Raw genomic sequence first — 144,179 nt, forward strand, 5'->3', positions numbered from 1 at the left:
AATTCCAAGTTTATGTGTAAAAAGGGCATGTTGGTTAAGTCAGAGACCCATGGGAAACTGCATTACCTGGGGCTGTGACATTACTATTTTATAATGTTTCCTTCTTGGGGGAAACACATGGGGTTGCCAGACCTCGGCTTTTGTTTGCTGCTCTTGAGTGAGGTGCCCCAACACTTTTTGCCCCTTCCCAGAGACAGGCCACAGATCTGCAGTGATACAGAGAACCATGCAACATCTGCAGACCTTCTGTTAAAAGCCCTTGCTTGTTTAATATTCTGTTTCCTTGCTATTTATATTTCTAGAAATTAGGGAAAGGCTTATCCGTTCATGTCCCAAATAAAGTTAAAAATGATGACTGATGTCATCAAGGGCCCTACAGCTCATGAGAAACAAACCAACCAACCCAAAAAACCAAATAGAGTGGAAACACATCATCACCAGCACCACCAGCACCACCACATCGCCCCCCTCCCCGACCCAACTGTAGAAATGGTTTGTGTGGAGACAGTAGCAGGAATTTTGCTTCTCTAGAGAAATTCCTTTGGTCTTCCCAGGGGAGCATACCAGCTTGGGGCCCAGAATAACCCCACCCAGATTGCCTTACGTAACTAAGTACTGGGAAGCACTTATCATTGCATTTGAGGGCAGCTAAAGGGACAATGAAAGCATTTGCCAGTCGCTCTCAGGCTGACCTGCAGTTTATTTTGTTGTGATGACACAAAACTGTCCAAAGAGCAGAGAATCCCTAATTTTGGCGTATCCTAGGGCCCTAGGGCATTTCATGGTCTGGCACTTACCACTTTATTGCTAAATCCTAAACTGACTGATGTCACTGATCGTGATAGGCACTTATCATTTTCAACATTCCACAACTGTGATAGCCTCTGTGGTCTCCTGACCCTGGCTGTTAGTAGAGAGCTTCTAGTTCTTTGAAAAGCACTGTCTCCCATTCCTCAGCCCTTCCTGTATCCTTGCCCTTAGTCAGCAGGCTCTGCAGCTCCTCTCATCAAGAGGTGGAGTTTATTTCCTTGCCCTTTGGTTTTGATATCTGTTTTATTTGCTTTGGCCAATGGGACGTTGGCAGCTGTGACTCAAGCAGAGGCTTGGGAAAAACCTTGTTGTTTTGTAGTGGGGTTTGCTCCTCTGCTGTGGCCATGAGCAAGTGCCCAAGCCATCCTGCTGGAGAATGAGAGGGATGTGGGGCAAGACTGAATTGTTCCATTTGTCCTAGGTAAGAACAGTCTAGGAGCAACTCACAGCCAATGGACTCCCAGACCAATACTTCACCTTCCAGTTCACTGTCAAATTCTAGCTTTAGGGCCGTGGTGGCTCATGCCTATAATCCCAGCACATTGGGAGGGCGAGGAGAGTGGATCACCTGAGGCCAGCAGTTTGAGACCAACCTGGGCAACATGATGAAACCCTGTCTCTACTAAAAATACAAAAATTAGCCAGGGTTCTTGGCATGTGCCTGTAATTTCAGCTGCTCGAGAGGCTGAGGCATAAGAATTGCCTGAACCTGGGAGGCAGAGGTTTCAGTGAGCTGAGATCATACCATTGCACTCCAGCCTGGGCAACAAAGCAAGACTTCATCTCAAAAAAAAAAAAAAAAAAAAAAAAAAAAACAAAGACAAAACAAACAAAAAAAACCACAACAAAACAAATTCTGGCTTTATCTCTCATGTAATTCCCAAGCTTGCCTACTTCTCTGTAACTCCATGGCTGTCACCCTGCCAGCTATGCCATATTTCACCTGGATTTCTATAATGTCCTCCTTCTTTCACACTTTCCTGGAAGACTTTGCCCACTCAGCAACTTGGGAATCTTTTAGAAACATAAATCAAATGGTGTTAGTCCCTTGGATAAACCCTTTGCTGGGTTCTTCTTGCTTTAGAATAAAAGCTGATACTTAGGCTGGGTGCAGTAGCTCATGCCTGTAATCCTGGCATTTTGGGAGGCTGAGGTGGCAGATCACTTGAGGTCAAAAGTTCGAGACCAGCTTGGCCAACATGGTGAAACACAATCTCTACTAAAAATGCATACATTAACTGGACATGGTGGTGGGCTCCTGCAATACCAGCTACTCAGGAGGCTGAGTCAGGACAATTGCTTGAACCCAGGAGGCGGAGGTTTCATTGAGCTGAGATCTTGCCACTGCACTCCAGCCTGGGCAACAGAGCAAGACTCTGTCAAAAAAAAAAAAAGAAAAGAAAGCCAATACTTAGCAGTTCTCAAAGCTCACAACTTGTGCTTCCTCAGCCGAACTCACTACACTGCCCTAGCCTCTTCCTAGGCTCCTGTTCCACTGATCTGCTCTTTTTCCTCTCAGCAAGGTAAGTTCCTTCCCGTCTCTTAGCCTTTGCCTGTCCTGCTCCCTCCGCTTGGAATGCCCTTTCCCCAGCACTGCAAATCACTGACTGATTTTTCTGCTTCAATCTTTGCTTAAATCTTACCTCCTCTTGGAAAGCTGCTCTTTGAACCCCCCAAGTTGCAATTATACCATCTAGATGATTTCTTTCATAACATTAATCACGACCTGTAAATGTTCTATTATTTATTTACTTCTTTGTTGGCTGCCTTCCTAGTTAGAATGTAAGTTCCTCTTAGGCAAGACTGTGATTTTCTTACTTTCACTGATATTTCCAGCACCTTTCACTGACATATCCAGCCCAGAGCTCAGCATATTGTCAGTGCTCTGTGGATGTGTTATACATGAGGTTAAAAGTGAAGAACCTATCTGTATTACGTGCACACACACACATAATATACATGCAATGTGTTTGTGTGACTACATTAGTGATTCCTTTTTCTTTCTTTCTTTTCTTTTTTTTTTTTGTCACTCAGGCTGGAATGCAGTGGTGCTATCACAGCTTACTGCAGCCTTGACTTCCCAGGTTCAGGTGATCCTCCCACTTCAGTCTCCTGAGTGGCTGGAACTATAGGTGCACACCATCAAGCCTAGCTAAATTTTTGATTTTTTTTTTTTTGTAGAGATGATGTCTCACTATGTTGTCCAGGCTGGTCTTGAACTCCTAGGCTTAAGAACTTCTCTGACCTCAGCCTCCCAAAACATGGGATTACAGGTGTGAGCCACAATGCCCGGCACAATTCCTTTAACTTCACTCTCATTTGTAATGTATATGTGGAACACACACATATGTGACATATATGCAGTATTTGTGTGTAATGTATAATATACATATACATGCATTGAGACCTTTATTTTAAAAATTTTGAAGGCCTTTATTTTTCACCCAACACAAACACACATAAGTATATACAATTTACTCCTCAGAATCCTGTATTATATAAAAATAGAAATCATAACAGCAGAGATAAGCCTACCTTATTTTTAAGGTTGCATAGTACTCCTTTGTATGGCTATATCATAATCTATTTAGCCATTGTGAGTTAGTAGGTACTAAGGTTGTTTTCATTCAGTGAAGAGAAAATAGAAGCTGAAGGAGATAAATAGTTTGTCCAAGCCAACCAATGTTGAACTTGGAGTCTGAGTCCTCATAATGGGGCGGGGCACCTGAAGCCTAACTTGGCACACCCATATCATGCACGTGGTAGGAGAATGTTTGTTGGGGGTAGATTCCATTCCTGTCGCTGTCCTATTTTTTTGGCCAACCTTTCTCCAATCAATTCATCTTCCAACGAGTTGAAAGAGATTATATATGTCAGTGGTTTTCAAACATTACTGCTCATAAAATAACACAGAGATCTTGTCACAACGCAGACTGCTGGGTTCCTTCTCAGAGATTCTTACTCAGTAGATCTGCAGTGGAGGCTGAAATTCTGCATTTCTACCAAGTTGACGGATGCTGAAGCTACTGGTCAATGGTCCATGCTTTGAGTAAGCGAAGCTCTCTGTAAAGTCTATAAAATCAAGAGGGTGTGGGCTTTGAGCCTACAGGGCAATAAAAAAACCCAATGTGGAGCCTTATCCATAAAGACTTGAGAATTTAATCAGTGAAAGCAAAATGTGTAACAAAACCGTAACTTTTCAGTACAAAGAAGAGTGATGTAAGTGCCAAAGGAATAGTCTTTAATTAGAAACCAGTTCTGGGGAAATAAACACTCTACTTAGTGCAGACCATCTGATTTTTGGAATCTACTTCTTGAATATCAATTTTCTTGATAAAACCTTCTTCCCTCACTTTAGCATGTGTGGAATTAAGTGTTTTCCTGGGACTTGTTGACAACTGGTTTGAGCCTCTGTTTGCTGCCTGTCTCTTAGCTGAGACTGTCCGAAGAACCACATTGCCAGAAGTGGAGGCCGTCTTACTTTGGGTTTCTTAGAGCAGAGCCTAAGATGGGAGGTTCTTGTGCAAGTGATTTATTTAGGGAGTGCTCTCAGAAGAAATCTGAAATGGGGTGAGGAAAGCAAGACAGGGGCAGGGGCAGGAGAAGAATGAGGATATGGGCTCAGTTGTAGCCTCAGCTGACCCCACAGGGAGCTCTGGAACAAGAACAGCAGCAGAGCTGTGCCTCCGGGAGTCAGCGGGGCAGCCTTCAGTGTCCTGATATCTGTGCCTCCGGGAGTCAGCGGGGCAGCCTTCAGTGTCCTGATATCTGTGCCTCCGGGAGTCAGCGGGGCAGCCTTCAGTGTCCTGATATCTGTGCCTCCAGGAGTCAGCGGGGCAGCCTTCAGTGCCCTGACATCAGGCACCGGTGTGGGTTGTTGGGGACAGTGGCGTCATCTCCAGGGTGAGGCGGCTCCCATTGGCGCAGGTGCCTTCATGAAGACCATGTAGGCCCAGGGGCCCCTCCTGGCTTTCCCCCATTTCCACTCTGATTTTCACAGTCTTCGTAAAGCCTGCTTTTCTTGCTTCTCTTTTATTTGGCAAGCATGTATCACACACATATTCTAGGCACTATTTGTTCACTTGTGAGGTCCATTCAGAGCCTTAATCTCTCTGTTCCAGATCCCACAGTGATGTCACTTGCTGACAAAATCTGACCTGGTGGCTCCAGGATTTCCCTGACACTCTCCCTCTAGGGCCATACACCTCCATTTTACTAGTGGTCTTCTAAAGACAATTCCCAGTGTAAGACTGAATGTTCTGCCTCTGGGTTCACCGTCTCCTGTCTTACCCCACGCTGCAGCCAAGGAAATCTCCAGTCAAGAGAGTCTGGCCCCTTCACTTTCACTTAAAATCTTTGAGGATGCTCTATTGTCTTCTAGATAAAGTCCAAATTCCCATCCTGGTTTGTAAAATTCTTTACGTTCTGGTAATCTGCCCACCTCATCTCTCACTTCTACTTAAGCTTGAGGAATGCCGAAATGTCCACTCACCAGAGCATCTACGTGTCCGTGTCTTGGCTTGTTCTGACGTGCTGAATAATGACCACCACAAGACACCAGGTCCCAATCTGTGGAAACCGTTAATGTCACTTCACAAGAAAAATGGGTCCTTGAAGATGTGATTGTAAATGATCTTGAGATGGAGAGATGTTCCTGGATTATCTGGGCCCTAAAAGCACTCCTAATATGTTTATAAAACAGAAGCAGGGCTGGACATAGTGGCTCACTACAGTAATCTCAGCATTTTGGGAGGCCAAGGTGGGTGGATCACTTGAGGTCAGGAGTTCAAGACCAGCCTGGCCAACACAGAAAAATCCAGTCTCTACTAAAAATACAAAAATTAGCTGAGTGTGGTGGCACATGCCTCTAATCCCAGCTACTCAGGAGGCTGAGGCATGAAAATCGCTTGAACCTGGGAGGTGGATGTTGCAGTGAACCAGGAGGGATCTTGCTACTGCACTCCAACCTGGGAAACAGAGTGAGACTCTGTCGCAAAACAAAACAAAACAAAACAAAACAAAACAAAACAAAACAGACAGAGGCAGTGGGAAAGTTGACACACAGAGGAGGTGAGGGGAAGAGGGAGGCAGAGATTGAAATGGTACGGCCACAAGTCAGGAACTGCTGGCAGCTGCCTGTAGTTGGAAAAGACGAGAATGGATTATCCCCTGGAGCCTAGCCTCTTTAGGGAGCATGACTTTGTCAGCACCTTAATTTCAGATTTCTGGCATCTAGAACAGTGAGAGACTAAATGTCTTTTGTTTTAAGCCACCTGCTTTGTGGGAATTTGTTACAGCAGCCATAGGAAACTAATAATGGTTGTGATTTACCTCTTCCTGGAATTACTCGGGGCCCCTACTCTCTCCTACAACACATATTTCATCAGGATGATTCTCTGTAGCTCATATGCTGCCTTTTCCAGGTAGCCTCCCAGATTTTTCCTCCCACTACCTCCAGGCTTGGGTCTGAATAGACAGCCCTCTTCAGTCTTTCATAATTTAGTGTGCAATCCTCTATCATTGCTTTTACTCCAGCCTTTTTTCTATGACTCTTCCTAGGTCAACCTCCTTGTTAAATTATGAATCCCCAGGGCCCTATTCTTTTCCTAGCCCCCGGGCTTGACATCGTGCCAGGTAAAAGTGTGTTTTCTGTATTTGTTTCCGGCCATGATGGGGACATAGATGCTACTATCCAGTGGTTAAAGGAGAGATTTGGGGAACTGAAAAATAACCATACACAGGTGGGTGACAGCTCCCCGGGCTGAGCCAGGAGTGGGCAGCCTTCCCCCTGACTGTCCAGCCCTCCAGCTTAGCCTGCTCCCGAGCTTTTGGGGGCCAGGGACCTGGGGTGCTCCCTTCAGTTTCACGTCTGCAGCACCCATGTTTATTTTCCACTCAGCTTTTTTTATAATCTCCTCCTCTCTCTGCTCTCCTTCTCCTGCCTCCCAAACAACAGTGACTCACCACCTCCAATGCTGCTCCCTTTTGTCATTATTTTTAGGAGACTCACGATTTCCCTCGTTATCACCCTGGGGCTAGACCAGAATTTGACCTGCAGTGTTTTATTTCTTAGGGCCAAGGTGCAGAGCACAGACCAAGTGACATTTCAATAAACTAGATGTCAGGTTAGTGTTCTAACAATCTGGTTTCTCTGAGGAGGTAGCGGCTGAACATAAAATTTGAAAACTAAAGATTGGGCTTTAGTCAAAGGGATGATCTTGAGTCTTTTCAATTCTTCCTCTAGAAATTAGCTGCTCAACACAGAATTCCTGGCTAACATTTGCAGTCAATTTTGACATTCCCTCCTAAAATCTGACAGTTTTTTATTAGCCTCAAATGAAGATAGGTAATTGTTTTGTTATTTTAATAGACACTAGGTAGAGGAATTCTAACGTGGAGATGGTGGTGACAGTCTATTTTCTACCCTTTGTGTTGTTTAGAAGCCACTGTAATGTTGTAATTATGAAAGCTGGGCTCTGGGGGAGGGTTTAATAGCTTGTTCACAAACGGCTGAAATAGTTATCTATTGCTATGTACAAATTATCCCCAAACTTAGCAGCCCCAAACAACAAATATTTATAATCTCACAAAGTTTCTGAGATTCAGGATGCAAGATCAGCACAGCTGGGTAGTTTTGGCTTAGGGTCCCTGATAAGACTGCAGTCAATATGTTGGTTGGGGCTGCCATCTTTAGAAGGGGCTGGAGGATCTGCTTCCTAGAAGCAGATTACACAGCTATTGGCTGGAGTCCTAAGTTCCTTGTCACACAGACCTCCTGGTTACTTGAGTACTTATGTGATATAACAGCTGGCTTCTTCCAATGCAAGTGATCCAAGAAAAAGAAAGGAGGAAGCCACAAGGGCTTTGATAACCTAATCTCAAAAATTACACATTGTCACCTCTCTCTTATTCTAGTCCATCGAAGTGAGTCACTAAGCTCATACTTGAGGGGAAGAGAGTTAGGCCTCACCTTTTGAAGGGAGTGTTAAATAATTTGTAGACGTATTTTAAACCACACAGCTTCACAGAAGGCAAACAAGTCATTGTTACCATGTGGATAAAAATACTACCTGGAATTTGAATGTTCTACTAAGAGGTTGTAAGAAACGTGGAAGTCTTATATATCACACTCATTGAAATAGTGAAAAATAGTATTTATGAAGATGACTGAGAGGGTATTCTGCTTTCGTAGGCATGGATGAGGGAAGAGTTTGGAAAATGTGGGGGATACAATTTAACTTAGAATTTTCTGTTTAATATATACAGTGTTAACTAGCTATCTCATTGGGCTCTTTGACTCAACAATTCAACACTATGAGGAATGAGACAAAAATTTCTGCCTTCAAGGATGAAAGACCAATGGAGCAGAGCTAACTCAGCTAAGCTGCTCAAACCCAGCACAGACTAGACATAAACTCAGCTGACCCGTAGGCGCATAAATGATTCCAGCAGAGAAGAGCATAACTGCTTAGCTGAGCACAGCTCAAATATATATTGAAGAAGTGTGAGACATTAATATTTATTGTTGTAGGCCACTGATATTGCATGATTACTTGTTATGCAGCAATAGTAATAGAGACAAGTTTACAATATCATAAAAGAGACAAACATAATGAAAAAAATTTGCAAAGCAATATATAATAAATATTATACTTGAAAATTGTACAGGGTGCTCTGAGAAGAGTGAAATGGTAGTGTTTAAATCTGCCTTGAGAAGTTCAAAACTTCAATTGCCTGAATGAAGTCCCAAAGATGAGCAGGTATTTGCCAAGGTGGGGTGGGAGAAGCACATCCTTTCAGATAACTGCAAGTATCTTAGTAAATTGGAGAGCAATAGTAACAGATGAGTTCTAATTGTTGGCAGCCACTGGACCAGGAATAGCTTCGTACGTAGTACTAATTTTCACTTCATCTTAAAGGTGGATTGAAAAGCCATAAAATGATCAGACTGATGGTTTATTAACCTTACTCTGGAGTGGTATGGAGGGTGAGGCTAGACCTAAGCAGAAACTGGGTAGGTTCATACTGAGTCTGTGCTCTCCCAGATATGGCCATGGGAAAGGAGGGGGCAGAGGAAAGAGGTATTTGGAGGTGGCACAGACAAGACATGGTGACTGATTTAATGAGGGGGTGGTTCCTGGCTTCAGTTCCAAGGCAGAGAAGTTTAGAAGAGGGCGGTGGTGAGCATTTCATTGTGGTTCATGATGAGTTTGAAGTGTCTGTGGGTGAGCTGGAAGGAGGTGTTTAGTAGGCAGGCAGAAGTGTGGTTTTGAGCCTCAGAAGAGGAGCCTGCAGCAGGCATCTAGGTTTGGTAATCATAGGCATAAAGGTAGTAGCTGAAGCTATTATAGGCAAGGTTGGGTTTTGTATACTTTGAGAAGCAAACCCAATTTAGTATCTAAGGGAAATGCGGACACCTAAAATGTGTGCAGAGGAAGAGAAACTGAAGGAGATCGACAAACAGCAGCCAGAGAAGACCTAGGGGAAAGCGGTTTTGCAAAAACAGACGAAATAGTTTTTTTAAGTTGGAGGTTAACAAAATCAAATATCCCAGGGAGACTAGAGTAGCTGCAGATTGAAAGATTTCATTCGTTTGTTTTGTGCCCAGAAAGTATGATGAGTTTTATGGTGACCTGAATGAGTGTTTCATAAAGGTCAAGACGGATGGAAGATAGATTGCAGAGAATGGACATGAAAATTGAGAGTCAAGAAATGAAAACAACAATGTTTATCAACTACTGCATGGTATTAAAACTATCCATGGTCTCTTGGTCTTAGCTCTGACTTTAGCCACGGATGGTAACAATTTAGTCATGGGTAGAGAATTCTGTGCAGGCTTTGACTGACTTCAAGCAGGAATCATCTTGCCTTTAGTGTGTACCTTGGGTTTTCCTTTTTGTCTCAGGGCGTCTTCAATGCCATGGGCATTGATGAGAGTTTGCTCGAACCTGTCCATGTGAGCGTGGTAGCGTGGGGAAATTAATACCTTTAGAAAGAATCCTTTAGGCACAGGGATGAGAGCTGATGAATAAACTCCTGCCATCCATCTTTTCGTTGGCCAATTCTGAGAGGCATTCTGTACATTTCTCAGAGGCCCCATGGAATTGAACCCAATTGCCTACAGTGGTGACCTTGGCAACAAGGCTTATATTGGCTTTTCTTTTCTTTTCTTTCTTTCTTTTTTTTTTAAAGATAGAGTCTTGCTCTGTCCCCAAGGCTGGAGTATAATGCTACAATCTCGGCTCACTGTAACCTCCGCCTCCAGGGTTCTAGCAATTCTCCTGCCTCAGCCTCCTGAGTAGCTGGTATTACAGGCAACCGCCACCACGTCCAGCTAATTTTTGTATTTTTAGTAGAGACGGGGTTTCACCATGTTGGTCAGGCTGCTCTCGAACTCCTGACCTCAGGTGATCCACCGGCCTCAGCCTCCCAAAGTGCTGGGATTACAGGCATGAGCTACCGCGCCAGGCTGGCCTTTCTTTCTTAAAAGATCTCTTACTCTGGCTCTGTGAGATCACCTCTTAAATAAACTTCCTGAATCCAAGAGCATATTTGAGTATCTGTTTTGAGAGCATCTAAACCAAAAAGGAAATATTTTAGACACTAGAGATTTAAGACGATTATGTAGATATCAATAGGTACTCACTCACTGCACCCATTCTCCCAACTATAGCGCCTGCTACTTAGGTAGTCATGTTTTGTGTCACATGACCTAATTCCCCATCAATAGCTCATTGGACCACAAGTGACCACACGACTGAGCTCAACCAATCCAAACATAGGCTGCTCAGTAACCTATGATGTTACCTGTTGTGAACCTAAGGAGGGAACTAACTGGATTGCTTTCTGTGGGAATTTGAGTAGAAAATATCTCAAGAATGAGGGAGGAAGCAGTGAAACCAGAAGCTGAAAGGTTAAGATGAAAAAAATAATGGAGAAAGCATGGTTGGTTCTCTTTAGCAAACATTATGAGGGAGCCAAGGCAGTGAGAATATGAAGACAGATAGAAGTGGAAGTACCACATAGCCATTAAGCAAGAGAAAGAGAAGACTCCATGATTCTCTAATTTCAATTCTTCTGTGTGACCTTCACCACAAGCTTACTTTGGCTTGAGGCACGTTTAGTAAGAGTGTTTCCTGCAACTACAGTAGAGTCAGTGTGATGGGAGAAAGATACCTATGGAGAGGGAATGTATTTGAAGCCCTCACTCATTCCTCCAAACCAACACTCTGTCCTTCTCCACCCTGTTCTGGGTCTTAGAAGTGCCAGTTTGTGTGGACCTCGTTACTGACTCCCATCTGCTAGCTTCTGGTAGGCTTTGGCCCTTGGGAGCCATCAGAAAAGCAAGAAATCAGACAGTAGGAGTGGAGGGAGACTGGTATTTATTTTCGGTTTTCTCTCTCCACATTGCCCTAGGTTGGCTCCATCCCTTCTCCAAAGGCCACAGCTCCAGCCAGATGGTGTCCTCTCCATGGAAAACTACCTTTTCTAGGTTCAGGGAAACTGCTCCCTTTCCTTGCCTCTTTGGGACTAGGGATGGGAAGGGCCCCTACCATTGCTAGTCCCAAGGGACTGCACTCTCCTTCTTGGTTTCTCTCAACCTGCCCACACCTTTATAAATAGTTGCTGTTATTAAAGTCCTGTTACATTACCCAGTCCTTCTAAGAGCCTGACTGATACAGGAAGGCAGTACAGCTTAGATGGGAAGGGATATTTTGAAACTGGAGGGACAGGAACTGAAAGTGGTTTATGCCTTATAATTGCAGACTGTGGTGCTGTACTACTGCAGGGAGCGTTTTTCACATTGGGATGGAATTATGTAACCTATGCTCCTGCTGGTAACTTCTATTTTTTCTTTTAAGTACATTGAAAAGTCATGCCACAAGAGAGGAAAGGAAAAGGGTGGGGTAGGAAGGGCCCTTGTGTGTTTGGAAGTCCCCTAGAACTGAAAGGAGAGTCAGATGAAGTTGGAGACTATATGTTTTTTGGTCACTTTTATAACTATTTTGAACTTCCTTGTTGAGATATAACATACATACAGAGAAGTGCACATGTAACATATTACACAGTATAGTAAGCTTTCACTAACTGAACACACCCATGTAACCAGCACCCATGTCAAGAAGCAGGATATAACCAGTACCCCAGAAGCTTCCCTTGTGCCTTTAGTCACTAACCATTTTTCCCAAGGATTACCACTATTCTAGCTTCTAACACTATGGACTCATTTATCCTGTTTCTGAAATGTATACACGTGGAGTTGAACAATATGCTGTATTTTGTATTTGGCTTCTTCGGTTCTATATTGAGCTAATAAGACTTACGTGTGTTGCTTCAGCATGTAGTTGTAGTTTACTTATTCTTGTTACTGTAGATGTTCTGTGTTAAAACAACCAAAATTCATTTCTTCATTCTATTGTTAATGGGCATGTGTATAAATGCCAGTTTGGGCTACAAACATTCTAGTACCTGTCTTTTGGTGAACAAAAGTATATACAGTTGACCCTTGAACAACATGGGTTTGAACTGCACAGATCCACTTACATATGGATTATTTTCAACCAAATGGAGATAGAAAATACAGTGTTCATATGATGCAAAACTCAAAGATACAAAGGGCTGACATTTTTCATACTCAGGTTTCACAGGGCTGACTTCAAAACTTGAGTATACACAGATTTGGGTAGAAGCAGATGTCATGGAACTGATCCCTTGCCTATGCCAAAGGACCACTGTATTTCTGTTTAGTAGATACTTAAGAATGGAATTGCCAAGTTGGTGTATGCATACGTCCAGTTTAGTACATACAGCCAGTCGGTTTTCTAAAGTGGTTATACCAATTTACACTGCCACCTGCTGAGCATGAGAGCTTCAATGGGATCATACATTTTCTGTGGCACCAGTCCAGGATTTTCCTGTGTTCCCAAGGACCCCAGGCCTAAGGAGGGGTCAGGCAGATAACTCTATTGATCCAGAGTTTGGGATTTAAAGTCCAGGATTGAAGGGCAGAACATGGAAGATGTTGACACAAGAGTGGAGGCTGTCACACACTGGAGCTCTTTACTGGATTGGAAATTGGACTCATTGAGAGAAAACTTAGAAGCAGACACTAGAAATTTAGATTAATTTGAAGGGCAAGTGCAGAGATACAAGAACGTAAGAACGTGAGAGAGTGGAGGTATGACTATTTTGGTTAGAGAATGACATACATGAAGTTTAAGGTTGCTGAACTTTGGAGCAGTGTTGGATGAGCTGAGATCCAGGATGAGAACAGTTTTGTGGTGTAGGAAGGTGTATTCCAGGGCACCTTGGTGACGGCTGTGAGAATATAGAGAGGGCAACCAAGGAACAGGTTATTTCGGGAAGATGAACTAGAAGTAGCCTGAAGAGGCAAGGGAGAATTGAGTCTGTAACCAGCCCCTGTCCTCCAATCCTTCAGAAACCATTGTTATTTAAGAGTTTCTTTTTATGTTTTTTTCTTTTGTTCCTTTTTAAATATTTTTTAGACAGAGTCTTCCTTTGATACCCAGGCTGGAGTGCAGTGATGCCATCTTGGCTCACTGCAACCTCTACCTCCCAGGTTCAAGGTATTCCCCTGGCTCAGCCTCCCGAGTAGCTGCGACTATAGGCACATACCACCATACCTGGCTAAGTTTTGTATCTTTTTTTTTTTTTTTTTTGAGACGGAGTTTCGCTCTTGTTACCCAGGCTGGAGTGCAATGGCGCGATCTCAGCTCACCGCAACCTCCGCCTCCTGGGTTCAGGCAATTCTCCTGCCTCAGCCTCCTGAGTAGCTGGGATTACAGGCACGCACCACCATGCCCAGCTAATTTTTTTTGTATTAGTAGAGACGGGGTTTCACCATGTGGACCAGGATGGTCTCGATCTCTTGACCTCGTGATCCGCCCGCCTCGGCCTCCCAAAGTGCTAGGATTACAGGCTTGAGCCACCGCGCCCGGCCCAGTTTTGTATCTTTTGTAGAGACAGGGTTTTGCCATGTTGGCCAGGCTGATCTCGAACTCTTGTTCCTTTTTAACTCGTAATGTCATTCTCCTCATTCTTTTCTGTGTTATTGTTTTGTCAAAATTGCTTGACTCTGTCTTCTTTGGTGTCCCTTTTCCTTGTCTTCCTCTTCATGCTAAACTATCTGGTTCATTGCCTCTGAGTCTTTAGGATTAAAAAAAAAAAAAAGACAAACCAAAAAACACCTTTCCTAATATTCTCTGTCATCCAAAACCTTAGACTCACTACCAATATTTAGAATATTTATGTATTTAGTTTTTTCATCTACTCTTGAGTTCATCCTATTTGTCCTCTAAATTATTCAAGAACAGAGACTTTTAAAGATTTCTTTCTTTGTTTTTCCTCTTCTTTTTTAACAGTGAAAGTTCTTTCAAACAAAATCTCCATTGAAACCCTATGCACAGAACAGGCAGATGTGGAGCTGCTGTTACTGTATGCAGCCTGAACAGTGGGACGCAGTGCCCTGTCTAGGTGCCCTGCTTGCTTGGTCTCTCCCTCATTTCCCTCCCACAGTAGATGCTTCTTAAACATACCTTCTAATTTTCTTGTCCCTGTCTCTTATTCCACCCACAGCAATGGCAATCAGTTTCATACAGGGTCCAACCAGCCTTATGGAAGTGTGAGCTGACTGTTCCCACCACAACCCCACCTCTCCCTTCTGCCCTGGAATTTCTCTAGTCCTCTGGTGCAGGACATCCTTGCAAAGAACCCCTTGTCATCCATGCACACAACCCAGAACAGGGAATTTAACACTCTGCCCTGTGGCAATCTTTAAGGTATATAAATGAAGGTTCTGAGAGTAGAAATTTACATGGGCCACTGATACTGTCAAATCAACAGTAGTGGAAAACACAGTGTAGCAATCCTTGACCAGAAGGAGTTGGGAGTTGAGGGGAAAATACAGCTCCCTTTCTTGTCCCAGGCAGATGGTCCTAATATGCATTTCATAGGCTTCTCAGCTGTCCCATAGAATCAAACGTGCAGGTGCCTGTAGCATTGACTAACTCCATAATTCATGCCTCCATTGGCTTTCCAGTGAATTTTTTCACCATTCACGTTCTCATCCCTCATTTCTGCTCCCTGGTCACGCTTCCAGATAAACTACTTAGACTTACTTCTCTGTTTTAGGCTTTGTTTTCTAAGGAAACATCCTGTAACATCCCCTAACTTGGGAAAAGTACTTCCAAGATACTCCAAAATTTCTTCTTGGTTTAAAATCATTGCTCTGGAATAAAATTATGTTGAGATAGTTGGAAGCGATATCTTGACTAAAGAACTGCTAATTATTCTCAGTGCTGTGCAGGCTATTTGCATTTAATGTGTATAAATGAAAGTTCTGAGAGTAGAAATTTAAGTGGGCCATTGTCATGGTCAAATCAATCCACGTGGAAAACAAAGTGAATTTTCAGTGGAGTGGTATAAAAACTCTAGTCCCTTGGAGAGTCTGTTTGGTCTGGTTTGGAGTTTTGCCTTTAATAACAAATGAAAGTACAGATTTAGGTCTCTAGGGCTTTCTATCTCCACAGCCTCTGGAAGTTTAAAAACACACACCATTAGCACTTGCCTCATCTTTCCTAAACTGGTGGTTGTCACAGTTCCTTTAAAGAAGTACAACAGTTCCTCGGAAGATAGCAGCCATCTCCCACACCCCCCACACCCCCGGACACCCAGGATGTATCTTGTGTATACTTAAGCTGTCTCTGACACACATAATTTCTTTTTCAACCCTGAGTAATCAGTCCTTTTGTTCCCTTTAGTAAAAAGATCACTATATTTTTGTACAAAAAAGGTCAGGAGGAAAGGAAAATAAAAGAAAGACCCCTTTCCATCCTATATTTCAGTGCAAATTCCCACAAAATGGCAATAAAAAAAAGATAGAAAAAAAAACCACAGAAGTTTCCAGAATAAGGATATTTGTCAGTGCTAATTGAGGATCCAGTTTTATTTGTATATTTTAAAATGTTTTCTTTCAAGTTCTGGATATTGCGGGGTTAATGATGTGACTGAAACCCTATTGCTTTGAATAGAGGGATTAGTTTTGTTGTTTCAGGATTAAGGTCAGTCTTATCAACAGGCTGTCAGCAGCCACCCTCCACCCTACAGTCACTGCTCATAGTTCTCAAATCCTCCGTTGGGCTGCTGCACCACTGAGCCCTGTGATTTTTCTTTTGAGTATCACTAAAGGGGAAGAATATTAGCAAATGCCCACTCTTAGGACACATAGAGAGTTCCCCTAACCTTTCGTTTTCATAAGATTCTAGGGTCAAAGAAAAGAGAAGAATTCCATATACCTCTTTGAGGTTTCGTAGATTGATTGCAAAGACAGATATATTATTCACCACTCTCTGTATGCACACTCTGCAATGTGACTGAAGAATTTTTCAGCAAGAGGCAGAGCATATTTCTCTGTTTCTTGGATGTGGATGGGTCTCGTGACTTGTTTGGCCAATAGGACATGGCGGAGGTGAAGAGCTTAGCCCTCAAGATAACTTGCATGCTTCCAATTTCTTCCTTGGACTCCTGACTTTGCCATGAAGACAAACCCTGGATCCCTGCTGGAGAATGAGAAACTGCATGTAGAAAGAGCCTCAGCCAGTAGTTGGCCAACTCCCAGAAACTGAGCTACCCAGTGGGCCGTAGCTGACCGCAATCACCTGAGAAGCCCAGCAGATACCAGAAGAACTGCCATCCAAACTTATCCCCAAATACCAAACTGCAGAATTGCAAGCTAAATAAATATTTATTGTTTTAAGTCACTATGTTTTGGGGCAGTTTGTTACACAGTAGTAACTAACTGATAACAGAAGTTCGTAGCCTCCACCATATTCCTTGAATCTTTTGCCTGGTTTCACTATTAATGCCCTTGACCTTGGTGACTTCTGGGTAATGGTCAGGGGCTGAGTTTTAATGGTGAGAAATTCAGTACCCATCCCGCCACCTCCCGCTACAATTAGGAACATGGAGATACTTGGGCAGTTTATTGGTAGATCCAACAAATATGTGATACATATTTGATGTGAAAACTGATTTACTTAAACCTAAGATGAAGTCCTGTGAGTACACCCTATGCACACACATGTGATGAGTGAATTTTCTAATTAAAAGTAGCAAGGGAGGCCCGTTTTGACCCTGATGGTGCTGATTGTGTTTCCTCTCACCTTAATCATCATCTTAGTGGTATGGAAGATTTACAAGGCAATTTAATGAACATTACCCCATTGATATTCTTAACCACTCTGTGAATAAGGTACGGTAAACATGGTGATGTCCATTTTGCTTATTCATAGATTAAAACTCCGGCAAGTCTTAATCAAGACTTCTGGTTGAATTCTCTTTCCAGAGCACCTCCATGCTACCCTTTAGTGTGCAACTCTGTGGGAGGCAGCACATTGCCATTTGCTATAAAATTTCATTTCTCCAGCCCTTGTTTGGGGAGGTATAGTGATGTCTGAAGGCAAAGGCTAAATTTCACGGTGAAGGGCAGTAGGCTCAGGCAATTGTTTTGGTATTGCTTTGCATGCAGCTTCTTGCTCAGCACCAAGGAATGCAGAGGTGCATTTCACTAAAAAATAATGGATCCAAAAAAACGCTGGGGAGCAGAGAGAAGGCAGCACATTTCCCTACAGCAGTATTTAGGAGGAGATGCTTAGGAGCTGGCATGAATCTTGTGAAGGTGTTGTCTTATGTAGGACTCTTTGAAGAGCAGACCCTGAGACAAGGTTTTTTGCACAAGTAGTTTATTTGAGAAGATATTCCAGGAAGAAAGAAAAGAAAAGTAGGAAAGGTGGGAAAGAGATGGAGAAAAGCAGATAGCCAGTAAAGTGATTGATAATTATCAGGTGAGTTATCACATGAGCAATTAGAGATTGATTCAGCTGAGGAACTCTGGGAGACAATGCAGAACACACACCTTGGAGTTATCCCAACCTGGGGCCAAAGAGGCTGGGGTATCCACTCATCCATCCTTATCCATTCTTGAAGACTGCTTGCAGGGCCATTAAAACTTCAGCCCTTTTGGCTACCCCTGCCTCATGGGAGAGAATTACATGGTTCTTCACTGAAAATAGCCTTTTGTGAACAGAGGTGTGGGCTGAGGATGTGGGGAAGGCATCAGCAGTGGCTGCTAGGAGGATGTGGGCCAAATTTTTCTGATTTCTTTTTGGAGATAGGATCATAAACTCAAGACAATAAACCCCATAAATAGAATGGTCTTGAAGCTGTGTCATCGCAAGGGCAGACCTTACCAGACACCAAACTTGCTAGTACCTTGATCTTGGACTTCCCAGTCTTTAGAACTGCGAGAAATAAATTTCTTTTATTTATGAATTACCCAGTATTTATGAAATACCCAGTATTTGGTTATAGCAGCACAAGTGGACTAAGATACACACTCTCTCCTATCTCTTATGCTCTGTACCCACTTCATCGTGCTGCATTTCTCTACATTTACCATTCCACGTACTTTATATATTGTCATTCTCTCTCCCCTAGCTTGAGTGTAAGTTCAGTTAATGCAAGGAATTTTCCCTGCTTTGTCTGTTTGCTTTTTGTTTCTCCTACTGCTGTTTTCCCAATACTCAGAAGAGGGCCTGATATATAATGGAAGTTCAATAACTATTTCTTGAATGAATGAGTGAATGAAAGGTAGGTTCACCAGGACCTTCTGCTATGACATCTAGTTCATCTTTCTTTGCTTCTCCTTGTGGAACCAAATGTCTCCAGGAGTTTCTTGGCTGGCTGAACTGACAGAGGTGCATTCCTGAAATGTATCTTCCATTTATAACTTCTCTATAACTCTGTAACTTCAAAGTTACACACATCTGGTTTAAATCACACCCACATCACTTATTAGCTGAGAGAGCTTGTTCAAATAAACTACTAATTTCTTCATCTGCCAAATGGGGCTAATAATGCCGGTTTTGCCAAACTGCTGATTTTTTTTTTAGAAGAGTTTAATGAGTCAACATAAATGAAGCACTTAGGACAGTACCTGGTATGTACTAGATAGATGATCACAAAATATGGATTTTCTTTCCTTTCTCTTCATTTTCAGTGCAATCATCAATTTATTAGTGAATTAGTGACACAGAGATTGGGGAAAGTTGGTGAAAGCAGAGGCTGGAGGAGGATGTGGAAGAAAGGTAAAAATAGAAATGAGAGTCTGACAAGAGAAAAAGGACTCTGTTGCTGGAATCTGGGGCCACCCTTCACCTTCTGGTCTTTTGTAGAAGGGTCCTCTGTCAGTGCCATGTACGAGGGAGGTAGAAGATTGAGCTTTCACAGTGTCCCACGTTGCCCTAATCACTTCATTTCGAATGTACTTTCTGAGTTGGCGCATTACCCAGAGCTGATTCATCCCTGGGGCATATGTGTCCCTTTAGCCTAAAAGAGATGACTGCATAAAAGCCGTGGCTGGATAAACTCAATCATCAAAAGAAATATGCTTCAGAAAGGATCATGTGACAGGCCTTAAAGCAAAATGCCTGTATCTTACTCTTCATGTATCCAGTGAGAGGTTTTAATTACTCAAATGATGTGGAAACACACTCACTCATCTGGCTAAGAACAGATGGAGTTTGGAACAGAATTTTCAAATGTGGCCCATATTTGACCCCTTGGCAGCTTTGACATAGGCGGTAAATGTATTCACTTTTCCCATCTTCTAGCATCCTTTCTACTCCTTTAATTTTAAGGAATAGTTTGTTATTACTATTGGTCCTTAGAATAACTTCTAGGAGCCTCTGGCTACTTATAGAGCTCGTTCTCAGGCTTGGGAAAAGGTTAAAGAACTGCACACGTTTACTGTCATCATTGTTCTTGTTCTTTAATTGCTCTCAGCAAACCTTCAGAGATGCTTTTGTGGATAAAATTATCTGACAGCCGACGAAGGCAACCAGGATGAATGTATCTGCATCGCTACTATGGGGATGTAGGGAGAGATGGAGGAGGTGGCAGAGGCAACGGAAGTGATGATGATGATGCTGGCAGAGGAGATGGTGGTAGTACAGGTGGTGGTGGTGATGGTGGCAGTGGCAGCGACGGTGGTGATGGAGGTGATGATGGTGATTGTAACGGCAGTGGTAATAAGGGTAGAGGTGATGGGAATGCTGGTTAAGATGATATGGAGGTGGTAGAGCCAGTGGAAAATGTAAGGTGGTGGTAATTGAGGCAGTGGTGGTGTTAGTAGGAGTAGGGGTAGTGATGGTGGAGGTGACGGTGGTAGAGGTATTAGTGGTGGTTGTGATGGGGCAGGCAATGATATTGGTAAAACCATGGGGAAAGAGAATAAAAATCTTACGTCTACACAAAAACTTTTACATGAATGTTCATAGCAGCATTATTCATAATAGTCAAAAAGCAGAAACAATGCAAATATTCACAACCTGATGAATGGATAAACAAAATGGGATCTATGCATACAATGGAATATTATTTGGCCATAAAAAAGAATAAAGTACTGATCCTGATATGACATGGAGGAACCTTGGAAACATACTAAGTGAAAGAAATCAGTCCCTGAAGACCACACATTGTATGATGCCATTTATATGAAATGTATGGGTGAATCTATAGAGATAGCTAGTAAACCAGTAGTTTCCTAGGGCTGGGAGCAGTGAGACGGGAGTGACTGCTAATAGGTATGGGGTATTTTGGTGGCAGTGATAAAGATGTTCTAAAATTAGATTGCACACCTCTGTGAATATACAACAAAATTTAATTATATATTTAAATGGGTGAGTTTTACAGTGAGTCAGTAAAGCTGTTTAAAAAAACATGGAGTCAGTGGTGGTGTGATAGTGAAGCTCTCAATTTTAGATGGTGGAGATTCTGTAAAAAGGAAAGAATACTGGAGTTGACAGACACCAAATACACCTGAATCTATGTAGGGCCATGCCTGGATATCACAGATTTTTTTCCTATGAATTTTTTTTCTACATCTTCTGGATAACTACATTTTCTCCCTTAGCCAACACTGAATTCACGAGGTAATTCTAGAACAGGTTATGAGAATCAAGCCAAGTTGTCAGCTGCCACTGGAATCATGCTTAAACCTTCTGTTTTCCCCTACACTGTCCTCGGCGCACAGAACTGACTTTTAGTAGCTGGGATAGGGTAGCCAGGCTTCCTCTTCTTGTGTGAGTGCAAAAATCAGACGGGTCCATGAAGAAATTAAAGCAGATCATCTGGGGTCTATAATTTTTAATAATTTTAAACTAGCTACAAAATGTCAATCACTTCACAAACTGACAGAGGAGACAGGAGGAATTTAATATTACATGCTATAATGATATTTATCTCACAGTTTATCTATATTTCATTCATTTATATTATTTTTTAAAAGGTTTCTTTATCAGCTACTAAACATCTCAGCAATTTGGTGTGCATAGCTCTAGATTAAGCAACAAAGAATTGTACTGATAACAAACCACAGGGGAAATGGTGGTTAGTAAGAGTCAGCCTTATAAAATTTACATCCACACTGTTTCACGGCAAGATTGCTTTCTCCAAAATGTAGCCATCAAAAGCAGCAAACAAACCCTATATTACATCCATGTGACATAATTTCAGCCAAACATATATTTTGCTGGAAATGATTAAATGGTGAGTGTGTCAAATCCAACTTTTTTAAAATTCTTTTTTTTAAAAAAAGGATGATTATGATTTAGAAGTCTCTATATATTGACAGGAAAAAAAGTGACACTACTGCACTTTTGCTGGTATAACTTAATCTTGACAGTGTCTCAATACTGAGCATGCTTTGTTGTTCTGTTGTTGTTGCTGCTGTTGTCTGACGTGTGTGTGTGTGTTGTCTCATCAGTATGCTACTGTCATGGAAAGTTTTTGTTTAAGTAGGAATCTAAAAATCTATTTAGTTCTCATGCATAAATGCATAAATCACATCACTTTTAGTGCAATGCCTGTTATGTAATTCCACATTGTCTAATCATGAAATCATAAAGACAGATAACAGCCATGAGGAACCAAAGACAGCACATTTTGAGAGATTCAGAGCCTGACACCCAAAGAAAGGACCGTGGCAGTAGCTCTGTGGAATGTCACAGTTTTACAAGAACAATACTGTGTATTGAAAGAATCAACAGCACATTGAGCATTCCTAAATTGTTGTTATTCAGCAAATGCCACTGAGGAGAAAAAAGGAAAAATGAAATTCAAGACATCTTATGAAAGGAGTTCGAGCCACCCAATGACCACTATATACAACCTTTGGAAAGAAAGAGACCCAGAGAGAACAAAAGACACAAAGTATTGTTGGGAAGCTGACAGATGGCACAGGACAACATTCACAATGGGGGTGGACTGATGTGTGTTATGTGTGCAGACCTACTAGGTAACACCATGAGAAAAGCATGAAGGAGCTATCTTGCCCGACAGCATTTGGAAGAGAACACAGGTGGGCACATTTAACCACTTCCCAGCATCTTTGTTGCACGTTGGTTGGCCTCATCAATTCTGGTTTTGTTGGAATCGGCCTAGAAAAGGAGGAAAAGAAACAGAACTCAGGTTACCGCTTACAAATCCATTCACCCTTCTGGGTCCAGCTTCAATGCTTCCTCTTGGGTGAAACCACTAAAGACCTCCTTGGTCAGCATGGGCCATTCTTTCTTTTGTCTTCCCAGAACGATGGCTATGGCTGTACTTGAACATGACCGTAGAAGATTAATTTTCATTTTTAATAATTTTCCCTACCAGAGAACATAGGTTTATATATGATTTATCTTTCTATCCTGGAATGACACTCAGTGACATCTATGGTAGACATTCACATCTGTTGGACTAAGTTGAATTACACTTCTTTTACAGTAAGCTTCAAACCATGGCTAACTTATTAGCAGTGTCAATTTGAACAAATTACATCTTGGATCTTCAGCTTTCTTGTCTCCTACCTGAGAATAATAAAAAATATTGCTAGTGAGCATGAGCATGTACAGTGGACCCTTGGACATCATGGATTTGAACTGTGTGAATCCACTTTTATGTGGATTTCTCTTTTCTTTTCCTTTTCTTTCTTCTTTCCTTCTTTCTTTCTTGTGACAGAGTCTTGCTCTGATGCCCAGGCTGGAGAGCAGTGCTGTAATCATGGCTCACTGCAGCCTTGATTGCCTGGGCTCAAGTAACCCTCCTGTCTCAATCTCCTGAATAGCTAAGACCACAGGCATGTGCCACTATGCTTGGCTAACTTTTCCATTTGTTGTATAGATGAGGTCTCACTACGTTGCCCATGTTGGTCTCAAACTCCTGGGCTCAAGCAATTCTTCCTCCTCAGCCTCTCAAAATGCTGAGATTACAGGCGTGAGCCATTGTGCCTGACTGGGATTTTTTTCAATAAATTTATTGGAAAATACTTTGGAGATTTGTGACAAGTAAGACAAACTTCCAGATGAATGTGTAACTAGAAATATTAAGAAAATTAAGAAAAAATTAGGCGTGTCATGAATGCATAAAATATATGTAGATACTAGTCTATTCTATTATTTACTACCATAAAATACATACAAATCTATTATGAAAAGTTAAAATTTATAAGACTTAAACAAACATAGACCATGCATGGCACTATTTGCACTTAAGAGAAATGTAAAGATGCAGTATTAAATCATAATTGTATAAAGTTAACTGCAGTCCATACTGTACTACTCTAATAATTTCATAGCTACCTCCTGTTATTACAGTGAACTCAAAGGTTGTGAGTGTCCACTTCAAACGCTCTGTGATGCTAATCATCCTCATCTCTCCAGCAAATTGCATAGTGCAATAAAAAGTGATCTTTTGCAGTTTTCACATTTTTTAAAAATTGTGTTTAGTGCAATAGTGTGAACCTTGAATAACATCATGGCACTCATACAAAGTGCCACTAATGATGCTAGCAGTGCTCCCAAGAAGCAAAAAAAAGTCAGGACATGTCAAAAACAATTTGAATTGCTTAATGTGTACTGAAGATTTCAGACTGATGATTCATCTTGTAAACAAATGATATAAACTGATGATATCAATAAATACAATAGAGTATTATAAATGTATTTTCTCTTCCTTATGATTTTCCTTAATCACATTTTCTTTTCTCTAGCTTACTGTATTGTAAGAATACAGTAAATAATACATAAAACATATATGCTAATGGACTTTTTATGTCATTAAGGCTTCTAGTCAACAGTAGGGTATTAGTAATTAAATTCTTAGCTACATAGGGGTTGACACCCCAAACCCTATGTTGTTCATACTATGCTCCACTCATTAAACTTTGACAACATCAAGATTAACAATATCAACTAGAAAATGTGTACTATTATTAGCTCCCTTTTTAAAATTAGACAAGCAGGCAGAAAGTATCTGAGCAATTTGTCTGAAGTCTTAGTACTAATAAATGAAGAAATCAGAGTCTGAATGCTAGCAACCTGGAGTCAGAGTCCACACTATTCATCATTTACTGAGATCAAATGAGTTTATACACATAATGTGCTTGGAATAACGTTTTGCAAAAATGAAGGGCTCGTTAGTTTATCTTGCAATTATTGTTACTGTGTGAAACTTGGCTTGCTTCTAGGATGCTTATTAGTTTTTAACGTGTACTGAAGATTTCAGACCAATGATTCATCTTGTAATGTGAAGACTCGTATCTACGAGTTTAGTAACTGTCTTGTCTTTAACAGGTGCACATTTTACCATGGCTTTATATCTGGCTTGCTTTAGTCTCTCGGTTGATCTCTTTACTGCTTGGGTTATGTTTGCTGTATATGCAACATGAAACCTAGGGCTGCTACCAAGATAAATCTTCAAACTCCAGGAAATGAATGATTCGCATTGCCACTGACAAAAATGCATCAGCAAGCAGAGGTGAAGACGATTCTGTTGAGGCCATTGTTTCGTCCTCCCCTGACTGGTAATGCTGTCTATCCTTCTATAGCCTGGGAAGTAGAGGAGGAGGCTGCGAGGCAGTGTGGGGAATCCAAACTGTTTTTCTGTCAACCAGTATCACTCAATGATTACCAGCTCTGCACCTATTGTTGTACTTCCCAATTTCTACTGAACTGAGTCTTCTGTATTCAGTTCACATTGTGAATTCCCAGGATATTAGAATTATCCATATTCAAATAGATATTTGCAAAGTTAAAATAAACATTTCTAGATTAATCATAGCTTTCAATTACCTGGCAATAGTCCTCTGCCATCTGTTTGGATAATTGAGACTTGACTTTTAAAATCAGGATTTACATAGTAAGATAAGGCATTTATTTTCGTTGTTTTGAACTACAGACTCGTATTTTTGACCTTGGCTTTCTCAGCTGGAAAATGGATAATCTCTCCAATTTTACCTGGTTCTTAAACCCTCCATTTCTAGCTACAAATGGTATCAGAAATAATGACACTTCAGTGCAATGGAAAATTACAGGATCAAAGCAATATGAAATGTTCCTGTAGATTCAATATTATGTTGCCAGACTGAACTCTGAGAAAAGCTCGAATAAGAACAATAATTCATTTAAAAATAATAGCATTTCTGAGGGCAAACATTCTAGGATCTCCTGTACAAGAATGCACTGAGGAGCCTTCACATGGGGATATTTGAAGTAAAGTGCGAGGTTACTCTGTATATCCTCAAAGGATTTGGGAGGAGCTGAAACCGACTTATGTTCAATCAGCATCTGTGATTTCCACCTAACTTACTTCTGAAGCATATGAAAATTCCACCCCATGTAGTATCTGACACAGAAAGTACTGCATCTTTATTATATAAAAGAATTAGTTCCTTTTAGACAAAAGTCTGGAATCTCCTTTTAGATGTCTTCCTGGTATTTGAAGAATGCCCCTATGATCACCCTACTTATATGCTGTAGGATTTGATTTATGACATCTGTCTCATTCCAGTTTTTATATTTATATTTAGAAAATTCTAAATTTGCTGGCATGCCTAACATATGTTACATGTTTGTCCTTGTGAGAAGGCCAGGATGACAACCTGGCCTTCAGTAAAAGGTTAGAAGGAGCTGTTCAGCCCATCTTCTGAACACTCTGGGAATCTCTTCAATTTCAGAGCATGGCAGGTAACTTTTAGAACCCAGTTCAGACTTCCAGCCTGTTCTGATCCTGGATTTGAATGGTTCTCTTACTATCCTTCAGGTGAAGTAACCAGGTCACAGAGCTGGTGATTGGCAAAACCCTATTAGAACTCAAAATTTTAGCTTTCAAATGCTGTGTTTTCTCACTTATAGAAGAACGTGAGGACTGCTAAAGCATCAGCCTCACTGTATTCCAACGTGTGGCTGTCATCTACCACTGACAACTTTATGACCATAGCTCACTGCAGCCTGAAACTCCTGGGCAAGGGATCCTCCCACCTCAGCCTCTGGAGTAGCTGGGATTCAATGCCTAACTTACCAATGGTAACTTTAAAGTTTGAACATTGCTAAGGTATTTCCTTAGCAATAGTTCTCATAAACCCTCTGATAAGGCTTGCTTCCAATTGAGTAAGTTTTCTGAAAAAATTATGTTTTTAACCTCAAAAGGTATATCTATGTATATCTATATGGGGTTGTTTATTTTTACATATATATATGGTTAGGTATTTATATACATAAACACCCTTAAGCAGAAAACAACATTTTTAAATAAAGTAATTTCTTGACAGTCCATGGGGATGTATTGAAAATCTCATTGTTAAGGACTCCTAAAACTTCACTATTGATCTAAGTGATGAGAAAAGATCATGACTGATAGAACTGGGTGAAAGTTGCTGTTGGGGTCATGAGAGACTATGAGAGAAACGTCACATGACTCTCCTTACCCCTGCAGTGTGATTGTAATTATATCTTAGATATGCATGAGACTTCTGCATACTGTTTCCTGTTATCAGAAATGAGAACTTCAATGAAAAGGTGGAAATCTATTAATAATCATGCAGTTCATGCGACATGATCATTTGGGGCAATGCTGAGTTGAAATGCGCTCTATTTAAATCACGTGTGGATTTTAATTCTGAAAAAAAGAGTTTTTTTTTAAGTGTTGACTGGAAACTAATTATTCAAAGGCAATTAGACCCCTTTCCCAGTTCTTAAATGGTTCAGTACTCAAGGAATGATACAAATTGAAACAGTTATTACCTATCCACCTGCCTGGCTTCTGATTAAACCTTGTAGCTGCATATGTCTCTGTCCTTACAGTACACTGGGCTTAGAAGAAAACCTTCTCCCTAAAGATGAGAACTAGAAATACAAAGTGGCAGAATCAAGATGCCACTTGCCTTTCCAGAAACACATTTTCTTGCTTAAAGTTCAACTCTGTCAATAAGAGTTTGACCTTTCTATTAGTAAAGACTCTCCTTCCGGAAGCCTAATTTGCTTTGATGCATTATCTAGCTGCATCTGCAAGTAAAGTGGGTCCATTAATATAAAACGAATACTTCCTGTGTTTTTCAAATCATTTCTCTGTTGGAAGGTAGCTCAGCAATGATTTCTTAGTTCATTATTTTGAGCCGTAATGGGTTAGGTCGGTGTGTGTTGACTCTAGTGAGTTCTGAAACTCTCAATATTATTCTAATATCTATTGATTTACACAGCTTTAAAAGCTTTATCATATGAAAGCCTTCTTAATGATAAGCATGCCATTGCTTGCAAAAGTAAGCGAAACACAAATATTTTGCAAATGAACACTAAAGTTTGCGCTCATATTGATCAGGCAAAATATACAATCAGATATTTTTAACGTGGAGTAAGTACAACACAACAGGGCGAAGTGTTCCCTTGATGCTACTTATGCCTTTTTCAAGTCATTGGAGGCTGCCTGGATACCAAGAAACTACTATTTAGACTTATGGTTCTGGAAATCTTAAAAGTATCTTTCTCGCCAGGCGCGGTGGCTCAAGCCTGTAATCCCAGCACTTTGGGAGGCCGAGGCGGGTGGATCACGAGGTCAAGAGATCGAGACCATCCTGGTCAACATGGTGAAACCCCGTCTCTACTAATACAAAAAATTAGCTGGGCACGGTGGCGCGTGCCTGTAATCCCAGCTACTCAGGAGGCTGAGGCAGGAGAATTGCCTGAACCCAGGAGGCGGAGATTGCGGTGAGCCGAGATCGCGCCATTGCGCTCCAGCCTGGGTATCAAGAGCGAAACTCCGTCTCAAAAAAAAAAAAAAAAAAAAAAAAAGTATCTTTCTCTGCTTACCAAAATGGAATGAATTATTAAAAGGAGATTCAGGATATCAGACAAAGAACTTCAACATCTCCCAGAAAATAAACACACAACGTAAGTTACCCACATTGAGTAGACTGTAGATGTGCAATTATCATTAAATCTATAATGTCTCTATTTCTTTTTAGCATTTGGACATAAGAGTTTCTAATCAATATTCAAGACTCCACTGCTTGAGGAAAGGGTATGAAACAAGGAAATATAAATTATGTCAGATTTCTGTGTTGTAGAATCTCAGGTTTTGGTGCCCTAGGTCTCTTTATAGGAACTTTCCAGTGTTTCTTTCTAATCTTTTCTAATTCTAAGCCCCCAAATCCACCCCTTTTCAGTCTACTCCCTCTAGTCGTTCTTATGGCCCACATTGACACTGCAGATCTTAGAGCCAAGTCTGGTGTCATTGTGTAAACTCGATTTTATCATATAAAATTCCCTATTTTGAGATCTGGGTATGTGAACTGTTAAACTGGAAACGAAACCTGGATATTTTTAAATTATCGTTAAAGCTTTGACACTTATAAAAACAAAGATCATAATCATGTCCTGGCTAAACTGACCATGCCTTCCCACATTTTCTGATTCTGTCTCTTTACCACCTCCGCTTGACAAACTATTAATACTAACCATACTTCAAGACTCAATTCAAAGTCAACTTATTCTGAGATTTTCCCGACATTTGCCTCTTGAGATCTTTCCTTATCTAATCCTGTTTAGCATTTTACCTGTGGATCTCTTAGTGAATTATATTTTGAGTGATAGAAAATTCATCTGGAGGCTCGTTGCCTCCCATAGGCTGTGAATTTCTTGGCAGTAGGGATTATGTCTTTCTCATGTGTATGGGGCCCACAGTGCCTAGCACAATGCTTGGCCAACAGGAGCCTTTGAGAATATCTGATGGATTAAATTCTATCTCTTATTTTTACTTCAATTCTGTTGCTGAATCCCAAATTTTTCTTTTGGAAAATGAAGAACAATTTCCAGCTATCAGTGCGCCTGAATTCAAGGCTGTGTTTTGAGGATCTTGTTATGCCCTTCACACTTCCTGATGGTCATTTCAGAAGTGATTCGCAGTAGCGACTTGCTGACTGCCATGTGCTCACCTTCTCCATGATCCTGTCGATCTGGCGATTCTGTGTATCGATCTCATTGCCCATATCCAGGGCCATATGACGGAGGTTCCCGATGATGCCGCTCACCTGCTCCAGGTTTTCATCCATTTCATTTTCTCGGGCATCATTTGTTACCCTGGGATCCAAAGAGCAAGTTTTAGAAGATAGAGGTTGGAAAACATATTGAACACCAAGGACCCAAAGCATAGGGGAAATCTGTAGTCCTCTGGGCATCAACTTTATCTATGTTTAATCTCCATCCAGTACAAAAACACGTTTTAGCTTTTGTACATTTAAAAAATAATGTTTACAATTGCATTTTGATCCCCTGAATTTCTATTCTTAAAGAATATTAAATGGATTAATTTATCTACTTTTCTCACTCCTGCCATTATGTCGTTTCCCCTTCATGTGTTTCTTCCAATTTTTATTGTTTAAGGATGAAAACATTCTACTTGAAAGAACTTTAGGTCAGAGCACGAAGATGGAATTAGACAGAAATGGTATTCTTCTTTCTGAAATACCAACCAAAATTTCTAAGACTCAAATTAAGAATACAATGAAAAACTTATGGTGCTAAGTCAGAGTCTCTATGCTCATCTCTTTTCTATTTGGGATTGACACCAATGGGAAGAGTCATGATAATTACAGTCTGCCCCTTAACCCTGCTTGCTCCCATGAACTCTAAGGAGAGCTACTTGTTCAAGATGATTTTTATTTGCTCATATGTTAATACCATGGGTTTTTAGTGGCATGGTGAATAGGTGATTTCAGCGTAAAAAGTCGTGACAAAAGAGTATTGTTTCAGGTTGAGTGGAGTGGGAATGGGATGAAGGAGCTGGCTCACAAAAACACATTACATTTTTTCACAGTCCGACTTGAAAGTTAAAAAGGTACTTATTCGGCCCAGCGCAGTGGCTCACACCTGTAATCCCAGCCCTTTGGGAGGCCGAGGTGGGCGGATCACGAGGTCAAGAGATCGAGACCATTCTGGCCAACATGGTGAAACCCCGTCTCTACTAAAATTACAAAAATTAGCTGGGCATGGTGCAAGTGCCTGTAGTCCCAGCTACTCAGGAGGCTGAGGCAGGAGAATCGCTTGAACCCGGGAGGTGGAGGTTGCAGTGAGCCGGGATCGCGCCACTGCACTCCAGCCTGGCGATAGAGCGAGACTCTGTCACAAACAAACAAACAAACAAACAAACAAACAAACAAACAAACAAACAAAAGGTACTTATTCCAGAATTTCCCCAGTATATATGGTATTGAGCTAAAAAATGTTCAAAAAGGTTAAAATCCTTCCCCCATGGTAACTCCCAATCTAGACTGGCTCATTACGGTTTTAAAAACAGCCCAGGCCAGAGAAAACTTAAAAACTTAAAGGAGAACTTTCTAGCTTTTTTCCTGTAGGGAAGAAGTTTGTTTAAATGATCATCAACAGCTAAGACATACTTCTAGTTCGATGGTGCTTGGACCTGAGTGCATATCAGAATCACCTGAGGAGCTTTAATGGGCCACAGGTGCCTGTGTCTGACTTCAAGAGATTCTGGTTCAATTGGTTTTCAATTAAAAGAAAAAAAAATCCCCCCTGGTGATTCTAACGTGCAGTCAGGTTTGAGAATCCTTGGTCTACTTTCCCTGGGAGCAAAGGGAGAGCTGAGTTCTGAATTGGCTGATGTGTATAACTTGAGTTTTTTTTTTTTTTTTTTTTTTTAAAGAAAATGTCCCTGAGTCATAATTTGAGATTTAAAAAAATACATATTTATTAATTGATTCATTTATTTTGAGACAGAGTCTTACTCTGTCACCAGGCTGGAGTGCAGTGGTGCGATCTCGGCTCACTGCAACCTCCACCTCCCGGGTTCAAGCTATTCTCCTGCCTCAGCCTCCCGAGTAGCTGGGACTACAGGCACTCGCACCATGCCCAGCTAATTTTTGTAATTTTAGTAGAGATGAGGTTTCTCCATGTTGGCCTCGATGGTCTCGATCTCTTGATCTCGGGATCTGCCTGCCTCGGCCTCCCAAAATGCTGGGATTAGAGGCGTGAGCCACCATGTCTGGCCGAGATTTTTAAATAGATATTTAAGTTGGCTTTTGATTCTAGGTTTCAAAATAAATCATTAATAAAAAGCTCATTATTCTCTATTTTCACTCCAAATCCATTCTTGGACCTTCTTTGCTCCGTGCCCTCAGAGGCTAACCTCATGACTGTATCATCCAGCTTCTCTTACCCTCTGGCTTTTAATAGGCTTTGGCTAATGGCCAATGAGAAACTGGAGGCCAAGAGGAGTGAGGAGTAGGACTTTTATCTCCCTCTTTCACTTCCTGCTAGCTTTGGTAGTGGCTGTATTTTTCTACTGATAGTTCCTTCCCCACAATCATAACTATGTTGGGTTCCAATAATCGTTCCTTCTCCTGTCCCCCAGGACTATGGTGGTAACAGCTTCCTGCTATTGGTAGCTCAGAAGTGCTTCACCATTCCTTGTTATTAGCCCTGCCCATCCCTCTGTAAGTAGTTTCTTTTATAAGCTCTATTCAATTAAATTCGTGGAATGAGATGCCTGTCTACTGCCACATTGAGGCTGGATATGGTCATGTGACTTGCTTTGTCTAATGAACCTTCAGTGAATACAAGCAAAGGTTTGATAAGTGCTGTGCACTGAGGCTTGCCCCCTTGGAATGCTGCTACCGCCATGTAAGGAACGTAGGCTCTTTTGCTGAAGAGGCCACATAGAGGAGAACAGAGGTGCCCCACCAACAGCCCCAACCAACCACCAGACAAGTGAATGGGGCCATCTTGGATCACCCCACCCCAGACAAGGGCCAGGAAAGGCTTAGGAAAGAACGCTCAGCCAATAGGTAGATTCATGAGCAATAAAATGGTTGTTTTCTAGAAAACCATTCAGTTTTAGAGTTGTTTGTACGTGACAATAGAGAACCGCTACAGTGCATGCTATGAGGCTCACCTGCGGATGAAGCCGCCACTGATGGCCATCTGCTCCCGTTCGTCCACTACACGAGCAGGCTGGCTGGCCACCACTCCGTCCTGATTATTGCCCCAGGCTTTTTTGTAAGCATCACTTGATTTAAGCCTATGTAAAAGAGAGGGTGAGTGACAAGGCACAGGGGTGGAGTAGCAAGCTCTCAACAATTGTCACTTCCTCAAGCGAAGAATCGAACCAAGCGAAAGAGTTTTAAGTTGAGGCATTAGAGAATACCGATATATCATAATCCAGACCCAAACAGTTGGCCACCACCATGCCTCAGCTACTCAACATTTCACTTCCAATGGAGTCCACTGTAGTGGACTTCAATCTTTGCCCACAAGGTTGTTCTTGTTTTGTTTTGTGGTTTAGTTCGGATTTCAGACAAGGATTAAGGTAGCTGGAGGACATTTAGTTCTATTTTAGTGATGTGGTTATATTTGGAGACACAAAACACACAGAAAAACATACTGGCAGACAGACACAAAACAAGACTGCCAAGTAGAGTGTGCACACCACACCACAGCAACACACTGTCAACAAGAAAACTTCCTCAACCAAGTTTTTACACACCAGCATGCAAAGATCCCTGTGGAATATTACTTTTTCCCTAAACATGTGGAACTAACATTTCCAAATCTCCATGAAGGACATAAAGGATTGGTGGTTGGCCAAGGGTGATGGTCTTTGCATTGCCTCTAGAGTGATTTGAATTAGATAATATATCGGTACTTCCAAACAGTCACCATACATCCAGAGTTGATGTACAAACCTTTGTCCACAGAGACAAAAAGTAAAAGAAGCATAGTGAAATGAATGCAGGAAAATAGAAGAGAGAACAAGCCATCTAGCACCAAAAAGGGAAACCCCTCTATGTCTTCTTCATGCACCAGCTACAGGCATGAGTAGAAAGTGAAGCATTCTCATTTAAGCCAAACTACTCCAGAAGTTGACCATTCTCGAAAAAGGCACTAGCAGGACAGTAATAGCCTTCATGAGGATTTGAAACGCAGGTTCAGTAGCTTCTTTGTTGGGCTGAGGGGCAGGGTGGAGAGTGCTTACAAACTCCTACTTTAAACTATCCTGGGGTTGTAATAAAGGAGAGTGGTTTAATGCTGGTATGGTCTCCTTGGGCTGTATTCACTGAGCTGCCTTGGAGAAAAACTTAAAATCCAGGCATACCTATTGTGCCCAATAGAAACATGTGCAGCTTATCTTGGTGGGTGTTGTAATTAAAGGCAATCAAAGATGTTTTTAGGTTCTTTACATAGTAGAAACCACATGCTTTTTAGTCCAAAAACAAGAGACATTCTTTGGTCCCATTTTCACATTTTTCTATTCTAAGACACCAGAATTTAACATTTTTTTTTTCTTCTTTCACCAGAGGACTGTAGCCATCTATTAAAACTGGCTCCAATACTTGCAGATTGGGGATCAAGCAACCCTGGAGACAAACTGGAGAACTGTACTGATGGAATTTAAACAACTCCCACAATCAAATCTATAATGCCACAGGCCTTAGTGCAGTCAAAATGTATTGCACCAAAGGGCCATGGACCCATTCAATGAAACAAGATCCCCAAACTAAATTTAATAGGGCTTAGAGTCTGGCTTTTTAAATTTTAATTTTTCCAACTCCCCATCTCCTCCCTCCTCAGATTAAAAGAAGATATATGGACTTTGTGATGTTTTCTGCTATGTCAAATGTCTGCTATACCATCTTTGGCAAAGTCAAAGGAGTGGGAAGTATGCGTTTCTGAAAGAAGGCAAACCACTGCACCCACAATGCTGCACATAGACTCACATCACTGCCGTACATCTACCATAGTCCCTCGAAACATGCTGAGACAGGGCGAAGCCCTCAGAGAGTCCAGGGCACCACCAGCCACTGCGTTGTGACACATGGTTTTTAAAGCATTATTTACACACAATAGGGAACACCTCAGTCAAGCTTTGAAGCTTAATTTAGGGTCTCTTGTGCATTAAGGAAATTAGTGACCACTCAAATGTGGAATTCATAGGAGCCATCATTTCATTAGAACATTAGAATCCATCCCAGGGGACCCTGCCTCCACCCTTTCTTCACACACAGTTGATGAAGGGGGGAAAATGTATCTGTTGGAATTTATCACGAAATGAATGGAAATCTCACCTGGGGACGAGTTGCCATGGAAAGGAATATACAGTCAAATCTTGACTAACTGGAATGCTTGGCAATGAGTTCTTTTGATGAATTATGTGACTTTCTTAGTGAACAGTGGGACCATGGAGGAAAGTTTTCTTTCATGGGTGATGGGTGAATATCTTTTCTAGACTCCTGAGCCACTTTCCTGCCTAAGAGTCTTAAGGTAGAAAACCAGATTGAATCTTTCCTTGGTTATCATTTATATTGATTACTTGATGGCCTTTCTTGTGAAGATCAACTGTTATTGTTGGGTTCTCATAGAAGTGGAATTTGCAGGAGGATGGAGACTGAGTGAGACAATACACACTACCTAGACTGCCCTGAAAGAAAAACTGCTTTACATTTATGATATGAATTTTTTTTTATTTTTTCTTTTTTGCTAAAAATGGAAGGGAGAAAGAGCATGCAGCTGAGGTTTCCAGTTACCTAGATTCCAGTTAATCAGGCTTTACTGTAGATCATTCTTTAAAAAGCAAATCTTCTTTAAATTTTTTTTGCAATATGAGCCCCTCCCCCTCCTAAACAGGAAGTGGGATATTTTAAATCAGCCTCAAAGTTTAAAGGATGTGAATGGTCATATAATCTGCTAAAAATGATGTCAATTTCTATTCTAAAAGCTAGGATCAGGAGAGCTTTTAGGAAAAAGGGTTCTTTTAAAAGGGGGAAGTGGGAGGGGTGAGGGAGACTGGATAAGGAGTTTAATTTTCCAAATGCATGTTGGACAGTCCACTCATGCATTTCTTTTTCCACCACTAGTCAAATGAGATAATCTTCCAGAACCCTCAGTTTTAGGTTCCTTCTGTTGCAAACCTTTATAACCACATGTCACATTTCTGCTACATTCCAAAAAAGCGTTGCAGAACCTTGAGAACAGTTGAATGTTTTGTGATGTTGTGCATGCAAAATCTACACATTTCAACATTTCAGCCAGTGTACTGGTAGATCTTCCAAGGAGAAGAATTTGGGAGGGATGGGTCCAATTTAGGTAAGGCTTGAGCGCTTCTTGCCGAAGAGCTCTTTGCCTCTGTTGGGTGCAGCAGCAGCATCTATTAACCAAATTTGGCAACTGGCGGGCAGTAGAAAGGGAGAATCTCTGTCGTATTCTCTAATTTATAGAATGCTTGCTTGGGCCAAATTACCTGTCTCTTTTATTTCAGAAAAAATCAAACCCTCATATACGTGTTTCTCATCTTCCAAACTTACCCGCGGCCTTTTCTAAATCTGCAATTTTGACCCTTGGGGTTGGGGAAAAGGAAGTTCCCTGGGTGCCTCTTTCTTGAGGCTAGCCTCTGTCTCAAGGTACACTTTCTGGAAAATGTTGAAACGTTCATCAATAAAAGTTGCTGACAGTGAAGGTTTCACTGTAGTATGCCTGATTTTTAATGCATCAACAGTAACTCCTGCTAATATCATCTATGCTATGAGATGAATGCATTGGAGACGGTATTGATCTGTTCTGCATGCCACATGCTCATCCTGCTTATGAGCTTGGCAGGAATGAGCTTGTCAAGGCTTGGAGATGGGCCTTGGGAAACCAAAGCTTCAGGCAGGCAGGCAGCACCTACTTGTTACAGGGACACACACAAAGCCCGCAGAATTTTCCTAGGTCCGTCAAATTCTTTTCTGCTTCTTTCATGTCCTTATTGATTTGGTCCATCCCTTCCTCAATGCGTTCCAGTTGTTCTGATTAAACACAAGTATTTTATCCCCACAGAATGAAGCAGATGGAAAAGGACAAAGAAAAAAAAGACAAAACTTCAGACATTCACTTTGACATTAAAAAAGAAAAAAAAAAAAAAAAGAAAGAAAACTGGACGCCACAGATTAGAGCTGGTACCCAGTACCTACTTGTTACAAGGACATATGAAAAGGCCACAGCATTTCCCTAAATCTTTTAAATTTTTCTCAGCCTCCTTCATGTCTTGGTTGATATGGTTCATGCCTTCTTCGACACGATCGAGTTGTTCTGGTTAGGACAAAGGGATGACAGTGTGGAATGAATTTTTTGGGGGTTTCCAACAGAACATGAGAAATGACTGTGTGAAACAGAATTTGAAAGAGAAGGAGAGATATCGCAATGCATTGTCCAAGAGGATGCATTGTTGAAGACCGCTACCACTGCCCTGCACAGGTACGGGTGAAAGGAAACGAACAAAAACGATGCTCAAAATAGTTTGTAATTCAAACACGATGGGATGGGGTCGAAGGCCTGTTTGATTCTGAGTGTCCAGGAAAACAGCACAGCATATTCACTTACTCAGGCACCAGTGAAACCCAGGAGAAAAAAAAATATGTTATTAGTTTATGGTTTAGGCATTCCAATGTAATGCTACTAGAGAAAGTATCTGTTGCAACTTTAAAATATCTCCATCTTTGGGTTTTTAAGCATCCTCAACCAGATAAGGGTAGAAAATAGAATCCATTTTCTTCTTTGGAGACAACAGCAGCAGCAGCAATCATAAGCAATGGATATGGACCTCTTTCCTTTTCCTAGCAGTGGCTGTCCAGCCAGAGGTAGCCCGTGGTCTGCACTCGATTGTGCATATGTAATTCATAAAAGCTGTTAAAAAAAAAAAAGTAACATCCACACAGCAACACTGTAAGTCCTGGAACATTGCAATTCCTCTCTCATCCTGACTTAATTGCTATGAATGTTTTGGAAGGCATTTCACTTCTCCGCCCCCTGATTTCCAAGTCTATAATGGCAGGCATGTCAAACACCAAGCCCAGGCAGAAAGCAGGGAGAATGAGTGTCTCTTTGGAGGTAGGGTGATGGATTGGAGCATAGGACAGTACAGTGTCACCGCTGCTAACATAGCTGACCTTAGTGTATCTAAGACATAGATCGACAGTCATAAAAATGAATCATACTTCTAGGTTGCCAGGGTTACATATACCAACTTGATTAATTTTTTGAATTGTGTCACCAAATTGAGATAACTACAAGTTCAAGGAAAGGATTTTTAAAACAGCTTTTAAAAGACCATTAAAGGAAAGCAGCAATGGATGTCTTGGCTAATTACAAAACCTAATTACAGTTCCATTCCTCTTTTCATCTGTATTTTCATGCATGCATGCCTATGCCTCCTGGAATAAAGGCATGCCTGGAATACAACTGATAAGTACATTCCCAGCCTAGGGGCATACGTTATCACTTAAACACAATTTCACATTAAGTTATACAGTGGAAATTGTGCTTCGAAAAAATTAAGATACATTCACTAGTGACCCAAACTGCCAGACAGTGAATTTGGAAAAAAAAAAAAAAAGGAATTGTTTTCTTTTGTGAGGCTAAATAGTAGAAATCAGTTTATGAGGAATCTACTTCTCCTATGCTTCTTAAATGATGGGTGAAAAAAAAATTCATTGTTTATCCACCATTGAATACCTTGAGGAAATAGCAAGGTAATGCAGTAGAAGTTTTGCTGAATAAATACAGGTACAGTGATGGCTTTAAAAAAAAAACTCCTTAAAAGGGCTAAATATGGTTGGGCACAGTGGTTCATGCCTGTAATCCCATCACTTTGGAAGGCTGCAGTGGGTAGATCATCTGAGGTCAGGAGTTCAAGGCCAGTCTGGGTAACATGGTGAAACCCATCTCTACTGAAAATACAAAAAATTAGCCAGGTGTGCTGGTGCGGCTGAGGCAGGAGAATCTCTTGAACCCAGGACATAGAGGTTGCAGTGAACTGAGATAGCACCATTGCACTCTAGCTTAGGCAACAGGAGTGAAACCGTGTCTCAAAAAAAAAAAAAAAAAAAAAAAAAGAGTGGTTGGGGTAAATATATATATAGCAATACTCTACATGTGAGAAGATTTTTTTTTTTTTTCCTAAGAACTTCACTCCAGTTTCCTTTTAAGAATGCAATAAACTAGTCATAGATAAAGGTAAATATTCAAGTGGAGGGACTGGTGGGGGGAAAGAAGCTCATCATCAGATGAAGAACCATTATATGTACAGACAATAGGGATACCAAATCCCAATCAAATAATTGCTAATGGTCTTTGGGAGTATGGGCTTGAGATGGATTGGAGGAGGTGTCTGGGATCAGAAGAAGAAATGCTGCACTCAGCTAATGGCAGCTGAAATAAGCGTAGATTATGGCGTGGGGACACATGTGAAGTTATCTGTCCTTCTTGAGGAGTTTCTCCTAGGTTACAAAGCAAGTTGATAAATTTTTTTGGCCAAAATATTAACTCACTGTAAAGATATCAGGGACCCATCCACTGTGCTTCCAGAGATTAGGAGGTAACATATATATGTGAATTGGTGCACAGGTATCTATGAATTAGATAATTGATATTAAAAGGGTAAAACAAACAGGCAAGTCTAAATCCATATTTTGGAAAGCTGGGCTCTGCCATCGGTTACCAGCTTGATTTGGCAAAGGTTTGACTAAAAGAGAAAATTCCAAAGCTGAATTTGATTCAGAAAACTATTCAGAAAACAGTTGACTCAAAACACTATTTTATCCCCACAGAATAGTGGGGATAAAATATCAATATCAGTTGAATATATATTTATATATGAATATATATTTATATATGAATTCAAAGTCAAACCCTTAATTTAAAAAATATTGTGGAATCATTTTGTTGCAGAAATTCTAACAGTAATATTAATTTTTAGAGTGTACTGAGTTATGTTTGTGAAGATGCTTGGCATATTGGGACTTCACAGCACTTCAGTGATTTCTGTGAAGACTTTTCTCAGGAAATGCTTAAAAGCTTCTTATTCTGGGATGGACAGCAGCATCTCTGAGGCTGATGGGGCACACCACCCAGTGTTGACTGCTTTTGATCTCCCTAAGCTTGTTCTTTGGCTGGTTTCTGTTTATTCTTGGAGGCTGGGAGGATAATCCCATTTTGAGTAGGGAGGGGTCTTCTAGTAGACGACACTATATGTTGGGGCCAGAGCTTGGGCTTATTTTTGCCATGATGTTGGATCACTGGTTATTTGTGATAGATCCACCAATGATAAGATGCTCAAGGATCTATGTTAATGTTTTCCACTAATGTTTTTCCAATGACTGGTGAAAACAAAATTTCTACTAATCTCTCCTAAGTAAGCCAACATGGGGCCCTTAGTATTCTCAACCTGGTAAAAATCAGTAGAAGAATAGTAAGCGTTAATACTATTAATCTAGTATGCAGCCTTCATGAGTATATCTAGTTATAGACGCTGCCTATGTGAATTTCATTTTCCTTAGCATTGATGAGCATATAAAAATTTGTTTAAATTTAAATAGACATAAGTGGCTATCATGTTGGATAGTACAGCCTTAGTCATTCATAACATATATTGGTGAGTGGACTTTAGCTAGAGAGATGGTTCTTCAAATGCCACCTTGTAGTGCCATGAATCTTGTAAGAAAGCTGACTCTCTGGACAGGGATTTACTTTGTCTTTCTTCTGTCAGATAGTAGACAAAGATTTCACTGTTTAGTTCGGAGTTGATCCCAGAGGATTTTCCCAAAAGCCACATCTTCAGCATCAAAACAGACATATAACCCAGCAAAGACCAGCAAAAGGAACAAGCGATATGGAGGTAAAAGCCTACATTAGTGCCAAAGTCATTTGGGGACTTCTCTTGGTGACAAATTTTCTAGAGGAATAAAAGTCCCAGGGCTCAGTACATTTCCAGGGCTGTGTTGTCATGCTCAGTGCTCCTTGGTGTCTCCTGATACCTGGGTATAAAGCAAGAATCCCATAGGAAATTTCCCCGTGCAGTCATTTAACTGGACAACCTGGAATGGCCTGGCCTGACCCAAGAGTGGTTGGGATGGTTCTTTAGAAGGATGGCTGTTTCTTGAGGCTCCCATGCTGCTGTGGGGTAGAAATAGTCAACACTTTTGGTGCTCAAGTATAAAGAAAATTAGTAGAGCATAACTGAAGAGAAATTTCAAAGCAGTTACCGATCTAAACAAGTAAAGGCATATGCAAAATTAAAATGCATTTATAATGGCAGTGAAGATAGTTGTTGACATGCTCATCTGTCAGTTAGAAAGGTCCTTCTGGGTCCCTGCTGCCTAATTAAGGGGGTTCTGAGTTCCTGTTATAGTATAAATGAAATGTGTACCATTTAAGACTGGGCAGAAACCACCCACTTTCGGGGGTTTTACAGTTGCATGTTTCTCATCAGTATCTATCTACTCACCACACATCTGGTAAAACCTAGTCTATCCTTGTTTAACTGAGGAATTCAGCATTTACTGTGGTATGGCCATAATTGAAATGTCTTAGCCAAGAACAATAAGTGTCTCATGGGGAAATCTGTCAAACAGACATCCTATTCTGCTTTGTTTCTCAGAGAAAAATACACAGATGATTCTGGAGATCATTTGTGCTAAAGAATATATATTTTTACATTTTTATGAAGATTTCAGCAAATTGTTATCTCTGTATTTCTTTATCAAAGTACAATGCAATTTATCACTCATGGCTCACTGCAACCTCTGCCTCCAGGGTTCAAGAGATTCTCCTGCCTCAGCCTCCTGAGTAGCTGGGATTGCAGGTGCATGCCATCATGGCTGGCTAATTTTTATCAGAGATGGGGTTTCACCATGTTGGTCAGGCTGGTCTTGAACTCCTGACATCATGATCCATCCGCCTCGGCCTCCCAAAATGCTGGGTTTACAAGCGTGACCCACCATGCCTGGGCTGTTTAGTTATTTTTAAAAAGCAATGACTTGCTGCACCCTGAGTTTCAAAGCCTGGGACATTGTTACACAGATCCAGCCAACAAGTCACATGATAATAATAAACCCATTTGGAGAGTTCTGAAGATTTCTACTGCAATTGCAATACCTTCAACATGGAACTCCAGTAGACTTCATTATTTGTATATAACTTTTGACAATTTGTATTGTGAAAATTGAAGGTAAAGCATTGGAGTTTATGTTCAACTTTTTTTCAAAACTTTTTTCTCCATTTTTTTGGATCAATTGGTATATATTTATTGAAAAAGTTTAATACAAATAAATAATGTAGAACCAAAAGTCTTTATATGACAGCCAGATGCCTCTAGCTGTGCAACTGTGCACCCCGCCACGGTGTTTACATTGAGGCCAGGCTCTTCTTGTGATGCTTCAAGCCAATGGCTGAGCACAATGGGGCTACTAGTGCTGGAACATTTCTGCCCAACACAGGGCTCCTCTAATCAGCAGTCTTTGCTTTTGGATTCCCATGAGCCTGGCTGAGGGCTTCTCAGAGTAGCATTGCAGTGTGAAGCTCTTCCCACCCAATTGTCCTTCCTTCCCCATCTACTTTTATAGGGGTCAGACTTGATTCATAATCTGAAGGCTGTCCCTACCTACTCCTGCCCCTCTTCCCTTGACCTATCACAGACATTTCCCAAATAAATCTCTTTTGCTTCCTGGCATTTGCTCCCCAGGGGACTCCAAAGGATGTATCTTCCTCCAGTCCCTCCGGCTCCATCCCAAATCCACAGAAATCAGTAAATAAAGATTTACCTCATTTATTATGTTGGTTGCAGAACATTTCTTTTATGGCCGTACCACAATTAATTGGATTGGTCTCCTCACCGACAGACATTTAAGTTGTTTCTAATATTACATTATTATGAGTAAGGCACATGCATTTTTCTTCATATAACTGTAAATGTACATCTGCAGTGTAAAATTCTAGGAGTGGAGTGTCTTGGTTAAAGATGGGCATAGTTTAAAATGTGAAGATATTATCAAATTGTTCTTCAAGACATTCGTATCAGGCTGCAGTGCCCAGCTGTGGAATAAGAGTTTCTGTTTTCCCAACATATTCACAACACTGGTTATTATCGATTTTTAAAATTTACACCAGTCTGCTGTAAAAAGTGGTATCTTTTCCTGGTTGGTGATTAGAGCGTGGTTTCATGCACCTGTGATGACATCTTATCTTACCTCCATTTTTTCCTTTAGGCTGCTGCCCTTTTCTTTGATACACAAGGACTCTCTAGGTTTTAGCAGTGCCTTCTGTCTGTTATCTGCAAGGCATGTTATTCCCCACAACTTGAGATTTATGCTTAGAGTTTATTTATGGTTTCCTATGTTGTGAATGCATTTTATGTTTATTTTTGCCATTAAAAAAATAGTCATGACTCCAAATGATTTTCTAATGCATTTATAAAATATGAATAAAAAACAACTTTGCAGAAATCTGTTTCTTATTATAAGAATTCAGAATGGAATCAGGTAACTGACTTGTGGCTAGCATGATGTACAATCTCACCATAGGGCTAGATACATTGAGACAAAGAAAAATGATGGTATTATCCTTTTTGTTTCCAGGTTCGGTATAGAGATGCTATATTAAAATGCTGGCTGTCTGATTTTCCTTGCTTCTAGTATTTCTGTAATAATTTTAAAAACAGGCCAAATATTTCAATTGGCTCAATGTTCTATTTTCCAGATAATTTCCCTCAGGTTATATTCTGTGAAAGATAGTTCCCAGGTATTTAAGAAATACCCATAGTGACTTGGAAATCAAAACTACTAGATACTGAATTAGGATGGTCAAAAGAAGTAGACAACATGATATACCACATTCTCATTCTATCTAGGTATTATTAGAAGAAAACTAAATTTATTGGGAAAGTTTGGGTCAAGGATAATAAAAAAATTCTTACACTGTCCAAAATACTATCGCTAAAAAAATAAACAATGGCTTTTGCCTTCAAAATTCTGTTACCCCCAAAATATATAAGAGATAGTAGTATCATTGATTCACTCATGAAGAAGGCCTCAACATTTCCATAGGTTCAATCTTTTCAACAGAGAAAGAAAAAAAGCAACGTGAAAAACCTAAAACCCTCACATTCTTGTACATGTGTAACATATGTCAAAATGACCTCCTATGTATGCACAAATAATTTAAAAAATGCACAATATTCAGAAGCGGAATTGTTCTTACTGAAGAAATCTGAACTTACCTCCTTGTTCATCCAACATAACCAAAGTCCTGATACCAGCATCTTTACTCTACATTCCAATAATGGTAGCAAAGTTGAAAAGGAGTTAGAGAGAGAAAAGAGAGAAAGAGAAATCAGTAAGGGGACAATTAGTCCTAGAAATGGAAAATGAAGAAGGACCAAAAGGGAAAAAGGGAGGAAGTACGGATGAGAGCCCTGATGTGTTGGGGAGGGATCGAAGAATGGACCACCTATGGACTTGCTCCACCAGTGATGTTCTGGGCAGAAGAGGAATGGAGCACAGTCTCCATGGGGTAGGGCTAGGGTGGGGCCTGCATAAAATCAGAATACACATACTTCATATTGTAATTTCACATACTGTAATTTTATGTTTAGAAATAAAAATGTCTACAGTTTTTATAACACCAATCACAGAAAGCAAACCTTTGGAAATTTTCTAGCTTGAATTTTCCTCTTTGTCATGATATATCAGAAAGTCTTCAGCAGCGAAACTGGGGAGGGATGCCCCATGGGGAAGGCGAGCAAGAATCTTGGTGGTGGGGGTTGAGGTTTTTAGATTCAACAGAAGAGAGCATGGCTTCGCAAAGGTTGGGAAACACAGCTCAAAGGGAAACTCACTCTCCTGTTTTCTCTCTCTATAGACAGGGTCTGCAGTATATAGAATGGGACTGAGATAAGAAATAAGGGCTCTTAATTCTGAAATCTAAAATTCTGCATAATAATCTAGTGTGAGAAATTCCTTTACAAGCTTTACAGAAATTCTTTTGTGCAGGAGAAGTTTTTAAAAGGCACCCTTCATCTGCTTATTATTCAAACAAACCAAACACCACCTGAGCTGTGGGCAGGAAGAGAGTGGAAGTTGGTGAGCAGGACAGAAGGAACCAAGATATATCTGTGTCACTTATACTTAAGAATCCTCATTTCTAGAAAGTTTCATCAGTTAATGCCTTTCATTTTACAGGGTGACTGATAATGAGTATAAAATGGCATTGCTTCTGGTTTGAATTAATTGGTTTTTCAAGTAAAGCTCATGGTAACCCCAGAATAAATTCTAAGCTGGGACCACTCTCATGGTACTTATTTTCCACTGACGTCCTCTGAACTAAGAAAGAAAAGAGAGACATGCTAGTGGAGGCCACCAAAGGGCTTTTAAACAAATAGTATTTTAACAATTAAATTGCAATAGTGCTTCTGAAAAATAAAATCCAACACTGAAAATGATTTCTGTGAGCTTTTATAAACTCATCATTTTAGAGAATGTGTGCAGTTAAATATCCAGGACACAAAAGCCTCCTTTGCCTTTGAGCACACTTTGATAGGCTTTAGTGGCAAAGTCAGGATGTAGTGTGAACAGGGCTGGCCAAGGATGGCCTCAGGAGTCCTTGACAGCACAGACTCTGGAGACAGATGTTAGATATAGTGAATCCCCAAGTTTCTCTTCAAAGAATCAGTATGTCAGTATGTTCAGCTCTCTTATTCTTTAATAGTTATTCTTTAATTCTCCATTGTAAAGTTTTCCTTGTAGTTTCAGTAAATAACCTTTTCCACCAGTTCTAATCAGTAGTTCATATCTGTTCTCCTGGTCCCCTGCTCCGTCTTGACTCATCCCAGTCACCTGCTCCGGTCACCTGCTCCAGCCATCTGCTTTGACCCCTGGCTACTTGATCTGACCTGCCCGTAACCATCCTTCCTGCCTATAACCATCGTTCCCGCCAAACTACCCACCGTGCCACTCCGTCTCGTACCCCTCCTCCCTTTAAAAACAGCCGATCGGGATTAGTCTAGACTGTGCGGTCTAACCCTAGCCAATAGGGGAATGACACAGCAGTAGGGGTGACCCTCCAACAGGCATAAGTACCCCTTTCCCTCCCTTGTTCAGGTGTGCAATCGCCATTGTTCCATCTGTGAGCCACACCCTTCTATAGAAGCAAATGGCCTTGCGGAGGAAATTTATATTTCAGTGCTATATCTTTTGTGGCATGGGAAGTTCTAATTCTAACACAGACTCTTGGCTGGAATGCTGGTGATTTCACTCCCTAACTATGGGGCCTCAGACAAGTGTCCTAATTGTTCTGTGCCTCAGTTCTCTCCTTTGTAAGACAGCAATGACAATAGTTAATACCTCATTGAGGTGGTATGTGCAGTAAACGAATTAATATGTGGAATGTGCTAGAATGGAGTCCGGCCTACAGTTAGTGTTACATAAGTGTTTCTAAAATAAATATATTCAGAAAATGCATCTATAGCAGGCTATCTAGGCAAACTAAATATATCATCATTATCAAGTATCTGAAGCTTCTAGACCACTACTTCCCAAACTTGAATGTGCATATGAATCCTCTGCACATGAATCGTCTTGTAAAATATAGATTCTGATTCCATAGGGCTAGGATAAAGCCTGGACTTTTCATTTCTAACAAGCTCCCCAAAACATGGAGCTGGTTCAGGGACATACATACACAAAAAACATTCCAAACTATTTTCTTTAAATGTGTTGTAAATAGGCTTTTGTCTGTACTAGCCTGTATTTCAATGATTTCTTTGCTGTTTTCTGGATTCTTTCTCCATTTCTTGTGAGATGAAATTATAAAAGGCAGATGGCTATTAAGCCATATGGATGTGACAATGCAGGTTCTGCTGTGGGCAGAGGCATCTCGGAGATCACTTTCTCCTCAAGGACCCAATCAGGCCACACGTGACATCCTTGCTCCATTCTTTTGGGGACAGTGGATGGGAAAAAGGTTAGTGATTTTAGTTTGGCCAGTCCAGCCCTCATCTGTTCGGACTTTCTTGATATTCTATCATACCCATTTATTTTTATGTGGAGTCCCGCAAGTATAATTTCACATTTGTCCAATTTGGCACTGAATGTTTTAACACTAGAATGATTCACAGAACTAATCTGAGGGAGTGAGCGTTTTTTAGCTGCCCCAATTTGGGAGAACAGAAGCAGCGAGCACTGATGTGGGAGTCAGGAATGCTGAGTTGTGCTCTTAGCTCAGCCAGCAGCCAGTCATGAGACCTGGGAGAGACATCTGACCTTCCAGAATGTTTCTCCATGTTTAAGATAAGGATAGGGATGCCAAATAAGATTGAGTGGTTGATAGTTGGTTAATCACTCACTGGCCCGCTCCTCCCTCCCTTCCTCCCTTCCTCCCTTCCTTCCTTCCTCCCTTCCTCCCTTCCTCCCTTCCTCCCTTCCTCCCTTCCTTCCTAGTATTTATTGAGCCTCTATTCTGCCCTAGGCACTAAGGATAACGGGTAGACCTACGCATGACTTCTCAGATGTGCTCCTTTGTGTGTCAGACAATTTGGTCAGGTGGGCAGAACCAGGATCTGTGAGTCATTACTTCTGAATTCTAGACCTATCTTTATAATGCTAGTGCTCTAAAGTCACCTGTTCTGTGTCTCAGCTTCCCAGCTGTCAAATGGGGACAGTAACTACTCCCTCATAACTTCTCACAGTCTGTTATGAGGTAAGATGAGCTACAGAGGGTCCAGCCTCTCAAGGTTCACCTCTATGGGAAGCTGACACCTCCATGCATTCAGGAAGTAAGACACTAAGATGCAGGATTTAATTTGAGTAGAATCTCAATCCGTTAAGCTGCCTTGTTTCCTTAGATTCTTTTTTTTTTTTTTTGGTGAAATTCTCAAAGAAAAATAATGATTGTAAGAATTGCTGGTGGAAGAGAAATTAAGTGTTACGTGTAAGAACTTACACTCTGAAATCAAGTAGACCTCGGTTTTAACTTCATGTCTCTCATTGATACCTGTGTGTCTCAAGCAAGCTACTTAACCACTGTGTACCTCAAGTTCCTCTACAGCAAAACAGAGATCAAAATAGTAGTAAAAGGAAGCTAACAAAGATTAAATTAGGTAATGTACGTTTGATGATGATAGTAATGATAGCTCCAAGCACAGTCCCTGGCACATGCCACCTGGGTACCTGTTAGAACTTGCATTTGGCTCTGCTGTTTTGCTGACAGCTTCTATCAAAATAATTAAGTTGTTTTTTGGGGGAGCTAGAAGCTTAGAGATGGGCAGGGAAGAAAAAAGATTTCAGGGAGGCAGAATATTACTTTCTCTTATTCCTTAAATAGTATTATGTTTTAGTAGCTAGGAGTGTGAGGAGGTAGTTCTATTTTTATCTTAGCTCAATTCTTAGTTTCTATTTGAGATTGCTGGGGAAATCGCCTACCTAAAAACAGGGGAGTTGGAGATAGGAAGGATTACTTTCTCTTTTCCATTTCTTTCTTTTCTCTTTTTATTATTTCTCTATTTTAATTTTTTTTTGTTTTAGTTTTTGCAGATGAACTATGACAATCTTTACAGAACGTTTCGAATCTTTCCTTGGTCATTCTGAGATGCTTTCCCCAAAGTCCAAAACATTTGAACCAAAACTAGAACACTCCAGGTACTCTCTCCAAAAGACCCCACATCTGCATATCTGAAAAGGACTGCCCAATCTGAATTTTTTCATTTTTAGCGGAAAGTCTGGTATATACTGCTTTAGAATGCTTATTCTCTTTGAATGGCCAAAGTGTCTTGAAAGCCTTGAAAGATACGTTGGCATAAAAAGGAAGGATGCCAAAACATTCATGAAATATTAGTTGTTCAACAACCACTCCATGAAAGCTATGTGGTGCCTCCGAATTGACCTGCCCTAAGGCTGTAGGGCTTTTCCTGGGCTTAGTTTACATAGCCCTAGGCATTCATGAGCAGGCTTCATTTCCTGCATTTAGCATTAGCAGAGTTAATTTTTTTCCCCTGGAATTAAATACTCCCTCCTTAAGGATTCTCTTACCAAATCAGCTGTTCCCTCCCCTATGCGCCTGAGGCAAATACGGCCTTGAATTTGTAGAGCTACTTACTTATCTGTTTCCCAGCAAGATACTAATTTACATCTTCCTTCCAAGCCCCCAGAGGTAGGGATTCTGTGAATATTTGTTAAAATGCATTCACCAAAAGAGAGTTCCTAACTCCAGGCTGAGAACCAAATGCTATGTGATTTCTAACCTTTTTACTTATCTATGGCATTCATTTTTTCTGAATTTTCTCCACTGAGCTCTGTGTAGTTTTACATTGACCTTGAAATGCCGATAATGACGACTATTAAAAAGCAAGACCCAAGCCTGTAATCCCAGCACTTTGGGAGGCCGAGGCGGGTGGATCACGAGGTCAAGAGATCGAGACCATCCCGGTCAACATGGTGAAACCCCGTCTCTACTAAAAATACAAAAAATTAGCTGGGCATGGTGGTGCGTGCCTGTAATCCCAGCTACTCAGGAGGCTGAGGCAGGAGAATTGCCTGAACCCAGGAGGCGGAGGTCGCGGTGAGCCGAGATCGCGCCATTGCACTCCAGCCTGGGTATCAAGAGCGAAACTCCGTCTCAAAAAAAAAAAAAAAAAAAAAAAAAAAAAGCATTGCTCTTCACTTAGACAGAATGCTGCTTCCCTGTGCTGAGGGCCTGCTTTGCTAGGGCTGCCTTCCTGTGTGGCCTTGTGTGTGCCACACTGCAGGCTCAAATCATCATTTTGGGGGATAACAGATTTTGTTATGTGCGCCCCACCCACTTCCCCGGCTTCCTAGGGAGTGCATGCTTGCCACCTCCTTCCCACTCCTCCTGTGGCAATTCACATTTAGCCATATCTCATTGCTAGGTGAGAAGCTGAAGCTACAGAAATAAAGAGAAGGAAGACATTGGCTCCTAGAGTGTGAGAGGCGGCTGCCTTTCCTTTTAGCTTTTGTAAAATTTATCTTTTCTTCCCTTTCATGTTGCTGCATTTGCAATTTATGGTAGCATGACGGGAGTAGGTTCATTTAATCATTCTGCCAGAGAAAGCCCAAGATCTCTAAAAATGATAATCACACATGAATTTATACACTGATAAGCAGTTTCAAAGCACAGCTAAAACAGCATCTCACTCAATAAAAACTATTAGGCTTGTTTTATTAGGTTAAGATAAATATAGTTCAATCCATTCTTTTTCCACTTCATCTCTCCCATTGGGCAAGTTCAATTAATCCATTTATTCTGCCTGGTTGATTGCTGCTCTACCAAATTGGAATGAGTGAGGTTTATGATTGCAAGTGCCCTTTTGATTCAATTATTGCTATTTGCCCCATTTTACCTGTTTAAAAATAGGTTGGGATTCATTAACCCTGTCTTGCAAATGGATGCTCAATCCAGAAAGGAATCTAAAAAAGCTTCTGTATTTATATTATTGGACTTGATATTTCCCCTTGTTAAAGGGATTTCCTATTTTTTTCACAAATTTTAGTGCTTGACTTTAAATACGACAATTTCTAAAAATGATATATTTGTATGCATACATACTTTTAAAAGTCATATACGTGGCTAAAGTTAGAACAGAATCTCAAGATTAGATGCAATTTACAGGTACTAAAATAATTACGAATAAAGTTTTATGTAGATAACTCTTTTGCATATTAAAAATTGCTCTGATTTGCTTAAAGTGATACAATCTATTGTGATTTCCTAAGAGCACTGACTTGGAAATTCTATTCTTCTCTGCTTCCCAGACTACAGAGGTGGCTTGGGCTGGAAGGGAGAGTGAAGGGGCCTTCATGGCTATCTGGCAACCTAAATACAGCATCTCCTTCCTGATGAGCTATCCTGATAGGCTACATTCACACTGGAATCAATGGGATCATGGCCCAAGGAAACGTCATAACATCTAGGAAAGGATATATCAGCATAAGGGATTTGTTTATCTTAAAATACTTTCACTTCTTACCTCTTCAACCAGTTGCAGCATACGACGGGTGCTTTCCAGCGACTAAGATTAAACAAACAAACAAACATAAACATTATGAATGCAGGATCCAGAGGTCCTGGAAAGTCAGAAAAACTTTCTTTACTTGAGAAACACAAAGGGTCTCTATCACATATTCTTTTCTGTTGGCAAGTGAAACACAAAATGTCATTACATTTTCAAACTTTTTCCTGTCAGGCTTTTTACATGATCAGATTCCCTAAAGCAATTCCATTAAAGCTTATCTTCATAAAATCAAAACCATAGGAAGCTGATCTTGATATCAAAGACAAAGTAATCTGGAGAAGATAATTTTGCATGCTCAGAATGCATGAAAAATTATATCAAATACTCAGAGGACTAATTTGGCCTCCCTGGGCCAGAAATATTGAATTTTAAACACGAACATAATTTTTCATGAATCGAAATGAATATAACATCAAGTTTCTTACAAAACTCCTAGAAACACTATTGGAAGTTCTTATCAATATAAATTAAGTTGTTGCCTTAGGGTGAAAAAAATCAAGCATGTTTGAAATAACTCGCCTATAGGAGACAGCTATAATAATTATCTTCATCTTCAGATAAGAAAAAATGAGATGGGAAGTCTGAGCTCTGCAATGGTCCCTTGGGCATGGCGTTGTCACTTTTTTCTCAGTTCTTTTGAAACGACTAGAATCCAACAACGAGTGTGATTTCTCAAAGCTTTGCTTTTAAGTGACAAACTTATTTTGAACAAGATTCTGCAGGAACCTGAAGGATGTTAAGTTCCCTGGAAGAGCTGTCAGTTGGCTGCTTTTTGAAATAGAATGGCTGCAAGTAGCAGTCTGCTGGTAAAGGTTTAACTACCGGCTCTCTAGGACGAATATACGAAGACATACATGTATTCAAGTGTATTATATTACTCGTATAAAGGATGAATGGCACCAAATTTACAAAGAATAGTAAAATATACAATACTCCCTTTCTTGTAAATTCCACATAGCCAGTTGATTCTCACAGAAAGCTTTTACTGATTTTTGCTGAACTTTTGTTCCTGTAGCTAACCATGTGATGAACCAGTGTAGTTCTGACATGAATGTTGGTTGGATATTCTCATTTATGTTAATGAGTAAGAAGAAAATGAAACGATGAAGACATGTGTTGGAACTTGACTCATTTGTGAATGACAAAAGGGATTTCTTGTATTAGGGAATCATAATTTTCAAATACTGGAAGATTTCCTCTTTTTGTGTTATTCATAGTATAATAGCTCCAGACGTATATAATTTTAACTTTAATCTGCATTATTAATATTTCCTCCACTTTTTAAAGTCTAGGCAATCAGCAAAACAATAAGTCAAGTCTGATCTGTACTATTTGCAGATTCTTGGACTATAAATATTCTTACTCTATCTGATTTTTAAATTTTAAAGTATTTTTAGACACAGGAGTCTCTCTATGTTGCTCAGATTGGTCATGAACTCTTGGCTTTATGTGATCCTCCCACCTCAGCCTCCCAAGTAGCTGAGGTTACAGGTGGGTGCCACTGTGCCCAGCTCTGCCTGATTTTAAGCTACAATTTCATACTACGATCATGAAGTTGGAAAAATACATAGTAACACATTATTACACCTTATTTCTACCCTATAGATACAATGGATGGATCTCAAAAGCATGGATAGTAGTAAAATGTAGCAAAATAATTAGGAAGTGATGAGGTTTGAGTGTTTATTATTTTTGATTTTAATATAATCTGTCTAATTGTCAGTTTATGTAATTCGATTTTAATAATGGCTGCATTTAGCAACTAGCTTGCAAAGTTTCCGAAAAATGTTAACAATCAGCTCTCAGAACTGAGCCTTCTCCAGCACAGCACTGCATGTAAGGCACCCAAAGACATTTCTTTCTTAGAGGACCTTGACTTCTCAAGATTTCTAGAAACTGAGAGTTAGGACCAAGATATTAATTCATATGAAGGTTTTATAATCAACTCATTCTGGTCTGCAGAAACCTTAGGTGTATAGAAAATCAAAGTCACATTACTTTTTCTAAAATAAATTGAGACATTAAAAGAAAGCCTTTCCCTACCTGAACCTGACAAACCACTTAGGCCCCCATCTTTTGCCTCCCTCTCTAGGTCTCCATTTCTTACCTCATCAGCCAACTGGTCAGCCCTTCTCTGCATCTCCTCCAGCTCATTGCGCATGTCTGCGTCTTCGGCCATGGTAGTGGTGGGGAGTGGCTGGGCGCCTGGCCTGGGGGGTCAGTGATGGGTTTGGCCCTGGACCTGGGAAGAAGTAGATTTGAAAATAGGAGAGCTTATGTAGGTGTGTGCAAAGACCAGAAAATCTAAATGGCCCATACTCAGTCCATATGACTCAAGTTTTCTGAACTGAAAGCTATGTTCAGACAGGGGTCAACAGGATTGTGCTATTTCTCTGAAAGGCGCCACAAATACATACTTGCTAAGTCTACCATGGAGATAGACACCTATCTACCTATGAAGTATTTTATTTTTTGAGATGGAGTCTTGCTCTATTGCCAGGCTGGAGTGCAGTGGCATAATCTCGGCTCACTGAAACCTCCGCCTCCCAGGTTCAAGCAATTCTCCTGACTCAATCTCCTGAAAGCTGGGACTATAGGTACTCACCACCACATGCAGCTAATTTTCAGATTTTTTTTTTTTTTAGTAGAGATGTGGTTTCACCATGTTGGTCAGGATGGTCTCAATCTCTTGACCTCATGATCCACCTGCCTCGGCCTCCCAAAATGCTGGGATTACAGGCCTGAGCCACCATGCCCAGCCCCTATGAAGTATTTTTAAAGAGACAAACTACCCAAGGGTTGGAAATGATAATGTGGAGGGATGTGGTTTGGGGTTAGTGCACCTTTATCATCCCATTTATTTATTTTTCTTTTTTCTTTTTTTTTAAATAGCTCTATTAAATTATAACTGATATACAGTCCACCCCACATATTTGAAGTGTACAACTTGAGAAGTTTTGATAAGTATACACCCGGGAAAACATGACCACAATCAAAACAATGAACATACTCATTACTCCCCCAAATTTCCTAGGCACCCACTTGCCCCTGCCCCATCCCACCCAACTATGCCCAGAAAACTTTCTGTCACTATACATTAGTTTGCATTTCCTATAATTTTACATAAATAAAAATCACATAGTATGTACTATTTTTTGTCTGCCTTCTTCCACTTAGCATAATTGTTTTTGAGATTTATCTATGTTGAAGAATGTATTAGTAGTTCATTCATTTTTGTTGTTGAATAGAATTCCACTGTATTTAGAGAAATTTGGAAGCCAAAGACAGACAATCTTTCATCTATTTCAGTTGTTATCAGAGGTTGCCAAAAGGGCTTGTGTGAGGGTGAGCCACTATCACTCCAAAGAGGATGGGTCCTTGTGCCTGAAAGGTGACCAGTCCATTTCTTGGCTACTCTCTTGAAATCCTACATGGTGCAAATGATGGGTAGCAGGACTGAGTCCATTCCAGAGAAAGCCCTCCTTCCTTCTTCCTTCTCAGATATTTATTGAGCACCTGTAATATTCCAGACAGTGCTAGGCACTAGGGATACAGTGATGAACAAGATAGGCAAATTCTCTGCCTTTAGAGTTCAGCCTAATTGGGAAGATGCAAGCAAAAGAGGGAATTCGATGATTCAGTGTGATGATATTACACTAGGGGACATGTCTGGTATCATGGGTGCCCATGGGTTTGCAACAGGCCTCTCTGAGGAAGCCATGTCCCCAGGCCATCAGAGGGAAGGAGGTAAAGGGCCCAATGGGGTAGGAATCTGCTAGAATGAAAACTTCTCTGTGAGTAGCACATTTGAAGAAGGCATGGGCTCTTGTCTTGTAGCTAAGATGGTCAATTGTGCACTTTATCTTCAATCTTGCATGGTACAGCATGATCTCTGGGAAATGGCCGTGCAGCCAGGAATTACATTTCTAGTTCCCATTGCAAGAAAGTGGTGCTTCGTGGCTAGAGACAGTCCATGAGTCATAATAGAATGATGCGTGTCCCTGTCAGTCTAAGGCAATTTGAAAGCAGGTGTTTTCCTCCCTCTCTTTCTCCTTCTGCTAGAAAAACAGAATCTTGAAGGATGGCTAAGCCATAAGACAGCAGGAACTTGGGTCCTCCATATTCCTGAACGGAGGAAAGTGACTCCTGTCTGGTAACACCTGGACTCTTACACAAACAATATATTTCTATGATGCTATGGCAATGTGAGCGTTGTTTTGTTATAGCAGCCTGTGTTAAACTAAGTAATGTCTGAAGAAACTTAAAATGGAAAAGAAACATTGCACAGGAGCATGATCCCTAACCAAAAAACATATTTGTATTTGTCCTTCTACTGAAAACTGAAGCTGGGAAAGGAAATTAGATTTAGGGCCTTGGGGTACTACCATGTTTATTACTATTATTATTTGCATGAGAATCAGAATCACTTTTTGCAAAAACAAAAATGAAAATCCTGTATCAAAAAAATCAGGAACCTACTCACTGGGAGGCAAGCCTATATCCGAGCCTGGGGAAGGAGGCTCTGCTGTCTCGCCTCCCAGGTCCACGATTCTACTGCTCTCTCAACAAAGATGGAATCTTCTGGGCTTTTAATTTAGTATATATTAATATCACTTTCCAAATTTATTGCTCTTGTGAAAGACATCATACTATTTAAGGTTCTTAGGAGGAATCCTAAAGTGAAACTTCTTTGGAGATAACAGGTTTTGCAGTTCTCTACCCAGTGATTCTTGAGGAAAGCATCAAGTATGAAGTCAAAGTAAAAAAAGAAATAATACAGCAGGGCCGGGCGCGGTGGCTCATGCCTGTAATCCCAGCACTTTGGGAGGCCGAGGAGGGTGGATCATGAGGTCAAGAGATCGAGACCATGCTGGTCAACATGGTGAAACCCTGTCTCTACTAAAAAATACAAAAAATTAGCTGGGCATGGTGGCGCATGCCTGTAGTCCCAGCTACTCGGGAGGCTAAGGCAGGAAAATTGCTTTAACCCAGGAGGCGGAGGTTGCGGTGAGCCGAGATTGCGCCATTGCACTCCAGCCTGGGTAACGAGCGAAACTCCGTCTCAAAAAAAAAAAAGAAAGAAAAAAAGAAATAATAAAGCTTCGGGGTTGCATTATTCTACCACTGGCTTTAAACAAATAATGGAGTAAGTTAATGTGAGGTTAGTTTTATGGGCAGTCTTTAATAACTGACAGAGCATCTTACTATGAGCCTGCTAATTTTCGAATGCCTGTTCTGGCCACTAGAACATGTGCTCATGAGATGATGTAGAGATAAGAACCCTGTGCTTTGCTTAAATACATGAGAGTTTATTTCCATGTCTCCATTTTAGAAATTAGGATCTAGAAAACAGACATCGGAAGGAATTTACACCAAGTCACTCCTGAATCGCAAGACACACAGAAATGAAATTCCAGCATTCCCAAGTGACTGGGGATCTATCCTCCAGAATAAAGCTGTGGACCTGTGGGGAAGTTGAGTAGTTTGTGAGCCATAGTTTAGTGAAGTGGGTGGATAAAGGCGTTGATGTCAGGAAGACCTAGCTGGACTGTTGGCTCTGGCACTGAGAAGCTGGGTGAGTCTGGGTAAGTTCATCACCATCTCTGAGCTTTAGTTTTCTCAACAGGACAAACAATACCAATCTCATGGGGTTGTTGAGGGGAATAAATTATAGAATAGTTCTGGCCAACCTTGTTTGTAAAAAAGGATGTGGAGCTTAATATTCAGAAAGCCTTGCTCATTCGAGACAGTCCCATAACCTTGGCTAAGAGTGGAACAAACCCAGTATTTGTTAATCAGCTTTCCTCTACTAACGTCTGGGCACGAGGCATGTGGCTGTGGTGCTGAGCACCGTGGAAGCCTGAAACCAGGGAAACCAGCAGAGTGCCTGAGCCTCCAGTCTCTAAGCAGCACCTCTCACAGGAGTACCATGAGGAGACAAACAAGAGTGCCTTCTGGCCCGAGCTCTATCTTTACATTTTGCTGCTGGGTTTCTGGGGGAAAATGTCTATCTTCAGCCTAAGCAAGGCATTGACCTTTCCTTTAAACAGGTCAGTTTATTACAAGGCAGGGGCCCATGTGCTTTCAGACCTGTAGTGCTATTGCTCTGTCCCACTCTTTCAGGTCTATTTGCTGATGACTCTTTCTGTGCATGCTCTCTCTCTTCTCTCTTCCTCTCTCTCCCCATCCCCCCTACCACGCATACTCAAGTTTCCTGTGTTTCCTTGGCTATCTCCTCTCAAAGTTGTTATTCTTAGCATGTGAAGAACAGCTGTAGGGCCCCCTGGCTCCAAGCTGACAGCAAGCTATCCAGGTCTGGCTGATGGGCAGCTGGTGCGATGGCAGAGAAGCCATGTGGCAGACACCCTTGGTTTCATCACTGTCACGGTTCCCCCAGGAGCTCCCACACCTTTGTCCTGCTCTAAAACATGAAGATACATTTGTGATTTGAAGGGAGGGCTGATGAATCCAAGAGGTCTCAAACACACAGTATTTCAACGCTGAAAAAGCAATTCCCCTTCTCCTAACAAGAACCGCTGGAGAGCGGGCGCTGAGTGCACCTCCAGATCTTCTGTTGGGATGTTTAGCTAGTGTTTAATAAATTGCTCCTATAAACCCCAAACTCATGCGTGTTAGCATTCTAAAAGACAGCAGCTGAAGAGGCATAAGGATGTTTATTAATAGTAATTTCAATAGCTGAAAGGATGTCAGTAGTGAAATGGCATTTATGATCAAGACAGCCTGTAATACTTCCCTCATATTAGCACATTAAACTGCATCTTGAGATTCAGGAGTGACTTGGTGTAAATTCCTTCCAGTGTCTGTTTTCTAGATCTTGGGTGTTGCAGAGCAGGTAGAAAGAGGAAACTAGGAAGCAGAGGAAAGTAGAAAGAAAAGCCACTCAAAACTATTCCCGGAGGCTCTGATGTAAGACAACCTCTTAGTCTATTGAGAGCCTAACAGTATCTAATTGATCTCAAATAATTAGTGCTGATTAGCAAAGGGCCTGGCCCCTAGTAAGGGTTCAATTCATGTTAACTGACATGAATGAAGTATTCTGACACCCTCAGGTAGCATTCAGTGTTCCCCAATCAGCACTTTTCAAGGTGCGGTCCAGCACAGTGTTTCCAAAACATCCCCCAGAGTCAGAATAAGCAGAAACCTTGCTTAAACGAATTGCTGGGCCCCACCCTCAGGGATTCTAATTCAGTTGGTCTGAAAGGGGGTCACTTGTCCCTTCCTTCCTTCCTTCCTTCTTTCCTTCCTTCCTTCCTTTCTTCTTCCCTCTTTTTTTTTTTTCCACAGTCTTGCTCTGTCACCTAGGCTGCAGTGGAGTGGCACAATCTTGGCTCACTGCAATCTCTACCTCCCAGGTTCAAGTGATTCTCCTGCCTCAGTCTCCTGAGTAACTGGGATTACAGGCATGAGCATCTCGCCTGGCTAATTTTGTATTTTTAGTAGAGATGGGGTTTCACCATGTTGGCCAGGCTGGTCTCAAACTTCTGACCTCAAGTGATCCACCCGCCTCAGCCTCCAAAAGTGCTGGGATTACAGGCATGAGCCACCAGGCTGGGCCTCTGGAACATATTTTAAAACAATGCATAAAGTAGAATACAAGATATAAAAACAAATTTGCCTTTGATTGATTATTCCTACAGGGTTTTAGGATTGCAAATCAGATTTAATCTGTATGATTAATCGCAAAGTTATAGGGTACCCTTGCAGCTCTCAAAACAATTTCTAATTTCTGTAACCAACTGCAGACAAACGTTCCCAGCCCCAGTAGCAGTGGTGAGAGACAGAAACATCTGAGACAGATGTTTAACATTAGAAATGGAAACATCTGAGGGTCTGTCACTGTCAAGATACTTGCTTCAAGGTGGGCAGGCTGTAGTTATTCTTTGGTGTCAGGGGTAATCTGAAAAGCTCCTTATTCTTTAATGCTACACACAAGTCTATCTGAAACCCTCATAAGATGGGAGGGCAAATGGACTCCACAGAAAACCCTTCTTCCCTGTCAAGGGGCTTATTTAGCTAGGTGCCTTAGGGTAAAAATGCTTTCCAGCTGAAGACTCTGGACTGAAATATGAGTTTAGGGCCCAGGAAGAGAGGTGAGTGTGGATAGAGCAGTGTGTGTTTTTTGATATACAAGGTGGATAGGGACATGGCTATTATGCTAGGGACATTGATCATTAGTCCAAGAGCCATAGGACGGGAATGTCTCAGGAAAGATATAAGGAAAGTGTACCCTGAGCTAATATCTATTTCTTTCTGTTCCTCTTTTAATAAGTAAACCAGACTAACAAATATGTATAAATCAACACCCATCAGCTGCATTATCACAGAGAGCCGAAACCTACATCTTTATGTCTCCCCACACTGGTCATCATTTGTAGGAAGCGTCTGCAGGGTAGATCCTTCTCTTCCTGCAGACCCTGCCTGTTTTCTGGTGGAGGTACACTTTCAAATTAAACAAAAGTTTATAAAAACTCACTATATTCAACAAAGCCCAAAGAAGAACAAAAGGACTTTATAAACCAAGCGGGACAACTCTCCTTATCTATTAATAAGAATCATACTGACTAACACTTATGGAGGGCTTACTCTTTGTTGGGCACTATTTTAAGTACTTTTTATACAAAGTATAACTTTACATAAACTTTCAGTGAAACACAGTGTGCATACTATTACTATCCTCACTTTGTAGATTATGAAGCAGGCTTAGTGGTAACTATTGACATTAGGCTAAATGTTAGATCAAGAGTTTGGGTCATTTAAAAAATATCTTTTCAAAGCATATTTATTCTCAAAGCAAAGTGTGTGGATATCTCATGTTTTCATTACAAACTGGAGACTATTTTTAGATTCATATATATATTGGAAAACAGTACAGGGTTATTTCACAGGTACATCTCAGTAAATCCCAGTTTTTCTTATTATCATCTTTATCTATATTTTAAATCACTGGTTCTTCCACACCCCCCACTCCCACCTTTATTCTTCTTTTTTCTTCCTAAGATGTGTTATTGTGTTGTTCCTTTTATATCTTCTTGAATTGACAAATGACTCATTTACTTGGCATTTTTCTTGTTTTGGGTATAGTATACTTACTGCTATAAATCGTCCTCTATGTGTTACTGTGGCTGTATCCTATAGGTTTTGGCATATAGTACGTTCTTTGTTATTTACATCTATAGAGTTTTAATTTTCAGTTTTAATTTCTTCTCTAATATAAGAGTTATTTGAAAATGTGATGTTAAGTTCTAAATATTGAAAGGGCTTTTTTGTAATTTCAATATATTGAAATTTTATTTTCAATATATTGGAAGTGGTCCATATAACTTTTACTTTTTGGAATTTGTTGAGATTTCCTTTGTGCCCTAACACATGGCCAAAGTCTGTGAATGTTTAATTTGTGTCTGGAAAGAAAGTTCATTCTGTCTTTGACTCTAACTACCTACCTATTGACATCCAATCAAGCAGAAAAGGAAGGTTTATGTTATTCAAACTCTCTGAATTCTTTAGTCAGTTTGACCTATTGGTTTCTGAATGGGGTGCGTTCAGGTCTTCCACAGTGAGTTAGCTCCATCAGTTTCTTCTATTTCAGCTCATTTTTACTTTTTACATTTTGCAGCTGTGCTGTCATATGTTTATAGGTCCGTGGTTGCTACCTTTTCATAGTGCATTATTGCATTTGTCAATGATGAAGATCAGTATTGCTACCATATGTTATTCATGTTGCACAACCTTGATCAAACTCTATCCAATCAAATATTCATTTCTCTTAGCCTTATGTCTCTCAGATTCATTAGAGGAACCAAAACAACAGCAACAACATCAAACTAGATGTGAGAATTTATCCCGGCCCGGCACGGTGGCTCACGCCTGTAATCCCAGCACTTTGGGAGGCCGAGGTGGGTGGATCACGAGGTCAAGAGATCGAGACCATCCTGGTCAACATGGTGAAACCCCGTCTCTACTGAAAATACAAAAAAATTAGCTGGGCACGGTGGCTTGTGCCTGTAATCCCAGCTACTCAGGAGGCTGAGGCAGGAGAATTGCCTGAACCCAGGAGGCGGAGGTTGCGGTGAGCCGAGATCGTGCCATTGCGCTCCAGCCTGGGTAACAAGAGCGAAACTCCGTCTCAAAAAAAAAAAAAAAAAAAGAATTTATCTCATGTTAATCAGTCATTTTGTCCACCCTCCAGTACAGGGCACCATTAGGACCATTAGGAGACTCAGAACCCGTGGCTCCGTGGAGCTTTCAGTCAGCTTGGGAAGTAAATGATGTTGGTAGTTTGTAGGACATGTGAACTGGGGAGATTAAAATAACATAGCATGGTCGAGGGTGGAGCACAGGCACAGAGTCACCCCCAAGGTGGGAGCTCGGCCTCTCACACCTACCAGCCTAATATGGAGATCATGTGCATCTAAGCATCTAAGTCATGGGTTAATGTGCTCTCACTCAGTTCATGGTAGTCACGTTTTTTCCTCTGGGTTTCTATTCTTGCCCTTTAGAAAGAGCCAGTACTTGGATTTGTTTGGAGACTAATAATCTCTTTCCCTGACTGTGATGGCATGGGAATATGATTAAAACTGGGTTTAGTGCTATTATTTTCTCTAGATGAAATTGCTTGAAGAGAATGCAAGTGTAAGATGCAAAGCATGTATTCTAAGGGAATAATTAAGCACAGTGACTGCAGCTGAGACAACTCTCTAAGTCCCCTCATTGGAGGGGTGAATGAAACTGGTGGAGAGGTGATTCCTTCCATTTTCTGAATCATCAGAATTTGACCCAGGTTTGAAGCAGCCTTTCCCTATTGGGCAAAATCAGCTGGATTTATTCTAACATTCTATGCCACATAACTCTTAGTTGTCAAAACACTTTTCACAATAATAGCTATTTATCAAGAACTTGCAACGTGATAGGAATCAAACTAGGAACTTTATATAAAACTAAGGGGTTATATAGAAACCTTCAAACCTTTGGTACTCAAATGTGGTACCCAGACCATCATCAGCCTTACCTGGGAGCTTGTTAGAAGCTCCAGCCCAGACTTACTGAATTGGATCACTTACTGAACAACATATCAAGCACTTAGTTTAAGAAGTGCTGCCCCAAACCACATGATCTCTATATTAGGCTGGTAGGTGTGAGAGGCTGAGGTCCCACCTTGGGGGTGACTCTGCCTGTGCTCCAACCTTGACCATGCTATGTTGTATTAACTTCCCCAGTTCACATGTCCTGCAGACTCCCAACATCATTTACTTCCCAAGCTGACTGAAAGCTCCATGGTGCCACAGGTTCTGAGTCTCCTAATGGTGCCTGTGCTAGAAGGTGGATAAAATGACTGATTTCCATGAGATAAAAATCTTGCATTCAGAAAACAAAGAGAAGATAGTTATTAGAAAAAGCACACTGACAACGTTCTGTTTCTCCCAAATAACAGGGTTTGTGAAGGCTTGTTGTATAAAATAGAGGAAGCCAGTTGCGGTGGCTCACGCCTGTAATCCCAGCACTTTGGGAGGCCGAGGCAGGCGAATCACGAGGTCAAGAGGTTGAGACCATCCTGGCCAACAGGGTGAAACTCCGTCTCTACTAAAAAATACAAAAATTAGCTGGGCATGGTGGCGTGTGCCTGTGGTCCCAGATACTCGGGAGGCTGAGGCAGGAGAATTGCTTGAACCCAGGAGGTGGAGATTGCAGTGAGCCTAGATTGTGCCACTGCACTCCAGTGTGGCGCCTGGCAACAGAGCAAGACTCTGTCTCAAAAAAAAAAAAAAAAAAAAAAAAAAAAGAAGATAGAGGAAGAAGACACGGAGGATTTTGCGTATTGGAGAGACTCTGTGGATGGTACTAATATATTATTCTTCTTCCTCTGCAAATAATTAAAGCTCATGTCTTAATGCTAAACTAAGGAGCAGAGCAAAAAGTACTTTCAGCAAATAACATGTTGGAAGTTTCTGTTTACATTTTTATCACTAAGAATGGGCATTTCTTAAATCTTCTGTGTTCATAGTTATAAATTTTCTGAAATATAAAATGGACTCGGCTCCTTGTTATATTTTTGAATATTCCTGTGCATGAAATTCAATCTCCTCTTTTCATAACAGGAAATACTGGTCTTAAACTATTTTCTAGTTAAATCAGATTGCATTTCAAATATGATCAACACATGTCTTGTGAATGAATTGATATACCATCTTTTATCCATTTTACACCCATTTTCTGGATACCAGATGAGTCACAATGGCTCAAAATAGGACCTCTTAGTAGCATGGTCTGAGATGTCCTTGCATCAAAACCTTTTGTAGTTGCTTGTTAAAATGTAGATTCCCAATTACGTTACCTGTGGAAAGCAATCTGGAGGTCGGACTAGTATCTGCATTTTCAACAACAACCATAGGTCCTTCTTATGCCTCCCAGAATGGGAGGATCCATGTGTAGCATCACTTAGGGCTGAAGGTCTTTGCAAGGATCCAGTGGGAAACTCTAGTAACCTTATGATAAACCACCCAAAACACAAGAACACGGTTCCCCAGCATTGAGGAGGCCATCTTGATCTGAGGTGGTGGTCTCTTTTTCTTCCCACCATGTTCTTTCCAATATCTGATGACATAATATGTGTTAAACACCATTAATATGCTTCTTATAGGAGGATTTGGCTGAAGAACAATCTCAAGTGACAAGTATTTTAACCAGCTCACAGAATTGTCACCCTCTCCCACAGTGTCTCTGAGGGGAGGCACTAAATTGGGCATTAAAGCCCAATTCCTTTCCAGCTTGGCTCATCTATTTCCCAGAACATTCCACCCCACACCATTCCTAAATGGGATTCTATATCTGTATATCTGGATATAAATAGATATAGTCTTGATCTGGTTTCTTCTGAGAAGGGAAGTCTGGCTTCCCTGATATGCCTCTTCCCTGGGCTAGTCCAGGATTAATGACAGCATCATGAAAAGCGGCCTCTGCTTGGGTTTTCTATTTTAGGGTGCTGGGTCTGGGGAGGTCTGGCATTTAAATGCAGCCAGCATTGGCATTTCTTAATTGTAACAGGGCATCCAGCCACAACCAACACTGATTATGCCTAAATCTCTTTTTCGAAAATGCCAATGTTTCTTTTGTCTGTTTTGCAAATGTGGCTAAATGGGTATTTAGCCCTGTGGTTGTATTATGCAACAGTTCCTGATTGTTTACTTCGGAGCCAAAGCACAGTGGCCTCACTGACCAGGAGAGAGAGAAGAGGGGCCCCAACCTTGTCTCATTGATTCTGTTCATAGTTAAACAAACCACAGTAACTGGTTCATTCATTTAACCAATATTTACCGAGTGCTACTGTGAGTGCTGCATCCAGCCCGAAGCTGGAGTGGAGAACCGCCCCGAAGAGATGGTTCTAGGAGCTCTCACAAGAAACCTTTGCTTTCGGGTCTCCTCCTTCCCCTTGCTAGGACAGTACTGATGAAAATGTTTGTATTCCAAGGTATACGACTTGGTTCTTGGGAGATGAGCGTGGTGCTAACGCTTGGCCACAATAAAAGAAAATCTTGTTATACCCTAAACAAAATGATTCCTCTCAGGAGTGTGTGAACAGACAGAATCTAAGAGCAAACAGAAAAAGACCCCACTACCACCATTCTCATGAAAACCAAACTATTTCTGCGCTCCTACGACCACACCAACACCTGGAAGGAGCCTGCTGTGTATTCAGGCTTAGTAACCGTTTTGCCTTCAGGAGTCGATGTTATTGGTGATCTCAGCTCCCTGAGGGGTTCTTTGTGGTCACCTCCGTGTTTCTGTGCCTGTGACCTTCTTTGTAAGAGCACCCCAGGGTTGCTTCGCCTGATCCATTGAGGGTGGCAGCAAGTACCTGGGACCATTTGACCCACTACTCCCTCCACCCCCACCCACCTGGGCAGGCCCATAGCTGATAACTGATTGGCAGGGGAGTCCAAACACCTAGCTCCTGTACTGCTTCTGTGCCTTAAGGTGAGACAAACCACAAGATGTAATGTACTCTAGATGTAATGTACTCTGAGATTCTCTCAGGATCACGCCAAAGCTGGGACCCTGCCGGCAAGGGCTCCTTTGCTGGGCTTCCTTCCGTCCTCGCTGTCCTTCTCCACACTCCCTTTCTGGTTTCTCCTGGGAGCACTGCCTTAATAAATCACTATCACATAAATCCCTGTCTCAGGGTCTGCTTCTGAGGAATCCAACTGAAGACAACTTCCACTAGTTTATGAGCTATTTATTTATTTTTTAATCACATCTGGATAACCACATGCCATATACTTAGAGAAATCAACAAATCATTGAATCAGGAAGAAAGTGGGGAAAAAAAGAACAAAAATTCTCTGTATTTTCAGCCTGGCTGAACTTACTTGGATTTGGAGATGCAACATACAAAATATCACAGAATGGCTAGAACTTGAGGGTTACTGAGTGTCATTTGTCGCAGGAGAAAGGGAAGCTCAGAAAGGTGGAGTAATTTGAAACTACAGAGTCATGCAGGGCCTGAATCTTTAAGTCCCAATCTAGGGCTCACCTTAAGGTATCCATGGAATGGCAAACTTCAAAACAGTGCAGAGGAAGGGACTTGTCTGTGCTAGTTGAGAATGTTTTTAGAAAATATAAAAATAACAGGACTAAGGCCAATGTGGCCTTTTTCCTACTGTTATTTCAGACAATTGCTATTTTTATATTTTATGATATCATCCTTCCATACCAAAACTAAAACTCTGCTTTTTTCTGACTTAGATCTTTGGTTAGTGCTGGTCTTGGTATAGAATGCTTTCTCTCCTGAATTAAAAGCAGGCATAGGAGCTACAGGGTTATTTATCAGAGTATCAGTGGTGTTTGTGTTGCTAAACTAATTGTGTTTTTCGCATTTTGTGTTATTTTCTTCTGCCTTCTGGAGAAAAGATAAACAGATTGGCAGGTAAATAATGCTGATCAACATAATTTCTGTTTTCCCAGAAAAAGTATTTACGGTGAAGACAACTGTGGCCAGGGCTCCCATATCCTGAACTCATTATCCTTGTGAATAGTTTTTCCAAAACCCTGGGCTTCTTATGTTTTCTTCACAATTTAGGCATAAACGTACACTACATTATTCATACTAAATCTTTTTAAAATAATGGATTTGAATGCACCTTTCAAACGTGTCTTATTCCAAATAATAATATCTATAAAATCAGAAATGTTATGGCTAATTATGTTTGTGTAGATACACAATTGCTAAAATTTATAATGCAAACTTCATCTATCATCCCCCTAAGCTCATCTGGCCAGCCACTGAAGGTGTATGTGCTATCCTGGGGAATTCATTGCTATCGATGTGGAGCTGAATCACACACCCACATTCTTGCCTATGTTTCCATGTGTCTGGCCCATGTAGAGGGTGCAAGCGTAGGCAAGGCAAGCTTCGCAAAGAGAGAGTCTGAGTTTGAGCAAAATCTATGGTGTGGTGGCCCAGGAACAGAAGTAGAACATTTAGGGTGTGTGGAGGTACCTTTATCCTGGGATCTGGAAGCCCAAAGAACAAGTGATTTCCTGAATCACATGTTCATACTCATTCATTTGTAGTTACCTTAAAGCTGAGAGGAGAACAGTGTGGCCAAGGACTTTGAAATTCCATTATACTAGGGATGACTGAAGGTATGAAGATGTTTAGCTTGGAGAAAAGAAAACAGAGGATGACTCAGTAGTTACTGCAAGGAATAGATACTAGACTCGTTCAATGGTAGCCATTAAATTGTGATTTAACTTACAACTCATTGGCATGAATGTGTATTAGTTGTAATCTGTACCCTAGAGGTGGTTAGTAAACACTGACAGTACCCTGAGCAGGGATACAGACTTCTAGGAGAGGCAGTTAGCATTTGAAAGAGTTATATCAGGAGCACACATTCCTGAGAGAGCTACTGTAAGTGCTTCAACTCTGTTTGCCTGTGATCTGCGGAAAGGTTTACTAATTAACATAATGGATGTTAGGAATAATTTTTTTATTGGTGGAAAGTGTTCAAAATATAAAAATTGTCTAGAAATACTGTAAAGGTACTAACATCCCACATAATATAAGCTGTGTGTGTGTGTGTTTGTACGTATGTTGTGTGTAGTGAGTCTGTGTATGCCATTAACTCAAGGCTTAAAATTGCTCCTTGATTCTGTCACGGTTAGAGGAGTTTCTTGACCAGTTCTCACTGGTAGGGCTTGTTCAAACTCAGGTTGCTGATGTAGTAAGTGATTCTGGGGTAGGGCCTAGCAATTTGCATTTCTAAGATTCTCATTAGTTGATGTTGCTGCTGCTGGTGGTTCAGGGTACACAGTTTAAGAACCACTTTTTTGTTCGTTTGTTTTAATCTGATCTGACTGCGAGGTCACCTGAATCCTGCCACTAGAATATTATGTAAGGTGCTGATTAGAATGCCCAAATGAACAGAAAACAGGTACTACATCGTGTTTATAGAACAAATTTCCAACTAGTATTGTGTCTGCTTGCTAAGAAATATTTCAGTGAGGGAAGAATCCATCCTGAGGCTTGTTTTCCTTAAACATAATACCTAGTTCCAACGTCATGAGGGAGAAGACCTTCGAACTTCACCTACTTTAACTATGTTTACTAAAATAATTACTGAGAATTATCAAATTGGCAGAGGAAACTTTGCGACAGACTCCAAGGAATAAAACCATCAGCACTGGGAGGAAGTGACAGAAGAACTTTCTAATATCTGTCCAAAGTCTGGGTTAGAGGACTTGGAAGAAGTGAGTTCCCTATTTCAGGAAAGGCTAATCAACCAGCTGGTAGCCTTTGATGGACATGATTCATTTATAAGATGGGACACTGGATCAGGTGATGTGTAAATTCTCTTCCAAACCTGGGGTCTTTGGCTCTATGAAGAAAGCCAAGGTGTATGTATGGTATTGATGACACAAACCCAGGACCCTTCATAAGAATGAGTTCTGGCTGGGCACAGTGGCTCATGCCTATAATCCTAGCATTTTAGGAGGTCAAGGCAGAAGGATTGCTTGAGGCCAAGAGTTTGAGACAAGCCTGGGCAACATAGCAAGACCCATCTCTACAAGAAATTTTAAAATTAGCCAGCATGGCAGTGTGCACCTGCAGTCCCAGCCACTTGGGAGGCTGAAGTAGGAGGATGGCTTGAGCCGAGGAATTAGAGGCAGCAGTGAGCCATGATCACATCACAGCATGCCAGCCTGGGCAAGAGAATGAGACTCTGTCTCAAAAAAAAAAAAAAAACAAAAACAGGGAAGAAAAATTCCTGATTAGCTCTGCTTTTAAAACGGTTCCTCAGAATTGCATTTCACCCACAAGACCATCATGGAGATTAGAATGCTGATGGACCTAATTCTTTCTATCCTTTTTGGAAAAGGTTTGCCTTGCTGGAAGAAACACCATCTGCTCCTCTGTATTACAAGATTCACTGTGGAAACAAGAAAGACATTTCCTAAGCCAGCAAACTCCCAGGAAGGAGCTGACTCACTTGCAAATTCTTCTTCCATGGAGGTGAGAGAAACAAAAATGCCAACCTAATTGTTTTTCCTCAGATTAATCTGATAATCTCATATCAAAAAACATGGGCATTCACCCTAGACCTCATCATTATTATCACCTCTGCTGAACATATATATATATACACACACACACACATATCACCTCTGCTGAATATATATATATATATACACACATATATATCTCGCTCTCTCTCTCTCTGTGCATATATAGCCTTAGTTAACAGTTCTGGTATGTCCCTCTTTGAAGAAACCAGGACCTATGAACACAATCCCACTCTGAAAAAACCTTACTATACATCAACCTATCAAGCAGTTAAACTAACTCAGAGACTCGCTGGAAAATTATTTGTTCTAGAAGTGAATTCATTGCAGGGTTTCTTTAAATAGCAAAGTTACTAACTTACATTCTAGAATTTTATATATCATTAAGTACTTGACACAGGGATGGGTAACAAAAAATAGAAAAAGGTCCCCAGCTGAAGTGTCAGGCTTCCCAGCTGATGGCAGACGAGCTCCACATGATGATAAAGTATCTCTGAAGTGATTGTGGAAGTCAATGAGGACAGAAGACTGGTTGGTAAAATTGGATTTACCCAAATATCTAATTGCTTAAGATAAGTAACTACTGTGACTGTAACTACCTTAGTGTGAAAATTGCACTTCCTCAGTTGCTCAATTTGGCATTCCCTATCATTATCATGAAGTGAATTTAAAAGGTCCTTGGATTAGACCTTGTAGGCAAAGGGCGTGGAGATGTTTGTAAGCCATATAGAGAGCATGTCCTGAGAACATCAGGGAAAGGAAGCATTTTGTGGCCAAATGCTAAGATGTTGTTGCTGGATCAATCTCTACTCAGGGTGCGTTTTCTAGGTTCACTTCTATCACTAAATCCATGTTTAATCATGGATAGTTTTTCAAGGTACCCTTTCAAAAAGTTAAAAACATGAGTCTCATAAAAATATAGAAGGATTATGTGATGCAGATTTATTAACTCATTAACAAGAGGGCCAACAAGATGGTAATGCTGGTTCAAAGAGAATTCATATATAATGTTGGAATAAGATTACTAACAAATACAAAGCTGGTTAATATCTTACAGAGCAATAAAAGTGTAACCTTTGCAGTTGTTTTTTCTACCACATAGAAGTCATTAAAATTTAAATTTTCATCACATAAGAATCTCTAAATTAACAAACAGAGTCTGGACCCCGATGAAAGTTGAAAGTATGTCAAAGAAAGAGAATGGGATAACCCTTGAGTGGGTCCATTAGATGATGCACCAGTATGTCAAATGAGAGACGTGCAGCCATCATTTTGCTTTATTTCCAAGTTATGGACAATTTTTCTGAATAATACAAACAGATAAAGTTTTCCTTGGGCACTATGCTATGAAATTTGTTGGCCTAGTAGGTGAACTTTTTTTTTTTTTTGAGACAGAGTCTCACTCCATTTGCCCAGGCTGGGGTGCAGTGCTGCGATCTTGGCTCACTGCAACCTCTGCCTCCTGGGTTCATGCAATTCTCCTGCCTCAGCCTCCTGAGTAGCTGGGACTACAGGCACATGCCATCATACTGGCTAATTTTCGTAGTTTTAGTAGCAACAGGGTTTTTCCATGTTGGTCCAGCTGGTCTCAAACTCCTGACCTCAAGTGATCCACCTGCCCCGGCTTCCCAAAGTATTAGGATTACAGGCGTGAGCCACCATGCCTGGCCAGGTGAACTTCTTTTTGCTTTGGAAGGTTGAATAATATTTATTATTTCTCTTAGTGTTCTCAGTGAAGAGTTTTGTTTTCCTTTTTTTAAATTGTATACCCATGGTTCTCAAATCTGAAGGGGTACATTAAAATCTCCCGAGGAGCTTTAAAAAAAATTGATGCCTAGGTGACACTCCAGACCAACTCAATCAGAATCTCTGAGAATGAATCCCAGATGCAATATATTTAAAGCTCCCCAGATGAGTTTAATGTGCAGCCAAGATTGGAAATTAATGTACTATTTAGAATCAATATACATGTATGTATACATATACATAAATTAATTTTAAAAGTAGAATCAGATATACACATATTATCCCATTTTTTTCTTTTATAATTAACTGCATTATGAAAATTTTCATAATTATTAGTCATTGTTCAAATGATTTTTTTTTTTTTTGAGACAGAGTCTCGCTCTCTCACCCAGGCTGGAGTGCAGTGGCACGATCTGCTCACTGCAACCTCCGCCTCCTGAGTTCACATGATTCTCCTGCCTCAGCCTCCTGAGTAGCTGGGACTACAGCCACGTGCCACCATACCCAGCAATTTTTTTTGTATTTTCAGTAGAGACAGGGTTTCACTGCGTTAGCCAGGATGGTCTTGATCTCCTGACCTCATGATCTGCCCGCCTCAATCTCCCAAAGTGCTGGCATTACAGGCATGAGCACCTGGGGTGTTCAAGCGACATCCCAGTCCAATTCAATCAGAATCTCTAAGAATGAATCCCAGGATGAAATCTGACATTTTTGCCTCAATGGCATTTTTAATGACTGTGTAATGTTCCCTTACATAACATATTAAGGTTTGTTTGGCTAATCTCCTATTACTCAATGTTTAGGGTTGTTTTGCTTCCTCTCTCCTCTCCCTTCCCCATCCCTTCCCTTCCTTTCCATTCCCTTTCTTTTTGCCGTTATAAGTTAGGCTACCATGAATATATTTACATAAACATTGCATCTACATCTTGGGTTATTTCCTTATAATAGATTCTCGGGAGTGAATTTCTAGGTCAAAGAAAATAAATGATTTAATGACAGCTGAAGTATATTACCAAAATGCTTTCTACAAAGGCTCATCAGCGTATACTTTTAACTTGTGATTTCTTCAATATTTTATCTGTAAAATATTTGCATATTCCAAAATGAGTTAAAAATTCATTTTTTTCTAGTTTTCTCAGTGGTCATATTTAATTCAATGTTTTAATCCAGCTAAAATTTGTTTTAGTGTTCATATGGAAAGAATGAAAGCTCTAATCTATATATTTTTAAACAGCTCCTTTTTCAACATCATTTATTGAATAATTCTTTCTCCATTAGTTTATGACTTAGAGAAGTTTAAAATAAAATATGTAGGTTAATTAATGGTACTCCGTAATAGTGGATAGGCTCGAAAGATGCACATGGAGAAGGTTTCAACTACTAACAAACTAGTTTAAGTACATTCTTGCCTAAATCTTAGCTATTATTATTTCTTAAAGATATCTAGTTCTGATTTTAACTCTTATTCATTTGTAGAACACTTAGGTGTTGAAAAACAACCCAAAGCTCATCCTCTCTAAGATGGCTTTAATCTGTCTGCAAGCAGCTTGTAGCTTTGCCAGTAACAGGTCTGCCTAAATCCATCTGTTCTACTTCACATGTTCTCCCTCTGGAACATTGTTTATACCCTTGCATTATCTATGAATAAAGGTTTTTCGACATAATGTTGATTTATTATCAATTCTGAATTTAATGGAATCCATTTTTGTAAGTTTTGTTATTATGCATTTATTTCTATTTTTATAATCATCATGGTCTCACAGTTCTGTGCTTAATAGCCCTATGTAAAATCAGTAAATGAAGCCCAAAGTTATCAAAGCCACATTAACAAAGGAAAAGGAGGCTAGAATTTTTAATTACGTCCAAGAAAACAGAAAAATGTTCAATAAATGGGGGACACAAATCTTCCAACCCACCTGCTTCCTGTGTTAAATCATAGGAGAGGTAGACTTGCCTACTAATCTTTTTAACAAGTTGTACTTCATCAGTAACTGTAGTTCTCAAGTTGTACTCTTTATTACCTTTCTTGAGCCAAAAACCCTTCATTTTGCGTCTTCTATTGCCAGGTAGTATATAGACCACTCATGATTAAGTGTTACGAAGAGGAACAACAGGCCTAAGTGAATTCCCACTCCAGAACTGTGAGTTGGCAGACGAAATAAATTGTGTGTGCATGTGTGTGTGCATGTTACTATTCCAGAAACTTGGAGGAACTTACCCTGACCCATTCACCCTCTCCCACCTAGTCTCTGTATTGCTCAAAGAATTACTTGCCCATTGGAAGGACACATGCAAGATGGTGGACAATACTTAAGGGTGTCACTTGTGGCCGGGGGAGCAGGCATCGTTTGATGGCCTTTTAAACAATCAAAGTTTGAAATGCTTTGCCACACTAGTGAGTCTGTGTAATACTATCCAGTCTTTTGGAAACTTGGCAAGTTGGTGGTCACAACTGTTATTCTCATCCATGGGTCCACCTGGACGCTGGTATTTGGGAAACTCCAACAGGCAAATTTTCAGATCTGTTTCTTACCCGAAGTCTGGGCTATGGGCTGCCCTAATGCCTCAGGGAGAAGGAATTCCTCTGTATCATTTCAAGTACCTTAGCCACAAATGCCTGGGCTCAGGAGTCCCAATGTGTCCCATAAATCTTTTTACTTCAGATGAAGAAAGTCTGAAGGTTCAGACCCTTTTCTATGGCAGCTGAGCTGGAGGGAAGCCAGGGAGACTTTCCCTGAGGTCAATGAGACACAGACAGGCTATATCTGCTTTGGAAGAAGTTCATGAGGGTCCGAGACTGCCCCGTGCATTAAAAAATAATTTTCCAGACCAGAGGCAGATATGTGTCTCCAGTACTTTGCCTTGGGGGAACTGTTTTTTCTTTGGAGGATTTGAATTGCTATTTTCTCCATTTACCACAAGGCCTGTGTCTTCCTAACCAGTTTCTCCACCGGCTCCCAAGGTGTTTACAAAGAAGGTAGCTCAGGATGGGTCAAACTGCTCAAAGTTCTGTGTTTCTAAGAACTTCAGAGCAGGACCATCCTCCTTTGGGATTCCACAAGCTATCTGCAGAGAGGCACTTCTCTATCGGAGGTGCAAGTGTGGGGAAAAGGAGAGCATCCTGGGTTTGCTGCTTCTAAGAGCCAACCCTGAACCAAAAGTCTATGTGCAAAGAATTTATTGAGGGACTGCTCTGGGGGAAGATCAGGATGGGAGTAGAGGAGATAGGTCAAGAAAGGGGAAGAAGTCAAGCAAGGAGAGTGTGCCAGCATCAGCATCATCCTCCATGGAGCTCTGGAGTTTTAAATGCACCTCAGAGCATCCCTCATCTCCAGGAGAGAGAGCTGGACTTTTGCACACTTCTGTACCAGTCAGTCATTGGCTAAAACCACTTGTGAGGTACAAAAACTCCCAGCCATTTCTGGTCTCTGTATGGATGAAGCAATATTTTGTATGAGTAAAATCACACATTGCCTTTAGCAGTAAAACATGCAGAAGCTGTGCAATGGGCTGGTAAAAGGGAACAAAGGGATCTCATAGGAGACCCACAGTGCCTGCTAAAGGAATCCTCTGGGGATAAATCTTGTAGCTCAGGCTGAGCAATGCCCCAGAACTAGGGAGAAGCCATCTTCCCGAAAGCAGGTGGTAAGCCATCTGTGGGCTCTGTGGGAGCAGGAGGGCACATCCTGCTTAGGGAACCCTGCCAGTCAGCGGGGTGGAAGGTCTGGCCAGGTCACCCTGAGAACCGCCAGGTCAGCCCCTTAGTGGATGTTAACACCTTTTTTCCAGTCCCAGGGTGTGTGCGACATGTAGATCACAAAATGTTTAAATGTCATTAAACTACATATACAACTACCAGACGACTTGTATTAGTACCCGCAAATATACCTTTGGAGTTATTGCTGAGTGACACCACGAAGAGGAAGAGACCTGCATATAAAAATTACCTTTTCAAGTCTCACGATTATGAGATCCACCAGCACTCCTCAGTCTTGCTGAATGGGACCCTTGGCTGCTCGACCACTCGTTCACAGGCGCTCACAGTAACAGGGATGATCCCTGAGCACGTAGAGTCAGCCCAGCACTGTGTAGATCCTGATATGTGATAACTCAGTGTCATAGTTCCTCCAGCTCTATGTGAAGTGGGTGCCTTCATCATCCCCATTTTATAGATAAGAAACCAAAACACAGAGAGGCTAAGCAAGTGGCCTAGAGTCACATAGCTAGTAAGTGGCAGAACCAGGATTCAAATCCAGAGTCCTCATCACTGAGATGCAATACTGTGGACAGACACCCTGAAGAGCTTATGAAATTCTGGATGTGAAGAAGCCAGGATTCCATCAGGATTCAGTTCAAGGCCCGGCAAATCCTACTTTAAAGGTTAGGACCTGCTTTAGCTCTCATCTACCCCTCACAGTTTGTAGCTGAGGAATCAGAAATAAGGTAAAGACAAGTGACCTGGTCAAGACCACAGTTCTGAGTGTCCTTAGGGTCTCATTCCTGGCCTATGATCTTCTTCATCTCATTGTCTCTCATTCACATAGCTCCTCAGCTACATTGCTCCTTGGAAATGATAATTAAGAACAGTTTACCTTTACTAGGTCCTTAATATGTACCAGGTGCTGTGCTAAGCACCCAAATGCATATTTTTATTTAACCCTAGTAATACACCTATGAAACAGAGATCTATTATTATCTCGATTTTTTTTTTCAGATGGAGAATCTGAGTCTTAGGGAGGTTTAAATATTTTGCAGCAGGTTACACACTTAGTAAGTGGTCAAAACCTAAATCTCTTTGAGTTGAGAACAATTACTTTAATTAAAGTCAAGAAAAATTATCTAAAGCTTGAAAGCTAATAAAAATAATGAGAAAATTGAAACATTTTCTAATAGGATCGCCTGGGGATTATCTAATTTTTTAGGGGAATGTACCTTGTCTGGCTTACTATTTTTTTCTAATAGCTTTATTGAAGTATAAAGAACATACAACTAATGCACACATTTAATTCACAATCTGTCAAATTTTTAACATACGTATATTGCTATGAAACTATCACTACAATAAAGGTAATGAGGGCCGGGCGAGGTGGCTCACGCCTGTAATCCCAGCACTTTGGGAGGCCTAGGCGGGTGGATCACGAGGTCAAGAGATCAAGACCATCCTGGTCAACATGGTGAAACCCCGTCTCTTTACTAAAAAAAAAAAAATACAAAAAATTAGCTGGGCACGGTGGCACGTGCCTGTAATCCCAGCTACTCAGGAGGCTGAGGCAGGAGAATTGCCTGAACCCAGGAGGCGGAGGTTGCGGTGAGCCGAGATTGCGCCATTGCACTCTAGCCTGGGTAACAAGAGCGAAACTCCGTCTCAAAAATAAATAAATAAATAAATAAATAAATAAAGGTAATGAATGTGTCAATCACCCTCAAAAGTTTTTGTTATTTACTCTTGATTAGAGACCAGACTGACAAGTTAGATGTTACTTTATAGAAGATTGAGCAAATGACTTTCATCCAGTAAAGAAGCAAATGATATCTCTCCGGCAGAAAGGATAATCCCAAACACTGTAGTTGTATTGCATGGGAGGGCATTAATCAGTTTGGAACCCAATTTAACAAATTTATTGTAACCTCCCTTTCCTGACTGGCCACATAAATCTTTGTTCCTCAAATACTTGATCTGCCTACTGGTTTTCTCACTAATGAAGTAAATAAATCTCTGACATATAGTCACTATACATTCCTATGATAGTCATGTGCTAATTCTGGAAATTATGATTGCCTCTTCCAAGTTTGCATGTGTGTGTCTCAGTATGTGCAGATGTACAAAATGTTCCCAAGAGCAAATCAGGGCACATATTGGCCTGTTAACTGGAGGGTGGTAGAGTTCTAGATGGTTCTAGAAGGTCATGGCAGCCATATAAGAAAGCAAGCTTATGAACTTCGCTCATCCTGATTTGGCATGTGCTGCTGCAGTGACCTGTCAAATGTACAGAGAATTTGTGCCTCAAATCTCTGTAGGTTCCTGTTCTTTCCATCTCCCCAGATTTGAGATTTCCTTTTATGTAGCTACACAAATATCCAAAATTTCCATAAATTCACTTTCTAGGAGGAACATATGATAGGCAAACAGGCTTTTCTGGGCCTGTGGTTCATTTACCTAGAACCTCGAGGGGATATACGATGAAAACAGAAGATCTCATGAATAACAAAAAGGAAAGACAAAAGCCACCCAGGAAAGGTTATCCTGCTTTAATCACAAGTGCAAACATGGCTCCCTTCAAAGAAATTCATGTGTTCTTTTTCGGAGGTAGGAGCAGGTTTGTTTAACATTTTCCAAGGGATCAGATCTCATGCTTATTAATCACTGCTCCCTCAGGAGCACGCCTGATGAAAATGCTTCCCTACTTACTTTTACTGTAATCCTTCCAATGTCTGCTATTTGTTTTGCCATAATATCATCCCTCAACCCTTTTCCAGCCTTCCATCCAGCCTTCAAAATTCTGAACAAATGGCATCTCCTGGAGGAGGTTGGCAACCTGGACCAAGGCTCCCTTTGGGCTCCTGTGTGGTTTTCAGGTATCCTTCCCAGCGTTTCTTGCTTCATGCAACATTGGCCTATGTTATCTCTATCTCCCAGGACACTGTGATTGATCCTCAAATTCTCTGTGAAGCACAAATTCTCCAGGAGACAAAAATTCTCTGTACATTCGTGTTTGACAGGTCCACTCCACCAGCATCGTTTTAGTCTGAGTGCCTACCACGCAGAAAGCAGCAAGTAAATAATTGTGGGACAAGGATCATGTCTCACACTTCTTCACAGCATTTTTTGTTTGATATGATCCTGGGCTCTTAGTTGGAGTATACAGTCATGCGTCACTTAACGATGGGGATACCTTCTGGGAAATGCGTCATTAGGTGATTTCATCATTGTGTAAACATTATAGTGTGTACTTAAGCAAACCTAGATGGGATAGCATCTAAGCAGACTATCCCATATAGGTTTGCTTAAGTACACACTGTAATACTATATGGCATAGCCTATTGCTCCCAGGCTACAAATCTGTTTAGCATGTTACTGTACTGAATACTAAGGGTAACTGTAACACAATGGTAAGTGTTTGTGTACCTAGAGATATCTCAACATAGAAAAGGTACAGTAATAATCTGGTATTATTATCTTATGGGACCACCCATCCATTCATCATTGACCAAAATGCATGAAACATGACTGTGTATGTTTTTTAACTGTTTCACAAAGCTTTTTGGCACCAATCTTCCTTTGACTACTTGGAGACCACTCGTGGCCATTTGGGTGTCATTTTTGCAGGACTTGACTAATGTGCTCAGAAAATTTAGCCCCCAACAATGTGTATCATGGGGGCTCTGGTTCTAAGCAGGTAGAAGGTGATCAATGTCTCCTGAACGGGAATCATGAAGCCATGCCATACCTCTTCCACTTACTTAGACCCAACAAGTTCTTTCAGAAACACCTTGGACAACCAGAACCAAATCTATTTTTAAATAGTTTGTAGACTTTGATTGAAAAATACTTTTAAAAATTAAGTTGTTTTCAGAAGAAACCAAGTTCCCTAAATAATAAAAAATAATTTTTAAATGGAACAATAGAATCAGAGATCTTGCAAAGGTCTGACAGTTACAGTCAGTTTTTTTTTCTTTAAGAAGGATGTTGCTAAAGGATTCTAGGAGTGTGGTCCAGGACAGGCAGCAGCAGAGAACTTGCTAGAAATGCATATTCATGAGCTCCACCCTAGATCCACTGAATTGGAATCTCTGAGAGTGTGGCCTAGGAATTTATGTTTTTTGTTTTGTTTTGTTTTGTTTTGAGACAGAGTCCCTTCCATTGCTAGGTGCCAGGCTGGAGTGCAGTGGTGCGATCTCGGCTCACTGCAACCTCGGCTCACTGCAACCTCTGCCTCCTGGGTTCAAGCAATTCTCCTGCGTCAGCCTCCCAAGTAGCTGGGACTACAGGCACGCGCCACCATGCCCAGCTAATTTTTGTATTATTTTAGTAGAGACGGTGTTTCACCATGTTGGTCAGGATGGTCTCCATCTCTTGACCTCGTGATCTGCCTGCCTCGGCCTACCAAAGTGCTGGAATTACAGGTGTGAGCCACCGCGCCTGGCAGGAATTTATATTTTAATAAGTTCTCCAGGTGATCCTGATGGTCACTAAAGTTTGAGACAAGCAGACCTAAAACTTTCCAGAGGGTTAGCTCTTCTCCTTGGGAAGCAAAATAATTAGCTTTGCAGGGTTCTTGTTAGACTAGGGCTTCTAAAAATCACCTGGAGAGCTTATTAAAACACAGATTCCTGGGCTGCTGTCTGTGGCCTGCACTGAGCAGGAAGGATGGACACCCAGAGAGCTCCAAGCTAGTCTTACATGACTACAAAAGCTACACTCCATCTAGGCAGACATCACAGAGGCTCTGCCATCACAGGAAGGTTATTGTTTTTCTTGTAAGGAATCTGCCAAAATAATACCAGTTACTTTGCTGTTTGAAAATAGCACAGAGGACTTGGGAACAGGTTCCCATCAATAGCTTCAAAAGGTAACATCTTTGGGCCATTTTTCTTTCTGTTCAGACTTCACTTGATGAGATTGTCATTCCTTCAGTCAGAAACAGTCACTTCAGTATCAGTATGTGGAAGCTGCTGGGGGCAGGGCTCCTACCACCAGCCATCACGGATGGGGCTTCCCAGCAAGGGTCCCTTGCCAAGGGATTGAATGAATGAGTGAACAAATGAGTGGCTGCAATCCACATACTTCCCAGGAAAACCTGGCTCTCAAAACCTTGCATCTAACTTCTGAACTATCTCCTTGAGCACTATAGCCTCACCGGAAGAAAGACATGAGCTATCAAATAAAGTAAACATTGGTCGTTATTGTTTTCTGTGAGCGTAAACTGGAAAATGGATATAACATAGACTTGACAAGCTGTGTGTCCATGGCCTATTTATTGAACGTTTCTCAACTTCTTTTTCATCTGTGAAGCAGAATTAACAGTACATACCTTGACGCTGCTGTGACCAGAGTTATTCACAGAGTGGTTGATGAACCTGCAACATCAGCATCAGCTGGGAGTCTGTTAGAGATGCAAATTCTTAGGCTCCAGACTAAATGAATCATAACATCTGGAAATGATGCTCAGCAAATTGCTTTCACAAGCCCTTCAGGGGATTCTGATGCAAATTAACATTTGAGTAGCATTGGCTGTGAGGATCAATAGTAGAGATTTTAAGGGTCAAAAATGCTCTGAGTAGGGCTGCACTACTTTGAATGGTGGTTCCACTACCTACTTGCTGTGTGATCACAGGCAAGATGTCTAGCCTCTCTGTGCCCCATTTTCCCCATCTCAAAAATGATTGTTGTTGTAGGGATTAAATGAATTAGTACATATAAAGCAGTTAGCAGACGTTCTGACACATGGAGCATAGCAAATGGTATTATTGGATATTTAAATACGAAACAAGGTCATGTTATGCTATATGTATAATATAATTATTCATAATTATTGCCTCTACACATGAAATTATGGTTAATTTCATTTTCCCTGTCATATTCCTCTTTACCTATTTTCCTGCAATTAACATGAATTACTTTTATAATCCGAAAGAAAACACTATAAAATAATTTGCATTGAAGGAGGGAAAATATTAACAGGTAAATTACATGAGATGTTGGGGGTGGCTATGAACTATTTTATGGGTTCTCCTGGATTTCTCTGCACCCCGTGCCCTTATCCTCAAAGCCAAGTATACTTTTTGTTGATTTCTGTGCACACATGTGTGTTTGATCATTTCCACATAATTCAATCAGGGAGAACAACTTTTTAGGTCTCATTACCTCATGGGCATGGGCTCCACATGATTAGATTGAAATGTTAGCCATCCCTCTTTGTATTCATGCAACCACTCGGTGAACAAACCCACGCTAGTCTAGGGGATCATGAGATACACACTGTGGAATAGAATTAAGTCATCTTAGCTAAGGCCACTCTAAACCAATGAGCCCTCCAGCTGATCTAGCAACAGACTACAGAGGGAGTCCAGCTGAACTCAGCCCAAACTGCTGACTTACAGAATCATGAGCTAAATAAACGAATGTTGTTTGAAGCCTCCAAGTTTTAAGTTGAGGGTCATTTGTTACAAAGCAAAAGCTCACTGACCTACTGAGTATATCTCAAAAGTTTGCTTTCGTGCCATCATCCTCTCTCCCAGTTCTGCCCTCCATGCCCTGCAGTCAAATTTCTTTTCACTATTTGATGTTAGGAGTTTTAGAAACAGTTGGACTATCAGGGTGAGTAAGCAGCAGGCAGCAAGTAGAGCAGAAATGCAGCATGCTTGGAAGGCATAGTCATGGAAGGTGCTGTCTTTACATCCTTTACTAAAAGAAAATAGGCCAAGAGGAAAAAAAGAAGCCTGACTTAATCTAAATTTTTCATATGGCATCTCAGGAACAACCAATTATTCTATTCTGAGCCTTTTCCTCTATTGAAGCTGAAATGTATTTCCAGTTTAATGCCTGTGTTGGTCTAAAAGGAAATACTGAAGTTGTGGGCTAGGACAGGAAGAATGTCACTGGTGAAATAAAATCTTGTCATCTCATTTCATTTCAGGAGCCAGAAAAAAATTTGCTATAGGGCTGACCCTAAATGCCATCACCAATTGGAACAAGTGGTTGTTAGTGGCACCTCTTGACCACTCTGTTGTTGGTCATCGATTTATGAGAGCTCGGGGGCAGCCTTCTGGGAAGAACTAGGGTGTTCTCTGCGGCTTCCCAAATCCTTTAAGAAGTAAAAAAGATTTTGCATTTGCCAGTTCTTTTCTAACTTTTGAGTCATATGGATCTTAACTGGATGCATGAGGCCATCTTAAGTGCTTAGAAACACCATAGTTGACATCCGTGAATCACTCACATCATGTCAAGCAGGGTCTAACTTCTTCATGTGTGTTAGTGCTCATAACAATGCTATTATCATCACCCCTATTTTACGCATGAAGAATGGAGGAACAGAAAAGTTAAATAACTTTCCCCTAGGTCTCAGGCTCTTAACCTTTATGCTAAATTGCCACTACATGCAGGTCCGTGCCTGGACATAATAAATGCTCAATATTTGTGCCCAGCGATGTGAGCCCTAATGGTAATATTATAGCCAGTGGCCGGTGAACACATCTATAGAACGAATATTAGTGACAGAGAACTTATTTATTCTCCTCTTCTGTCCTTACATCTCCACTTAAAGGGCCACTCTTAGCACATCTGTTCTTTCTGGATTTCAAGGGGACCACGAAATTAAAAGGTGGCAATTTGGTAGGAAGTTTACGAGACTTGTCTGGACAGTGACTTTTTCAGCAAGCATGTAGTTTTCACTGAGGCTGTGTGTGCATTGTGGCTGAGGGCTGGGGTACTGATAGAGCCCTGGGCATGGTGAGTAGCAGTAGGACCCATTCCCCTGCCACTGTCATGGTGACTTCCTTCTTTTCTTTCTTTTCCATAAGATGTTTTAGATAAACATCAAAATTTCCTGGGCTCAGTCAATTATTCTGTCTTCACTGATAAGGAGGACTTTGCAAATGCAATTTCCCCTCCCTTTCAATAAATAGGCCAACCCCATTTTACCTCCCTCTCCAGCTTCTCCTCCCACCCCACGTATGGGCACAGATGTGCACAGGATGCCCTTATGCGCACACACACACACACCCACACCCACCCACACACCATCTTTTCTTTTATTCTAAACCAGGAAAATTCAATGTGAGATCCTGTCTTTCAAACGTAATAGCTCAGAGATAGCTCAGACTCAGCTTAGAATCAATATACCCTTGGTGAAGCCACTGGAATTCCAAGTTTTCCCAGCAGGCTTTAGACAGAAGTGGAGTCAACATATTTAGGCATAAAATGAATTCCAATGTGTTCCATTAAATAATGTCAATGCTTGGGGACACTCACTAGTTACCTGGGCTGAAGGGCACACAGCTTTGAAGTCTCAGACTTCAGTAAATGTATGTTTAAAATTTCAGTCATGAGGTGAATTAACATGCTTTTCTTCTCTGCCAATTTTGGAAGTAGAAAGATAATTTTATATGGGGACAGGATGGGACAAAGGAAAGGACAAAGCTTATGATTTGCATGTGCTCTTGGGATTTCAAATACAGATGCAGGGACAAATAAGCAAGTCACAGCACCTTATCATGAGTCTATTTAATTATAAATTCATTTAAGGCACATATTGGGCACCCATTGTATGGGGATTGTCAGTGTGTGTGTGTATGTGAGAAAGATGAAGATAGCATTTCTGTCACCCAGAAGTTTGTAGTTGAATTCTGATGCAAGACTTTGGATCTGGGCACACACCCAGGGTGAAACTGTAAATGCAATACTTTGAAACCCACACTGTCCCAGAAATAAAACCTTTTTTAGACACCCCAGTTTTTTTTTTTTTTTTTGAGGCCAAGTTTTGCTTTTGTTGCCCAAGCTAGAGTGCAATGGTGCAATCGCAGCTCACTGCAACCTCTGCCTCCCAGGTTCAAGTGATTCTCCTGCCTCAGCCTCCCAAGTAGCTGGGATTTCAAAATTAGCTGCATTTGTCACCATGCCAGCTAATTTTGTATTTTTAGTAGAGACGGGGTTTCTCCATGTTGGTTAGGCTGGTCTCGAACTCCTGACCTCAGGCGATCCACCTAACTTGGCCTCCCAAAGTGCTGGGATTACAGGCCTGAGCCACCGCACTCAACCTAGACCCTCAGTTTTAAATGAACATTCACTTTACCCAAATATAATTTGATAGCTAATCTAAATTCTCCCAATCAGAAACTTCCTTTGCCTTACAAAACTCCTGACCTAAAAGTTAAGGAGGGTGGACTGGTTTTCTAAACTGTGGAAGACACAGCATGAGGATGTGAGGATGTGGTTTGAATGGTCCAGGTTCTTTTATGCTGGCCATCAGTTTCAGTTACTGAAAGAGATGCCCTGCCAGCTCCAACCTTCCTAAAACCAAAGACGAACTGAAATTCCCAAGTGCACGTTCAGAAATTGAGAGAGCAAGCTATAGACAGTGAAAGAGAGAAGGAGGTATTTCTCAGGAAGAAAATTTAATATTAGTTGGCTTTGGGGGAGAATGCTTAATATCAGCTGGCTTTTGGAGAGAATGCCACACTTGACTGGGAGTCCCTTAGCAATCTTTCCAAACACCTCAGCTCTCTTTCCCTGATCTCAGCCCCTCTTTCCTGTCTGGCATATGCTTGCTTAAGATTTAGCAGATGATGGCCAGGTGCAGTGACTCACGCCTGTAATCCCAGCACTTTGGGAGGCTAAGATGGGTGGCTCATCTGAGGTCAGGAGTTCGAGACCAGCCTGACCAAGATGGTGAAACCCCTTGTCTACTAAAAATACAATAATTAGCCAGGCGTGGTGGCGCACACCTGTAATCTCAGCTACTCATGAGGCTGAGGCAGGAGAATCACTTGAACCTGGGAGGTAGAGGTTGCAGTGAGCCAAGACCATGCCATTGTACTCCAGCCTGGGTGACAGAGCATGACCCCATCTCAAAAAAAAAAAAAAAAAAAGATTTAGCATATGTTATTTCTCACTGGCTTCCCTCTCCTGATGAGACCCAGTCACCTTTCACACAGTCTCACACAGTTTATACTTCTTGTTTATACCACATAGCATCGTGTAGTGGTTACAAGTGTGGACTCTGAAGTTGAACTGCCTACATTCAAATCTTGGCTCTGCCACTCACTGGCTGTGTGCCTTTAGGCAAGCTGCCTAACCTCACTGTGCCTTGGTTTCCTAATGTGTAAAATAGTGATAATAGTTCCTACCTTGAATTCTTTTTATGAAGATGCAATGGGTTAATATTTATAAAACGATTTGAACAATGCCAGGTATATAGTAAGTGCTAAGTAAATGTTTCTTTAATAAACTCAGTGGATTTAGTTTTATATGTTTCTTTTTCCCAAATGTAAGTTCTAACTTACTATTTTATGTCACTGAAGTGCATTATTGTGACCCTAGATATCAGATACACAAGGTCAGAATAAAGAAGGCAATTATTATTACCACTATTATTAACACAATTGATAGTGAATATTTGGTGAATGTTTGTACCATAGTCAAAACCTTATTAGGCATTATCTAATTTAATCTTGGTAATAACTCCTAGAAATAGATATTTGACCAATGCCCATTTCTCAGAGGAGGAAACTGAGGCTCAGACAAAACTAAATAACTCACCCAAGATAACAGCCAGGAAGTGCTGGCTCAATCCCAGGGGAACTGAGGGGTATGCAAAGTCCTAGATCATTTGACAAAGTTTGCAAACAGTGATTGAGAACTAAGGTAAATTGATGAGGATAGTGTGCTGTCCATGAAAATGTACCTCATAGATTTCTGACTGATTTCCACCCACCTCTACACACACCATACTTTGAGGGTGAGTTAACTCAATCAAAGATTTTAGAGTTGGGAAAGGGAAAAAGACTAACTTTATAGTGGAGAGACCTGGCCAATATGACCTTCACCAAATAACAAAGTGTAATATTACCAGTGATGTCATATGGATCTACTGTGTCCCCTGACATGAAATGACAAGTAGGCCACGTTGCCTTAGCTGTATTCTTTCCAAAAACCCATAATCCAAATCTAACAACCCTAGTCTTGTACAGGAGCAACAATAGACACACCCAGATTGGAGGACAGGCCACAGGATCCCTGGTCAACGCTCCTCAAGACTGTCAAGGTCATGGACAACAAAGAAAGACTGGTAAACTGTCACAAACTAAAGAAGACAGGGTGCATATGACAATGAGATGCACTGTGGTGTTCCGGATTGGTCCTGGAACAAGAAAGAAACACCAGTTGAAAAGCTGATGAAATCCAAGTCAAGTCTGGAGGTTGATTAGGAGTAATGTACTCATGTCGGTTTCTTGGTTGTAACCAATGTATCATGATAATGTTAGGTTTTAACAATGGGGGAAATTGGGTGAGAGGTATACTACCCTTGCAACGTTTGTGTAAATCTAAAAATGTTCCAAAATAAAAAGTTTATTTAAAAAGTACTCCCAGAGATTGTAATTCAATTGGTTCAAGATGCAGACTGGGCTTCGGGATTTTTAGAAGATCCCAGGGCATTCTGATGTGCAGGCAACGTTTGGACAACACGGATCTACATTCTAAAGAGCTACACAGTTGAATGGTAAAGCCAGTGTCTCTAAGTAAAGCTGTGGCCATCACAGAAGCAGCTGTTAGGCCATCCTACTTCTCAGCTACTGGTTTCTTCTCTGCAACCACAGAGCAGGGGACAGGAAGAGCCACTCCTTGCTAATAGGCCCTGTTTATTCTCCATTTATTCTCAGAAACAGGATCAGATATCTTTGGTGGAAGATTTTAACGTACTGGTTAAGTGCACCTAATCCTAATCTCCTTTTATGCTGGCTAAATGAATATTTAGATACAACCTTCCAGAATGCGGTGAATTTATTCCTGGGAAGCTGGATGAATGGAACACCCATAAATTGATTCCTATTTTAAGTGCACAGTGGGAGCTGATTATTTGGAGAGCATCTGTAGGCAATGAGAGGTTCCTCCCGTAACAGGCCTCCTATGTTAACTCACTTACTGTTAGAAATGTGGGTCCTATGCTTTCTTGCAGCAGGACACTTTCTTAGTCTAGGCCACCTCCCTGTCCTCTCCCAGTAAAGTCATGGCTACTAGAACACGCTGGAGGTGCCCTGTCCAGATTCCTGTGCTTTCTACCGGCAGGTGCACCTGTTCCCCAGATGCTGGGCTTGACATGTCTTAGAGTTTACACCTGTGACTTCTCCTGAGCCCTGCCCTTGACAGACAGGAGTCCCCTCCCCTACTGGGAGTTTCCAACCCCTCCACTGTGTGCTCGCCAATGACTGACCAGTTCAGGGCTACCAAAGCCTGCCTCTCCAAGTCTCAAGGCAGGAGTAACTATGATGCAATCCACACTCCAGGGCTCATCTGGGAGTCTCCAGCTGCAACCACATCCTTTCTCCTGCCCCATTCTTTCCCCCTCACTTTCTTATATAGGTTTCACTTGAGAATCCTCCCTTACTGAATCACTTGCATACACATTCTGCTGTATTTAGGGAATAGATTTAGAATCAGCTTCTCCTCTGCTCCAGGGGGAGACTGTGGGGACAGCAGTTAAGGTTCTACGCAGCCCCCCATGGTGCTCATCCACTGGCCATTCCTGTCCAGCCGGGAGTCCCTCATAAGGAGTCTCAGTTGCTTCACTCATAGTCATACTCTGGAACTGCAGTCACCTCCTCGCAGGCTCCACTCTCACTCCACTCCAAACCAGAGTATCTTGTAGAAAGATAAATCAGATCATATCAATCTCCCTGTTATAATTCCAGGGGCTCCCCAGTGCTCTTGGAACAAAAGCCAATCTCTTCTGCAGGCTGCCAGGCCCTGGCTGACCTGGCTCCCTCCCAATACTTCCCTTTCCTCTGCGCTTTCCTCTGCGCTTCCCTCCGACAGCATCAGCCTATTGCGGTGTCTTGAAATCACCCACCTTGCCCCGGCTTCAGGCTTGGTATGGACTGTCTGCAACTCCTGTCCACACCATCTCGTGACTGTCCGTTCATGTTATCAGGCCTCAGCTTAAACACCTCCTCCTTGGAGAGACCTTCCCTAACCCATCTCTCACAACCACCTCACCCTATTTCAATCTCCTACTTAGCCACCATCCCCATCTGATATTTTTCTTGTCCATCTGTCTGTTTGATGTCTGCCCCTTCCCTAAAAGGTAACCACCTGAGAGGAAATATTGCCTGGCATGTTCACCCTTGTTTTCTCAGTGCCCGGAGCAGCACTAGGCCTGTAGTAGGTGCTCAGTAAATACTTGGGGAATGGCAGAAAGAGGGAGGGGGAATTGATGGACGCTGTGGGCTGCAACTGTGTGTGATGAGGAAGATGAGGTTGACGAGCAGCTGCGGTGCGGAGCCAACCCCACGTGCTCTGAGGCTCAGGAGATACTGCCAGGTTGCCTGTGAATCACAGAACACAGATGCTGCCCTCACTCCCTCCACTGCACCCACCTGCCCTCCCTTCCTGATCCCTGCCTTTCCAGCCAAGGCCTCTGCTGTTCTCTTCCGCACAAGAACAGCTTTGTCAGGAAAGCCCCTGTCGGCCCTGCAGTTCACACTGGGCCTCTCTAGAGCAGGGCAGGCAGCCCGAGACTCTTGCCTGGCTCCGGGGAAGCTCAGTGAGGCCGCAGGGCATTTCCATTACCCTGGCAGCTGCTTCGCAGAGGCTTTTCTCCAGCTCATGTCAGGGACCCCCAAAGCCCGCTGTGATTGCTGGCTCCACGGAGCAATTGAAGACATTGGCATCACTCCCCAGGTCGCTAATGGCAAACACTGAAAGACTGAATGCTCCAGAGCCCCCTGCCTGCTCTTCCAGGGCTCTGCAAGCCTAGCCTCCTCTGGAGGGATGATTGTAGAATGAGGCAATCAAGATCAGAACAATGAATGCAGGCCCCAACTCCAGCAGGTGGATGGGCCTGCAAACATCACAATTACCCAGTTCAGAACAAGGCCTGGCTGCTAAGAAATGTTCGTTTGGGAGGCCTCTGGCTGTGTGATGTGGACCAAGCCTCTCCGTAGGGCAGGAACACGTGCAGCCTTTGAGGGGGGCGTGGAGGATGGCTGAAGGAAGCAGGATCACGCTTTCCTGGCGTGGAGGGTGGCACGTTGAAATGACTTCTAACATTTCTGTGCCCTGGTGCCCAAGTTCTTTATAATCTCCTTCTCTTGAGCATGGGGAGCACCTGTGAGTATGACAGGATGCCATTCTGTGATTAGTTACGATATATGGAAAATGTAAATGGATTCTGCATGTGTAATTAAGACTTCTAATCACTTGATTTTGAGGTAAGTAAAAAAGGAGATTGCCTGGGCTGGGGCTGACTTAATTAGATGAAGCCCTTAAAAGAAGGACTGGCCCTTCCTGAAAAGAGAGATTCTCCTGCTGGACTTGAAGTTAGCTGTCATGTTGTGAGTGGCCCCCGAGGGGCTCACATCATGAGGGACTGAGCGTGATCCCTGGATGACAGCCAGCCAGGAAACAGGGCCCTCAGTCCTGCGATGCGAGGAACTGAATTCTGTCAACAATCTGAATGAGCTTGGAAGTGGAGAAAGCTGCAGATGAAAATGTGCCCCAGCTGACCCCTGCACAGCAGCCTCGTGAGACACTGAGCAGAGCACCCTGCCATTTGGGCCCAGACTTGTGATCCCCAGAAACTGTGAGGTAAGAAATGTGTGTTGCTTTAAGCCACTAGGGTTATGGTAATAGTGTTACACAGCAAGAGCTAATGAATATAGTCAGGTTCCAGAAAGTCCCCTTGGGTTCCTGCTGCTGCCTTCCCGAAATCAGAAGGCTCTACCCTGTCTTGTCCTCCTCTGCTCCTTTACTTAGGGAGGACTCGTGGACATTGTGAAGTAGCACAGAAGCTTTGGCCCAAGGCTACACAGGTTCCAGGGATGGCCATCCCACTGACTAGCATGGTCATATTCCATATTCTGGGTATATTCCTCGTAATTTCTTGGAACCTCAGTTTTCCCATCTGTAAATGGAAATGTTGCAATTACCTACTGCATTTGGCAGAGTGAACAGCAAATGACTTCGTATGCATACAGCGCCCAGTTAGTGCCTGGGAGCACAAGAAATTTGTAATGACTTTTTGAAATAATTCTTCCCTGCTTGTACACCTGCCTGCAGCCACCAAATTAAGTCTACTCTGTACTTTAAAAAGGGCTACAGGCTTGGGCCTAGAAAGAATTCAATTGTGTTTCAAAGCCAAAATTTTAGATGAATGCCCACTCAGTCTAAATATAGTATCTCCTTCATTCTCTTTGCTTTTCCTACTTTGTCTTCAGAGCACTTACATTACCTGAAATATCACCTATGATGGGTGTCTGTGAATTTCATATACATGTGCATGAAATTCGACTATTGTCTAAAGCCACAGAGGTGGCATGGCATGCTCAGTGGTTCAAAAGAACCTGAAGTTGGAATCTAAGGTGGGATTTAAAATGAGGTTTGAATGACTCGAGTCTCCCTACCCTTCCTTCTCCATAAAACACTTTGGATTTTGTCATTTAAATGGTTCATTTGGAACCACTGTATAAAATTTATGCTCCCTGAACTATACCAGGGAATTTTCCATCAGTGACCTCTGTCACATTCGTTCAGTGTTTTAGGTCTAGCTTTACTTTTTGTTTTCGGCCTGTGATGGGTGGAGAGAATCTGCCACTCACTGATAGTAGCTTCTGAGCCCCTACCAGAGATGGTGTCAGCATTGATACATTATTGATATTTTATTATTGAGATGGAGTCTTGCTCTGTTGCCCAGGCTGGAGTGCAGTGGTGTGATCTCGGCTCACTGCAACCTCTGCATCCTGGGTTCAAGCTATTTTCCTGCTTCAGCCTCCTGAGTAGCTGAGGTTACAGGTGCCCGCCACCACACCTGATTAACTTTTGTATTTTTAGTAGAGGCAGGGTTTCACCATGTTGGCCAGGCTGGTCTTGAACTCCTGTCCTCATGTGATCTGCCTGCCTTGGCCTCCCAAAGTACTGGGATTACAGGTGTGAGCCACTGCGCCCGGCCTATTGATATTATTTTTGAAATAACAGTATAATCCTCATGAAGTTGGATATGTTGGCTCTAAAATGGGATAGCACAGCATCCTTCTGCACCCACCCATTCCCCTTATATTTTTGCCACCTGGAAACGACAGTTTTGTGTTTATTACTGTGGAGCCCCCCTGAGACTGCTGGAGCTGCCACCTCCCTCCCACTCCCTTGCTGCCAGGCTAGAATTAATTACTCCCTCTTTTAGTCATTGCCACATGGCATCTTAGTTTTAAAATATTAACCACAGTGAATCAGGGCTTACATTGTGGCCTGGTGCTTATGAACAAATCATGCGGTTCAATTTGCTTGGGGTCCACAGGTGAGGTCCGTCTTAAGCCTGCAAGGTGCTGCAAAGAAATGGTTCCACGATTCCTTCCCCACTAGGATGCCAGAAGCAGCAGGATCCACCAGAGCATTCATGTGGGTGGAACGAGACCAGATCGTGGGTGGGTGGGTATGAGTTGGAGGGAGCTCAAGGACTTGGAGATTCAAAGATGTGTTGAGCGTGCAGACAGTGATCCCAGTGCCCAGGGTAAGGAGGCCTGGAGGATGAGAGGGATAGTCCATTTCCCCAAGAAAGGATCGGGAACACTGACGGGACATCAGTTAATTCTACGGAACCAATCTGAGAACAAGAGATAAAGGAACAGGAGAGACAGGAAAGGAAGAGGAGAAGGATTCAGGAGAAATGATGGTATTGGGGGCTGTATATGGCTGAACCTTTTCTCAGCGGGAGAAAAGACTCCTCACCTAATTGGGGTGAAGCTTGCTGTGGATGGAGGTTGGGCTTAAAAGTGGATCTGCATGGGAATCTCAGCTTTGTTATTTTTAAGCTGAGGGACTTAAGGTAATTTACTTAACCTCATTGCACCTCGGTTTTCTCAGCTATAAAATGAAGCTAATAATACCCTGCATGTTGTCCTGAGAGTCGGATGTGATGATGATGATAAAAAACTTTATCTCAGTACCCGGCACATAGATATTGAATGAATGGTACCCAGTAGAGACTCAGTGAATAAATGAAGGGCCAAGCTATCAATGTGCTGAAGCTGGAGACAGCTGTTGTGATACTTGGGGTGTCTGGTGGTAACAGTTTGCAAAATTATAGCAGGCAGTTGGTGCCCACCATATACCCATGGCACTCAACTTTTCTGTATATTCTGAGGGACTCTTCTGCTAGTGCCTCTACTGCAAGTGAGGCAAGACTCATTGCCTCAATCTGAGGTGTAGAGTTGGTCCCCTGCAGGGCTGGGTGCAAGTTTACACTCCTGGGAACAGCCCTTAGCCACTGAAGGTTGGGAATTGGTGCGTAATACTCTGGCTTCCATGCTTTTCAGGTGGGGTAATCCGGCATGTTGTACACTCTCTTCAAGAGAGGTCCCTGGTTGTGCTGAGTCCCAGCAGCAGGCAGCCTGCTAAAGGGTGTCCCCTGTATTAGCTTTCTTTGAGTCTCTGTCTAGATTCTCCACTCCCCCTCAGCACTTCCTAGGATCACCTCCCAAATAAAATGTGTGTACCCTCATCCTTCACTCAGGATCTGCTTTTGGGAGGGCTCAGCCTAGGACAGCATTCCAACTAAAGAATTTAGAAGCCTTTAATTTTTTTTTTTTTCCTTTTGAGGCTCAGTAAACTGAAGCTGGTGCAGGAACTGAAACAGACAGTTCTGCCCCAGGCCTCATCTTTAGGGATCTTCTAATTGATATCTGAAGTGAGTTGAGGAAATATACAGCCAGGTATCAGAATGCCCTTTGGAAGGGCTAGGCTAGGTAGCTGGGTGAGTCAGCTGTGCCCTGCTAATCCCTGGAAGAGCTAAGAAGAGGGCTCTGGTGGGACCTGCTGTGAGGCTTCCATGCAGTTGCTTGGTTTGTTTTCCATGACGCAGCAACACAGTTGAAAAGCCTTCAGGGTTTTTTTCCATTGCCTCCTCCCTTGGGTTCCCATTACCAAAGTGCTCATTGGGCAGAGGCCTGGCTGAGAATTGTTTCTAACATTATGGATAACTCTTGTAATTAGAGGAGAAAGCAGAATTTGCTTAAACAGTGAGGACTTCTGGAGAGATAGAAAAAAACTTGAAATGCAATTGTCTCTACCAAGACAGGCTCAAGTGAAATTACAGATAAAGCAACATTACCATAAAACAATAAGATGCTGATCCCTTCCCACCCTACCCTGCCAGTTTGAATCCAGAAAGTCTTACTTATCCTCAATGTTCAAAGGAGAAAATTTCCCCTTTGACTTCCCCTCTGAGTTGATCAGATACCTAGGTCTGTGGTTCCTTAGCTACCTTGGAGAGATGAATCTAGACATTCAGGTGCCTTCTTGAACCAAGGATATCCAAAGTTAAACTTGAGGTCTCCAAGGCCTATGGGAACAGGGTGCTAATAAGCCAGGTCTAAGTTTCCTGGTTTGTAGAACTTAGTGGAAGATGTGTAGTTCCAGGATGGATGGGCAGAGCCCATCTATTTATGGTGAAGTAGAGCTTTCTCTGACTTATGCTCCCAAGATTGGTGGGAACTGTGGTCGATTTTTTGTAAATATAGTTGGCATAATTCCCCTCCTAGGATCCATAATCCCCCTTCCACACTGACTCTGTGCTTGGCCATGTGACTTAATTAGGTTAATGAGATAATAGCAAATGTAGCCCCAACAAAGTCTTGGGAAGTGCTTACACATTGGAGGTTGTTCTCTCTTGCTGTTCTGAGAAACTCTGTAACTCCTGCCATGTCTGTATGCCAACATTAGGGCTAGCCTGTTGGATGAGAGACATGTGGTCCAGCCCCTGATGCCCTAGCCAAGAGCCAGCAATAACCACTAGACAGGGTTAGTGGTTACTGGCCACCAAGCAGGCCCCAGCCAGTCTACCAGTTGACTGAAGAACTAACTCGTTCACCCACAGACCCATAGACCCATAGGCAATAAGAAATGGTTGCTGCTTTAAACCACTGAGTTTTGGGGTGGTTAGTTATACAACAAAAATAACTGCTTCAGGGTTAGCCAGTTTTCACTGGCAGCTGGATGACATGTGGACCCACTCCTCCCTCCACTTGACTGGCTTTCTCCCATCCTGCCACCCACAGGGGTGCAGGAGAGCTCAATGCTGATGTCCTCATATTGTTTTACAGTTGTTGCGGATATCTAAAAATAGCATATATTCTCATTACCACTTTGAAATTATGGTAGTTATTAGACTTACCACTCAATATTGTTATTTAATGCTTTAATTAAAAAACACATGTCACTAATTTGGCTTTTCTAAAAATATTTTAATAGCTGTATTTTAACAAAATTGGTTTCCTTTATAATCCCCATGTATTTATTTTTATTTTTTAATATTTATGTTTTAGAGCTGAGGTCTTATTCTGTTGCCCAGGCTGGAGTGCAGTGACGTGATCATAGCTCACCACAACCTCAAACTTGTGGGCTTAAGCAGTTCTCCTACCTCAGTCCCCTGAGTGGCTGGGACTGCTGGGGCATGCCACCATGCCTAACTAATTTACTTTATTTCTACAGAGACAGGGTCTTACTATGTTGCCCAGGCTGGAATGCAGTAGCATGGTCTGGTTCAAGGCCACTGAACTCTTGAACTCCTGGACTCAAGTGATCCTTCTGCCTTGGCCTCCCAAATAGCTAGGATGCAGGTACATATCACCATGCTCAGCTAATGCCTATTTATTTTATTTTATACATGAAAAAAAATCACTCTGAGAGTAGCTTCAGTATGCCTTCACCATAGTGCCAGTGGGATCCATGGGAAAAACAAAAAGCTAAGAGCACTTGAATTCAACGCAGATCAAAAACATAGTCTATTTAGTGCAATTTATTTATCTAATCATGTTTCTCAAAATGCTGACATAACTTATGAAGGCATTCATAGGAAAGAGTTGTGGTAAAATAACCAAGAAATTTCTAGTTATTTCTGATCCTGGAGGATTATAAAGCCATTAAAAATTTCATAACTTTGGTAAGCAATGAAAGCAAACTCAAATTATAGGACTGGGAGGATAATAAACTTTGTGCCTTGGGCCAGTTATATAAAGTAGTAGTAGGCTTTGTGGGAAAATGGAGAGAGTACCCTGCCTTAAGGTATTTCAGATTAATGATTTTGTAAATCCAGTACTGTCCAAATAAAATAAATTTGTCGGTAGTATTAAGCCTATAGAGCACTAGTGTTCCATTTATGGATTAAGAGCAAGATTGGGGAACTGGACATCTGGTCAACCTTCATCCCTGAACTGGCTCTGTCATCAAATAAGTAGCTGATCTTTTCCAGGGCAGTCAAATTTCTATGTCCTAGTTTTTATATCTGCAAAATGGTTATGGTTTCTGTATCGTCTTCCTTTCCGGAACTGTCATGAAGTTAAAAAAAAAAAAAAAAAAAGATCATGGGGGGAAACAATTTGAACAAAAGAAACAAGGATCATGAAACATATGCAGAGTTAATCAATGCAACTGTTTGCTAAGTGACCTGATAAAACTTAAGTCTATCTATATAGAACATGGTTCTTTTAAGTCACCAGCCTGTCAGATCCAAAAGAGGAACTTCAAGAATGATTAAGTGGACCTTGCCTGCTCACTGAGAAGCCAACTCTGATCCATTGGGCCAAAGTTGTTAATAAAGTTTGGAGGAAAAAGCACACAAAAGAGCTACCCATATGAGTCTCAAGCCGTAAAGCAGAGGACTAATTTCCAATTCAATAATACATAAAAACGTACACGCAGGCAAAGAAAGTTGAAAACAAGCCCCAAAAAATAAAAAGGAAGGAAAACAAGACTCCTGAGATACAAGAAGGGAATAGAACGAGTCAAGGGAGAACATGAACTTGAAGCTAAATTTGCTGGTCCAGAGGCACAGTCTTGTAGCTGAACAGCATCTTTGGGCCTTGTTCTTCCACCTCAAGAAAGAATCTGAATAGGGTCTGCACGTTCTAGGGTCTGTACATCTTCCTGGATCCCATTATCCAATTAGATGCCAACCCTTAATACTTACTTTCTCAATGGACCAGAGATAACTCAACTTTACACTAGGCCTTTTTAGTGACTGATGGAAAGATGAGTTTTAGTTAGTAAATGTAGAGGAATGAGATTCTCCCTTTCCCTTCCTTCATTGTGTCCAAGAAAATTCGTGACAGGTTTGAATATTATGGTTGGCTGGGTCAAGGGCTCACATTCATATCTTCTCCCTCTGGGTTGCATATATTTTCATAAAGCTTACATGGGATGTGGCCTAAGTAGGTCTGGAAGGAATCTTAGGCTTAATGGAATTTACCACCTGGTTTAACAACCTGTGATAGAATCTTTGGTTTGTCTCTAATCGTTGAGTCATAGCCTATACAGGGCATAGGTGCCCCAGCTTATCAGTACATCTGTGCACATAATATGGTCAGGACAGAAGGCAAAATGAGCCAGAGGAGAAAAGACTTGACTCAGAGGACCAGTTATACCTCGTTTTCTGTCACTGTGGACTCTTTGGATTTTATGAAGTTCTTTTGTCTCACTGTATCCTTTAGCTGTAAGTATGCCTAGTCATGAAATCTGGGAGACAAATGAGAAAATGATGGGAAAGCAGATCTATAGGATTCACATCAAGGTTAAATTTATTTTTATTGTTGATAAATGATGGGATCAAGTGCTAGAGTTCTGCTGATGTTATAGTGGGAAGGGAGCATAAAAATCATTGATCCCACAGATGATTTGGTCTCTGCTTAAACGCTGCCTCACAGAGACGCAGTCTCTTAAATCTAAATCATCATTTTACCTCCTTGGGGCATCACTCTATGTCCCTGTCCTATATTATTTAACTCATAGTATCATCTTTCTCTACTAGAAGGTAAGCCCTATGAGAACAGGACTTCTACTTTGTTCTCTGCTTATTACCATTGCTTAGAACTGTGCCTAGTCTATGGTGGGGGCACCATCTATTTCTGATGGATGAATTGTAACATGGAGCGAACATCCTGCAGAACAGGTTACTGGGTCTCACCCTAGAGTTTCAGATTCAGTGGGTCTGGGTGGGATCTGGGAATTGCATTTTGAACAAACTCCTGGGTGATGTTGATGCTGCTAAACACCATAGTTTGAGAACAATGCCCTAGAGTAATATATCATTGATTGTGAAAGGTCATTGCACTTGAGATCTTAAATTCAAACTCAAGTTCTCTCTCTTATTTACTGTGTAGAAGAAGGAACCATTTTCTTTTTCTGAAAGACTCACCAATTCCTACTTTGTCCCATAAAATGGGAACCTCCAGTCTTTGGGAAGATGGGTGTTTGGGATGATACTCCCTCCACTCCTTCCTTTACTTGCCCCTCCCACTCCCAGCTAAAGTATTCTGTGAGATGGGAAATAAGCAGTGAGCAAGTATAGCTCTGTTCTCCTTGGCTTTTTCTCTGGGATCTTTCTGCCTATAGCAAGTTTGCATTTTCTGCTCCCCCAGATTGTATGCTTCCAGAAGCAGGTTCTGTCACTTGGGAGAATGGGCATGGTTGAGAAAAGGAGGGGAGGGCCTATGGTTCTCTAGTTACCCTGTCTGACTGCACACATTTCTTTAGCCCTTTTTCCTTTGTGGGTCCCAATGTCTAACCCTGGAATAGAACTAGAAAGGAGTAAGGAAGTCCAACAATCTGACTTTGGCTGCTGGTTGTAATCTTTTCTTTATTTCTCCCCTCCCCGCCAATCCTGCTTAACAAAATGCCTACTATTTTAATCACTAAACTCTGTTTATGTATGAACTGGTTTGTTGGGGGAAGGGTGGTGATCAGTACCTTAGATTGTAGGACCTTGATCAAACAGCATTCTCTCTTAGTCAAGTGTGAAATGTAACACCTGCCACTCAGAAGGTTGCTGCAGAAATTAAATACAAAACAAGCAACAATAGACTAACATAATATCTGCCACATAGTAGATGCTCAAAAGATAGTGTGAGTTTCAAAATCTTTTCCCAGGAAGCTCTCTTGTCCTGTAGAGTTTCTCCCCAAAGCAGAATTCGAAGTCATTGCTCTATATAGGGTTGCTTTGGAAGCCTTTTCCAACTTTAAAGAAAAATCATTCTGTGAATGCAGTTTAGGAGCATACATTCTGCTGTTTATGTAACTTGCTTGTACAGGTTTTATATTTATCGGTTTATGAATAAAACTCAAGGTTTTGACAATGAGATGATGCATGTAGGAATCTTGTACTCAAGGCTGGCTCCAAGAAAGAATCTGGGTTTGCATCTCTCTGCTTGTGTATTGTGTGCACGTACAAAAACACATGTGCTCACACGATATTTAATAAGAAACCTATCCCCACCCCCAAAATCCTTAACACAAAGCTGAATATAAAATGAAGCCAACAGATGTAGCTTCAGTAATGGTTCACTAAATAGCTTACAGCAAATTTCTTTTTCATAAGATAAAGAATAGCAGAGCATATTGAATATTCTCTCTTTTAACTCCTCAAGCATCTTTAAAATCCAAGACGTAAAGGAAGAGGGGACCAGTGTTTAGTTAAATAACAACTGGGCCTCTTTGTGTATCTAAGCATTACCCTGAGGAATAGGTGGTCATTCCCAAAGCAGAGATGCTAATCAAAGGCGTTATTTAATCCGCCCCCTGATAGAAAAACCAGACTGTTGACACATTTCCCCATTTTATTATGCATGCTGCTCAAGCTAAAAAATAATGTGCTACCAAGACTTGTTACTTTAAGCAAACAACATAATCGAGATGAAAAGAAGCACATGGCCTTCATGTAACCTGTGATAAAGAACCCTGGAAATCTGGTACGGCAAATAGCAGGTAACTGAACATAACAACAGTCCCTTCCTCTTTCTCAGAGTGGTGGAGGTAACTACTCCACAAAGCATTAGCTCCTTTAGGTCTCGTGACAACCACTTGACATATATGCATGGCAGCAATTGCTCTTATTACAGATGTAAATAAAAGTGAGGCTCAGTTCAGATTAGGTAAATTGTTCAGGGTTATACAATTGAAGTGGCAGAGCTGGCATGCAGCCATCTGACTCTCCATCCATTGCTCAATGAACTCGTTTGGACACATAGTTTCTCTGGTCACTTACACCACCATATCTCACCTGGCTATTTACCTCAGAGGACTTGGCTTTTTAGATTTGGCTGACTCATGTTCTACATATCAGCAGTGTGCTTTCTATTAGAGGAACTCATGAATTTTGTGCTACTCAAGGGATAATTTATGGGGTTGTGGGGAAAACTATGGACTTTGCAGTCAGAGACAAGCGTTCCAAACTCTTTTAAGGTTGCCATGGAAATTAAATGAAATAACATACATCAAGTGTCTCGTGCAACACACAGTAGGCATTTAGGAAGTTAGTTACTTTTTTCCTTGTGGTCATTAAGTGGTAGTATGTTCAGTCTTCTCTGAAGAAAGTAGGATGAAGAGTGACTAACCCATGGTTTCATGAGAAGGAATGGGAAAAATAGAAATGGAAAATTCAGTGCCCAGTTGGTGAGGGTATTTTTCTAAGGACAAATGGGACTGATTTCCCAAATTATGCCCAAGCTTATGATTCTCTCCCAGGTATGAGGAGACTGACTATTTGAGAGGAAAAGTCAGAGATTGGTGTCTTTGAAGGACCCTCTTAAGGAAGCAGAACCGACATGAAAAACTTGTGTCCACCATGCCAGTTCTAACAGTGCAGCAGCAAATATGTGACTCTGAAGGCAAGAGTTAGCCAAACCCGTAAATCTACCCCCCTGGTGACTATATGTCTCAAATGTATAAAATATCCTTTCCATCTTAGTGAACAGTAAAACATTTTAACTGTATATTTCATGTATGCTAAACTGCTTGACTTGAATGTGAAACTGACTGAAATTGCTCTTAGTGAATGGCTTTTAATCTCTGAATATAAACCTGATTTTAGCAATGCCTTTTTTGAGAATCCTCTGATCCTTCATTAGCATTTTAACTCCTGGCTCATAAGTGATAAAACGACAGATCAGAGTATTACACTGTTTGCCATAGTTTGGCAGCTAATTAGGGTAAACCAAAGTACTTCCTTGGGACGTAATTTTATTCCAATATTTAGGATGAATCTATGTGCAAGGCTACGCAACAATTCCTGAGTTATTCTGATCATAACATTTGATCAATAAAAGGTAGAATTACTTACAGTGGTAGAATTCTTTTCTCTGCAAAGGGGTGGCTGGTATCCCCATTCGCTCACTTATTTCCTGCATACATGGGTGTGACAGGTACTGTTATAGGTACTGAAGACTCAAAGAAAGCTAAGATGTTACCCTTGCTTTCAAAGACTTCCAAAGTCTATTAAGGAAGAGAAATACATAAGTAGGTAATTACAAAGCAGTGTGATCAATCTTACGAGAGACAGGAGCATTGCTCATTGGTAAGAGGTGAATTTCTGAAAGTAGGAGTTTGGGGAATTAAGAAATAATTCTACTTGATCCTGAATCACTGAACCTTGTTTAATGATAGGAAGTTTTCAGAGGAGGGAAGTGGATTGGATTGGGAGGTACACTCATCCAAGGGACCTCTTCTTAGTCAAACTGTTTTTGCATTGCTCCATGAGTTTTGGAGTTGGGAATAGGACTTCTGGCCCAGGAGGTACCATGTTTCTTAAAGCTTGACTACTTTCTCCCATGAGTGGCAGAAAGTGGCCTGCACAGGGAGAGATCCCAACAGACTGGCGTACTGGAATATAGTCATGTATTTAAGGGATATTTTAGTGACATCCTAGTTGATTGCCATGTAAATAAAGACAAGTTCACACAAAGACATACCTTAGATATTTACTGAGTTCCTTGATGGCTGAAGCTAGTTCTTAATATGTATTTGCTTATGTTAGATACTGACAGCTCAGTATATTATGATTAGAGAGCCATAGCTCTTTTCTACATTAAGTTAAATGTTTTAAATTCTAAAAGGCATCCCATTGAAACATGCCTTCTAAAATAATAACACCTGATAAGGGGACACCTAGCATAACACATGGAGGGCAGAAAAATGATGATTTTTTTTTTTACAGCTCTAACTTCAGGAACCAGTATAGTGTTTTCCTGATACATGGCAGATGTTCAATAAATATTTGTTCAATGGATTAATTAATGAAGAATGCCATAATAGCAGCTGATTTATGATGGAGGAATACATGGATAGTCATCATGGAATTGAAAAAAGTAGATACATTCAGCAATTTCTTTGGCATAAATTAGGAATGGACTTTCCTCTTAAAATAAAAAATTCACTCAACAAGGCTAATGTATATTGAAATACTTTGCCAGCAGGCTTTCTGGCATTTATTTCTGTGAAATTTCTGTTTATTGATAGAGAAGTCACAGTGTAATTTACTTATACCTAGCTGCCAGACCAATTTTGAAATAACTGTAGGAAAATTTAAGAAATTCACTGTTTTGGAATTTGTCAGTCATTATTCTTTGAAACTGTACCAAAGATGAACATAAATAAAGGAGATCAACAGCTTGGTCTGAGATTCTCCATGGAAAGGGAACTCTGTCCAACTTGCAGGATTTTCAGAGCTCAACTGAGAGAATTCTCTGAAAAAGCAATGAGGCGGGAGTGTAGGGCTGAACTCTGGCCTCAGGGGGGCACCTAAGAGACTTTCATTTTTTTACTTGCTGTTATCAGTAAAGGACAGAAACCACTGATTCAAGGTTACAGGCATGGAAAGTCATCTCTCAAGTTCAAGATCTGTAACTAGTGTCATTTGAATGAAGGAAATGATGGGGAAGCTGGGACCAGATGGTCATTTTGTGGAATCTGCCACTTTTGAGGAAAATAACCTTTTTCTTTAAGTAAAAATGGACTACTTTGGAAGATAAGACACGATGAGTCAGCAGAAAGTGCCAATAGTCTCAATTTAAGACATGAGAATTAGACACCTTTGAGTAATATGAACCACATCAACGACAGCAAAGAAGGGGATGAAATATATTTTTCCGCAACCAAAGAAAGCAAGTCATAAGCCCAGTACAGCTGTTATTCAGTGTCAGTTGAGAGCAGGCATCATTTGACTGAATTTCTCTAGAATGACTGTTAAGCATTTAAAAGGAAATGCTAATCCTTAAACAGGATTTTCCCCCATCTCTTTTGAGAGATACAGATTTGTTGTTCTTACCAGTAAGTCAGTCAGTGCTGAGGTTAACCTCTATAGTCAACAATAAGAAAATCAGTTAGGATTTCCTCTTGTGATACCGTGTTTTACCTTGGTGGAAAGATGCTGAAATCTGCAATAGGTTGTGACAAGGCAAAGGTGTTCCCCAGCCCCTTGCCCCAGGGACATGTGAATTTATTTGATGTGTGGCTATGAATTTAAGTAATCAACGTCGTACCACCAGCTGCTGACCTCTGACCTATAGGCTTTAAAGCTTCCTTCTCCTCTTGTCTCATGTTTTTAAAGTTTTCCTGTAATGTCATTTTACCCCATATCCTCCCAATGTGATTAGTTTTCGAGCTGGCTATCAGTATCATGAGATTCAGGTCACATAGGAATGTTACTTTTAAAGTACTTTACAGCTCATAAATTCTATAAGAGTTTCTGTTTCCTCTTTGCTAAGCAGCAGAGGAAGTAAGAGGATGAGTGAGGGAATCACAGCTAATATATTGCTAAGTCAGACACAGGAGATGATCCAAAAGAGGTCTAGAAAGGAATTTTAAAGAACAGTTAATTCAGTTGAAAAGAGAATTATACAAAGTTTAGGCAGGTTGTAGGAGACAGTATGTGCCAGATGGCTACAAATCTGATTGAGAAGGGCAGGAGATACCCAAAGCAGTGATGACTCAGAATAGGACTCTGAGGAAGAAATCAGGATTTCTTAACTCTGGGAAGGCTTCAGAAAGATGAAGGCAAAGCAATTTTGAGGGGGAAAAATAATGACTGGGATGAGGGAGGCGATGAATGTAATTAATCTTCCAATTAGGGTCAGATCGGTTACTGAAGCATTATTAAGATGATGCCAGCTGAGGCCATTGGTCACTAGGCCAGGATCCATTGCCTGGGGTTTTCAGCACTGATTTCATTGATTTTTGAATGGTAGGGATATTGGGCATTATTAGTCCACTTCTATCATTCTGCCAATAAGGAGACCAAGTTCAACAGTTGTTGAGTGACTAATTTAAAGACTGTGTGATTCCAAACAGGAATAACTGTACAAGCAGTTATTTCAGGGCTAGAGCTGGGTCTCCTGGCTCTAACCAGTATCCTTATCTTCAGGCCTTGCTACCCAGTGAGGAGAAAAAGACAGCAAAAATTAAAAAAAAAAGTCATGTTCACTCTCTATTCCTTATTTGGCCAATATGAAAAATGTGGATGATGCAAGAGATAGCATCAAATATACTTCATAGTTTAATCTCTGGAGTCAGACTGATCACAGTTAAGTCCTGGCTCTGCTTTGTGACAAGTTACTTACCCTTGCTGTGCCTCAGTTATCTCATCTGTGAAATGGAAATAATAATAGTAATCTGACCACAAGGTTGTTATGAGGATACAGTGAGCAGTATAGGTAAACACTTTAAGAATGAGAGTCACATTCTTCTTCCCCATATGCCTATTCTGATTAATCACTGCTTTGGGTACCTCTGTCCTTCTAAATCAACTTATGGCTTACTAAGTGTGTTCTAATACTATATCTGAACATATGTGTTTGTGGGTTGCACTATTTATTTAGAAATCAGAAATTCCTTGGACTTTTATATTGGGTGAAGTGCTTGACAGCCTTGTGAAGAAAATTATGTAGAAAGAGTAGGTATTATTGTTAAGGCAATAATAGCAATTCTGAGGAGTTCACAGTGCAGCTGGGGTTCTCTAGAAATTTCTACGAAGACTTTTTCCTCTTGTAAGACTTTTTTTCTTTTAACTTTTTGTCCACTCATCATGTCCTACTTCCTCAATGCTATGTCGTACCTCCTCCCTTTACCTTACCTGATGCTTGTGTGGCCCGTGGACTCAGTTTAATAACCACCGACCTGATGTCCTAAAGCATCAAATGCCACTCCCTCCAAGTTTCCCCTAGGTAGTCAGCTTGGATATCAAATTGTTACCCTGTGGTGTCTCTACTCTCAGTGTTTTAGTGAAGAATAGATAAAGATAGTCTCTTGATGCTTCATAGCCAGAAATGAAATGGCAGTAAAATCTATATCTGCCGTTGCCATTTCTTCCTCTATACAAACCCACTGACTATTCTGGCTTAACAATTCTATCAGCATTTGGAATTCTGAAGCTCTGCTGTGAGAGTAGTAACTACAAGGTTAGAAACAAAATGGGTGTAATTCAGACCTCGAGGTAGCCCTGAAGTGAGGGTAAGTAGCAAGAGTCAGCAAGGTAGGCAGGGAAAGAATTGGATATACTGCCCACCCCAGTTTTTCAAAATTCTACAATTCCATCTTTTTCCTCCCATTTTTAGCCACTTGGGGCTGGTTCTATTTGTATTGCTGTTCAAAACATGTTCAGAACTGATGACTTTTTTCATCCTTCTAGTCAGTGTACTTGGTAATGCTGAATACTCAGAGAGAGCAAGAGAGCGTTCTACACCATGTTTATTATTCAAGTGCACCTTCTGGGACTTTCTGGGACTTCTCATCACCAGATTCCTGACCTTCTTTTCAATCTGTCTGGCAAGTGCTCAACTTGCATAATTTCTTTTAGTCAGTAATGGAAAACTGAAACTTGCAATTAACTCCCAAGTAAGAATTATATATCTATGTGTATATATATATCCTGAAAAGTGAGCTTAAAAGATGCTTCAGTGAGGACTGATTTTTTTTTCATTAACCATCTCTTATGATACCAATTTGCTCCCTTCTTCTTCTGGAAGAATGCAAATTAAATCCACTCTGTCAATAGCAATTTCTGGATATTAAAAAGGACCTGGTTATATTGTTTTTTCAGCTTCTGCTCAGAAATCAACTGTAGAGGATATAGCACCAAATTCTTAGCTTGACATTCAAAGCCTTCCACAGAAGGCTCCAACTCTCCATCCTAGCCTATTCCCTCCAAGCTTCTTACTCCACCCAAATGGATGGGCATTTTCAGGGTTTGCTAACTGTAGAGTGGGCTTGCCTAATGTGATGTTTTGCATATGTTGTGACTTCAACTTAGCAGAATTCTCCCACCTCTCTGCAACCTCCAAAAGCCATCTCAAGGCCTGCCTCTTCTCTCAGGTGGTCCCAGTCTACTGTGATATTGCCCTCCTGAATTTATGTTCCTTATTTTTGGTCATATTCACTTGGAAATTAATCACATATGTCCTCATAATTTTTCTTCTCATGTTTTACTGCATTTTCATTCTGGTTTTATTTATTAACTTATTGTTTATTGCTTTTATTAAGATTGCTAGATGCTAAACTTATTGAGGTCAAGACAAAACCATGAGATTTTATATCTACCATGGGATTCATTTATATATCTGGTGTATACAAGTTGATCAATATCTTCCTATCAGGTTGGTCCTTGCTGACAAGGGATGACATTGCAGAAATGTATCTAGCGCTGAGGCTTAAAACATGGATTTTTCCTTCCTTTATAGGATTGGGAAGCAGTCCCATAATGTGAGAAACATTGTTTATTCACAGTGCATTATCTAAAAAGCAGATTATCTGTTTTTCTCCTTCATGTCTCCTCTCTCAACCTTTTACTCAAATTCTTTTTCTCATTTCTACTCATTGTCAAAACCTACGCTGTTAGGCTGAAGGCTGACTGCTACGCAGCTTCTAGGTGTCACAGGCAGAGATATGTCTTTCAGCTGATAACGCTCACTCAAGGGTTAACATTTAGAGCTTAGGAATGTCTTTAGACAAGCTAATTAAGGGGTAGTTTGTATTGTGTTTGTGCATGTGTGGTTGTGCATGTTTAACAAAGTAAAATAAAATTGTGAATTTTTGGAAGATTTTGCCATGAAGATGTTAAGAGGATTGTAAGTTGTTTTGTAATTTGAATGTTGAGGTGGTAATGCAGTAAATGCCGATGAACAAACAGGCATCAGAGGGTCTGCGTGAATGACTCCTGGCTCATCCTACGTCCATCTGCTCCTGCCTCTTCTCACCGCATTGCCCTCGATTTTAAAAATTCAAACTTAAAATAGGAAATTTCTCGATTTTTTCCCCCTGAAGCTTGTCAATGATATAAATGTTAGATACATAGTTCAATGATATATTTTTTAAATTCCTCAGTAAGCTATTCTAAAATTAGCTTTCTAATTGTGTAAATTGCTTCTTCCTCTCAGCTCTGTGCCCTTTGCCATCTTTACTGCGGTCCTCTACTTCCCCCCCTCCTTCCCAGTTTTCCACTAGCAAACAAACCCAGCGGTAATTGCTAATGTCCAAGCACGTAATTCCGGCAGCATTAGGCTTTTCATTTGACGCAACTACGCAGAGAGCTGTCTGGACATGCAGCATGAAGTTAAAGCATTTTTAAAGATTCCTGCCCATATTTTCTTCTCTCCTCTCACCACTAAGACACAGTTGTTTATTTTGTCTGCAGATGCAGAGTTATAAACTTCTTTTATACATTTACATACTCTTATATAAATGTCCACCTGAATAATTTTATATCCATGCACAATAACAGATCAACATATACATACATGGAAACACATGGTCATCCACAAAAAGAAAAAACACTAGGAAATAATTAAATAGCTAGGAATGAAATCACCTTCTGTATATGAACAGGGAACTTTGGTATCTGTAGTTTACAGAAGATTGGAGGTATGACTATCTAAACACAATCCAAGGTCTCATTTGGGGTCCTTTAAGGGGATCATTGTAGCATTTCTTTAATGTGTTGTATAGATTCTTACATATGACGCTGTTACTCTTTTATGCTAACTACTCAAATGGCGTAATTTTGATACTGGTCATTTTATGCTAGTTTTATCTATATTAAACAGAGAGAAGTATCCCTGATGACTTTTGCTCTCTCAGATGCTCCAAGCCTCAGAATAAAAAATGGTTAAAGTAGTTATCACCACCTCAGCAAAATCTCGCAGTGCCATAAGAGAAATTGCAGTAGATCTTTTAGGTCAGAGTTCAGTTCCAATCTAACACCATGATTCTTTACCTGCATTACCCTGAAGAACATAGTTGGATTCTCCTGAGGAAGACCAATCTTAATGTTTTCAAAATCTAAAGCTATCAGCCTGCGATAACCAATGCTAATAGGAAATACTTCCAGTAACTCTGAAACCATGGCCAAAGAGATTATACAGTACAGGACCTGTAATATTTATCAGATGTATTTTTGTGGATGAATACTTGTGTTCATGCCTGATTGCAAGATGGGGGGAGAAGGAAAATAAACAGTGATTCATTTTTAAAGTTGATTCTGCTTAGTTAAGCTAATCTCAAATTTTTATCAAATGGAAACATATAGAGAGACGTATCATCACTATAAACAGATAGCATTGGCTTCTTCATATATACACTACTCATGCCCACCCAAGATCTGTAGACAGATCTACTCTGTGTTAAAAAACAAAACACTTGATCCCGTGCTGAAGGATAAATATTTAAAAAAATGCATTTATTTTCTACCTAAACTAAGAGGCAGAGGGCAACACAGAAGATTTCCACAAGTAGACTATTATTTTGTTGAAGCTATGAAGGAGGTGAGGAGGGAAGCAGAAAATTGTCTGCAAAGGAGTCTCTGTGAGCAAGATTTATTTATTTCTTATTTTCTTTTAACCTACTATGACTGCTCTATTAAGGGTCTCCGTAAGACCGGGGCCTCAGAGAGACAATTTGGTCTCCAGCCCTGGCACATCCAGCCCTGGCACATCCAGCCTTGGCCAGGCGTTTCTGCCGCAGGCAGATGCGGCGTTGCGGCCGGACCGCTGTCCCCGGTGCTGAAAGGTCGAGGGCGCCCGCGCGAGCCCTTGGTATTGCTATCCAGGGTGCTGAGCGCGGGCCGCCGCAGTCCCCGAGGCCAGCCCACCCGCGCCAGCCCTCCGCAGAGCCCTCCCACCCGGCACGACCCGCCCGCCTCCCGCCAGCCTGCAGTTGACGTGGAGCAGGCGGCATAAATCAAGTCCGCGGGGCATGGAGGCTGCTGTCGCTGCAGCAGCTCAGCTTGCCCGGGGCAGGAACTCCCCCTTCTCCTTTCGCCTCCCCAGCACCCACACCCTGTCTCCCCCTTAATTCTTCCCTGGATAATAGCACCCTAACGACAGCAGTCCTAATAATAGGGTTAGAACGACAGGGGGGAAAAACCCAACAGCCCTAAACATCTCTGAAAACTGCATCGCAAAATGGAAGAAAGAGGGGGTCCCACTACTGTTTCAAAAGAGTAAGTTATTATTCAGTACGTATCCTCGCTCTTCCTCCCTGTCGCTCCATTTGCAAGGCTCCCGTTTCCCCTTCCTCCAGCAGCTCACCTCAAAAACACTTTATAAAGCCCCCACCAGACGTGCACACACGGAATACCGCACCCTAAGTGCACCAATACTTGTATTTACCCAAGCCCATTCGGACTGCCCAGCTGCTGTCCCTTCTGGGTATGCAGCCATCCTGACCCAGAGACACGATCTGGGGAGGGGGCTTCTTACCTGGGCTTCTTGGGAGGATGTGTTCTCCGGGCCTCTGCAGGTTGCAAGTGTGGAGGAGCCGCCGAGCAGGGAGGGAAGGAAAGACTGCGCCTGACCTCCCCGAGGTTTCGTCTTCAATGCAACGTGAGCTCTGCCCTCATCAAAGATGGCCGTCCGTTTTGACGTCAGCAGCTTTTAATAGCCGCCCAGCTAGGGGCGGGAGGAAGTGGGGGCGGGGCAACGGCGGGGGCGGGGGCGGGGCCCGAGCTGCGGCGCGCTTGACTCGGCTCCCCGTGCGCTGCCCTGCAAACATCCGTGTTTTCGCCTTCTATAAACACCCGAACGGGGCGATTCTTATGACTCCATTTTAACACTCAGTCTTGGGCAAACGCGTTCATCCCGCAACTACATTCCTGATGTTCTCTGGTGTCTGTGTACATATGTGCATATGTATATATGCATGTGTGTGTATACTTTAAAATACATGTATTATATGTATATATTTGTGTGTGTATATGTGTGTATATATGTGTATATATATATTTCCCCACACCCCCACCCCGTTCAGTGGAGTCTGTGGTTCAGTCATCTAAGGAGAGGGAAAGGCAGAGGCGGGGTAAAAGGTAGTGATGGGAGGGGTGGGGGAAAATTTTCAGCGGCTATTTGTTTCCTCCAAAGAGGGTCCGGAGGGGCATCCCCGTCCACCCTCGCCGGCTCCATATATGGCCAGGCTACGTGGGTTGCTATTTTTATGAGTGACTTCTTCATATTACCAAAGCAGCGTCGAGGGCTTGCAGCTCTCGTTGCTGTGGTCAGCCGGGGAGCGAGGCTGGCGCACGTTATTTTGAAGTACGTCAGAGCCAGGCTCTCTGAGCTGTGGCAGTAGTCGGGGGAAGGAGAAGGGAAGCGGAGTTAGCCCAGCCAGCGTGGGTTTGCAAAGGCTGGGGGATACAAGTTGAGTTGTTTGCCGAGGGCAAAAACGGATGACGCTGCTTTCGGTAGAATTTGCAGTCGGCACTGGGGTTGCGTGCTGGGTGTCTTGGGGTACCCTACGGAGGCAGGGATGCCCCGAGGAAACCGTCCTAACGGCAGGGAGAAGGTGGGGGCTTAGGAACAAGGACGGCTGGGACTCGACCGAATCTGGTGGTTTACTCAGTACCCGTGCAGGCCGCCTCGGGGGCCCTTGGATGCTCAAATCAGGGCGGGGAGACAAAGGCTACTTGTGCTGGTCGTATTAGAGATTAAAAATGATAATGATAAAGCAACAATCCTAACTGTCCTTCCTGGCCGTGCAGGGGCCCGGGGAGGGGGTGGTGCGCGGATAGCTCGGCGGCGGCCGCCTCGCGGATGATTCACAGGTGTTGGGGAGGCTGTCGCGGGGCTCTCCGCGGGTAGGGCGGGCTGGGGAGCGCGTGGGAGGTGGGGGACCTCGTCTGAGGAACTGTTTGTACTTTTCCGGGAAGGATGCGATTAGAAGTCGTGCCTCGCAATGTTAAAACTTGATGGCCTCTTTTAGGCTATGGAAAATCCTTGTCTCGCGTAGGAGAAACCATTTAGAGCTGGGTTCGGATAAACGGCGTACAACTTCTCCCCCTGCACACACCCGCCCCACCAAACACACACACACACACACCCCCACACACACACACCTCGCCGGCCTGTGAGCCAAGCTCAAGCAATAATACGGCCTTTGATTGCACTCCATTGAGGAGGGAGGGAAGCAGGGAGGGGGGAAAGGAAGAAGAGTTGTGAAGCCGCTGCCTTTAGAAAGAGTGGGGCTGTTAAGAATTTAATAAAGGATACCTTTAATTGAAATCAGTAGATATCATTGTTTCTTAAAGATTCCCTGACCTGAAAGGTTGTTTTTTTTTTTTTTTTGACATATTAATGTTTGCCATAATAATTAACAGTGTTTGGATGTTTATTAAAGCCAAATTCCTTAAAAAAAAAAAAAAAAAAGGCATGTTGCTGAAATTTTTTACTTAAATATTCATTAAACACTTAAGATTTCCATACAATAAAGAAGAAAATCTGCAAAGTCCTTAGATACTTAATTGCCAACAAAAGTCTCCTGATTATGGCTCTTACTTTCATTATAAACCAAGCTGGAATATGGGGAAAGTGGCAATGAAAGCAATGTACTGCAAAATCCTTTATAGTCAGATTTTTTTTCCCCAAAATGTGACACTTTAAAAAAAGGCAGCATGCGGAAGTTTGGAGAGAAAAAAAGCCTGCAGAGAGAGAAACAAAATATATGTATGGCCCTCAGACTAGAAATCATTCAGGCAGAAAGTTTTGTGAAGGAATGGAGGAGGCGGGGGATTTTCCAGGTTAAAAAAAAAAAGTTAAAAAGCAACTACGTCAGTGAGGGAGGCTTCTCCTGCAGGCAACAGCTATGTGGCAGTCACAGGGAAGGACTGGCTTGGTATCTGAGTTTTCAACTGCTAATGGCAGACACTGACATCTTTTAAAATGACAGATAGGAAGAGAGAGGCAGACTGTTTCAAGGCATTACAGAAAATACCATGGACCCTATAGGAGTAGCTGGTGATGGTGACAGCGTTTTCTGTTGCTAGTGCTTGTTTTGAAAATGATGCTGTTTGAGAGGTTCTTCATCTTGCTCTGGGAAAGGTAAAAAAGTCTAATTTGAGAAGCATAAACATTGGGTACATAAAAGTCTGCTAAGGATAACAAGATAACCCTAAATGTATTTTGAATATGATAATGAGATTTTTTCCCCCTAGGATTTTCTCATGGCATGATTAAAACAAAACAAAAACAAACAAGAAAACATCATCATTTTGCCAGTAGGGAACCAACAGATTCATGTTACTCAGGGTTTGCAAAGGCCTGAACCATACAGGGAAGGAACCATTGCTCCAAAATGGTTCAGCTGCTGTGGGTTATTTCTACAAAGGACCAACACACAGAGTATCTAATGGTTAGGATGAGTAATGAGAAAATTACCTGCTTGGCTAGATGGATATTTACACTATGATAATTCAAGCCTCTGAAAGCTTTTTTGGTACATTACGCCCTGAAGTATTCTGGTTTGCAGTAGCTCTAGGTCCAAAGTATTTAGCTTGTCCAAGGTAAAGTGCAACATTCATTGTTGACTCAATAATTACAATTTCATAAGGAATAATAATAAAAACTTATCTAAAATCCCATGTGATCTTTCCAAAGTCAACTTGGAAATAGTTTAGAGATGGCCCAGCTCAGAAGCCCCATCTCTAGGGTCCTCCTTTGGGACATGCCTGACACTCTATGACAATGTTTTCAAAACTCTGTGAGGGCACAAGAATATTCAGTTTGGGTGCAAGAATATTGAGTTCGATATAGCAACTGTTTTGATTCCTTGTTTGCTTTCTACATGGTTTGCTTGCCACTTTCTCTTCATATATTCTTCTAGCCCTTCACCCAGTCCCTCACCCCATTTATATATAGTGAAGTACCTTAAAATGCCGAGAGTAGTTTAGCTCTAGGTTTAAACTATCCAGGCTGTCCTTGTTCCCTGAAGCCTCTGAGGTGGATATATATTTGTGAGAGGTAAAAAGAGAACCAGGAATATTAGTTACTGTTTCTGTATTGCCATGTTAAGAAAAAATATGACTGTGCACCCAGAATGTTAAATAATATTTATTTTTTACTACAGACAATATCATGGGAAGGAAGAAGGGGAGTGCCCAGCAGCCAGAGGCTGGATGTTTCCACACTTTCATTCCTTGATGCACCAAAATTACAGCCTTTCTTTTACAATGCGTCCTGGGACCCTTCCCAATGCTGAGACATGCCTGTGCTCAAGTAGAAAGGAAGTACCTGTGACAATCAGGAACAGAGAAGCAGAGAAAATCGTAGTCCAAATTAGTACATTTCAAAAAGGCTATTTGACAGGGATCACAGTATTCTTTGAGTGAATCTTTTAGGAATCATATTCATTCTGTAACCTCTTTGTATCTCAGTTATCTCTTAGGTAAAATGGAGACAATAATTATACCTAATTGACAAGGAAATTATGAAGCACAGAGTATCATATGAAGTATTGGCTAAATACAATAAGTCTATCATTTTGATGAGACTTTATTTCTCTAAGAAATGACATGTAACTTGGCTTTAATATGGAGGATTTCCTTTTTTCATTAGCTGTTAACTAGATATGTATCAATCATACTGGGCCTTGTTTTTTCCATCTGTATGAACTGATTCATTCACTCAGAATCGAACATCTGCCATATGCTTGGCACTGGGGTCTAGGAAAAATTGATTAGGGCATTGAGGGTTAAAGGGGTTAAATTACTTGGCCAAGGACACAGCTAAGAAATGGGATAGCTTATGTTTGAACCCCGGGGCCCAAGCTCATAATTACTATGTTTTAGTACAGCCTCCTCCAGCTCCCTCAGACTCTCTTTTGCCCTCTGCAGTTACCTTCTCTGCCTCAAGACGCTGTGGCTTGTGTATGCCTTTTCTCGTTAGTGGCTTCAGGGTTTCATTTGATAGAGGGATGAGTATGATTTACAGGTTTGGTTGGGTGAATAACAAGGTTTCGCTGGGGCTAATTTCAAGAAAGAGATCTAGGCTGTTAACCTGCGGTAACCAGAAACAACATATTCAAAGGACAGGAGTTCAAATTACAATCAAGGAGGGAATTCAGAGATCAATATCCAATAAACAGCTTAAATAAGAATCAGGGCAGAACATGCTTCCAAAATATACCTAAGTGAGTCAGCCAGAGGTCAGAACACAATGGCAATATGGATCAGTGGTTTTGAGGCAGATGATAAGAGATCTTCAATAAGAATTGATTCCAAGGGTAAAGAACTCTGAAGGTGAGGATTGGGTTAAGCTGGGTTGAAATGAATGACTCAGGATATACCTGGGAATGGAGCAAGAATATCTCGTGCCATTTTATTGATAGTAGCGGAGAAGGGCATCATTACAGTTCTGTTAGCTCACAGGCACCAGCCTAGGCAAGGCACATTCTAATACATCAGCAGATTGCGTCAATGATCTCTTGGTCACGTCCAATGGACTTTTCATCTTTATTGACTTCTAGGTTCACCTGACAGCATATACTTGCTCCTTCCCTTTCTTAAAGCTCTCATTATCAGGTGCTTTCACCTCTGTTTCTCCCTTCTTTGTTGGCTCTTCATTTTCCATAGCAGATGGGTTGAAGCAGCAAAATTGTGGTGCCCAGCAGGTTAAGCTGGACATTTCCTTGAGTCCTGCACAAGCCCCCTGGGAGCTCCATATGTCCATGGAAACTGTCCTGACTCTCCACCCTGAAAGCCTCTGTGCTCTCAGCTAAAGAGGAAAAAATTGAACAGCTCTCATTTGTATAGCTCTGTGCTAAAGAAATACAAAAGATTGCAAAGAACTGTCACACACATGATCTCATTTTATTCTTTCAACAACTCTCTGAGGTACATATAATAGTAATTATTATTTTAATTCCCATTAATACATGATTATCTTACACCATGCAATCAGTTGATAATGGAGTTAGAATAGGTACTGAAAACTTCCTATTCTAAATTCCATGTCAGAAAATATAGAATTCTGATTGGTCTTCCAGGCTTCTCTACTGACCATGGTACATCAAGAGACTCAGTGTTCTATTTCTTTCTTCACATGTTGTCTTCAAAAAATCTGATTCATACCCTTGAGTTTAACCATCATTTTATATATTTGGCTTTTAATTTCCTATTCCCAGTCTCACTCACTCTTGTGAGCTTCAAAGTCATTTTCCTAGCTTCTTGATGGACTCTCTTATCTGGATGAATCAAAGGTACCTCAAACTGAACATATATATGGATAAGTTGATTCTGTACTCTGCAAGAATCTACTTCTCTTACATTCTTAATTAACATTCTCTCCTGGTGTCCTTTCTTCCAAACTAACATACTCACAAGCATCTTATTTTTACTCTCCGTTGCTGGTTTTGCTTCATTTTCTCAACTCCAAGGGTTCAAGACTTAGAACTTTTCTCCTCTCTGCATAATCATTCCCTGGTAATTTTATCCGTTTCCAGGGCCTTGAGTAGTACCTATGTGTTGATGCTTTTATCTTTGCATATTCAGCCCTAATTTATCTCCTGAATTGCATAGTGTACATACAACTTTCTATCCAATTCTGTGCTTAAATATAAGGCATCTAACTTAGCCAAAGCAGATTTCAGATTTTTTAACCTCAAGAGGCTCCCCTCGTCTTAGTTCTCTATATTAGTGAATTACATAGACATTCCTAGTCCCTGAGGATGAAAATCTTACATCATTTCACTGATGATTTTCACATTCACACCTAATAAATAATACTTGTTGCTCTACTGTCAAAATACTTTTCAAGTCCAACTACTTCTCAGCACCTCCGCAGACACCACCTTAGTTTAAGTTGCCATCATCTCTCTCGGGATATTACAGTAGCCTCCTACTTTGTCTCCTAGCACCTGTATTTCCTCTACATAGCTGCTGCAATGGTACTTTTAAAAGACAAATCTGATCATATTTCCTTTCTCAAAACTTCAGTGGCTCCCATCACATTTAGAAGTCCTTTATTTTACCCTACAATATCATGCTCCTGGCCACTTCTCTGCACTCATTTCCCAACACCTCTCCATTCCAATCACCTTGGGCTTCTTGCTGTCCATTGAACAACCAAGCACACTCCTATCTCAAGACCTTTGCATTAGTTATTATTTCTACCTGAAATAGACTCCTCCGGGTCTTCTCAAGTCTCATCTCCTCAAATGCCACGTTTTCAAAGGAGCCTTCTTTGACGATCTAAACTAGAATAAAATTGCTAACCTCTATTTTTAAAAATTCTTTTATCCTGCACTATTTTTCTTCATAGACTTTTCTCCTGTTGACATTATATATATGTTTATAGCGACATGTATATTATATTTCCCAGAGGCAATGATTTTCAATGGTGTTTGCATTTTCTTTGGTTACTTCTTTTTGTTTCCAGATAATCTGCAGACATCACTAATTCTTGATTTATAAAATAGACTATCAGTTGACTTCCTAATAATAAGGCTCTCTTATGTCACCTTCCTTTCTTCTTCCCAGCCTGTCAATAACAAAATTGTTTGTTAAATAGTCATTCAGGCATTAATATGTCTAGGTAAATATTGTTCACTGTAAGTAGTACCACACAATGAGTATGCTTCTTTTTATTTCCATATTTTCCCACTTTCCCTAGAGAAGCTCTTAGAAGCTTCATAGAGAAGAAAACGAGATTGCATACAAAGGAGTAAGAATCACAGCAAAACTGGACTTCTTAAAACAAATCCAGATGGTAGGAGTCAATGGAACAGGTCTTCAAATACTGCAAGAAAAATAAATCTCCATCTATAAGCCTATATTAAGCTAGAATATTACTAAAGAATGAAGGGCAAAATGAAAACATTTCTAGATGTGCACAGACTCAGGACGATTACCTCTCATGCACTGTTTTTGCAGATAAAAATATTTTCTGAGGATTATACCCTAACAATACAACAACTCATAAAGGAATCTATGCAAAGCGGGAAGACCCAGGAACTTAGGAAATATTAGAACTAAGAATTTTTTTTCCCTAGGACCAAAGCCAGGAAACAGATATGGTAATACATTAGTGTAAAATTAGTTTATTTGACAAATAGTGTAGATTAATTGGTGGCTAATTCTAGTATTAACCTGACAATGGCATAGATATCTCCTATCAGTAATGAAAAGAAAATGCCCCTATAAATGACAAGAAAACCAAAAGCTGTATTATGTATTTTTGGTCCAAATATGAAGTCAATTATATGAGACAATTTTGAGCATTTTTTGATGGAGTTTAAGGAAATCTTTTTTATTTGTCCTTTATCTTCAATATATATATTTTTTGAGATGGAGTCTCACTCTGTTACCCAGGCTGGAGTGCAGTGGCGCAATCTTGGCTCACTGCAACCTCTGCCTCCTGGGTTCAAGCGATTCTCCTGCCTCAGCCTCCCAAGTAGCTGGGACTACAGGCACGTGCCACCATGCCCAGCTAATTTTGGTATTTTTAGTAGAGACGGGGTTTCACCATGTTGGCCAGGATGGTCTTGATCTCTTGACCTCATGATCCGCCTGCCTTGGCCCCCAAAATGCTGGGATTACAGGTGTGAACCACCGCGCCTGGTCTATCTTCATTTTTCTTTTTTTTTTTTTGGTGCGAAAATTTAGTGCCACAGAGACATATCTTCATTTCCTCTTTAAAGACTTACCACCCTACTTGGTTCTGCAATAAATACTATTTTTATAATCATAGTACTGTAAATGCTCTTTTTTGATCTTTGAAGTTTAAATTAAACTGTAGACCAAGAATAAATGACTTAATATTTACCAAACAGAATCTGGATATTATGGGGCCTAACATATAGAAGTAGTGAGAGAGCTGTCAGATGTGAGAAGTGAAGGAGAGGGCTTAGGAGAGGCAATGTAGAGAGGTTTTATAATGCAGACACCCAAATTTACTCATTATATGGTAAAGGATTAAAAGAATCAGTATAAAGTTGATAGAAGGAAAAATAAAGTTTACTCATGGTGTAATTATATATAAAATTACATGTATAATTATAAAGTTAGCCAACTGAAAACCAAAAAGTGTAATAAAGAAGAAAGGGCCAATAAGATGATGTTCTCATTTTTTTCATAAAGGACAGTTTATATCTTATTTAAAATTGGTAAATCAAGAAATAAAAAGATATTATTTAAAATTAAGGTTGTAAACACCAAAGATAACTTGAAGCAGAAGGTTTTTTTTTTTTTTTTTTAAGATGGAGTCTCGCTCTGTTGCCCAGTCTGGAGTGCAGTGGCACTATCTTGGCTCACTGCAACCTCCGCCTAGTGGGTTCAAGTGATTTTCCTGCCTCAGCCTCCTGAGTAGCTGGGATTACAGGTGCCTTCCACCACACCTGGCTATTGTTTTGTATTTTTAGTAGAGACTGGGTTTCACCATCTTGGTAAGGCTGATTTTGAACTCCTAACCTTGTGATCCACCTGCCTCGGCCACCCACAGAAGCGGATGTATTTATTTAAAGATGGTTACTTCTGGAAAGGATAATGAGTAAGGTGCAAGATTTTATTTTGTTTAAACAATCTTCATTATTGTTTTCATGTGAATGTATTACTCTTTTTTAAAAGAATGGCAGTAACACAATTATTTCAAAAAGCTTTTATGCAAGCTCTCCTGGTTTGGGTGGGCTGCAAAGTTCTGTCTTCACTATCCTATCCTATAATGCTTTGGCAACCCCAACACCATTCTTATTCAATATGCCAAAATGGCATTGCTTTTTAAAGTGGAGAGAAAAAAAAGATTTCTTGAAATGTATTTTTAACCCCTTTGTTTTCCTGGACAATGCTAAGGAAAGATACTGAGATTAAAATGGAAATATGAGATATGAGAACTGACATCTGTTCAGGAGGTCTGTTGGAGCCAACATTTTAATAATAAAATTATGATTATGGGAGAGCCACTTTGGGGATGGTTGAATAAGGACCTCTGAAAATCTGTTCCTCCATAAAAGCAACAGGAACACTCACAAAAATTGTTAAAATAATTTTTTTTTTAGAAATCTGGAAATTAATCAAAGGCTTGCAACAATCTGAGGAGCATTTATTTAAGAAAAATGTCTGCATTTTGGTAAGAACAAGAAACTTTGTGGCATTTAACTTGCCCCATTGCCATTCCCCTTTCTGAAGCTTCATAGCAACCTTGAAAACCAGGAACCTACATGCCATTTGGAGGGGAACAGAATTGATCTGGGGCTCCCCAGAGTCCCATCCAGAGAGAACTGTCACTATTTAACTTGTTAGGAAGTTTCCTGAAGGTGAGGATCATAAAACTACCTATTAAGTATAATGTTCATTACCTTGGTGACAAAATAATCCATACCCCAAACCCCCATGACATGCAATTTACTCATGCAACAAACCTACACAGGTACCCCCTGAACCTAAAATAAAAGTTGGAAAGAAAAAAAGTAAAAAGAAAAAATTAAAAATTTCCTCAAAACTACCACTCTTGAGGCTTATCTTTATTTGATGTAACTTAGAACTCACATAATGTAAACATTATCTCCCCAAAGCATTTGTCAAAAACAATCAGTATCAAAGGTTTCACACAGCAGCTGCCTGAGGCAGTGATAATGGCTGGGACAAACAAGAAGTTGACCAAAAATCTTAAAAGGAAATGCTGGAAAATGAGAGGTTCAATAGGCTGTTTTGAAAAGTTCTGACATATTCCTGGGAATCTAGAAAGCCATGCACATGCATAAAGCTGAGTGCTTGCCCCATGTTCTCTCACCTCTGCATAACCTGAGACTGCATCATCAGGAAGCAAAGATTAAGGTAGCTTTGTAACCTGCCTGGTGGAGCATTGAAATATTACTCCAAAAAACACATACACAGAACTTCTCAGCAAAGACTATGAGCCTTATTAGTGCAAAATATTTAAGAAAAATCTGTGTCCAAACATGAGCTGAACATTAAATTAGCTGAGCAGAGACTTCAGGGCCACGTACAATAAAGAAGACTTAACAAAGTAGTTCAGCAAAATCACCAATCAAACAAAACTCCCCCAAATAGCTTGAAAACAAAAAAGATGAAAAATACATACCATGCAAATAACCAAAAAAGAATTGGATAAAGTGGATATCAGGCAAAATAGATTTTCAGACAAAAATTGTGACAGTGACAACAATAGTATCAAATAGCATCAATAACAAATGCTGTAGGATGAAGGTATAAATCTGATTTACAGAATTGCCCACATTATTTAAAATGTCTAGTTCTTAACTAAATATTAAGACATACTAAATAGTAAGACATACAAACAAATGTGGCCCATACACAGGAGAAAAACAATCAAGAGAACCTGTCCCTGAGGCATTAGAATTTCTGAACGAGGACTTAAAATCGGCTATTATAAATCTGTCAAAGAACAAACGAACTAGCCCGTGTCCAATGAACTAAAGGAAAATATTGGAAAGATGTCTCACAAAATAGAGCATATCAATAAATAATAGGTATTACAAATAATCAAATAAAAATTCTGAAGTTGAAAAATATCATAACTGAAATAAAAAGTTCATTGGAGGAGCCCTATAGCAGATTGGAGGTGGCAGAATAAAGACCAGCAATTTCAAAGATAAATCAAATGAGATTATTCAGTGTGAGGGATGGAAAAAGAATGAACAGAAATTAATAGAGCCTCAGAGACCTGTGAGACATCATCAAGCATACCAAGTAAGCATAAAGGAAAACCAAAAGGGAGATGAGAGAAATGGATAAATAGAACATGTGAAGATATAATGGCCAAAACTAACAAAAATTTTGAGGATTAACATTAATCTAAATACCCAAGAAGCTCAACAAACTCCAACTTGGATAAACTTAAGGAGATCAACATCTGTGTGCATTATAATCAAAATTAAAAGTTATAGAGGGAGAATACTGAAGGCAGAAATTGAAAAATGGCTCATTATGTACAAAGGATCCTTAATTAGATTAAGATTTCTCATTAGAAACCATGGAGGCAGTGGAATAACATGCTCATATTTAAACTACTGAAAGAAAAAGACATTCAACCAAGAAGTCTATATTCAACAAAATTATCCTTCAAAAGGAAGGAAAAATTAAGAGATTTCTAGATTGAAACATAAAAATCAACAATAACTAAAAGAAGGAAATGCCTCAGCTGAAATGGAGAGACTAGACAGTGACTCAAATCCACATAAAAAATTAAAGACTACCAGTAAAGGTGGGTATGAAGATAAATATAAAAGCCACCTTTATTATGTTTTTTTCTTCTCCTACCTGATTGAAATTACATAAAGCAATAATTGTAAAACTGTGTTGATGAGTTTATAATGTATAAAGATGTAATTTGTAGGAAAATAATAGCATCAAGGGGGAGGAGGGAAGAGAGCCATGTCAGAGCAAAGTTTTAGTGTACTATCAAAACCAAGTTGGTATTAATTTGAGCATGATTTAAACAACTTATCACATTAATTGTATTTCCAGCTATGCACAGTGGCTCACCTTTGTAACCTCAGCTATTCAGGAAGCAGAGTTGGGAGGATCCCTTGAAGACAGGAATTCAAGTCCAGCCTGGGCAACATAGTGAGACACTATCTCCAAACAAATAAGACAAACCCCAACAACCACCATTATAAGTAATATAGGGTGGCTTTGCAGACCAGGACCATTTTGTTTGCAAATTATAGAAACCAGACCACAGTAACTTAAGCATAAAAGGGAATGTATTGGCTTACACAGTTAAAAAGCCTGGGATCAGGTCTATAATTTCAAGCATGGGTGGATTTAGGTGCTCAAACAATGCCATCAGGAACTTACCTCTCATTATCTCTGTGTTTACTTCATTCTCACATAGACTCAGCCAGTTATCATCAACAGCAGAAAAGAACACGCCACTTTTCTACTCGTTCCAGCAAAATCCCTATTGTTTTTAGTTAGTCAGACCTGGGTCATATATTCATTCCTAGAACCCATGATAATTCCAACCTGACACACATCGACTAGGAGTGGGGAAGGAAACTCCTTCAAAGGAAAAATCAGAATGAGGCAAACAAGAAGGAAATGCATGTTGAACAAGCAAAATACCAGGTACTCATCACAGAGAGCAGAGTCAATTGACAGTGGAAGGTATTGAGTGCTTGGGTGGGAGGTCAGAAACTCAGCAAGATGCTGGGGCTTGAAGGGTTAATTCATCTACTACAACAAATCTGGCTACAGATGCTTTTCCAGTGCCATAATCCTGTTGCGATTCTTGCTAAAGCTGTGCTTCTCAGATTCTGATTAGTGGGTCTGGAATGAAGTTCAAAAGTCAACATTGCTAACAAACTCCCAGGTGATGCTGACATTGCTGGTTAGTGGACCACATTGTAGTATGATGCTATGCTAAAGAATCAGTGTAAATAATCTCTAGCTGTGGTGAGTTCTGCATCTTAATTGCTCTGCCCTTGAATTGGTGGGAGGTTGGATGATTCTGTATTCTTTGTCTGTGTGGCCTTGGTAGGCTCCATCCTGCTATCATTCATTTTTCTCTGGAAGATTTGGAAATGAGAGGCAGTCTTTCTACCACAATTATGGGCTTCCTCATTTCTCTACCCTAGGACTGTATGGGTTTAAGGCACTGGACCAAAGGAGAGCCTTGGCTTGCAATTCTGGAAGGTTAGTTAACTGGCCCAAGATCAGCATTTTATTTAATAAAAGAGTCAGAGATTACTTGATTTCTTGCTGCTCACTTATTGCTCTTTGGCCATAGACTAAAGAGATTTGCCAAAGCCCAGATGACTACAGTTGCAGGAGTGGGCCCTGCTGAGGCCAGATTCAACAAGCAGAACTGCCAAATTGACCCGCAGGTTGATGAGTCACACAAAATGTTTATTGTGAAACACTGAACTTGTGGGAAATTTCAATACTATATTATTACGGCAATAGATTACTAAAAGACTATCTGTGTGGATCTGGGATTTGTTTAACTTCTATAAGCCTCTGTTTCCTCTGTAAAATGAAGATAAACTAATGTAGGATTGTTGTGAAGATCAAATAGAATAAGAAAGTGGAAAAACTTAACCCAGGATTCCAATACATGGCCAAATTAGAACTACAGTTTTCCTGTATACAGCTAATCTTCAAGAAGACTCATAGAGAAAGAAACTTCCTGGTAGAATTAAAAAGAGATGGTGTAAAAAAGACAGAAGAGAGAAGCGGTGTTTATTATTCTCTTTTGATGACAGGTGGTTTCAGAGATTGTCCAATATATTTTCTAGAATTCTATCTTCTCTACCAACTTATGTGGTAAGTTTTACTATTCCCTTTTCATAGATAAAGAAACCAAGACTTACAAAAGTGAGCTGATTTTGTTAAAGTCAGATAGTCAATGATAGAGGACCTGGGATTAAAAAAGCAAAAATACTAAAAAATGAAAAGTGAATACAAAACTTGATCTTTCACTTTAAATACCTGACTCCACTATTAAACCCCAACTCAACCCTTGATCACATTACAGTTTTCCTTAAAATATTTTTATTCAGAGCTCCCACTACAGAGTAAGAAAATAGATGTCTTAACCAAACGTTTCAAAGATTGTTTCTGCTTTTTCTATTTAACTTAATTTATCGTCTTTCTTTCCAGAACCAGTCTTTCTCTCCATCTCTGTTTGAATTTCTCCCTGACTCTATGTCTCTCTCTCACTCTCTTCTCTCTGACTCTTTCTCTATCTCTTTCTTTCTCTGCCTAGCTCAGGCTGTCTTCAGATCCCTGTAGTTAAAATGCAAGTGGAAAACAAGTGACTCAGCAAGCTGGATGTTAATTTCTTTAGTTTGTTTGTTCTTAAAGAAAAAGAATTCTCTTGGCAGCATATCTAGAAAGAGAGAAACGAAAATTTTAAGGCTCTTATGGGAAAAGCATCTTAGGTATACACAGTCTATATGGTGTTTTAAAATTCAACCAGGCAGGAAAAGAGGTCAAAGCTCACAGCAGAGTTTAAATAAACCTCTTTATCATTTGTGTTCACATGAATGAGCCATTTCTTTTTTCAATGTTTAGTGTCTGTAGGAAATCATTCCTAGACCTAGGATTGCTTTTTTTTTTAAGGTAGAGTCTTGCTCTCTCACCCAGGTTGGAGCACAGTGGCATGATCTCGACTCACTGCAACCTCCACCTCCCAGGTTCAAGCAATTCTCCCGCCTCAGCCTCTGAGTACTTGGGATTATAGGCACCCACCACCATGCCTGGCTAATTTTTGTATTTTTAGTAGAGAGGGGATTTCACCGTGTTGGGCTGCCTGGTTTCGAACTCCTGACTTCATGTGATCTGCCCACCTCAGCCTCCCAAAGTGCTGGGATTACAGGCATGAGCTACCACGCCTGGCCACTAGGATTGCTTTTGTCAAGTTTGATTCTTCATCTTTATCTGATTCTTGATCTGTATATATATAGCTTTTTTACTTTTATTACAGAAACAAAAGACTGAGGACCATATTTCTATTTGGTGCCATATGCCCTAGATTTGGATGATGTATTGGTCAGCATAGGCTATGCTATACTGCAGTAACAAACATCCTCTTGCTCATAATGGCTTAATACAAGAAAAGTTTATTCTTCTACTTGCTATGTGTCCAGTATAGATTAACAGAGTCTTTCTTCATCATACTTGCTAGTGGATATCTGCTGATGGAGACTCCAACTTGGGGTTCCATGATTGTCAATGTAGAGGGAAAGGGGGAATGAGACAAGCACAGGTACTCAGATGATTCTTCTGGAAAAGATATTCATTACACTTATTCATGTTTAATTGTGCAAGCCATGCGGCCTTTTTTTACTTTAGAGAGTGGGGAAGTGAGTCCTCCCATATCCCTAGAGAAGGAGAGCCAGGAGTTTTATAAACAGCTTTAATAATGAGCCCAGATGGTTTCCCTGAAGGTCAGGTAGGGTCCTTGCTTCTCCTGGACCAATAATAAAATAGGATCCTGGCTGATTCACTTTTCTCTTAGGTGAACTAACTTCTTTTCTTGGAAAGAAATGATGTCATATCTTATTATACAGCTTAGAAGGTTAACATGCACAAGAAATGTCTGTGCTTTGAAAAAGGTAACACAAAATTTTATTCTTTAAAATAATATGTACCTGGGGATAATGCCCTTCGAAATAAGCAATGTCCTTTTTTAGTTATTTCTTGTTTCTAATGTTACCTGGAAAAAGTCTTACATTGCTCATACTCTTTTTGGAGTTATTAACTTTATTTTTAACCTATAATCCATAATTACCACTGAGCTCCAGGAAGTTAAAATTTTGTTCATATTGGAGATGTGAAATTTGACTTTCCAAGGTGAACTGAACCTTCAAATATGTAAAATGTATTTTAAGAAATTGCATGCATATGTTTAAATTTCAGCCAAATAAAAGTCCTCTTGTGATTTTCTAAAATGTTTATCATATTTTCTACCAAACAGGATTGACAGAACTTGACTTAGAAAGCTGGCACATAGCTTCATGGAAGCAGTTTCTAGAGCAGTGCTATCCAACATAAATTTCTGTGATGATAGAAATATACGATAGCTGCCTTGTCCAATAAGGTGACCACTAGCCACATGTGGCCATTTAGTGCTACTGCCACTGAGGAAGTGCATTTTAAATTTTGTTGAATTTTGATTAGTTTAAACTTATATAGCCACACAGGCCAGTGCTAGTATATTGAATAGCACTGCTCTAGAAGTTGGGTTTTCAACCAATGTTGATTATTGTTTGATTTTAAAAACCGAAAATGCATTCTTAACTTGAAATAAAGGAAGCTCACATGTGCATCCTGGTCTGTTTGCTGAGAACCTGAGTTTGCCACAGGGATGTTTTCTAATTCTGAGGTATGAGCATGTTTGAATTCCAGCAACCTGCAGAATCACTTATTTGGGAATAGACTCTGAGTTAGGCCATCCTGGGTGGCAGTTTTGGACTGTGGGATGGGATAGAGGTCAAGCTAGAGATTATCCTCAACCAGAACTATTATGTCAGTCGGTTCGGTGGCCTGAAGGTGAGATAGGGGGTCTCGATAGGAGACCTATCGGCTCCAGGAGGTCACCTGAGGTGGTCAAGGAGAAGGCTCTGCCAGCTAATGCTGCAGAAGACCTGAGATTCACAAACACACAATCATCCCATAACTTGCTCCTACTGTCATCATTCCTCATCACTGTGGGGATCAAGGTTGACAGTTTTACATCTCCTTCTACTATCTGCCTCCCACCTCAGGAAACCCTCTCCATCATCCTGTGAAATGACAATTGCTGTTTTCTCCAGCGTTTCTAGAGTATGAAACAAACATCATTTCATCCCTCCCCCAAGAATACACTCAAAAGACAAGTGCTCACCCTACAGACCATCTCTCCCCAGTATAGATATTTAGGAGTGGACACTGACCATCACCATCATCATCACCATCACAGGAGAAAACAGTTGACAACATTTCTTCTTTTCTGATTTGTCCAGAGTCGCCAATCCTTCTTAGGTCTAATAGATGCCAGCCTCTGTGCTAAGCCCTCAGGGTACAAAGATGAATTACAAAGGTTTCCTCTTTCGGTGAACTCTCAGCCAATAGCTGGAGAGACATATGAACAGTTGACTTGTGATAACATAGAATAGTAGTATGAGGTGCTTGGAAACACAGGATAGGGAGTGACACAAAATAAAATATTTAGAATGAGATTAATATTCCCCTTAGCTACTTTGAATTTAGAGAAAGAAATATTCCCAAAAATGTTTATGATAGAGATGGTATTAATACACACCAATCCTGATGCTTCTTTCTGGTCTCATAGGCTATGTTACCCAGTCTTACTTTTTTTTTTTCTTTGAGATAGGGTCTCACTTTGTCAATTAGGCTGGAATGCAGTGGCATGATCTTGGCTCACTGCAGCCTCAACTTCCTGGTTCAAGCAATTTTCCCACTTTAGCCTGCAAAGTAGCTGAGACTACAGGCATGTGCTGCTATGCCCAGCTAATTTTTAAATTTTTTTGCAGAGACGAGGTCTCCCTATGTTTCCCAGGCTGATCTTGAACCCCTAGGCTCAAGTGATCCTCCTGGCTCAGCCTCCCAAAGTGCTGAGATTATAGGTAAGAGCCACCACACCCAGCCACTAGCCTCATTTTTATTTAGGCAGAGGCCATGTGACAAGGTTCTGGGCAAGATACCTGGTCAAATTGACATGCCTCCCATAAAAACCTCCTGTTTTGTTCTTCATGTTCTCTTCTCTTACAGGAACCATGGCAGCCAAATGCTGAGGATGGTGGCATCACAGGATGAATGGAGCTGGGTTCTTGAAACATTGCTTGGAGGAAGGACAGCAAAAATGCCTCATGAATCCAACTGGACTGTTATGTGAGAAATAAACTTTCATTGTGTTAAGCCACTATAATCTGGGGGCTGTTTGTTATAGCTGCTAGCATCAATTACCCTTACTAATGTATTGTTCAAATGGTTTCAGTTAGGTTTTCAGATATAATCTTTTTAATCTCCTCATTTTACAGAAGAAGGAATGAAGTAACTTGCCTAAATTCATACAGCTAGTTTTTGGAAGTTCTAGGACTAGAATCCAGTCTCCCAACTCCCAGCCAAAGCTCAGCTGTACAAGGCCAAACTTGCCTCTATTCATGTATAAAGTTTTCAACAAATCTTGTATTACTGCTGGTAAAACAGAATACATAGATTGAATTTTATTGAAAATAAAAATTGTCTTTATGGGGAAGAGAACAAGAGAACATTGAGGTTTACCAAAAGTGATTTATTTTGATATTAGCATATTTAGGTTGCTTATAAAGTGCTGAATTAAAAACATGGCTGAATTTATTTATTAGGACAATTTTAGGTTTATCATTAGGACCGTGCCTTGTTACATTGTGTGTTTTTTTTTATGCTATGCCAGATATATAAATTTATCCATTGCTGGGAGGTCAAAACTATTTGGATACAATATATGGGTTCATCAATTACTGAGAAGAACAGATTAACTTTGCCAAGACTCAATATCATCGGATTGAGCTCTAAGCTTCTTAGTCCATGGACTCAATCCATAGCATCCATATTTTCTAGAATAAAGTTGGACAAAAGAACCTAGAGTAATTGAATTGCTATGTCAGATGCTGTTGCCAGCATGATCAATAGCCATTCTTCCTTTCCACTATAGATATCAGAATCTTGATACATTTGAGTGGAACCAGCCTAGCCCAGGTGATAACGAAGAGTGATGAAGGTAAATCAGAAGTGACAATCTTGCTCTACCTTGCATGTGATAGTAGTGGGATTGGAACCAAATTCTGGTCAATGAACTGTAACTATATCCACTGAAGGCTTCAGGAAAATATTTTCCTCTTTTCTAAGTAGGAAGTATGAGGAACAGCCATTATTGTCTATTCCTTCCTTCATGCATCTGGATTTAATTGGGTGAGGATGTGACTCTCAGAGTGGCAGCCACAGTCCAATGGGGGGAAACATCTGTCTGGGTTGGGGCATTCTGTTCTTCACATCCTTTTGCAACACTCCCTCCCACAAGAGCACAGTTGCTTGTTTCTGAAGTCATGGGACTTGAGGGATTGAGGACTGGGCTTTGTATGGGAACTATAGGGTTTCTGTCCCCAATCCACTTCTCTGACAAATTGACCTGATTACCATACTGTCTCTCTACTATGAGTATGAGTAATATGAATAATGCCTGCCCTCAAATTTCTTATTTGTAAAACTGGAATGATAAAAATCTACTTGATAGTGTTATTGGAAGACTTAGATTAGATTAGTTTATTCAACTAATGTTTACTGAGTGCCTACCATGGGCCAAAACTTGTGGAAAGCACTTATGATGCTAAGTGAACAAAGTAGACATGGCATCCTGCCCCCATGGGGCTTCAAATTTGGTGGAAAAGACAGGCAAGAAAACACATGTTGTTAAGTAAATACACCAAGAATCAGCAATCATAATATTTTCAATGAACTAAATAGGATGAGACAATGAAGAAAAATGGTGGGGCAGGAAGACCACTTTAGACAGGGTGGGCAGCAAAGACCTTCAAGAGGTGGTGTGATTTAATCTGAAATAAGAAAGAGGTAAAGGAAGCCACCAGGCAAAGAGCAAGAAGCAAGGAAAGAGATTTTGTAGCAGATAAGAGCAAGAGTAGAAGCCTTTAAATGAGGAAGAGCTTGGTTATTTCAGGAGAAGCAAGAGGGCAAACATGGGCTGGGTGCAGTGGCTCACACTTGAAATCTTAGCACTTTGGGAGGCTGAGGAGGGTGGATGACCTGAGGTCAGGAGTTCGAGACCAGCCTGGCCAAAATGGTGAAACTCCATCTCTACCCGAAATTACAAAAATTAGCAGGGCATGGTGGTGTCTGCCTGTAGTCCTAGCTACATAAGGGAGGCTGAGGCAGGAGAATCACTTGAATCCATGAGACAGAGTTTGCAAGTGAGTTAAGATCAAGCCACTGCACTCCAGCCTGGGTGACAGAGTGAGACTCTGTAAAAAAGAAAAAAAGGGCAAACGTGGCTGGAATGCAGTGAGTTAAAGAGAGAGAGTGATGGGAAGAGACTGGAGAGAATGGAAGAAAATAGGTCATGGAGGGTCTCATGGGCCATGACACTTAATTTATATTTGATTATAAGCATGATGAGAAATTTCTGAACAGTTTAAGCAGGGAACTAACATGATCTTCTAGGGTTTTAAAATCAAAACTAGCTTTTGTGTAAAAAATTTTGGAGTGGTTTAGAGAGGATCAGACAGGAGGCTACTATAATGCTGTTGGCATAAGACGTGAGCAGCTTAGGCTGGGAGAAATGATGTTAGTAGAGTGGACAGAACTAAATGGATTCAAGAAAAATTTAGAAATTAGAATCAACAGGACTTTCTGATGGATTGACTGTGGACAATGAAGGAAAGGAAAGAATTAAATGGCATCTTCTAGAGTTTTGGCTTAAAGAACTGGACAGATAATGAGGCCATTTTTCAAAAGGAAAACATTGAAGAGGTTTTAGGTGGAGTAAACATCAAATTTTGCATAGATTTTTTAAAATGGCGATGAGCTATTTATATGGAGGTTTCAGGTCAGTATTGAATACATATCTACACATATGTCTGAGCTGGTATATCAGTTAGCTATTTAAGCTGGTATATCAGTTAGCTATTGCTGTGTAACAAAGCACACCAAAAGTCAGCAGTTTAAAACAATAACTATTTTGTTACCCTATGATGTTGCAGGTTGGTTATTTAGCTGCGTTAGCTGGGACACTCATTTGGTCTTGCCTGAGTTACCTCATGCATCAGTAGTCAGTTTTGAATTGGCTAGATGGCTTTGCTTCTGGGGTTTGGTTGATTGTCAGTTAGTGTAATGTTCCATGTGGCTTTTCCATTCTTTAGTGGACTGCCTTGGGTTTGATCATACGGTAGAGGGAGGGCTCCAAGAGTAAGCCAGGCTGATGTTGATAATGCAATTGGTATTCCCCAACCTTCTATTGGCCAAAGAAAGTTATAGAGCCAGTCCAGATTCACTGGGTAAGGAAATAGATTCCACCTCACGATGTGAGTTGTTGCAATGTAACTTTGCAACAGTTCAGATAAAGATATGAGAGGGATATAAAGGGGCCATAAATGCAATAATTGACTATAGTATAGGTTATAACTCAAGAGTCTTTAGCTTATAGGTGCTATTTAAAGACATGAGACCAATTGAACTCAGCCAGAGAGAGGTTTGGATGAAGAAGGCATTTTGTTAATAATTGACTAAATAATTTGTCAATGAGGTTGGTAACAGAAAAAAGACTGAGAAAGAAAGGTCAGTGATAGAGAAGATAAAACAGGAATCAAAAGCATGTAGAGCAGAGATTTGTGTATATTAATGTTTAATAAACTGAGTCTGACATGGTTCATATTCATTTACCGAGCGTGTCCTCATTTCAGGGCACTTAGTTACCTGTATGTTAGAAAAAATATGTGGTATAAACTACAGCCCTACTCTCCAGCCATGTAGAATATATCATTGAGTTGGAGGGACAGCCTCATGCTTACATAAAGTTAGTAACAAGGTAGGACAACTACACAGGTGTTTCTCAAGAGCCCATCAGTGAGACATTTTAAATAAGATAAAATCTTAACCCTTTTACTGGTTATATGAGTGTTTTAAGTTTGTGAAAATTCATCAGATCACATAGTTATTACTTACGTGTTCTTCCATGTCAATGTTATACTGCAATAAAAATTTTGAAACACACAGGCCTTACTCTGAACTGTTGATGCCTCATAGTGGTTTAGTTTGATTAAGGGTGCTAAAAGTCTTTTCATAAGAACTACCTTTTATTGTATTCATTTGCCTATATGTATAATATATTCATATGTATTTCAGAGCCAAAATTTAGAAAAAGAGGCTTGATTGGAAATAAGCAAAACAAATTCCTTCTCCTTGTAAGTAATTTAGTTATGATTGATTTTTTAAAAACTTTTAATAGTTTTGAAAAATATTTATTACCTTTGTCTTCTACCCCAGCTTAAATGAATCTCCAATATGTAAAAGGAGTTTAGTTATCTGCCTCAGCATGCATTGTCCTTTTAACATAGAGCAAAAGAAAATTCAAACAAGAGAAATTGCTTTTTGTTATAAATTTATGCTAACAAAAGGTATAGAAGCCTCTTTTGAATAAGAAGACTCAAGAACAAAATTGGAACAGTTAGAAAGGAAAGAAGACCTTGCAGAAAATTTTTAAAAGGCCAAATCAGATAGAGGCTTGCTTGGAAAACTGGCATAGGGACAAATTGGCTGGGTCAAAAAGGAAAGCAGCTTTTAGAAAATGGGCTATGGAAACGATCAAAGCATCACGTTGGTAAGAATAATTTAGAGATGCTGGAGAGGAGGCAGGGCAACACAGCTAGATCCTCAGGAGGTTTGCATCATGTTCTATGAAAAGTTGAAATAGAAGCAAGCCTCTTATAACTAATGCAACTAAAAAATTATTAATAACTGTGTGTCCATGGTCTGTAAGCATAGTCAATGGCTGAACTCTCATAGAGTTGGCTGACTTGCAAGGCACTTAGAGATGATGAGATACAAGGACACTTAATTCAGATGGGAAAACTGAGGCCCAGGGACACTAAATAATTTGCAAAGGCCATCTGACTAATAAATGGTTGAAACACAACCAGAGCTAACAATAAAGACATATAGAACTGGACTGAGTTAAATACCTTAAAGCTTCAACAGAGGCCTGCCCTGTTTCTGTGGGTAAACCATGCAAAATATTGGCTTTGTAAAGGATGAAGTTGGTGTGGTTTTTTTTTTTTTTTTTCATATTGATCAAGGCCAGTGACTAGAAGCAGTGAGAATGCCAAAAGTGCCCTGCAATGGCCAGGATGGAGACTGATTTCTGTAAGAGTGAATGTAGCAGTTTAGAATAAAATGGCCACAAATTCTCAGACACTCCTTTCACTGAGAACTTGCGGGTCTATATCTCCTTCCCTGGATCTGGGTGGGCTTATGACCACCATCTGAATAATATTGGGGATTGGAGGTCAAGGAGAGAAGCCAGGACACCAGTTAAGAGACTGTTGCTGCCACACGGGATGATGACAGCTTGGACCCTAACCCTAACCTCTTTTCTGGAGGTTTAGCGAAGACAAGGTGTTCTAAATATATTTTGGAGGTAGAATTAACTGGACTTGGTGATAAAATGGATGTGGGGCGATATGGCTTGATTATCTAAGTAGTGTTAATTCCTCCAGATAGGAAAAGCTAGGCATAGAACTCTGAAGTTCTATTTTGGCCATGTTCCATTTGGGGTGACCATGAAATATCCTAATTTCCACTTGGGGTTGGAAGTCAAGTGGGAAATTGGATTTACAAACCTAGGGCCCAAGAAAGGGTTTTGAGGTAGATATATAATTTTTCTTATTAAACAAAAATGACTTTTTAAAACTTGAATTATTCTTTTGACACAGTGACTTGGCTGTGGTCTCAAATCCTGTAAACTTCAACGTCCAATTGGCCTTTCCAATCACTTCAGCTCCAGGCTTCTTCATGTAACACTGGGGTCATCTTTCTCCATCTTTGCTTTTTTGTCTATGAATATTTCCTTCAGCCCTCTTCTCTTCTTATGAAGTAAAGCAAAGGCTGACCAGATTTCTGCAATCTTAGTGGCAGCATCAGGAAAAAAAAAATGTCAAGATCTGGAGCTTAAATGGCGTCACACCAGACATTTGTAACTTCACAGCAGCCCCTAGAGTTGAAGAAAAATCTTGTAGGTCCAAAGTCTGATAAAAAATTGGTGCTCCGTCATCAGTTCGCCTATGAAATTCTGTAACTCGACATGGCTGATTACATCTACTTTTTTTTTCAGTGTATAGAAGCATGAAGGGATGGCTACCTTTCAAGATCTAATAACTTCCCATGGGATTGTCGTAATGGTTAGTCCCTTACTCCCAAATCCCCACTATTCCTCGTTCAGAATTGCTGTTATTTTCCCATTAGGTCATTTCTATTCCTGGAGCTTGTTATCCTGACCCCATTAAGTCATAGCTTTGGAAAGATACACTTATTTAATTTCTGTCCTCAGAAATCATTCCTGTTATTTCTTTATTTCATTGATTCTTGCTCTGCAATATTTGTAATTGGATCTTGTCATAGGAAGTCAAGAGGCTGAAAAGAGTAGAAAAGGATGTTTTTCTCCAAGATATGCCACATGCCTACCTGTATAAAACTGTTGTTTTGGATTTCCGCTCTTAGGAATCTAACTGGGAAATGCCCCATCAATACCCTACTGAACTGTGTTCTATGTAATGGGGCAGGGGAGGGCAGTTCATTTGTGTCAATAATTTTGTTAGAGTAGGATTTAGCATCTCTCACAAGTGGATAAGACCACAGACTTCAGGACAGATCAGTCTGGGTATATAGTGCCAGTCTCACTCAGCAGCTAGCTATCTGATCTTGAGCACAACCATTTAATATTTCTGTAAAATGTTCCCCTCATCTAAATGTTTGCACTTCTAGCTCATCTTTACCCTTCAAATGTTAACTCAAATGTCCCTCTTCTGAGAGGCCTTCTCTGCCTGCCCTCCATGTAAAGAAACTAGTTCCATTTCTGGATATTCTCTCATTCATTACTTTATTTCCTTCCTTCTACTTATAAAAATTATCTGAAATTGTCTTATTTACAACGTTTGCTTATGTGCTTATTTCTGATTCAACTGATACTTTATCCCTAGCTCAGGATAGGTGCTCTGTTAATTAATGAAATGTCTGTGCAAGGACAAAATCATTAGCCAGTCTGGTGAGAAGACTCAGTCCAAATGATTATTTGCTATCATCTGCTTAGCGCTGTCTGTTGGGAATATAATGCAAACCACTTATGTAACTTTAAATGTTCTAATCATCACATCAGAAAAGTCAAATGAAACAGGAAAAATTAGTTTTATCATGTATTCTACTTTACCCAATATATCCAACATATTTCAATATAAAAATTATTAACATAAAAATTATTGAGTTCATTTACATTCTCTTTTTTATAGGAATTTTTCTGAAATCTTGTGTGTATTTGTTACATATAGCACATCTTAATTTGAATGTTAAATTATAATTTGGAATACCCGATCTGTGTTTAGATTTTGTAAGATTTATAGTTGAGAAAGGAAATTCACATACTCAAATTGTTCCAAATATGTTTAAACATTTTTCAATACTTGAATCAAGCATCAGATTTTAAATTTAAGTTTAAATGAATTAAGATGAAATAACATTAAAAGTTCAGTTCCTAGTTACAATAGACACATTTGGAGTGCTTAGTAGCCAGATGTGGCCAGTGGCTACCATATTGCAATTCTAGACATCTTGGCAAACATTTCTCATCATATTGTCTTGTGGAAACACATTCTTACAATCAGATTATATTATTCCAAAAGGAAGAAGAGAAAGGAATTTGTATGCATTAAGTGGAGGAGTATGCCAGGCATTTTGGCAAATGTTTTTTAAATGACCTTTATAATAAATCTATGAGGCAAGTTCCATCATCCCCATTTTATACACTGGGAAACTGAAGGCTGAGAGAGAGTTTGCTGCAGGCCCAAAATGTCCTTTTTCCTCTCTAGCAGTTTGCAATTGAGAAGCCAGTAAGCAAAGAGAAGCTCACTCTCAGCTTCCTACCCAGTCCTTCGACATCTTACTAAGCACTACCCCTGACCATCTGAGAGCACACCTGGGGTCTTCTCCTCAGGTAAAGGCAATGCAAGGTCGGCTTTCTGCTTCTCACTCTTGCGGAACCTGGGGTTGACTGGCCACAGGTGGGGCCCTCTGCCTAAGGAATAGAACTAACTTCCTTCTCCCCTTCCAAAGGGCTGAGAGCACTGCCTTATCTCAGAGCCAGACTCCAGACAATTGAGATCTTTCCCCATGGTTCTATGAGAAAGCCTCTGGGTTGGGATGGCCTCTTGGGATATGGAAACCAATTGGACTGTAATCATTTAAAGTCTTCTGCATTATTTAACTTAGACAATGCTCCTTCTATCATCCTTTGAAAACAATAAATTGTATATTTATTTTATTTAATTAAAATTTTTTTTTTTTTTTTTTTTTTTTTTTTTTTTTTTGAGACGGAGTTTCACTCTTGTTACCCAGGCTGGAGTGCAATGGCGCAATCTCGGCTCACCGCAACCTCCGCCTCCTGGGTTCAGGCAATTCTCCTGCCTCAGCCTCCTGAGTAGCTGGGATTACAGGCACGCGCCACCATGCCCAGCTAATTTTTTTGTATTTTTAGTAGAGACGGGGTTTCACCTTGTTGACCAGGATGGTCTCGATCTCTTGACCTCGTGATCCACCCGCCTCGGCCTCCCAAAGTGCTGGGATTATAGGCGTGAGCCACAAAAAATTTTTTTTTGAGATGAAGTTTCTCCCTGTTGCCCAGGCTGGAGTGCAGTGGTGCGCTCTCAGCTCACTGCAACCTCTGCCTCCCGGGTTCAAATGATTCTCCTGCCTCAGTCTCCCTCCTGAGTAGCTGCGATTACAGGCATGCACCACCATTCCCAGATAATTTTTGTATTTTTAATAGAGAGGGGGGTTTCTCCATGTTAGCCAGGCTGGTCTCGAATTCCTGACCTCAGGTGATCCACCCGCCTCGGCCTCCCAAAGTGCTGGGATTATAAGTGTGAGCCACCATGCCCAGCCAATTGTGTATTTAAAACAAGTTTGAAGTGCCCAGTTATAATCTATGTTTATGTGCTCAGTTTCTCAAAAGGGTTTGGCAGGGGGGAAATAATTTTAATGATTTTATATGTCTAAGATTACTACTTGAACTTCAGTATCCCCTTTCGCTTTTTCTTTAGTGGCAGAACACCTTGTTTTTAGCTGGGCACATACCTCTCCCCTGAGAACAAGAACTGCATTTGTCAGCTTTCCTTGTAGCTAGGTGTGGTCATTTGACTAAATTGGGCTAATGCAGTATATAAGGAAGTGTTGTATGAGGCTGATAAGCAATTTCCTTAGAAAATGAGTCTTTACCCTTCTTCCTTCCTCTACTGTGAGGCTGGAATGCAGATTTGATGGCTGGAGTTTCAGTAGCTATTTTGAGACATAGGTGAAGGCCATGAGCAACAAAATGAAAGGAGCTTGTATTCTTAGCACCATGGAGTGCTAAGTCTGCCCTGCACTATTTAAATTTAGATTTCTCTTATGTGAGAGGAATACAAACTTTTGTTTCTTTAAGTCACTGTTTGCATTTTCTATCACAGGCATCTGCACCCAAATCAAATTCTAACTGAAACACATACACATTTCTGAAGTAGAAGACAGTTATGGAAGTGAGTGTTCCACAACTGAAATGGCCCAATTAATCAGGTTACACATGGACTAAAAATTAAATGATAGGTATGAGGCCTTACTTAGTCTGCTCATGATTAAAATATGTCTGATCTCTAGGCCCATCACCCATATTTATTCATGATGTAAGAAACTTGCATTAGAGTCTTAGATCAAATATTGGGCCAGATGGTCTCTACAACATTTTCCACATCTTGTTCATTGTACCATTGTTTTTCCTACTGTTATATCTTTATTTTTAAATTTCCTTTTGTTTCACTCTTACCTACATTTTTTGATTCAACATTTCTTTTGTTTCTTTCCTTTTCTTTTTTGAGACAGAGGCTGGAGTCTCACCCAGGCTGGAGTGTAGTGGCACAATCATGGCTCACTGCAGCCTCAGCCTCCTGAGTAGCTAGGACTACAGGCATGTGCTACTATACCTGCTTAATTTTTATTTTTTGTAGAGATGGGAGGCTTACTATGTTACCCAGGCTGGTGTTGAACTGCTGGGCTCAAGCCATCCTTCCATCTTGGTCTTTCAAAGTGCTGAGATTACAGGAATGAGTCATCATGCCCAGCCTGGTTCAACATTTCCATATTAGACTTTCCAATGTTATTCTTCGCAGACACAGAGAGAGAATCATTACTAAGTGGAGTATTTGTCTGGTTAGAGAAGAATGGCACAAGGGTTGAACAAGGAAGAAGACAAGGTTGGCTTTCTGGGCTGTGAGAAGGTGATGCCTATAATGTTGGCGTCATTACCCAAGTCCTGGTTAATAATGTGCAAAGGACACATGCAAAAAGTACATGTGCAGGAAAAAGATGGAAAGGAAGTGCCCACATCGAGAGCAGTTATTATTCTCTGGAGAATGGAATAGAAGCCACACTATTATTTTTCATCTTATATACTTTTGGATTATTTGTTGTGTTTTTATACTTAAAATGAGCATTTCTTCTTCTATAATTTGAGAAATAGAAATCAGTCAAGAGATGCATAGTCAAGAGGTGGTGTTGATTATAAAGTCACAGAAACCATGTAAATGTTCAGCTGTGCCTCTGTCCAAAGCCATTCACAGACCTAAGACCACATTCTGGAAAACCTTAGCTCCTGCTTGGATTTGCCCTTGTGTCTTTCAGGAGAGTTTCCTCTTTCCTGCTTAGTCAATACAGGAGAGTAGTTTCTGGGTAAGCAGTAGGAGGGCAGTGAAATGCTGGGCCTGGCTGAGGGTTACGTGCAGACTGGGTCACCACAGACCCCAACCTAAATACTTACCCATATGCTGAGTGCATGAATGTGCTTTCATTTTGTCATCACACTGTTTGCTGAGTTCCCTGAAATACCCCAATTCCTCTTACTCCAGACATTTTGCTATTCTTCCTTCCAAGAATCTATTTCTCTGTCCAGCTTCATGGTCATTGGCTTGTTATTATGGATTGATTGCATTGAAGGACACAGATTTCCATGCCTCCATTTACTCACAGCTTTGGTTAGTGACCTTCCACGCTGCTTTAGATATGTTTAGCTAATGAGACAGTAGCCAACTCATTGAAAGAAGAGGCTCAAAAAAGGGCATGAACATTTTGGCTTTCTCGCTTTCCCTTGGATCGTTGCCACCATCAAGAGAACAGGCTTGAGCTAGTCTGCTGGAAGGATCTGAGAGATACATGGAGCAGAGCCAAGTCATCCAAGCCAAGGCCAGCCTGAACCAGGAACTGACAGCTAATTTAACAGCTGAGAGTGGATGCCTGAGCAAGCCCTGCCAAGATCAGTCAAGACCAATCCAGATTTGCAGAACTTTCTGGTAGAAATGTAAGCTCATGAGAAATAACAAATGGTGGTTGTTTTATGCCACTACGTTTTGGGATGGTTTGTTGCATAGTAATAGCCAATCGATTCAGTTGCACATTCCTTTCCTCATCTGCCTTCCTCCTTCCACCTTAGCACAAGGATGTCAGCCCATCCCTAAACAACTGCCTCATTTCCAATTTTCATGGCTTCCTTGATCACATCTTCAAATACTTCCAATAGCTAGCATTCCACCCATAAGCCTGCAGAAGAGAGAGAGAAAAAAAATAAGAAATATATTAAAGATCCTAGTGGTGGGCTATTTCATATGTGAGGGGCAAGGATTAAACTCTCCATCACCCTGGGACACAATTGAGGCAGGCAAATGCTACATTATATTGGGCCAACTGACTGGTTTCTAAGATGACTGTTCTTTCACCTACAGAGCTTCATGCTTTCCCTTTTCTTGCTTCACCACTAACACCATAGGTTTTGGCCAATCTCATCAAAGCCAGAAAGCACACAATTAAAGGGCAAACCTACGACTTTCTATTCATACTTCAGAGAAGGAGGGAAAAAACAAGGGAAACAAAATACTTAAGTTAAAATAGTTAGATGCTCTGTATATTGGCTTGATGCTGGTGGACATACGGGAAACTCACGGTGTGGCCAATAGGAAAATTATGAACCATCATCCCATTGATTTAGAACTGTTTGGTATGAACAGGTCTCATAGTGAATACAAGTTCCAGTTCTGCCATTTAACACCCATGTAACTGTATCAGTTTTCCCTGTGTAACAAACAACTCCCAAATTTTGTGACTCAAAACAACAACCATTCATGCATAATTGTTCATGAATCTATGGATCAGCTAAGGGTTCTGCTGATTCGGGTTGAGCTTTCCTGATCTTGGTGGGGTTTGCTCATGCATCTGTGGTCAGCTAGAGGTTTGGCTGGTGCTGACTGATTTCATATGGTGCCATGGGGATGATTGGAGTCTCTCTCCACATGATCACACATCACTCAACAGGCTAGCCTAGGTTAATTGACTTGATGGTCACAGTGTTCCAGAGTATATAAGAGAAGAAATCCTAATGCACAAACACTTTCCAGGCCTCTGCTAGCATCATGTTTGTTCTGTCCTATTGGCTGAAGCAAGTCACATGGCCAAGCCCAGAATCAGCAGGGAAATCTACTACCAATAGATAGATCCAGAGAGACAGGAAAAATATTGGGGCCACTATGGCATTGATTCACCCCAGTGCTGTTATGTAAATCTCTTGGTTTCTCTGAGCCTCAGTTTCTGCCTCCAAAAAGTGGATATAGTAATATTAGCCTGTTGTGGGTTATTATGTTCCCCAAAGGACATATAGATGTTCTAACCCATGGTAGTTATGAATGTGACCTTATTTGGGAATAGTACCTTGCAGGTGCAATCAAGTTAAGATGAAGTCATTAGTATAGGCCCTTATCTAATGTGACTGATGTTGTTATAAGAAGAAGAAAACATCACATGAAGACAAAGACGCAAAGGGAGAATGCTATCTGATGACTGAGGCAGAGGTTGGCATAGCACAGCTATAAGCTTGTGAATGCCAAACATTGGTGGCCACCACTAGGAATGAGGAACAAGCAAAGATGGATTCTACCCAGAGTTTCAGAAAACATGGTCCTATGAACACCTTGGTCTCAGACTACTAGCCTCCAGAACTGTGAGATTACATGTAACCACCCAGTTTGTATTACCTTGTTACAGCAGGCCTAGTAAACTTAAACAGAGCCCAACTCCTCTGGCAAAGCTTTTATCGAGATTGAGTAAGAACAGTTACTGCTGATGGACAGACTCTAGTTCTACAAATCGTTATCCTGAGATAATGCCAGATCGTATAGCTTCCTATTTGTAGGAGACTGTTCAGGCAGGGTGGAGGTTGTATAGCTGCTGGAGCATCCGAGCAGCCTTAGGTCTCTGGTGTTCAAGTCCTTGAGATTTCCAGGGGAGGAAAATGCCAGCATCACTTGTCCTCCTGTCAGATTCCCTTCTGGTATGTAGTATTACCCGGGCTCCTGATAGACAACTGTCTCCAATCCCTGAACTTGGAATGGGGCATGCCTGCAGGGCCTGGGATTTTCCCCTTTGCTAAAGTAGAAGCCCCAAGCTCTGATTGCTGGCCTTGCTCCCATATAGCTCTAGCTCTGGGAGTATTTCAGGAAGGCAGAGCCTAATATAATCTTCCTTATCTTGTGATTTCAATACTGTGTCCTCTGTTTATACTCTCTAATTATGCAGGGAACATGATTCTAGGCATTGCTAGAGGCAGTAGTAGCTGTTTTTGCAAGCAAACACAGGCAGGGAAAAGTTTGCCCTGTGGGCTGTGGGAGGTCTCACATCTCCCTGGGCATTGAGTGAGGCTAAGTACTTGAAATAGCTCCCAGAACGTACCACCAGATTTCTCCCAGAATGCTCCCTGTTGTCTCCCCTAACTTTGCTCACCCTATTTACTTTGACTTGAGGAGGCTTTCTACCATCTCTATGTGTTAAAATGGTTCTGAAACTTGGAGAACTTTAAGACAAGTAAAAATGCAGAGAGCACAGAAGTTGAAAGAAAGACCCAAGTTTAAGATTCATATTTCGGCCGGGTGCGGTGGCTCACGCCTGTAATCCCAGCACTTTGGGAGGCTGAGGCAGGAGGATCACCTGAGGTCAGGGGTTTGAGACCAGCCTGACCAACATGGGGAAACCCTGTCTCTACTGAAAATAAAAGTATAAAAATAAGCCGGGTGTGGCAATGCATGCCTGTAATCCCAGCTACTCAGGAGGCTAAGGCAGGAAAATGGCTGGAACCTGGAAGGCAGAGGTCACAGTGAGCCGAGATCATGCCACTGCACTCCAGCCTGGGTGACAGAGCGAGATTCCTTCTCAAAAAAATAAAAAATTAAAAAATTAAAGAAAATTCATATTTCACACTTACTGGATGTCTTTAAGCAAATCACTTAACATCTCTGATGTTGAATAATTACTATTATTGTTATTATCTGGTAGACAGAGTAACCTCATTCTAAGAGTCAGCTAACATAATGGGCCTGAAAGTACTAAATTGTATAAGACCATTCAATTTAGAAGGAGAAAATTTAGTCATTCAATCATCTAACTAGTAACTATTGGAAGCCTGTTCCGTGCCAGGCTCTCTAGTAGATGTTAGGGATATGAATGAACAATATAGTTGAAGTCTCATAGAGCTTACATTCTAGTGCAGGAAATAGGCAATAAAATAGCAGACAAACAAATGACATAATTGCAAATAAGTAGATAATTACAAATTATCTACTATAGTAATTGTTAGGAAGGAAGCCAATTGGATCTTAAGCAACATGGACTGAATTGATGATGTCTGAGTTTGAAGACTCTAATTCTCTGTACCTGGAAGAAAAACCAGGCAGGCAGAAGTGTGATGCGGATAGATGTATTTTTTTTTTTTTTTTTTTTTTTTGAGACAGGGTCTCACTCTATTGCCCAGACTGGAGTACATTGGCAGAATCATGGCTTACTGCAGCCTTCCTTGAAGTCCTGTGTTCAAGTGACCCTCCTATTCCAGCCTCCCAAGTAGCTAGGACTACAGGCACACACCAGTATGCCTATTTTTTTTTTTGGTAGAGATAGGGTCTCGCCACCACACCCAGCTAATTTTTGTTGTTGTTGTTTCTCAGTAGTGACAGGGTCTCGTTACATTGCCCAGGTTGGTCTTGAACTCCTGAGCTCAAGTGATCCTCTCACTCACACTCCCAAAGTGCTGGGATTACAGACATGAGCCATCTAGCCCAGCCCATATTTTTTCCACATATTCTGAATTTCCTGTAGACCTATTTTTCTTACTGCCTTGCTGTTCTCTACTTATTAGATCACTGGCATGTGTATCTTCATGGGATGGCAGGGACCCCTAGACAATATTGGGTGTCACTGAATCACAATTTAAAAGTTGAGTGGAACAAAAGTTTAGAAAGCTAACTTTTGTCAGCAAAGAGAAAAACGTATTTAAAAAATGTTAAACCTTCCTTTATGTATTAAGAGCAATGTGTGGAGACTGAACACAGAATTACACTATAAAGCAGAGCAGAAAAAACTTAGCTTGCATTTAAAGGAAAGTTTCAATGAGACAGAAAGGAGTAGAAAGTTTCCCACCGCTGAAAGAGAGAGGAGAAAGAGAAACTGAGGGGCGGGATGTCAGATATGAGTGAACTGCTTCCTTCTAGTAGAGAGACAAAACCTTTAGAAAGATGGTTTTTTGATGATCACTTAGGATGATTATTTTTGAGGAACAAGCTTCATAATTGCCTGCTCCTTATTGGTAGAATGAATATTTTGATACACATCCATCTTACCTCACACAGTCCACACCAGAGAAACTGAACTCACCTTTAGTTACTGGGATGGGGCTTAGTCTCAGGAAAAATTGTGGTAATTTCAACCTCCTTGATGGCAATTGGTTCAGAAACCCAGGCTTTAGTCAATCAGCACATGGCATTCCTCTGTCTGCTCTTATTTATTCTGAGATGACCCAATCAGGATGAAGTAAAAGTTTTTAAATATAAGTTTTCTTTTATTTTTTCCTGTTGGTGATGGAAGAATCAGGGTCTCTGTACAGTAGTTAGTCCCCCCTTCTCCATGGTTTTATCTTGATTTCTGCATCTCAGTAACTTATGGTCAGCCAGGCTGAACGTATTTCATGGAAATTTTCAGAAATAAACAATTCATAAGTTTTAAACTGTGTACCATATCCACATTGTACATGCTGCCACCCGTTAGTCATTTAGCCCTCTCCGTTGCCAGATTGACTGTTGTAGTATTGTCGTGCTTGTGTTCAACTAACCCCTATTTTACTTATTGTTGTTAATTTTTATGGTACCTAATTTATAAATTAAACTTTATCATAGTATATATGGATAGGGAAAAACATAGTATATATAGCATTTCGTACTGTCAGCAGTTTTAGGCATCCGCTAGGGGTCTTGGAACAATTCCCTCTTGGATAAGGGGGTATTACTGTACTATTTACAGCCAACTTCTCACTATGCAGAGAAGTCAGCTTTGGAATGAAGTCAACAGTGTGGATTTCATAGTGAAGAGATGGAAATAACCCATGTCCCAGCTGACATTGCTCAACGAAGCCTAATGCCATACTTTTCATTTTGTGCTATAAAGATGTTATTTCTTGCTTAATCCAGTTTGAGTCAGGGTTTCTGTTATTTAGAGCCAAAAGCATCCAACATGATACAGTGGGAGAAATAACCAGACAGTTTTGGAGGAATGCCAGAACAGGGAGATTTATTCCTCACTTTTACCAGCAGCTCTAGGAACATTTAAAGACCATAAGATGAGTCCTATGCTAACAGGGAGATGTGGAAAAAGAAAAGAAATGAACACATGATGTTATTAAATAGCAAGAAAGCTTGTCACCTGCATTAGCCTGAGAATGCTTCATAGAGAATTCACTTTCCTGCATGCTCCAGGAAACTGACTTGTGACCCCACCAAGGGACTCCTCTGAGTAAAAGAATGTGGTGATTTTGTAGAAGAGGCCTGCAGGGTGGGTCACTCAGGCTCAAGGTTGAATGGGAATCATTGCCATGTCCCAGAGGAGGAATTTCAACACCAAAACCCCAAAAGAAAGACAATTCAGCAAGGATAGACTATAAATTACACAATCTCCGTCAGCAATAGATGCAGCCAAATTAGAGTTTTACCTGGTAGGGTGTATCTGAACTTGAGGTCATTGGGAACCAGCAGAAAACAATATGTAGGTAAGAACGTAAACTTCTTTCTGTTCCCAAACACTGTATTAGAAGGAAAGATCAGCTTGTGAGATCCACCGAGAAGAAAGACATAACGATCCTTATAAAACATTTGAATGAGAACTGATTAATTATTTGCCCAAATGAGACTGAGTTAATCTGAAAGAGATGATGTTAAACTGGCTGTGATAGATTGCATCATTTGTCCTAATTCTTTGCCCAACCCTGTATTCATATATCCTTTTGTCAGGCAACCTCATAATTCCTTTTTCTATGAGGTAGCGTCTAGGGCAGAGTCTATTTCCACACTCCTGGGAGCTGGGGTTGGTCACGTGACTTGTTTTCGTGAATGATGCATACTATAATTTTATTTAGTTATCATCTGTCTCTCCCTTACCACTTAAGGATACATTAGCTATGGGTACAAGGTAGTGACATATAACAGGCAGATTAAGACAGTTAACCAACCCAAACATACCCTGCACAGTCCACATAGCACCCAAGTTCATCCTGTGATAATATGGGTATGGGCCAGTGTAGACATTTTTATCTGATGAAGATCTGGATTCTTCCCAAGACTGAAAGCTACTGGTCTCACAGAGCACTACTATCCAGACCACTGGGGGCAGCACCGCATTTGGCCCAAGGATTGTTTCTTCCTAGTTAAGAATTTTATTGCAGTAGGGGTTTCCCAGAGATGGTCTTCTTCTATGGTTCATATCCAATCCCACTTAAGATTTTGATGTTAAAAAAAAAATTTTTTTTTGGTGGATTACTTCATTTTACTTTTCTAATGCAAGAATAACAGCTAACTGAATGCTACTATTTTCCAGGAGTCTTAAAAAGCAAACTGGAGGACTAGGGGTTCAGAGGCTACCAAGCTGGAGGCCTCTGTGAATTATGCACTTAGGTGACCAATATATTTCAGACAAGAACTCAAACAGGGTCTAGGCTGGCAAGCTGGCTCCTTCTCAAAGCAAAGATGGCCTAGGAAACTAGTGAGAACAAAGACCAAAGAAAGAAGAAGGCCTGCCTTCTGGCACACAGGTGGCAAATGCTAAATGTTTTTTTTTATGTCATTAATAATATTAACAATATGGATAGATAACAAGCATCATAAAAGTCTCATCAAAAATGATAAAAGCTGTGTTTGGCACCACAGTGTCACTTGGAAACTGGCCTCTGTTTAATAGTAATTGTCTGAATCACTGAGAATATTAGTCTGTTCCAGGCTTATCACTGAGACTAGCTCTAAAAACCATCAGCATTTGTTTATTTTTTCTTTCTTTCATGATCTAAGTTTCCCTGCATTATTAGTACACAGAGGACTTATGAGCTGAAATGAAGCTTGGTTGATTTACTGCATCTCCTGCTGCCACAGTGTGTGGAAATGAGACTTTGTGCCCAGGAATAGTGGACAGGGGCACCTGTTCCATGTCCTGCTTCTGCCTCCCAGCCAAGGATCTCTGTGGATGCCTTCCAGGCAGTTAATTTAACTTGTTTCCTTGGATGGGCCAGCAGCACATGCCCAGGACTCTGGCAATTCCCAAGATAGGACCTATTTACCACATACCTTGTTTTGCTGACTGCAAAACTCTTGTTAGAACATGCTTATTTCTTCCCTAAACACTTAAGTCATTTTTCTAGTGGAAACCTGCATATCCTTTGTGGAAACACGTGGATTCTACATTTAGTTTCTTTCAACTTGCTAAGCTGCTCAGTATAAGTTATTGAGGCTTTATCTTTCAACACAGATGTGCAGAATGGAAATAGCAACCATAAAGCAGCCAATCAGTTAACAGGCATTGAGGGGGGAATAATCTTTCTCTGCAGTAAAACATACATAAAAAACAATTATAGGCTATATGTAAGTAAAAAGTAATGACCAAAAAAATGTGAATCACAATGGAGTGCAATATATGTATAAGCAATAATCAAGGAATACAAAATTAACAAAAGAGTCCCATCTTCAAGACAGTGCAAAGATACCAGTATTAGTCACTCCACCCCTCGCATGTTTAGATAAATAATGGGAAACCGCTGTGGAACTAGTGGATGCCATTGCAAAAATCTGCTACTATAAGCAATTTAAAAAGTTTCTTGAGGTTGAAGGAATTAAACAGTATGCTTAATCTGGTCTTTGGATTACAGATTTTTCATTTCAGATCTAGACACAGCCCAACTTGTTCTTTGCTGATGCAACCCCAATATGATAGGTCTCTCTTGTGGACCAGTTTTTGCCTGAACAAGATAGCAGAGTAGTTTCCAGTGCCTAGAAGATGAATGTAAATCTTTGCTGTTAGTTTCCTCAAAGATGTAGTATAGAGGCTTCTCAGTGAGTTCCCCAGAAAACATTCACAACATTTACTTTAGATATCTCTTTCCAAAACTTTTCAATGAGAACAACTGCTAAATTTTCTTTCTTTTATTTAATATTAAACTTTAAGTTCTGGGGTACATGTGCAGATCATGCAGGGTTGTTACATAGGTATTCACATGCCATGGTGGTTTGCTGCATCCACCCCCTGTCATCTACATTAGGTAATTCTCCTAATGTTATCCCTCCCCAATCCCCCGCTCCCTGCTATCCTTCCTCTATCTTCCCCACCCACAAACAGGCCCTGTTGTGTGATGTTCCCCTCCTGTGTCCATGTGTTCTCACTGTTCAACACTCACTTATGAGTGAGAACATGTGG

At 40.9% G+C, this 144,179-nt stretch overlaps 1 protein-coding gene across 2 annotated transcripts; it reads right to left on the reverse strand.

The window, feature by feature from the left end:
- Nucleotides 1–21,016: 21,016 nt before the first annotated feature.
- SNAP25 (synaptosome associated protein 25) lies at nucleotides 21,017–106,738 on the reverse strand. 2 transcript variants are annotated; one of them, XM_012455432.3, is made up of 8 exons: nucleotides 106,591–106,738; nucleotides 52,154–52,288; nucleotides 50,002–50,043; nucleotides 43,243–43,291; nucleotides 35,881–35,998; nucleotides 32,113–32,238; nucleotides 29,138–29,282; nucleotides 21,017–22,325 (listed from the first exon to the last, which is right to left on the reverse strand). In XM_012455432.3, exons 2-8 carry the CDS (start codon nucleotides 52,223–52,225, stop codon nucleotides 22,257–22,259), a joined length of 621 nt encoding a protein of 206 aa, XP_012310855.1. In that variant the 5' UTR covers nucleotides 52,226–52,288; nucleotides 106,591–106,738; the 3' UTR covers nucleotides 21,017–22,256. The 2 variants fall into 2 exon arrangements, with proteins under 2 accessions (XP_012310855.1, XP_012310856.1); XM_012455433.3 differs by lacking the exon at nucleotides 35,881–35,998 and adding an exon at nucleotides 36,164–36,281.
- Between the last annotated feature and the right edge of the window lie 37,441 nt (nucleotides 106,739–144,179).

This window comes from Aotus nancymaae, unplaced genomic scaffold (assembly GCF_030222135.1).
Source record: "Aotus nancymaae isolate 86718 unplaced genomic scaffold, 86718_ANA_hifiasm-v0.15.2.pri h1tg000029l, whole genome shotgun sequence".
NCBI lineage: Eukaryota > Metazoa > Chordata > Mammalia > Primates > Aotidae > Aotus > Aotus nancymaae.

What these genes read in the sequence shown, in the direction of transcription:
- SNAP25 (XM_012455432.3), bottom strand. Translation starts at nt 52,225, where the DNA reads ATGGCCGAAGACGCAGACATGCGCAATGAGCTGGAGGAGATGCAGAGA. An exon ending in TGTGTGTGTCCCTGTAACAA is followed by an intron (nt 32,239 to 35,880) that starts GTAGGTGCTGCC and finishes TCTTTTACATAG; the next exon opens with GCTTAAATCAAGTGATGCTT. An exon ending in TCGACAGGATCATGGAGAAG is followed by an intron (nt 22,326 to 29,137) that starts GTGAGCACATGG and finishes CTCCTTTTCTAG; the next exon opens with GCCGATTCCAACAAAACCAG.